Here is a 144,179-nt window from a genome sequence, read left to right as displayed (position 1 = left end):
ACTGTAAAAGTGGTGGAATAGCCTGCTTCCTGGCATCATGGATGCTCTACCAAAGGTTTCAGACAAAGTTGGACTGCCCTTTGTCTGGGGTGGTATGAGGATTCCTGCCCTGAACAGGGGGTTAGACTAGAAGATCTCCAAGATCCCTTCCAACTCTATTATTCTGGGGTTGTAGGACCCAATAATATAAAGTTCCAACTTCTGAATTTCCAGCAGGATGAAAAAGCCTAATAGATTTTTCATATCTTGAGGCTGCCCTTTGATGGCATTGGAAATGACTACTTTAACATGATTTAAGCCTGATTCTCTCATGGACTGAGGACCTGATGTCATAGAACATCACATTTGTTTTGTGACTTGGAGCATATGAGGAAGGGCTCTAACAATTGCACAGAATTTCCTCTGAAAGAATTCGTCCACAAAGCAAATCTCTCTGGAGCCATCAGGTGAAATACCTAAAGAAGTATGTCTCCGTCTTTTTTGTTGTTTATTCATTCAGTCGCTTCCAACTCTTCGTGACTTCATGGACCAGCCCATGCCAGAGCTTCCTGTCGGTCGTCAACATCCCCAGCTCCCCCAGGGACGAGTCCGTCACCTCTAGAATATCATCCATCCACCTTGCCCTTGGTCGGCCCCTCTTCCTTTTGCCCTCCACTCTCCCGAGCATCAGCATCTTCTCCAGGCTGTCCTGTCTTCTCATTATGTGGCCAAAGTATTTCAGTTTTGCCTTTAATATCATTCCCTCAAGTGAGCAGTCTGGCTTTATTTCCTGGAGGATGGACTGGTTTGATCTTCTTGCAGTCCAAGGCACTCTCAGAATTGTCCTCCAACACCACAGTTCAAAAGCAGTCTCCGTCTTAGAAGCATTAATATGTGAAGACTTCAACTCACAGAATTCCCCAGCCAGTATGGACCTGGAAACTGAACAAGCCACTGTGCTCTGAAGTATAGCTGTTAGATATCCCATGTTGAAACTTCAGGATTTTAACTCATTCCTGAGGAACAGCTACCTCTCTAGAATGCCAACACCAATTCTAATCTAAATGTTTGCCAACAAGTATTTCTGAGAAATAGGTATTCTTTGTACCCAACCAACTATTCCTGATGGGGATTTTTTTTTTAATTAGGGGGAAAATATGGCAATTGAACCTAAGCCTTGGAGTTGGAGTCTAAGACCTCACTGGTCTTGAAAGGGTCAGGGGAGGGTGGCTCTGCATCCTTCTTCATTTTGGAAAAACCTTAGGGTGGGGGGGAATAGTTATTCAGGTATGTACTTGAATAGGGATGTTCATATGAGTAGTAGTTAAAGTATTACATTATATATAATATTTTTCTATTATAGGCTACCATTTATTCCCACATAAATGCATTTAAGGGCAGAAACAAACTGTTGCAGAGTTTAAAATGCAAAACTATGTATGCTCAGACATGTCTTCTTTCCCTCTGAAATCCAGGAATGGCAAACTTGTTTTGTTTTGTTTTGTTTTATCAAGGATGCGGATGCCAGCATTTGGCTGGACTTGCCTGGCTTCAGAAACTAATTAGAATCAGGTTTGTTTGGTACCCAGATGGGAGGTCACTAGATAATCCCAAAACTAGAGGCTAGATTGGGAAATTGAGAAACATCCCGAAAGAAGATAATGGCAAACCATTTCCATATTGTTTCCAAGAAAAGGACAAGTAAGTGTCTTTAACTGTATTTCTCAACCTTGGCAAGGTCAAGCTTCAGTTTAAGGAAAGTTTAATTCTAAGCAGTTGTAAAACAGGTATAAAGTGGTGGGTGAGAAGAAGAGGAATGTAAGAGCATGCTTTAAAAGTGAAGTGACACAGACAGGCCAAAATCTCCACCGTTCCTATCAAACCAAGAAATCGAGGCTTCCTGATACTATGATTTTTATTATGACCATATTATTTGCCTTATGTTAAATGTTCAAATGAATATTGTGGCCATCATGAGAACAGGACTATTAATTTCATTCTTCCAAGCTGTAAGAATTAATTTATTTACACCATAATATACTGGATTGCCTGGAGAAAGCTCTCCAAAGAATCTGAAAACTTACTCTTCATGGGCATCTAAATCATGCGGTTGTAAATCTGGAGTTGCAAATCTGGAGCAGCGGCCATGTGAGGGATCTGTATTTTCTTCTGTGATGCAGTTGTATGCTGCATCTGGGTGCACTTTCTTGCTAGGTGTTTCCCAACTTCGGCAAATTGAAGAGGTGTGGACTCCCAGAATTCCCCAACAACTTTAAGATGAGTGGACTTCAACTCCCAGAATTCCCCAGCCAACTTTAAGATGTGTGGACTTCATCTCCCAGAATTCCCTAGCCAGCTTAATTTCTGGGAGATGAAGTCCACACATCTTAAAGTTGGCTGGGGAATTCTGGGAGTTGAAGTCCACTCATCTTAAAGTTGCTGAGGTTGAGAAACCCTGAAATAGAGTCTGAGTTTAACCTTCCTTCTTATTGTTAGATAAACTCAGCAGCTTCCAACTAGGTTGCAACCAAATTTGGGGACATCAGGCTGGGATAGCATTGTGGTTCTCCAAGAAAGGAATTTGGGATCCAGAGAGCTAGTTTGGTTTAGTGGTTAAGGTGCTGGGCTAGAAACCAGGAGACTGTGAGTTCTAGTCCTGCTTTAGGCATGAAAGCCGGCTGGGTGACCTTGGGCCAGTGACTTTTTCTCAGCCCAACCCACCTCGAGGGTTGTTGTTGTGGGGAAAAGAGGAGGAGGAAGGAGTATTAGGTTTGTTTGCCACCTTGAGTTATTTATAAAAATAATAAAGGCGGGATAAAAATTAAATAAATAAATATCACACACTGTTGCAACTCAAACTTGCTAACCCTTGCCTTGCAAGTACATGCAATACACAATTCTGTGTTTATTTACACATGTGGCCTAATCAATGAAACTTTTGTGAGTTTACAGCTTGCCATTTCTCCAGGAATTCAAGATGGCCTACATGGAGATCGTCTGTCATTTTATGCCTGTTATATGTGAAGCTGGATGGAGTGAATGTGAATGATGGACCCAAATTGCCCTGTGAGTCTACATGGCTGAGAGCGGGCCTGAACCCAGTTCCCAGTTCCCAGTTCTAGTTTAATACCTTAACTACATGGCTTGGATATAAAAAGAATAAATAAAATGTGGTGCATAAATGCAAGCCTAGCTGTTCTATTTCACCCAGGACAGTTGAATCAGAAATGGTCCCTTATAATGATGGGGAGAAAAATCATTTTTGTGGAAGATATAAATGATCCCCATTCATTTTCAGTATAATTTCTATTTCATTAAAGCAGCATTCCTTCTGTTAAAGAAATTCACTTTATAGGCTTGAAATATATATGTTGATCGTGTAACATACAAATAGTAATCAGGGGTACGAGAGATCAGTTGTATCAATGCTGCTCATTTTTAAAATGTAATCTTAAAAAGGGTTTTAAGTAGGTGACATTCTTTATGGATAATAAAGAAAAGCACATGAAAGGTGTTTCTGAAAGCTCATCTTCAGATAACAAATGTTGGGATATGAGTAAAAATGTTGGAATATGAGGAACAATCATGTATTTTCTTCAGTGAAAGTAAATGTTCTGGTTTGCTGTCTTCCTGCAGAGACTGACAAAGGTCCATGCCAGCAAATCTGGACTATGTTGGTTTTCCCTCAAAGCATCAGGTGACTTAATCAAGGTTATCACTTCCCAGAAAGTATATTTACTGGGACTATACATCACTCTTTATTGCAGTGCCTAGGGAAAATAGTATCCATTTATATTGTACTGCTGGTGAAGCCCAACACTTTTGTGTAGTTGAACTATATGATCTTATTCATGTTTATTTAAATTACACACTGTCTTTCACTCAGCTGAGAACTCTAAGAGGCTAACAAAATTAAAAAGAAAGCAGAATCCAGAGTTAAGATGCAAATTAAGGTGGAAGTTAAAAGTAATCAGAAATTAAACCCCTAGTTTAAGAAAGATGCATTTTTACAGGTTTTCCAGATGCCAAGAGCATGCAAAACAAATGCAACTCACAAGGGAGGGATCCTCCAGCAGGTCAAGAAGAAACGCAGAGAAGTCTCTGACAGCCTCTCTTTTTTCAAAAGAAGCTCTCCGTCAGATATAGTAAATCCACATTGGTTGTCTAGAAGTATTACCTAGGAACAAATAATTTAAACATGAGACTTAATCCCCACCACCACCCACACAAAAATGCAGCATGCAATTTGAGACGCCAGTGGAAATGTGTGGCTAATTAGTCTAAATGAAAGTTAACTAGAGTTGGCAATAAAATCAGAGTTGAAAAAAGGTGATTTCTACAGCAATTAGCCAAAAGCAACAGGAGAAGCTGGAAAATCTGTATGCCGTGCTGTCACAGGTTTTCTACCGTTTGCTAGTTCTGGAAGAGAATGTCACTTAAAAGGGGGCGGGGCTTTGTACAGTCATGGCTGCCATCTTAGCCTTTTTGATTCTGCCCCCCCCCCCTGTAGATATCCCTGGTCTGGTTATTTCTTAAAATAAAAATATTTTGAAGAAATAAAACTATTTGGCTTTCTGTTAGGAAGATAGATAATTGAAAAAGCACACCCACATATACTTGGTTTCATGATTCAGTTTCATAGTATTCCAGATAATTTTTTATTGTAGCCAATTAGTTTTCATAATAAAGGAGGGAATAAAGGACCTGCTTGGGGTGTCACATTTCAAAACACATTTCATTTGATTATATTTGTTCTCTACCCTTTCTGCAGGGTGACTCATCTTAGTCTTTTAGATCAGACAAGCTGACAGGTCAATTAAATCACAGGGAATAGCAAACCCCAAGCCCTAAACATCTTTCAGGCTTTGCTAAGCCTAACATAACACCTCTAGGGCTGACTTTGCTTTTGGTTTGTCTTAAGCATTGTTTATAGAAGCCTTACTGCTGAAATTAATTTGGTTAATTTTTTAGGTATTTTAGATATTCTCCTCAAGGAATATGCCATTGACTAGCACTGGGTAGAGCAGCCACGTAGACCTTGGAAAAAACATTCAAATGCCATGATGTGTTTATACCAACAATGATCAGACTCATGCAAGCCGTGGTATTCACTGTGACATTCTATGGAAGCAAAAGTTGGACTTTGAAGAAGCAGGATAGGAAGATTATTAACACTTTTTAACTTTGGTGTTGGAGAAGAGTCCTGAGAATACCATGGACAGCCAAGAAAACAACCAATGGATAACTGAACAAATCAACACAGAATTCTCACTTAGGGCACAAAGGACCAGGCTCAAATTATTGTACTTTGGACACATTATGCAAAGACCTAGCTCTCTGGAGAAGGCTCCAATGCTGGGAAAAATTGAAGGAAGGAGAAGAAGAGGATGACCAGCAGCAAGGTAGATGGGCAATTACAGTGGCAATGGGTGCACCATTGGAAGACCTGAAAGACCAGGTTAGGGACAGATTGTCATGGAGCAAATCTGTGTGATCACTAAGAATTAACAGTGATTTGACGGCACATAATCATCATAATCATCATAGATATCTTCATATACTTTCTGCATGGCCAGATGTTATCTGGATATACGCAGTTGTATAACTGGGCCTGGCCTCCTTTGGTATCTGAGAGCTGATATCTGCAGCAATTCAAAGTTGGCATTGAATACAGTATCAATAGCTGATATGTAGATGTGCACCTATAGTAGGTGGTTTGCAAGATTAATGCTGCCTACTGTATCTCTGGAAAACACCTTTGCATTGCTAAGAATGCTGAGACATTTGCTAAGGAATTTTAAGCAGAAAGGAGCACAGGACAGAGTTGCAAATTCATCACTAGCACTTCCCAAACAAATGAACTCCTGGAAAATCCTGGAAACGTCTGCTAACCAGAGGTCAAACTGCTCTGGTAAACAGCCTTTCTGAGTTTAATTCTGAAGTCAGTCAAAATCAAAGTAGAAAAGAATTGCAAATATTACTTTTGAAGTTTTAAAAGTCACTCATGAAATGCAAATTTTACTTCAAAAGTTCTCCTCCTGGTCAGTGAAACCAAGTGGTGTTTTCCCCCTAGATATAGAAATTAGGATTTCAAAAGGCTGAGGAAACTAGGCTTTAAAACTAAAACCCATCAGTTGTTTAGCAGATCCACTGTATTCATTACTTCTTTGTTTATTATTTTACAGTACATATAACCCAGCCAGATCCCTAAAGTCTCTGGGCAGCACAAAATGTGAAAACAAGGGGGTGGGGGAATAACACTGTTGGTGAAGTTTAGCAAATAATATTGCTCAAAGGAAAAAAAAGTAGCTTTATCTGGGATAAAACAAAGGGGTATCAGGATTTTGAAAAAATAAGTGAACTCATCTTCCCCAAGATAATTTCAGGTCAGGAATTATCAGCATCCAGGGATGCATCAGAGCAAAGGGCTCATGCCTAAGAGAAAAAACAAAAGTAGTAAAGTGACAGAAGGAAATTCTAAAGCATCCTTTGAATGAAGTAGAAATTCAAAAGTCTGTTTTGTACAGAAAGGAAACTTGATTTCAGCCCAGTGTTAAACATGTTGTTCGCTGGGGGGGAGTAAAGGAAAGTCAACATGGAGGCTGCGATTGCATTATTGAAGCCCCATCCACCCCTTTTACCTGCATCACAATTTATATGGAGCTTCCGTCACACCATCAAGGCCATCATCTTGACTTTTCTGACCCTCCCTGAGGACACCTTTAATTTAAAGTACATTTTGTTGACCTCTTTTCCAGCACCTTAAACCCCAATAAGGGAAAAACCATATTTCCTTCCCAAGCGACACTCAAAAAGTCACTCAACAGCAACCGATCTGAGAAAAGATTGGAGTCATACTTTAGCTTCTATAAATTTGAAATTCTTCCATAGTGCAGTTGTTCGTGTGGAGCATCTCCTCATACAGGTGATCAATTATCATCCCTGCATTGCCACGTTCAGTAAGGACCAGCAACAGCTTTGAGTTGACTTATTTTTTTAACAGGGAAAAGAGACAAATATTATATTTTCACATGCATGTACAGTATATAGCTTCTCTATTGAACCTTCTGGAAACTGTCATAATAAAATCATATTGGTTGGACCACTAACTATTTCAATATTACCCAAGTATACCTGGGGAAATAAAAACTGTGTAGTGTGATAGTCATCAGAATGTTACCCTACAAGACATCTTCCAGCCTTCTAATACTGTATATTTGACACATTTTTAAAATTATTTATTCATTCCATTTATTACAGTTTTCCTCCAAGGGGCTGAGGATATTTGATAGCTATATCACTCCTTATTTTATTCTAAGCTGGATTGAAAGATAGCCCTTGACCCTAAATAATTTTGCAAACTGGATTGATAAATAGGGATTTGAATTTATCCTCTATAATACTTCATTACATTGCCTCTACATTGCCATTCCACTGCCATTTTCTCACTCAGTATTTATTGTGCGTAAATGTCTTATTTTAAAAACCTAACTCAAAGTAAGTTCAGGCATGAAATAGTTGAGGAACGTCTGATTTGTTTGTGATTGTAAACAGCATCCTTGTGGAATTTTGCTATATGGGTGTACCTAAGCTTCTTAACTAGAGTAACTGTGAATATTAGTGAGTTTATTTTATTTTATTTATTTTTATCCCACCTTTATTATTTTTATAAATAACTCAAGGCTGTGAGCATACCAAATATTCCTTCCTCCTCCTCTTTTCCCCACAACAACAACCCCGTGAGGTGAGTTGGGCTGAGAGAGAGGGACTGGCCCAAGGGCACCCAGCCAGCTTTCAGGCCTAAGGCGGGACTAGAACTCTCCAACTACGTCTGATTGGCTCTTGGGCTGAGAGAGAGGGACTGGCCCAAGGGCACCCAGCCGGCTTTCAGGCCTAAGGCGGGACTAAAACTCTCCTACTACGTCTGATTGGCTCTTGGGCTGAGGGAGAGGGACTGGCCCAAGGGCACCCAGCCGGCTTTCAGGCCTAAGGCGGGACTAGAACTCACGGTCTCCTGGTTTCTAGCCCAGCACTTTAACCACTAGACCAAACACATTTCAAAAAGAAAATAGTTTTCTTTCCCAGTTTTTAAAATGCACCCACATAAAACAGTTGCAGGTTGAGATAGAGTTGTCCTATAACCCCATTTCATTTACAGAGGTGACAGTCTCAGCAAAAACAGCTCACAGGTGGATACTGAATTCTTCTCTTATATAGGCTGACCATATTTCCTTGAGACAAAAACAGGACATTGGGATGGCAAAACGGGGCAGGGCTGGGCGACAGGCTGGATCGGCAGGAGAAGGAACTTCTCCGGTTTTCTCAGGCTGGGAATCTTCGGATTCCTTTGTTTGTGAGAGGCAAGACTGGGCTGGAGACTCTGGCGAAAGGTTGTCCCCGACAAGCCGTTCCTCCTCTGGCTGTGCTTTTACGTTCTTTTCTTGTGTGGTTTTCTCCTTGGTAGTTCCTTGATTAGGGTCTTGTTTTCTACTTGATCAAGCAGAAAACAATACCAAGCACATCAAGCAATACCAAACGTATCAAGCAGAAAACAGCCAAGCTCAGAGAGCACCAAGGACTCCACAGTTCGACCCTGAGCTACAGAGCTTCCAGTCTTCTGTTGGAAGATTGACTCTTGAGGACAACCTAGAGCTTATGCTATAACAAAAGAGTCTCATTTTGCTGGAAGAAACATATCAACAAATACTTCCTTTCCTTTCCAGAGCAAGACCCATTGCATGAACGGAAGTCTGCTTGCATAATGCTGGATAGCATCATACTGTGCAGTATGTTTTAAAGTGCAGACTGGCTAATCCTGTACCTTACATCTTTCTCTCTTTCCCTCTCATAACGGCCTGATTTTTAAAAAATTGTTCATGCTTACTACCTCTCTGAGAGGCAAGGTGATCCCTTTCTTCTTGAATATCTCTGGAAAGGGGTAGGAATGAAGCCAGAGAGAGAGGGAGAGCTAACAGGTGAAGACAGTGCTGTTTATTACTGTACAGTACAAACATAGTTCAAAGTGTATTTACCAAACTTTATGCGTATAAGTGTTTACATAGATATATATCTGTCTATAATGACCAAGCACAAATATATACTCTAGCAACTTAATTAAACAATTTAAAGTTCTACTACTTTGCTTATAATGCAAAGCCCTTTGCTACTAGTTGCTCCCTCCTCCCACCTGACTTATCTATTGGCTTACAAACGTAACAGCTTCTCCCCTTAATGCTCTCTTGGCCAGTTCTCCAGCACATGAACCAACGTGGAGTTCATTCATTCTGCCACCTTCTGTGGTTTCTTTCTGCGGACCTTTCCTGCAGGACTTGCTTTGGCTTCAGCTGCCTCAGGGACCTTCCCGGATCTTCTCCCTGGCCATGGATCCTCTGGCTTCTGGCTCTTCCAGCCGTGTTCTCCTCTGCTCCATGCCTTGTCTGGTGACCTCTCACTCCAGCAGCATCTCTTCCAAGCCTAGGAGAACCCTTTCCACTCCTTCTGTCAATCTGCTTTGGCTTCTTTTATATGTCCTTCTTTCAAACTCTACGGGCCAGCCTGAAGGTGCTTCTAAGGAGTTTTAAACTCCCCCCCCCCTTTTCTGCAAGTGCCTGTGTGCCTAAACTATGCAGCTGACAGACCACTGCAGAGAAAAAAATGTGATCTTCATAGTCACATGGAACCTTTTAATGTTGCAGGGCAGTTCTTTCTTCTATAGTCTCTAAGCACCTGTCCTGAACTTTCTTAAAGTCCACGGTAATGTCTGATCATGCCAGTTTTCTCTGTTCCTTTCAAAATAAGGACTCCAAGGAGAACGTGGCTACCTCTGTCAATGCCACCATTAGGTCATCTTATCAATCTTTTCTTCTGTGTGTGTGAGGGTCTGGTCCACCACTATGAATCCCCTTACCTTTTCTTCCATGTTTGGAAAGGTGATTTGGCAATGAAGCAAGCCAAAAAACATGTAGACTGTTTGTTCTTAGTAAATTTAACTTCCAGCAAATACCAGAGTAACTGAAAGTTCCTCTCAACCTTTCTTCCTTCTTCGGAAGTCTGATAAATGGATCTAAAAAGTCACTATGCTTGTTTGTAAGCAACTCTGATCGTTTTTAAAACAGGGAAGAGGAAGAACATATTATTTGAAATAAAGGTTTCTCAAAACTTTTGCCTAGACACAGATGTCTGAGATAGCATTGAAGAATCAGCTTTTCCCATTGATCACAGAAGAAGAGATAGAAGCTAAAGCCTTGTTCTCAGTTAGCGCAACCACTCTTCACCTGATATATTAGCTAAATATAAAATGTATTACAACAGTTTGTATTGTAAGCCGCCCAGGGTCATCGTGTGTGAGATGTGTGGCAGAGAAATTTAATAAATAAATTTAATAAATAAATAAACAATTGGCCATGTGAGCAGGAAAACTGGATCTCTATTTTTTCCAACTATCTGGAAAAAAAAGTTTCAAAAGGGTTTTTGAGGAGAACAATCTTGTAACAATGAGAAAACCAAAAGGACATGGTAACAGTGAAGACTAGAGCAAGGTGTTTTCAGCCTACACTTACCTGACCAGGAAGAATGGCAAAAATTAGGAAGTCCCCACCAACAGAAATACTCTTTTGATTCAACTTTGCATCCCAGACACATCCAGGTAGTTTTCTTAGCAACAGTATAGGGTGGCTTTTTTACTTCACCATCTAGCCTGTTCTCTCCCATCCAAATATTAAATAATTCAGTTTTTTGAGATTCACCAAGATCAGCAGGTGCTGCCACCTACCTAAGCATAAATCTAGAATTCATGCACATACATATTACAGAGCAAAGTGTGGGCATCAATTTTTGATGTCACAAAAACACAGTTAATTAGTTGATTGGTAACATGTTTTTACTGCCAGGAAAGGGAAAGAGACAGCTGTTGGATTATCTACCCTACAAACAAACATTGCTGGATCCTAGGCTCCAATTCTGGGGACATAGGAGTCATTTGCAGCTCTACCTCAAATTGCAAAACACCTTGAGATGTCCAGGATGGAAAAGTATGGAATGAAATCTCACAATGCAACTTCCCCATTCCTTGAAGAATATGTGAGTTGTTTCTTCCTCCATTGAGCTGAAATGAGGATGTAGCTTAGCAGTTGTTGGCCACAGCTGTGGCCCCCATAACTCTCCTATTCACTTGGGTGAAGTAGTGTTATTCAACTTGGACATAGCATAAATCCATGCACCACACCTGTATGACCTAACAAAATTCTTGGTTGGGAAACATCCTGGAATAGAAGAGTGAAGCCACAGGTGTCAGAAAACATTTCACTGAATTGTTTAGTAAACCTTCCAAAGCAAAACACCATCTGCAAGGACTTGCTGAGTCCTAATTTCATCTCCAAGCTAACTTTTGTTTGCCTTTGAGGCAATACGTCAGCACAATGGCTGGATGGGGCTAGTTAGTGCAAGCAAAAAAAGACTTCTCCACAGCCCTGTTGGATTTCGAGGGAGGTAATTTTACATTCCAGATGCAATCAGAGTTCTTTTCTTAGCACATCCTCTCATTCATTTTTTTTCTCTTGCTGAAAGATATAAATGTGCTTTGAAAACACGTTTTGGAATACTCCTATCAAGAAGAAACAGAGTCCATCAAAATTCATGCAGAGCAGTTTGGAGACAAAAGCAATGCTCAGCAGATAGAATAATAATATGGAAGTTGGTGGAAAGAAGGTTGCTAAATTTTAAAGCCTATAAGTGAGAGGGGGGAAGGGGAAGGGTGGTCCTTGACTTCTCTGATATAAAAATGCTTTTTGGAACCTATAAAAATGAATCAACAGGAACTCTATCAACTGGCACAGAAAGGCTTTTGCAAAATCACTTCCTGTCTTCTGAATCCAGCTGGGAGTTTTGGGCAAGCATAATCTCTAGAGCCCAGTTAGTTACGGTGAGACAAACAGAGGAAACCCTGTTCTTTTTCAAATCTGTCAGTCAACAGTCCCAGTACCAATGAAAGCTCCCTAGAACAGACATTTTATCTGGGAAACGAAAACCCTGCCTGATAATGAAGCAAGCAAATATTTTAGCCAACCGACCAGGCTGGATCCTATAAGTGTTTTCTCAAAAGCTGACAAATAAGAGAGAACACCCTAGCTCAACTTCCACGTCAAGCTCAACTCTAGTGATTCTGTGGCTGCAGTTGGGTCTTTTCTATACATCAGGCAATCTAGAATCAAGAGTAATGACTCCAGGGAGTCTGCAAGAATTACAACATGTACAGACAGGTCAAGGTTATTGAGTAACAATGCAAGATTACAGGCAGGCTTCGTCAGTCAATGGCAATAATAACCCAACACTCTACAACATCCACCTAGTTGTCTTGGCAGCAATATGGAAGTGGTTTTCCATTGCCTCTTCCAGGCGTTTTGTTTCCCCTTTACATCCCAATCTAGCCCTCTGCCCTGGTTTTCCTGGTGATCTTTGATCCAAATACTAGCCAAGTCCAGCTCTCATTAGCTTTTCAAGATCAGCCAAGGTTTACTCAGTTATGCATTTGGCTAGCTTCTGATTCAGTGTGTGAGTGAACCCAGCCAGCCAACTATGGGTTTGCTCAGGGTTCAGTATCTCTGGGCTGTAAATAATTACCTGTGGTTCACAAAGCTGAAGATCTGGCACCAGATGCACAAGTGTCAACAATGGTCATAAGACAGGAGCTTATAATTCTAAACAGTAGGAAGTACTTTCATATCACACACCAGTTAAAACATAGCTGGCAAATATGGGGTTCAGTGTTACGTGAATGCAGCCAACATTCCTGCTATTTAGTTCAGTGAACCCAGGCAATCGATTTCATTGAGAAAACCATGTTTGAGTTAAACAAGAGTTAGCATGTTGCCTGAACATAGCTAATCTACCATGCAAGCAAGCTCCAGGTTGAAAGATGCCAACCAGAAGCCAGGGAATAAGTCTACATTTCAGATTAGGAGAAAGGGCACAAAAGCTGATGCAGGAATGGCTGGGTTCGTGCAACCCATTTACCCCTTGTGTAACATGTTATTCTTCAATATCTGGCAGTACATGACACATAAAGCCAGAAGTTAAACATACTTGCTAGATCCACATAGCACAGTAAGTTAAAATTTGGTTGGTCAGTTTGTGGTTCTCTCTCTCTCTCTCTCTCTCTCTCTGTGTGTGTGTGTGTGTGTGAATGCAGCCTGAGTTGCTTCCCTACTGATCCACAGCAGTGAATGTAGTTCTGTCCCTTCTAGGAAGCACTGAAGGGACTTGCACTTTGGATCTTAAGAGCTGGATGTTTGCAGTTAAGGTATGGAATGGTGAACTCCCCGCTTTGGAATCCAAATGCCCAAGAATTCTGGTGACACTTCCTGACCCCAGGTTCTTCTTCAGAGATAGATGTTAAGGGGTCAGGATCAGAGGTCATGGAAGATTTGCACAACCCCCTCTTGCTGCAGGTAAAACATTTCATGTGACTCACACCTACCCAGTGCATCTCAACCAAAGGAGGTCCCTGCTGTTTCTGCTGCTAGACTGACCTGCTGCAAAATGTAAATAGCTTGTCTAAGAGTCAGAGAAACACCCCAGATACAGCCACTGCCAACAGCAATTGCCAAGCCATTGTATGATGTGTGCTTCGATACACATCCCTGATCTCAGACCGATTGCCCTAGCTTCCTGTTTGTTTCCAATTCCAATTCAAGGTGCTGCTTTGAGCTATAAAGTCCTAAAAGGCTTGCAGTGATATAGGTGAAAGCCTTTTTCCTCTCCTGCAAGACTAGCTGTAATCAAAATCCTTCGGAGTCCTGCCCAGATGAAGTATGTGCCCATCAGCAAGAGTTGAAGTGGATACATCCGGTAGAACCTTTTTTTGAAAAAACATCCCCATGATGGAATCTCTTCCAAAGGTTTTCCCCCTTTCTACCAAACTGAACCATGCCAAAAAGTATATATAGTTTCATCCGGACTTTGATATCCTGTGATGGATTTTAATAATGATTCTACCTTTATTTTGATTCCATTTGTTTAGGGTATATTAATTTGTTGGCCCCAGCAGAAACACGTTTAGCAAAGGCGTTCAATTAATTTTTTTTTGGATACTTTAGAAAGCACCTTTCGACATCATATCTAAACTCATTTTGATTCAAGTGCCTTGTTCAAGAACAGTCTGCTGGTATTTGATGATTGTCAATAATTGTACATCATAAATCTATATAGTCCCTGATAACTCCAGTGCCACCAGTAATCCTCTCTCACCACCCATGAGCAAGCAGTTGTTTCTTTAAGCAAACAAATCTGTCTGGTTAACAATCCCACAGAGGTGTTTGCACACTCATTTCTGTTGGGAAGGAGAAGATACAGATGTCCTATTTTGGTACATGGATTTCCTCTCTAGTGACCCTCTTTCTTACTTATCAAAGTACAAGGTCTAATTACGGCCGCCACAATTGCAAACATGGAATGCCAGTTCCGTGTTGTGAGTAAAAGAGGCAGGGTGTCTGTATTATAAGAATTCTTCAAATTATTTTCTTCTTTTTTATTCTCCCAGTAATTTTGTGGATCAACTGCATGTACAACCTATTTGCCAGATACCACTTGTTCTACCAACACAAAGGCACTTGAACAATCTTTCCTTTTATACAACATGATCGGAAGCTTCTAACTGAACCATAAACTAACCAACCACTTTTTAACCTAGTATGTTACATGAGCAGGGTTAAGTAAGCTTAACTGATTCAGTTAAGTTAATCAGTGTTAGCTATGTTGTATGTATAGCCAGAAGTTTAATCTGAATCTTACTCACTGTGGTCGGGAGATCAATGAATTAATGGGGAATTGTTCTGGCTATGCTCTCTCTCTTACCAATTAATATGATGTCATTGTTAGAGGCAGATGGAACACTACTTTGAGGAGCATGAAATTCCCTTGTGGAAACCTGGTTTATGATGTATTCCGGATCTAATTCCAAGGTCTGGTTATATAAAGCTTTGTAATAGAAATGCTGGAAGTAATGCTTTCTTCGTACATTTTTGAAGGAAATAAAAGTTTTCCCAGTGGGTAGTTCCATCAGAAGGGTGGTTGGTTGGAACTAAGGAGGGTGTCTTCTCTGTGTTCAACCCAAGGTTTGCAATCTCAGTCCTTAGGAGGCCTAAACCAGACTATTTCCACCATAGTCCTTGTCTTCTGGAGCAGGCATTTCATGGAGAAGCTATGGTTGAGTCTGACCTGCTAGGGAAGAAAAGCATGAAGCTCTTCTGTATATAACTTTTCGGATTCTCCCTATCTTTTCAAAAAGGGTTTAAGCTGTTCTTTTAAAAATGTGATACAGTATTTCATTTCCATGTATTTTACTGTTCCACTTCTCTACATCTCAGCAGATGGCAGCCTGTGGCAGATTTTCTTGTGCACAGAAGCTAAGCAAAGTTCAGCCTTGTTAGCAGGTGGTTGGGAGACCTCTAGGCGATATCAGAGTTGTAGATTAGCCTGAGAAGTAAACAGACAAACAAAAACATCCTGAAAGAAGTCAGTGGCAAGCTATTTCTGTCTTGCTGCCAAACAGCAAACAAAAACCCTACGTGGATGTGTCCATGAAGCCACCAGGAGGTAAGTTCAACTTGTGGGAGACTTTCAAGCTACCCTAGCAGTTATACTGAAAGAGCAGAAGATACATGTCTTAAAGAAATCAGCTCCACTTGGTCCCTCACCTTCTTTATGATGATGCCATCCTACCTACAACTGTGTCTTGTAAATATAGACATTATCCACAGGAACGTCTTGATTCCATCAACACGACTTCCAGCTGCCTCCAAGAAATTTTAGGAGCCAAACTGTTACACAGCCCCAAACATGTTGTAATCTCATCTTGCAACATGTATCTGTTTCCTCCAAGGAATAAGTTGGCTTTGTACAACCTTGTAACAAGAGAAGCAGTAAGCAGACGTATCTTACAGTAACCCAGCAACGTGAACACAAAGGCATTTTTCTAGGGCACGCTGAAAGCCAAAGGAACAGGTGAGCGATCTCTCCCAAGTTTAGAATCTTATTTGTACATTGCCAAGTGAGAATCAACAACAGGGGAAGAAAAAGCAAGTGCAGCTCTACTACTTCTTTGATTGGAAATATTTGACACACTGCATACTTGGATCCAGTAGATCTGGATTAACACCCCAATTCATTGGGTTTCCTTGAGGTATTCAGTATCGTATTCACCCAGATAACGTTTCCTATCCCATCTGTGAAATAGGAGTTCATAGCTGCTCCATATCATTTGAATACAGCCACTAACCCATATACTTTCATGGAGTAAAGCAAATTTTACCATATTTTCATTACACTGTGTGCAATGCTAGTTATTATAGGGTGCACATTACTTTTCAGCTGTCCACACAGATTTCCCAAAACCTAGCTCCTAATCATAAATGGACAGAAATAAGGGGTCTGTGAAAATCTCAATCCCTCATATATGAATTACTACTTAGGATGGACCAGAAGTTTACTCTGATATTTGTGGTATCAGTAGGTTTGTTGGTTAGGATGTTTACTATTCATGGCTCTGATCAGAAATCTGGGGCACTGGCCGTGTTAAAATTCCTCCAAAATGACCATAGTTCAAGGATATCCACAGGATAGGACAAAGAATTCCAGAAGGTGGCCACAATGATGGGATCAAAACTCTGTTTTTTATGTGTGTTGCACATATAAAATAGGCAGAGCTTCAACCGAGCCATCATGGCCGCCAACTTGATTTTTTTCATCATACTCTGTGGACACCCCTGCCAGTTAGCTAGGTTAATAGTTGGGCTGTGCAGAACTGAGGATTCTCTTCTGTAATGGTGCTCTGAAGTGCATGGGAGTGTGAACAGGGTAGCTGTTTGCAACTCTTTAAAGCAGCTGCTTCTTTTCCCAGGCTCACATGCTGCCTTTCCCTTCCTGGCTGTAATCCCAGGAAAAGATATAACTGTTTTAAGGTGTGGCAGACATTTGCAATATGCTCTCTGATTCTTTTTGGGAATCAGAATCAAGTGACAGTGGTAAATCTATATGCCTCCTTAAGACACTGTTTCCCTTTTCTATTGCAATCATGCATAGCTTTTTTTAAAGTTGACACGACAGATCTTCATTTCCTGCCCTATGTCTCTCCCTGCCTCAATACTGATATGTGTTCGTTTCCCATATTCCAAAAATATGAAGCAGGGGCATCCACTGGAGGGGGGGGCAGGTTTAGAATCAAAAAAGTCAAGTTGGTGTCCATGATCATGAGATCAAAGCAGACCCGCAACTAGGGTCTGTGTCACCCAGGGCAAACATGGATTCCGTGCCCCTTTTGGCACCCCCCCAGTGCTCATGTTGGTGCCCCCCCAGTGCGGCACCCAGGGCACATGCTCCACTTGTCCCCCCAGTTGCAGCCCTGGGTCAAAGCCCTACCCCTTTTGAATGTCCATCTGTTAAAAGAGGTAGGACTCCATTCATGCATTTGTGCTGCCATCTTGCCTTTTTTTTAAGCCCCATCCCATGGATACCCCCTGATGTGAAGCAACATTGAAGCAGGAGGAAAAAAAACCCTATGGGATGCTCACAATGATGCTTCTTCTATGCTATTTATAGGATCAATTAGTTGTTGAGAGGGTTTTTTGTAAATCATACTGCTAACTTTAGGTCTCTAGCCTCATAGGACTGAATCATATACAAATGTCTCCAACTCCAAACTGGACTTGAAATTGCTCTCTATCAAGCTGACAATTGAATCCCTTCCATTCCCCCCACCCCCAAGGAGCCCTAGTATAGTATTTCATCTGATGGAAGTAGCCTTTATCAGAGAAAGAGAGATGGGTGCGGGTATGAGAGAGACTGTCAACCGCCAAAGGAAACAGGTTACTTTAGATATCACCTTATCTGAAGTGAACAGTGAGTGCCTGGTTTGTTTTTAAGATGACTACAGTCTTGCAAATTAGCCACTGCATGTTTAAAATGTTAAATGAATGGTTGTTGGTCCTTATGGTTTTTCTGCATAGTTAACACTGAATCTGCTTTATTTTTCTACAGTTCAGATCTGTGGTACTAGGAAAGCTTTTCTGCTACACAACTGAATGGATGCCTCAACCACCCACACGATTGTCTCCAACATCCACCCTGCCTTTCCTTTGCTGTTGGGGAAACAAGTTTTGACTGCCTTCTCCTTGCTCCTTCTCCTGACATTCCTCACCTTAACTGGCATTTCTCTTGTTGTCAAGGTACCACGTCATACATGTGAAGATACACAGATCCTTCAAGGAGTTCAAGGCACAAGAGCAGTCATTGGAAAAGCATTCTCTTATCCCATACCCCCATTTGCTTGTCGAGGGAAAATAACTTACTATGAGGTAATGCTCCTTGAAGACCAGTAAGAATCTAATTGATTGATTAGTGCTTGATGCTTGACTAGTGAAATTATGCTACTTGGTTTTGTAATAAGTGGCTAGAAAGCAAAAGGGGTGTGTGTGGGTGCAGGGAGAGATCATTCCTCCCAGTGTTTCAGGCCATGCAGAAACAAACCTGCATTTTTAGCCAACTTGCTGGCCATCTGTTAGCCCATTACACCATCCCACCGATACAATTCTAAGTTCTTAAGCAATTCAGTATCTACTGATATCATCAACATTTTTGCTGGAGTATAAACAAAAGGGCACAACAAATTATTTTTATATGCATTGTACAATTCAACAGCAAGTCTGATATCTTATTGCGTTGGAAATAAGCCTGACTGTGTTTAGTGAGGCATAGAGAAGATCTACTGCTTTAAAACATCTGAAGCATTTGCCACTCCTTCAATTCAACACTGTAGTTAATAGCAGTTGACCTTACTCGGACAGAAAATATACTAGTCAGGGTGGTATGCTGTTGAGTTAGAACTGGCACTTTAATCTTCAAATTTGCTAGCCTTGAAGCTCACTAGGTTTGAACTACTGGCTGGGTCTCTCCAGATGATACAACTGATTGAGTCATCCATTCTCTGGGACAGTCAATTCACCTTTGTATGCCAGGGACCCAATCAGTATATAAATGTCCCAGGAGGCTAAGGGGTGATCACTTTTTTTTTCCTGGAACAAAAAATAGCTGGCTTGCCACTATGATCCTAGTTAATCTCCTTAATCCTTGTTAAGAGTTGCAAAGATTATGGGCTCCCATAGAGAGGGATTTCCATAAAATAATTAGGCAACATTTTCCTCTTTCTCCTTCTTAACATACATATCATAGGCTTATAAGGAGTAAACAATATAGATTTTTTTTTTAATCCGTTAAATGGTGTCCAGTTCTTGGAGACTGCCTGGACAAGTCCCTGCAGTTTTCTTGGCAAGAAAAGGAAGTGGCTTGCCATTGCCTCCTTCCTAGGGCAGAGAGAGATTGACTGGCCCAAGGTCACCCAGCTGACTTCGTGCCTAAGGTAGGGCTAAAACTAGAAATAGATAAATTATCTATTTCTATATAATAAATTATTATCTAGAAATAGATAAATTACAAAAGTTTAAATACAAAATTTCAGATGGCATGATTCTTAACAATAGCCTTATTATACTTTATATGATGATGATGATGGTGATGATGATTATTATTATTATTATTTAGATTACTCTGACTAATGATTCAACTTTGTCAAAATGGTTAGAATATAACATTTCCACAAATACACTCCAAGGGATGCCATTGATGAAGGAGAGTGAAGAGTTCCATCTAACCGTTGTTGCATATGGCGAGGCATGTAAAACTCCAACCACTAATGCAGATTTTACACTTCATGTTCAAGATAGTACTTGCATCCATGAAAAGAACATGTAAGTTGCATTGACTTCCAGGAATAACTGAATTTGGTCAGTTTCATATGGGTTTATTTTCAAACTCATGCAACATTTACTTAAAACATTAGAAGACAATCAGGGCTTGGCCCACCCATTCCACAATTTATGGACTTGAGTTGTATTCAATCTCAGATGACTCTTACTGTTCACTAAAGGTCTTACATTGCCACCTTGTTTTTTTCCTGAGTAAGGACAGGGTGAAATAGAGATTAATAGGACCTTTCTACTCTTTTGTCCACAGTAACTTAAATAGATCCAGACCTGATCCATTAATGGCAAAAAAATACCCAATTTTTGGATGTACTTTCTGGATCTCAGCCTCTGAAAATTTCTTCTCCTCAAAAAGAGGAGACAAAACTAGAAATTTAAATCCATATGTTTTATGGGAACTTTGGATCCTGTGTAGTCAGCGTCCCACCAATTGTATGCAAATCTACGAAATATAGATTTCTATGTAGACTACAGCCAATATTAAAAAAGAAAAAAGAAAGCAGGCCAGCAAGCTTTGAATAATCAGAAGATAAAAGTGGTGAATAATAAATTATCAAATTAAGTGTAAATATTCTCCAATGTATTGACCAATTTAAAAGAAATGTTTTAGTACAATTTTCAACCAAGCCCAAACCCAACAGTTTTTCAAGTAATGAAGAGCCACTTTTAGAATATCTTAGAAGCTAATATTTTCACTGATACATTTGTGAGAAATATACCCTTAATTATTGCAATCATATACATACCTGGAATCAATATATACTGTTGTGTAACTCTGGATAATGTTAAACTATAATGTAATCTTTCAAAAGATATCAGTTTTTAACAGCTTATGTTTTGGGGCTTTCAGTATTTGTTCTGGAGGTTGGTATGCCAAACATGTTTCCATCACCTTCGCTGAGATCATACTTCATACAAATAGTACTCTAGAAATTAAAGAACAGCTAAATCTGATTTGCACCATGGCAGAATATCTTCATTTGGATCCTTCCTCACTCACGCTTATTCCAGTCAAAGACTCATTTAATAAATATTTTCAGAATCTAACCATATTGGCTGAAGATATTAGATACATCAACTCTACAAAAAGCCATTATGTAGGACTCTGTTGGCCAGTTGGATTTGGAGTGTTTGCTATGCTGTCTGAATTAGTGCAAGTTCTAAGGCACAATGTTGAGTCAAACAATCTCTCACAGCTACTGGGATATGAAATTGCTGGGTGGAGAGTTCTTAAACAAGGTTATGAAAAAAGATATTCAAAAAAGTGGCAAAAAAGGAAAATGGCCACCCCAAAACCTACTTGGAGACCAACCAAAACACAGACCTTCACAGTTTTGATGGCTACTATGCCACTGACACAATCTGTTATAAAGTCTGAAGCAAGTTCATCACTTTTCAATGAAGCTACTATCTCTGTTATCCCTCCTTACATGGATATCATTGCACAGCCTGTAATGATCAAAATGGATTTAGAGACTATTCAGGCTAAATCACCAGCACTTACCATTTTTCAATCTCTCTCTTCTGAACTTTCACCTTCCCTGATGTTAAGCTCAACAGAATTTGAGGATAAGGTGACTTTTGAAACTCCACCAATAGCAGAGCATATGCAGCATAAAGTATCACAAGATGATTTTCCCACACCTCAGAAATCTGAGCCAAAGGATAACTCAACCTTCTGTTATTTGGGTTTGTTTATGCCTATTACCAAAAATCTTTTCTCAAACCCTGTTCACCACACAATGGACATTTCACCAGAAGAAATTTCTTCTACACCATCATCTCCAGAACACTTCACAGGAGAAATAAGAAATCTAAATTATCCTAGCCCATTTATATACCTAACAGTATCTGGATTTATATCTAAAGATATCATTTCTATAATTAAGCTTTCTCCGCCATCCATGTCAACATTAGCACATTTAAAATCGTCATCATCTGAACTGCCATTTTCCAGTGCCGCAATATCTTTGTTCTTGTTACATGACAGCTATCAGAATCAAAAACTACTTAATGTCTACAATTATGCCTCAGAGACTTTTGTCCCATTACCACTGATAAAGCAGATGGAAGTTCCTAAATGGAACAAAAGCTCCATCTTGACCAATATTACATCAATATTTGATGTTATTGTTACAAATGGTGTTCTTTACCCCAAACCAGGTTTTTCATCCAGTTCATGCCAACCAACTCAATCGTATTGCAGTAATAATGCTCCATCAAAACATGGCACTCTGTTATCCAGCATATTTCTATTACCATTTGGATTGCTGTCTAAAACAATCAGCATCCCCAAACCATTTCCTTCTCTGTCATTATCAATTCCAGTGGAACCGACATTATTATCTGGACTTAGTAATATATTTTCAGTGGAAAAATTGCCTGACAGGAGACAGGTTAGCTCAGACAGAATGAAGGCCCGTCAATCTTTTACAACTATTCCATTAATGTTCAGACCTGTTACTACAGGACACAGTTTCTTAGTACTTACTAAAACTGAAATTGACACTTCCCTATGGAAAAAAGGATCAGATTTAATTTTTATTACAACATCCAGTGCTGTTATCTTAAGCAGCAGATTCCTTAGTCAAGAAGAGATGTCTCATAGAAAAAGTCAAATATCGGAGTTGCATTCTTATGCATCTTCACTGATTACTCAGCCACTAGAACTTCCTAATACATATAGTTTATGCTTTCCTGCAAAGCAGTGTGACTACATCAACAATTTAGTTAGAACGCCCATGACCGATCCTGTTGCTTTACAACTGAGTATAAACGATTTAAGTTTGGAAAGCTCGTTTGGAACTGAAATTAATTTCCAAATTACAAGGGATTTTGTCTCAAAATTGATGAAAGAATCAGCCATTGGTTCCAACAAAGGAATATCTACAGAGACTGGATTTCATGCCACTACTATGTACAACAAGGTACAAGGTAAGTAGTGTGTTAATTAGTACAATGCAAATGTTCAAACCAATCTTACCAGTTTTATTTTCTTGGGAACTTTATCCTCACCCACCTTTACTTTAGTAGCTACCAAATATACTAAGATAAAACTATTCACAAAGCACATTTGAATTCATATGGAAAAGTCCAGTAAACAGCTTGGAAATAAGGACTTTGCAATACATTATCAAACTATGGTCCATCTCTTTCCAGCAGAGCCAACCAGGTGCATAGAAAGAGCCCAAAGACACGAGTTACCTTTTCTTGCTGTCAGCCTCCCCAGTAGACCAGACAGGAAACACGATCAGATGAGCTAATTCTACTTTATTGTTAGGCTACATTAACAGAATCTCGCAAGTCTGAAAGTTCAGATCTCCCACTGTCCCTTTTTACCACCTGATCAGTTAGGGCAGATCCTTCTAAGTTTCTCTTCTTCTCATTGCTCAGTTGTGGGCTCCTCCCTCTTTTATCTGATTGTTCCCTAGACAGCATCTCTCTCCCCACACCACCCCCCATCTTCCAAGGTCATTCTCACATTCCATTACACTTCCTTCCCTCCATCAATGGTATTTGGACAGATTGCTTCTGTATTGTTCCCTCTAGTAGCCACTGATCTTTTCTGCATTTATGTCTATCATTGTCACTGTCATTGCTCTACTGTACTCACCAGGCACCCCTATTTATTAACTGTCAGCTGTATGTGGTAGACCAGATAAAGAAACTGACTCCACAGGAGGACTAGAGCTATACTGTATTGAGATAAGCTATAGGAAAAGAATCTTGCAAGTTTGCCTGTGTTTTCCCTTCCCTTCCTCTTATACCCCAAGGAGTCGAGGGGGAGCCGGTCCTTTTCTAATATTTCCCCACCTTCCTAAGCTTCATGCATGCTTCTTCTGCACCTGTTGTTGTCCTAACAGCTTCTAGATTCCTTCTCCAAGGTCATCTCTGTGGTGGAGAGCCAGTTTGGTGTAGTGGTTAAGGTGCTGGGCTAGAAACCAGGGGTCTGTGAGTTCTAGTCCCGCCTTAGGCATGAAAGCTGGCTGGGTGACCTTAGGCCAGTCCCTCTCTCTCAGGCCATCTCGGTGCGATGTAGACTAGCCTTCTTGTAGTGCACCCCGGGCAACGTGACTTGTCACAGCTAAATAGTCTACACATCTGGCTGCTGGACCTCACAAGGATTTCCCAGCAAGAAAAAGCAGCATGAACACAGAACTGCTATGCTATACGATAAAAAAAAAAATCTCTGTGGTTCCCTCCCTTAACACACCTAATTTAATGACCCTCACTACACATTGTAGCAGTCAATTCCATCATATACCATGGAAGCTGAAATCAGGAAAAGCAGCTGATGGGTGCACAAGTGTGTTGTGTGTTGACTTCATAAGGACAATATTGGGAACATTACTCTGGCCATTTTCACCTGTTAGACAGTATCATAGCTTTGGCACTGATTTTTTTTGCAGAACTTGTCTGAGGAGATGGATTTTGAAAATTCAGTAGCAGTACCTTTAAACCTCACAATAATTCCTAGCTCACTTTCGTATTTCATGGAAGGCTGCATTCTGTTTATTAAAAAGTGCTTGATCTGGTTTTTGGCTGATTTGAATGTCTGGGTTGCTAGAGAAGGTACAGCTTGAGGTAAAGAACTGAAAATTTATCCTGGGCGTGGAAATTATTAGTATAGCAATCCCACCAAGGCAGCATTATTGTAATAAACCAAAGCAGCCTCAGCTTAGCAAAGGTGACATTACTCTCTCAGTTCAGTTCAGCAGAAATGCTAAGTTACCCTAGTTTTATTATTTGGATTTTTTTTAAAAAGCAGTGCTGCTGCAATCATACCATTTCATTGTTTTTTTTCAAAGTACCAGCATAAAGCCATTTACCTCATATAGCTCATCACATGATATAGTAACAGTATTGCTCCCTTGATTTCCTGAATCTCAGAGTGGGCATATAGGTAAGTCAAAAATAAAACATATATATAGGCCCAGAAACATTCTATTCTCACAATCAGAATGTTGATTTTTCTCCATATTTATTTTTGCATTCATATCCCGCTTTCTTTCTCCAAGCTCAAAAAAACAGAGTTGTGAGTTACAACTTGCCAATTGGTCTACCCTTGTCTTAACAATCAGGAGCCCCATGTTTGTCAGAAGTTAAGAAAATTGGAGAAATAGTCCATTCCACATGCATTTTCTCTCCCAGAATTTGGACTTTTTGGTAGGAAGGAATAACATGGACAGCACCTTGGAAAGACCACCTCACCCACAATTGGATGTTCTGGGACAGTGATGAAGTCTTTGAGAGCCGAGAAGAAACCCTTTATTTGAAGACAGTTGTAACTGAGCAAATAACTATTGCAAATCACTCATTATTCATTCAGTGATGGGATTAAAGTAGTCATACGGTACGTCTTTGCTATTGATCTCTGGAATATCAGGAATGAGAGGTTGTAGCTAATCACAACCAGATTGATTAGGTCAGTGGGAGAGAAATGGAGGACAATTCACTTTTGAGACCTGAGCAAGTGTGTAGAGAGAAGACATTGGGACTTAGGTCAGAAAAACTGGGAAGTGTATTAGTATAACTGTGATGGTGACCAGTTCCTCTTGTCTTTCAGAGCCAGACTATTCAAACCTTGCTGCTTTACATTTCTCCCCTATTATATCACTTGTATTCAGGTCAGCCAAACTCTGCCCCAAGAGTTGTTAAAGCCATTAAGTGGATTGCAGCAACAATTGGACACAGTTTCTCATTTTCAGTACCACCAGAGACATTTTATGATCATGAAGATGGAGATTCAACTCAACTAACTCTTGGAGTAAACCCAGTTGATGGTTCACCAACAGATCTGGAAAGCTGGTTACAATTTAATGCCAGTGATCAAACGATGTATGGTTATCCACTTGATACTGATTTTCAATATTCCCCTCAGGATTTTTTACTCTTTGCCATTGATTCAGGAGGACTGAAGACTGAAGATAAATTCATCATAGAAACATTCAGGCCAACTATTATCCCATGCCACATTTATACAGTAATAACAAAAAATAGCTACCATTCATTCCTGAAAAATAGAAGAAGAATTAACTTCTTTTTAAAGAAAATGTCCAAATATTTGTTTGCAAACGGTCCTGGGGACATGGTACTACTTCATCTCAAAACTGGGTCCACTGTGTTCATGTGGTACAGCCAAGTGTTTTGCACAAGGACTGACAAATGTGCAAGAGATAAAATCCAGGGTGTGCTAACTAAACTAGGAAGTCCTGGGGAAAATGTTAATCCAGATTTTGCTGAGGCAATGTTGCCAGAATTCAAAATTGAAGAAATTGAGGAAGTTATATATGGTGGGATTTGCTCACCCATGAGAAAGCCAGCAAATGACTCTCTAGCATTCAACAGGACTGTAACTACAATTAAAGATGGCAACTGTTTGATAACAAGCATATTCTCTGCCTTGTTAATTGGTATATGTTCTACAACTCTAGCATTTCTGATAGTTGTCCATTATCAGAGGTATCACAAGAAAACTTCTGAACCACAATGTGCATCTGCTCATGGAAGACCTTCCCGTAGCTACATCAATTTGGAGATGGATATGCTGAGTTCTCGCAAATCTCCTGTACTTGAACAAGATGTTCCACCATCAACTCTGTTACCATTACCTGCGTCAATGGTTTCTCAACAGCATTTCTGTAAATCAAATAGGGGCCTTGTTATCTCGAGGCTTCCATCACCTCCAAAATATAGACTTCCACCATTGTATAGAAGAACCGATATGGATTCGGTATGACCCTAGTCACTTATTCCAGAGCTAGACTATCTCAAGTCCATAATTCAGTTCTTCTTTCTAGCACTGTCTAGGAATAAAATGTTGATTGATTTTTCTTCTAAAGTTGCCCACATTAATTATAAATTTGGATACATTATTACTCAAAATGTCATAGCAGAAAGTCAGGTAGCCAACCAAGAACCTACAGTAAGGTTTTCTATCTATTTTACATGAAGCTATGTATTTACCAACTACATTGTCTATGAAAACTCTTAAAACCACCAAGTTTTTTTAAAAAATGCATCACTATTTGCACCTGTTTTTCTGGAACAATAAAATATAATCACTAACTCTATGGTAAATATGTTGATCGATAATAAGTAACTGAGTCGTTTGCTCCAAAGGTTCTCTAGCTAATGGCAGAATATCCATTTTGACCTAGTAAAGAAAGAAAATGAATTATTTTAACCTCACAATTCATCACGTGCCAGTTCCTCATGGCTCCTTCTAGTGGTGTCTGTGGGGCGAGACAGGATCAGAGAAATCAAGATGGCAATCACAAACATGCAAAGGCCACCTCAGCTGCAGATGCCACTGGCCATCTATCCCATGCTAATCCAATAATCTAAGAATATAGAACTTGGATTACATGTGAAGAAATACGCTGACTTTGAGCAAACAGCTTTATAATTGCTTTATAATCTAGAGGTGATTTTTTACTCATCAAGTAATCGAAAAAATATATATATATTTATATGCAGTTTACAGTGGGGCATTGAAACTATTTTGTTTTTCTTTCTACATAAGAGGAGTTTTATATACTCCAGCTGCTATCGAACTTTGTGCTAAACCTCTAGCACAAGTCCTCTAGGGAGCAAAATTAGATTTAGGAAGTAAGACACCTCTATTTAATTCAGACCAAATTTCTAAGGAGATCGTTTCAAATGGCACGGGGTATTCTGAATGCGGTAGTTCACTTTGAGGTAGACTTCCTCTGTAAAAAAAATAGGAAGCCAATTTTCAAAAGAATAGAAGTTCTTCATTTTTCAGTTTTTCCATTTATGGGCTAACGAAATATTTTGAGATCTGAAATGATATTTAAAGTATAAGAACAGAATGTATTAAGAGCCCCTAACCAACTACACTATTTTTCCCTGGTTCTTTGGCTTACCAGTTCTTATCATCATTTCCCCCCCCCCCTCTGTTGCCATCATCTAGTCTCACTCCTTATCAAAGCAGTCCTAATATTGGGTCCAGAAATTACACAAGTATATTCCTAAATCCGTTTTGAGTGCAGATTGATTTCATTAATCTGGAAAATCAAATGAAGGACACTACTGTATTTTGCTCAGTGTGTTTTATATTAACGATGTTCCTGAAACTGTTGCATTAAAACATCCCACTGATTCCAACAAACATGGATAGAATTTTAGACAACCTTAAAATCTCATCTACAAATAATCTCTTCCAAATGTAGGACAGTATCTATCTGAGAATGATATGAATACACACATATGCACGTTTGTGTTTGTGTATTTATATGTGTGTGTATCTACAGTATGTGTGTGGGTGAGTGAATGAATGATATGGAACTTTATCTTTGGGCAGATTAGAATGAATTCTTCCATTTTGGCATTTGGAGTGAGTACCAGCCAACAGAATCAAACCAGCTGCCAAATTCAGAAAGAGGATTAGTCTGATCCCAAATTCAGGAACAAGTCAGAGTAATTTTTCACTGGATAAAATGTTTTAAACAATTAGCAAAGCATAATGAAAACAATATGGGGTTGGTTTTCTTAATAAATGAGTATGACTTATAAGAAAATACAGCCTTTTTGTGTTCAGATATCTCTTCATCTCTCAAAACTGAAGTTGTTCTGGCCAGTAAAAATTTAGAATGGAGTATATAATTTGATCTGTTTCCTAAAATCACAAAATAAGTGCATCTGAAGCTTTTCCAGCATTGTAACAAAATAGCACCAATATTTGGGGTGATGATTCCCGACTGTCTTCCTTTCTGCAGCTTCTGTGTTGGCATTCAGCAAAGATTATGTCTCACAAAGGAAAGAGTTAACTCCCCTTCTCCTAGCTAGAAAGCAGGGGTTAAGACTTCTTCCTGTTTTGTGGAGAAGAACCCCTCCTTTCAGTTGCACATGCTGACTTCAGCCAAAAGTAGTTCAACTTCTCCTTTATTGAATATTTCACTGGGAAAACAGGACTTGCCACCGGCAAGAAAAACACATCATAAATGGAAGAGCCACGTATACGAACACGCACAGTAAAACAGTGTTTTGGTCTTTGGTCAGATTCATCTCAACATTTCCCCCCTCAGTAAGGATGAGACAGTTGTTCCATCTTTTGGTCACTAACAAAGAACTTCACACTAAGTCCAGTTACTGATTTTGGTCACCAAAGATGGAGCTAACAGGAATATCCTCCCGCAGCATTCGCAACTTGTGTCTAGGTTGTGGTCATAGCATCCTTCGTAGGAAAGGCATCAAGGCGATGATTTCTATTTTATACTGTTTAATAAAAGGAGCTCATCACCCTACATGTTTATTAGTGTAGCCCCCATTGTTAGAGCTGGTGTTTGGCATTTCCTCTAAATAAATCATCAGTCCTTCTCTCTTCTCAAGTAGGACTTAGATTTAGGACTTAGTAGAAATTACAACTGAACTTGAGCACAAAGCATAGAGCTTGTCTTCTCATAATAGTATGTATGGATCTCCTCTGAGTGATGAGTCCCCAATTCCCAAATCCTCCTAGCTGAGATTAGAGCTACCCAAAGGACTGTTCGCCAAGTGAGGATGTTAATGGGGACTTGTCTAATGGATGGACCCTGAGAAACAGTGAGGTCCATGAAGAGAAATCGTGGATCACCAGAGATGTGAGCGGGCTCTCATTTGTGACACACAAGTATGTAGGTGGCTCATCTGCACAATGGAGCCTAAGGCAGCTGCCGATCTATGTAATGCATTAGCTGTTAGTCCCCTCTGCAGTCACACCTTTTGGAATCCCAGTAGCTGTGGGATTCCTGCTGTGGATGTCATGAGTTTCTGTTCTCCTTTTTTATACATGGAATGCATGTAACTCTACTTGGGGCCTGCCTTGTTTAACTAAGATTTGGGCTCCCACATTCTGCGTGGGTAAAGACTGGATAGAAATCTGTCACACCTCTAGGCCCTGAGCTACTAAATTAAGCCTAGCTGACTGGCTGAGGTTGCCTTGCCCTTCTGATGTAGTACCAAATCCAGCATCCCTCAGTTCTCCCACTGCCATTTGGCTGACAAGAGGAGAAGATCCAGCTCTTTAGTCCTAGTCAAAGTCCCCCACCTGGACTTTGTTTAGCCTGGTCACCAAAGGGCCACTACAGTTAGTCCATCCTAGAACTCTTTCCTGGCCACCAGGAGGTAACCCCTGGTAGTGCTGTCCAGGGCCTTCTTTACCAAGGGATGGTCAAGGCTTCTAGGCAGCCTCTTGAGCCGCCCAATTTATGGGATTTATATCCAGTGGTTTTTTGTACATGAGCTCAGTGCAGCATACAGTGTCCCCTCCTATTTTCCTCCACAACAACCCTGTGAAATAGGTTTTCTGAGAGACAGACTAACCCAAAGTCACCCAGTGAGCTCCTGTGACTGAGTGTCTACTAGACTCTGAGGGTCTCCCAGCTCCTAGCCCAACATCTTTTTATTTCTTTATTTATCAAATTTGTCACTGCCCATCTCCTCCCACCAGAGGGACTCTGGGCAGTTTACAACAATAATCAGTAAAAGAATAAATATACAATAAAATTACAATATATAAAAATAGAGTATCTAAAAATACAGTTACAAATACACAATAATTATAGATAAAAACAGAATCTAAATGGCAGGTGGTAACTCAGATCTTACCCGTTCTGGCAGGCTTAATGCTGGTGCAGCCACTCACTTCCTCCATGCCTGAGAGGCATCTCCTCTGTGATTTCTGGCTATCAGCTGGCTTCTACTCCGTTCCTTTCTCCATCTTCTTAGTGATCAGCCACTATCTGGCCTCTCACTACTGCCTGTTTTCAGGGCAACAATCAGCTAATGTGTGATCACCAGGGATGAGGTACTGCCTCTCCAATTGCATTGTTCTTTTTTTTCTTTTTCCTTTTGTTCTTGGCCCTCAAAGACATTGCCAAGAGCAAAGTCAGTGCTTCTTCCTATTAGGAAGAACTAAAAACCGAAGGGAGGGATTTCCTCTATGGGACAGGAAGAAATCTTAAGTCCTGCCTTCTAACTAGAAGAGGTAGAGTTAACCTTCTCCTATCAGCTCCATCTTCAGTGACCAAGAATGGCTTGCATGCCTTACTATAACACACAAGTCTGGCCAGTTCAGATACAGTGTGAATTTCTTGTAAGTGGTTTTCTATCAAATTATGGTCTACAGTGATACCAGTCAATCAAGAGGGATAATCCTAAGACAACTGGTATTGTTTAGTGTCAACAACTGGTACAAACAGTACAGAATCCATGCAGCTCTTTAACATCCATCTTCCAGGAAGAAAGCACTGAGCCAAGACACTCATGTTTTTATTTTCTAAGAATGCCTAATGGAGCCTGTGGAAGATCCAGAGGCATTGCTGGAAGTTCAGGTGATGCTTAAATTTCAGCGGCATACTATCTTCCCATTATTTTTTTCTTAAATCTGAAGGATCTACTCAATAAAATAAGAAAGAAAATGAGTTTGGTGGTTGCAGTCTCAGTGAGCATATTTTTTGCATATGGATAACCACCCTGTTCTGAATCCACTGAAACCATCCTCTTTGCATTCTCTAGCAATTAGTAATAAAAGGCAGTTAAGATCTTATCAAGATCACTTCCAGCAAGTTTTATCACAGAGCTTTGATTTAAATCCAGGGTCCCCAGACCCAACAGTAGATTGCGCTAAAGAGAATTTCACTAAAAGCATGGACTCTCAAGTATAGCAATGTAATTTAGTCCAAACAAAAAACTCAAGTTGGAGGCATTGTGCTTTTTCTTAAAAAACAGCAAAGTCATTTTTATTTAGTCATAAAGACCTGAGTATTAATTGAAATTTTATTTGATCTTAGAGTCAAATGGGACTGGAACAAATAGCATACTTATTTTGCATTTTCATACAAAAGCACTAAAATTACAAAAATGTAAAAACCAATCAAAGTAACAGAACTGTACAATTAGATAGAAATATCAAATCAGGCATAAAAAGTTTATACATCATGAGCAAATGTGGTTCTGTATCCCCGAATTCATTGCCGGCTGGGCTTTCCATTTTCTGTGGTTTCCATTCTAAAACAAATTGAAATTAAAAAGTTAATGAATACCTTTGCTATTTATCTAAAATTCATAAAATGAGGCTGACGGTCACGTTTATATATTCTCTTTTAAAAGTTAAGATATACAATCCAAAAAGTGTATGTGTAGAACGAAAACACAGCAAACACAGTAGTTCCAGCCTATTTGCAAGAACAATTATTTAACATTGTTTCCCTTATATTTTCAACTCTTGTTGAAGATAAGCTTGTTTCATCTTGCTTCATAATCACTGAATTTTAGGGATGATAGTTTATTTCATTAATCCACAGTACAGGATCAAAAGAAGTGTCCAGGAGTTGGAAGTATACGTTATAATAGCTAGCTGGCTTTGGCAGAGTAATGCAAGACAATCAGCCTCGCTCCCCATCATGTTAATCATGATTAACATGATGGGGAGTGAGGCTGATTGTCTTGCATTACTCTATGCCAAAGCCAGCTAGCTACTATAACCTATACTTCAACTCAGCAGGAATCCCCAAGCTGGTTTATGTGTTCAACTTTAATTACCATTTAAGTTGAACAACACATAATCCACTTTGGGGATTCCTGTTGAGTTGAGGAAAAATGTATCCTTAACATACTGGTTTTTATCAATACACCCAATGTCCATATAAAAGTTTCCTTTACAAGGCAAGATTTGCAAGAATTAAATCTCTGAAATGTTTCAAAGGCTAAATAAAAACTTAATCTTCCTGCTCCTTATTCATAATTCTTATTATAAGTGGAAAACTATACAGTATGTGATGTCACTAGCAGAACACTTTAATACCACCATTTTGAAGAAAGAGAAGGCAAGATCAATTACCCTGATATTATTTACTAAAATTATATTTTAATGTATTTTGGACACAATTTTCAGGTAAGTTGTTAACCAGAAATAACTTCACATCCTGTAGCATGCTATGATGAGATACAGACCCATTCTCCTCTTTAAGATGTTGATACAGTTCAGTTTTGTTGTTGACAGAGTTTAAGCGGCCAATAAATTCTTGATGTTTTCTAGAATTTGCAGCATTAATCCTGTTGCTCCACAGAGACAGAAGAGATATCGGCCCTAAGAAATAAAAATCAATGAAGAAACTTTAACTGCCCTCATTAATTTGCATTCTTAAATCCTAGTTTAGTACTAGCACACCAAAATAACTATGACTTTTCCTGTGTTCATATTTTACTTGCCTTACTTTCTGCAGTAAAATCTACAACAGCACCTCCAATTTATTAAAAAAAAAAATAGAATCCACATTATTTGACATTTTCACACCAAGGAAAATCCAAAGCAAAGCCTTATCAGTGCAATTTGGGACTAGGACACCAGTGCTTGAAGACTACAGGGATATTCCGGTTTGGGGCAGAACTGGAACACAACGACAACTGCAGAGCCTGAGAAAAATGTGGTAACAGAAAACAAGGCAGAGCTGATGATTTTACCTTAGCCATTCCTCGCTCGGCCTCTTCCCCGTATGGAAGAAAAGTGGCTAGGGTGGGGCACTGATAAAATAGTAAAATATATACTCCCAAGACTGTGCCTCTCATATGTCAAATAACGTATACATTGGAAGAATATACATGAGTACATATCTCCTCTCTCCTTTCTTACTTTTGTCAGCTGGGCAAATTAAAATAACTGGATAGCAGAAGGCATGGAGAAGGCCTCAGGTTAAATTGCAAAAGGGCTAACTAAAACCCACATGATTGTCCCCAATTTACCTAACTGCTCCTAGTTAGTGGGGTGATACTGGCTTAGATAGAACCACGATGTTCACTAGACAAGGAAAGTTACACAGGAGAAGAAAGAACCTTCTGAACTTTCGGCCAATTCTGGAACTGTCGGAAAGACAAGACTGTATGGAGAGCGTTTTTTATGCCCTCTCTTGCCAGGTGAAAAAAGGCTCATGAGAGCTCAAGGATTTAGCATTCACGTTACCCCCAACGTCTGTTGGTCTTCTTCCTTAGCACAAGTAAAAGATGAGAGAGAGAATGAATGAGATGCTAAGTGAAGATCAACCTCTTGGGGATTGGAGGTTGTCTCCAGCCCATGGATAGGAAAGCTGACTTTTTCAAGTTATATCAATGTTATTATTTAAAAAATGGTGTACATTTTTGGTATTGGTAGAAATATGGTATAGGAGCTTTATTTGTTAAGTAATTAGGAGGCAACCATAATCTTAGCATATTTGTGAGTTTTTCTCAACAAACGTAATCAGACTACACCAGTTCTTCAGAGTCAGAACCAGTTTTGATGAAGGGGGAGATCATTATACCATTCAATTTTATCTTGTGTGAAAACTGAACAACTACCTGCTAAGGGTTTCTAGCATCATAAAGAGAAAGGTCTTCTGTCTACCTGCTTGCTACGCAGCAGCAATCATTTGCAAAAACATTTACCAAGGTTCAAGAGTTATTTCTTCGCAAGGCAACCTGCCACATCCTGTATGAGTATTTTGCATTCTGTGCGTCCAGATGCAGGACTTTTTCAATCCGTTCTATGGAACCACTAGGCTACGATGTAACCATTGCACGGATTTAAGTCTTGTTGAAATTAATGTGATTAATGCATGGTGTAATGAATTGACACCAAACAAGGCCGTCCTTCAGGCTTTAATTCTACTTACTTCTCTGGAATAAATCCCATTACATACGTTCAGGCAGACATACCTCTGAATATAAACAGATAGGATTGGTCTGCAGTTTTCCACTTCACAAAAGTTTAACTGTAGTCCTTACCAGCATCCTCTTCATCCAGCATAATTTTCCTTTAAATGAGTATTTTGCTATACATAAAAATATGCCTCAAATCAGCTATCAGTTCACTCCTTGAAATTATTTGGACTATACCTTTATTTTTTTCAGTGCTGGGCATTTCATCCATTGCAACAAGAGGCTTTTTGTTGGGTGGTTCAGGGGAATCGGGAGAATCCTTAATGACTTCTGCCTCTGCAAGTTCCTCTTTTTCACGATCTAATAAACCTTTTAGCCTTCAGAGACAAAGAAAAAGTAATCCAATAATCATGACATCAACGATGCACACTTTTATTCTGTAGGACGCATTTATTTAGCCTTGTCTTATTAGAAGGCGGGACTCCTATCAGTCCTCTTGGTTCCAATGACTGCTACGGTGGCATAAAATCAAGGAGCCTTTCCTTGGATCCACACAGGGAGGACAGGTGGCCTGTGGGGGTCCTCTTGCAGCTGTCTTGCAATGGGAAGCCAACTGAAGAGGCCACCAATTTCACAAAGCAGGTCCGCAATGGTCCCTGTTGCAGCTTTTGGGCCAAGTCACAGCAGAGCTGAAACTGCCAGAAGGAAATGGAAACCCATGTCAAGAATCCAGCTAAGGAATACCTGGAGTAGGACCTGATGAACATAAAAAGCAAGAGCTCTACGAGCTTTCAGCGAATGCAGAGAACATCCTAATCACACTGCTTGAGAAACACGTGAAGAATATGCAGTTGAAGATGGAAACTCCCGGGCAAGGATGATTACGTCCAGCTGAACCACCACCTTATCTAAGAAGGGTTCATCAGCACGAAGCACACAAAGCTCATTTGTTGGTATGCATGCCAACATTTCTGCCACTAGAAATTTGTTCTCCAAGACAGCAAATGCTAAGCACAAGGGGGCCAATATCAGAACTGACACTATGGATAATTTTCAATGAGGAGCAGTGGTGGATATGCAGGAAACAAATTCATAAAACCTTTTCAAACGTTTTCTGCCAATGGGTGCAAAAATACTGCAGACCCTTCAAAACTACAGCTGGGATCAGTACTAGTAAATCTTGAATGAGGATTAAGCTACTCCATTAGCCTTTAAATGCTATAAAGAATTCAGTTTTGTAATTTCTACATTACGTATTTAGGGCTTTATAGTTCTAAAAATATTCTAAATCTATGGAAAGGTTACTATATATACTCGCATAGAAGCCCATCCAGGGATAAGCCAGCCCTTGAATATTTAATCAAAATACCATGAAAAATGTGCCACACCCAGAGATAAGCCGACCCTCAAAATTTTCACTATGTTTTAATTTTCACAGTTGGCTTATCTGCGGGTTGCACAATTTTCATGGTATTTTGGTTAAAAATTTGAGGGTCAGTTTATCTGCAGATGGACTTCAATGTGAGTATCCACGGGATATACAAGTACTTTTAAAAAGTACTACCACAGATACTCGTGGATAAGCCCATCTGCAGATAAGCCAAGCCCAATTTTTCGGTGTATTTTAGTACCTAAAATTCTCTTCTTATCCACAAATACGTATGGTAAAATTTTTAGAAAAACCCTTCTTGGATATTAATAGGCAGATTAAAATCCCATTAAGTTAGTGGAGTAAAATTAATGTTATTAAAATGGATATTGCTCTGTGATTGATTCGTGTTTTAAGAGGTATTCCAACGTTAATTCAAAATAGGTATTATCTTCAGATAAATTACTGATGCAATGCAAGCAAGGTTCTGCAACGTGCCCTTTGCCTATACAAAACCAGCGCTGGGAGAGGCTGCCAGCAGGAGCTTACTGCCTTTGAAGCTAGCAATGGGTGTGTTGTATGTACCTGTCCTGCTGACAACCAGCAGGTCCCTGAAAATTATTGAGGAGGTCAATGTATTCTGGAAATCTATCATTCCACTTTTGACCAAGGTAGGGAAAACTAGCCCTTCATGACTTTCATGCAACTCCACCAACACTGAAAGCTCACCTTTCTGATTCCTGCCAGGATTTTTCTGATTCATAATCTTTCCCTGCTTTCTCTGACTTGTCCTCTTTTTCTTCTCTCTTCCTGCCCCGTTTCTTGCGCTCCTCTTCTTCAGGAGGTTTACTTCGGCAAGTTAGAAGACACTCCAAGACACGCTGATGTTTATCTGAGTTGGCTATGTGAGCCCTAACAAGAGTCTCCAGTTCATTCCACATAATCCTGTACTGTTCATCTCTAGACAAGAACACAGGACAGATCCCAATTGACAATAACAAGAAAAACAACAAGCTCAAACATCTAATTTATTTCTACTTCTGTTTTGCTGGATATATTTCAACTGCCTCTTCCAAGAAAGATTCAACTCTGTAGAGCAAGGTTTCTCAACCATGGCAACTTTAAGATGTGTGGACTTCAGCTCCCAGAATTCCCCAACCTGCCATGGCTGGGGAATTCTGGGAGTTGAAGTCCACACATCTTAAAAGTTGCCAAGGTTGAGAAACCCTGCTGTAGAGAAATGGAATCATGAAAGCCATCCACCTTCCTAGAGTAAATTATATTATGACATCATCTTTTGACAAAAATAGTTTTTGGCATAGTAACATATACCCAAAGAAACAGAATTATATTGGTGGGAGTGGGTATGTTAATCTCTGCATCCAAAATTTAAATTTAATTATATACTTAAAAAAAAAACCATTACTTGCCTTTTAGGGCCCTTCCCTCTTGTTCCAACTGTTGATATTGGCAATGGATCATTTTTCCTTTCCATTTCTACTAAACTGTAAATTGTCTTCTGACAAGTTAGCACATCTTCATCTGTCAGTGCTTCTTTTACAATGACACTGGCTAATGGCACCACCTAGAAGATAAAAAATGAAAACAAAGATTCTTTGTGAACTTCCTTGACATGCATATTAACTGCGAGCTCAGGCTGGTTTTCAAAAAGTGGACTACTAGAATTGCTGAGTTTCATTACTCGCTGAATTTCCATGCTAAAATACAAATCACTCCCAGAGACAAACATAAGCACAGAATTCTTACAAATCTTATGAAAGATAGAGTTTTCTGTTAAAAGAAAGGCATAACTTGGTTTTATATGAATGTTTTCAGATTAGCCTTTATATAGGTGGTCCTCATTTGATGACCACTCATTCAGTGACCATTCAAACTTGCAACAGCACTGAACGAGTGCTAGTTACAACCAGTCCTTGTAGTTCCAGCCCGTGGTCATGTGATTGCAATCCAGGTGCTTGGCAACTGGCCCAGATTTCTGACCATTGCAGCATCCTGCTGTCATGTGATCACAATTTGCAACCTTCCCTACCGGCTTCCCACAAGCAAAGTCAATGGGGAAGCTAGCAGGAAGTCGGAAGTCACAATTATGTGAGGTCCTCACTTAACGACGGAAATCAGGGACTGCTGGAACTGCCATTGCTAAGCGGCACAGTCATGTGACATCGCACTTTACAACCACATCACTCAGCAATGGAAATTCTTGTCCCAGTTACAAACTTTAACCAAGAATTACCTGTAATGCAATCACAGGGAATTTTGACATCTTCAAACAGTAAATCTTTAGTGATTTTTTTCATTGTTTAGTACTACTTCTGACTGGAAAAAAAAATCCATTCAGGAGGGAAAAAACGGCATTTTGAAAGTGTGAACAGAAACATATACAATGGAGGCAAATAGGAGGAACTCTCTGGGAAAGATAAATTACATTCTGGATTGTTCTTCCTCTTTAAATATGCAATTTGCATTTCCATTTGCCAAATGATTTTTATACCCTGCAGAGCAAATTATCCAACAATCTCTGGCCACTTCTACAACTTTGAGCACTACGTATTAGGGAGAAAAAAAACAGCCAAACAGTATAATTCTGTTTTATGATGAAACAGTTTAATCAGCCATTAAGCAAAGAAAATATGCCTTTGTGCATTTCTTTATGGAACACTCAAGTCAACAGGTGGACATTACCTTTTGAGTAACAGGATGCCAAACAAGCAGGCCATATTTTCAAAACATTAGCAGGAAGGCAGAGAAAGGTGACAATAATGGAAGATTACTTGCTCAAATTCAATGCTGGGTGAAACATTTTCTATTTATTAAGAAATAAGGCTGCTTCAACATGGTGGATGAATGATATGCATGGAGACCAGGACAGATAAAGCTGGAGGGAGGCAATACTGCCACGTCATTGACGTTAGGCCCACTGTTTCATAACAAAATGCACAAGCCAAAAGAATTGTTAGATTCCCTGGACAATCAACTGCAATTTCTATCCCAGAATAGGCCAGCAATGGTTTGTAATATTTAGGAACATTGCATCTGGAAGCTCCCAATGACTGTTATCAAAATGCACTTCCTCTAACAGCCAACTCAGTGTCTTTAACGCTGACAGACAAGAAACAAAAATAGCCACTGAGAAAGAAGGAACAGCCCTTAGAAGGCTTGGAGGAACTCAAGATTTACAGAAGTAGAAATAGAGTATTTTGCTGTAAGACCCACTTGTACAATTTACCATCAAGCAATCATCCCATAGATGCCCAACTGCCCAGTTTACTTGAAAGGAATTCCATCTTAAATTAGACTTGGAGATTTGTAAGTAAAACATGACTGATGGCTGGGACCTAAAGACCACCATGATCAACCTACCGCCTGCATGTTGAATATGGTTGTCTGTGAAATAATCATGGGCCAGTAACGGGTATGTTTCTCTAGTTGATCTTTTGCTCGTTCCAAAGGAATCTCAAGACTTCCATCATTCTTGTATCTAGGTTCTAGGAAAGGAGTGAGTCTATTTTCTCTCATAAATTCACCAAAATCCTATACAGAAAAAATAAGATAAAATCAGCAGCCTTTCTAAAAGATGGCTAAAATATCTATTTCAGTCACACATCTTTTTCAATGTTAAATTAATATGGTTTGAAAGAGATTTTCATAGTGTTCAATGTCAAAGTCAAATGTACAGAACAATTACAATTTTTAAAAAAAATATATTTCAGACACTGTTTTCAAAAGCTGGAACGTTCACACATTTTCTAAAAAACTGGTTAGCTACATCTGAATGAAACCACTGTAAATCAAGGATTGTTCATATTTCATTAGAGTTTAAGCTTAGAATTTAACAATCAGCCTTGGGGTTTTTTTAGATTTAGAAAAAACTTACTGTAATCCTGTAGTCAGTGACTCTGCCACCACACCCTTCACTTATTGAAGGAGGATCCTCCAGAATGGATCGAGAACTGCTTAATACATGCAGAAAAATCTCTCCTCCATGGCTACTCAGCATATGGCTGATTACTTTCGAGCCAGACTTGCGTGGTTGTTCCAACAACACAGAACGACCTATTGAAAGAGAAAATGTTCAATTAATTACTTAGCATAATATTGTATGCCAATCATCCTTCTGGTTCCTAATCAAAAATTAATCCAATAATGGACTTCTAGATTCCAAGTAAGAGATTTTCCTACAGTGGAAGACAAACCTATCCCTCCCATTCATTGATGTACTCCTTGAGAGACAGAGCCTCTTCCCAATTCCGATCCTACCTATCTTTATGGCTTTACGAACGTTCATTCTTCATTCTGCTTGCTAGTTTGGTCTAATGAACAAGATGGATAAAACAACCAGCTCGGTGTTACCCTTGAACAAAGTTGAGGAGCTCTCTGATGGCTAAGATGGATGCAAATGGAGGGAATGAAGAAAATCCTCTCCTTGGAAAAATGACCACATTAATTCCTCTCTACGGGCAGGAAGAACTGCAAGACTCCCCGTAAGGAATTACAGAATCCTGCCTATGGAATGACTCTGATAAACAGATATTTCTTTTTTTTTCTTTGCACATTAATGAGCCTAGGAGTTAAAACAACTGGTGGCAATGGTGGGGACCTTTCCATTTCTTTTCCATTTACTCCATTATTGACATCAACTATTTTATTCTCAGTTCTGCAAACAGATGTGGGATCATTGTTTCAGAACATGAAACTGTCAAGACCCTGGGGCTGCTGATTCTCCCAAGCAAGAGGTAATCATATGCCTGTAGGACGTTTCCCCCCATGTCTTTACTAACCTCCGTTTAGGGAAGAGGGAAGGATAAAGATGTCACCTTGGGTGTAGGTTTTTATGTCTTCTATTCAGGAAGCCATTCAAATAGAAGAATCTCTATAATCACATATCCAAAAGGAACACTATAGCTCTTCAGGATTCCCTTATTCCTCCCCAGATGTTTTCTTTGGACAGTTTCCCTAACAAGATCAGAACTCTCTATGCTTTAGGGGTCTACCAGGGAGGTGGGAGGTATGCATTGTTTAAAGCCTGATTTAACAGACTTTGGATACAATGGACAAATGTTTGCTCAGATACTACCTGATTTTTGTCATTTGCATTACTTTATGTCATTTGTGTACTGATGTAATTGTGCAAATTTGTCATTTGCACCAATTTAGGTAATTGCACCAATTCACGTAAATTACATAAATTGACACAAATGACAAGTTCAGAATTAACAGACCTTCAGATTTAACATGCACTCCCTCCTTCCAAGCAATCCATAAAGCCATGGGTTTACTGTAGCAGAAGCTGGATGTCAAGGCAGATTAATTTATTTCATTTTTTTTATCAAAAGTCTATTCCACTTAACTACCTAAGATTAACTACTCTACAGCAGGGGTACAATTCAATTTAAAAAACAATTTAAAGTTATGTTTTAAAAATGAGTGATAAAACCTAGAAAACTTATTTAAAACCATAAACTGCCTAAAACCCTGGGCACCCAGGATAATATCATCCAAACAAAACCACACAGCAGTACCAGGTAACTGAAAGCTCCAGGTGAACAGCCACATCATAAACTGGGATGTTTGTTCACCCGCAGCATCATAAACTTGTTAGTACTATTACCCCAGATATCCAAGATTATATTCAAGAAATATGTAATGTATTCATTTTTGAAAAGACAATTTTACCACTAGTCAAAACAGGACACAGTATGTTTCCTTTTGGCATAAATTTAATATTATTTAACAAGCCTAGTTAAATGGTTATATGCAGTTTGATACATTGTTATTAAATGATTGGATGAAGTGTGATATATTGAGGTGGTTTGTGTCAACTTAGTATGTTAATCTGTTAAGAGTTTTTCTGCTGCTTGTTTATTTTATTCGATACTTCTTTGTTTTCTTTTTGTTCTGGCATTATAACTTAGTAACGAATTCATTTGTTGGACATGTGTGTATAACTTTTTAAAAAACCTGCTGCTGTATATTGCTTCTTTATATTTATTTTTTTTTAAAACTGCAATAAAAGTAACATTAAAAAGAGACATCACAAACTGGTGCCAGCAGCTTGTAACCCTTGGCTCCGCTGCACTGTCTTCACTGACAAAGCAAGCAATTGCAGGAAGTGGCCTCAAGATGGCGACGGGTGAGCAGTTCTGAATCTAAGCTCTCTGATCCTGTCTCCTGCTTTTTTACTTTTTATTTGCCTTTTAATTTTTTTTATATGTATATATACTTTTAATTTATTTGCATACCCTGTAACGCTTGGGAAGCCACCTGCCCACTTCAGCTACCACTGAATAAAATCTCTTCCATATATATATATTTATATTTATATTTATATTTATATTTATATTTTAATCTGTTCAATTGTGTCCATTTCTTGGAGACTGCCTGGACAAGTCCCTGCAGTTTCCTTGGCAAGGTTTTTCAGAAGTGGTTTGCCACTGCCTCCTTCCTAGGGCTGAGAGAAAGTGACTGGCCAAAGGTCCCCCAGATGGCTTTGTGCCTACAGTGGGACTAGAACTCACAGTCTCCCGGTTTCTAGCCTGGTGCCTTAACCACTACACCAAAGTAAAGGTAAAGGTTTCCCTTGACATGAAGTCCAGCCGTGTCCGACTCTAGGGGGCGGTGCTCATCTCCGTTTCAAAGCCGAAGAGCCGGCGTTTGTCCGTAGACACTTCCTCTGAGGTCACGTGGCCGGCACGACTGAATGGAACGCCGTTACCTGCACGCCGAAGCGGTACCTATTAATCTACTCACATTGGCGTGTTTTCAAACTGCTAGGTCGGCAGGAGCTGGGCCTAGCAACGGGAGCTCACCCCGCCGCGCAGTTTCGAACCGCCGACCTTCCGATCTACACCAAACCGGCTCTCAAATATCACATAAGCAATGTGTTAAGAGCTGTGTCCCACCTTCCTTTCAGAGGCTCAAGGGAGCACATGCAATGCTCCTTCCTCCCAGTCTCCCCTAGAACAGCAAGTCTGTGAACTCAACCCCGACCATGGTCGAGGGTTGACTAGAACCTGGGTCTCCTCAGTGGCAGCCCAGCACCCGAACCACTGGACTAAACTGGCTCCCATTAGGTGAATCTCGCCCAAATAGCAGAATACAGTATTTCCCATTCAAAGGCCATTCTGTGTGCCCAACCTAAAAAATCAAGGTCTGGCTGACAGCATCCTTAAGGAAAGGAAAACCAGGGTCAGCAAAGACAGGAGCTGAATCTCTATCCTTCACAGCAGGGTCGGGTGCTCCAGAGAATTCCTCCATTTTTGCCAGAAGTGCGGATTCCCTGTTAGGGCTAAAGCCGTTTCCTAAATCCGGACAAACCCTAAACGTGATCCCTGTCTCAGATGGTGTTTCTCCTAATTCGATCCCAAATTCACAGTAATTAAAATGCAGTTGTTGTATCATTTGAGGGCTGAGTGGAAATGTTTTACCATTGAGGAGGAAGTTGGTAAGGCAAGAAGAAGGTCGGCTGTTCACGTCGACAGGTGAAATCCTGTATGCTCCAGTGCAATAGTGCAGCTCTGAAAAAGAAGGCGTCCCTTTAAGGCCCTTACAGAATATCTGATCTCAATTAAGTCGTGTCATACAGGCAGGCATTTCGTTCAAAAACATGCCCATGGCCCATTATACTGTAACTTAGTGGCCAAAAAAGAAGAAGAAGAAGAAGACGACGACGAAGAAGTAGGACAATCTCCGGAATTAAGCAACACGTGAAAACCTTTAGGAGGAAAAATGAATACCTACCAACGCTATTTGTTCTTGGTGTGCACCATTTTAAAGTGACCGTTTCTCTGAATGTGCCCTCTTTGCTGCTGCCACCCATGTGATTATCACCTGCAACACAAAGTTTAAAGATTAATATGGCTTGACAATACCTTAATAGCGACGTGACTGAAAAGGGGACAAAAGAAATGTCTTGCCAAAACAAGCGTTAATATTGGGAACAAGAATGTATGCTGTTTGAGGTCTCAACCTATTTTGTAGACCATGTTTCTCGACCTTGGCAAGTTTAAGAAGGGAAGACTTCGACTCCCAGAATTCCCCAGCCAGCAAGGCTGGCTGGGGAGTTCTGGGAGTCGAAGCCCGACCTCTTAAACTTGCCAAGGTCGAGAAGCTCTGCTGCAGACTAATCCCATTAGCACAGCCGGAATCACTCCGAAGACACAGTAGCACTGGTTTAGATCCTGGAACTCTTTCAACAGAGATTTCTCACTTTGATTCCTACAAAACTCCCTTGGAAGTCAAAAGAGGAAGCTGGTGTTTCGCTGGTATAAGAAATTCTGCAGGTCCCAACCAGTAAGCTGGAACTGCTTTAAAATGATATATACAGGTAGCACTCACTTAACAACCATTCATTTAGTGACACGGTGAATCACTTAACAACCACCACAAAAAAGGTCGTAAAATTGGGTCAGATTTGCTTAATGACTGCTTTGCTTAGCAACCAAAATTCTGGTCTCGGTTGTGGTTGTTAAGCGAGGACTACCTGTATTCTTTTTGTTGCTGTTCTTGCTTCAAAAAAGTGTAAAATATCCTTATAATCCATTGCTGTGAATGAAGAATTATTTTCTTGTTCCTTTGCAGATACAATTCTTGATTGTTTGCCATACTCACCACTTTTTAAAAAGTCTACATGTGCTTCCTTGTGATGTAGCAGTTCCACATCATAATTGGCAGAGGTGTTGGCATGTTGCTCTTCCTTTAAAAAACAAACATTGTAACATTATACGAACAAACATTTTCCTTTAAGTTCAGAGTTTCTTTTTTTAATCCACAGAGGGACAATTCTACATTTTGCCTTTTAATACAAAATTGCCAAAAGGGGGAAAAAATGCTCACAATACGAATAGATTAGAATTCTGAGAAAATGTGCCTCTTCACTGATCCATGAAAAAGGATGTAGGCAGCTTGATCCAATGTATGTTTACTCAGAAAATCCTACATTGTTCAAAAGCACCTACTTCCATGTAAATACACATTTTTGTTTGCCAAGTCTCAAGGTTCCTTGAAATGACATTTCCCGGCATAATGACAAGCCGAGAGGGGAACTCATTTTAATTTGTATTTACCAAATTAAATTAAAAAATGCAATATAAAAACAGATCCGGCACCCACTTGGATCCAGTGATAAGTTGGCCGATAAAGAAGCATTTCCATTTCTTAAGGAACCAGTAGTAATGGTAAGCCTAGCCATTCTTCATTTTTATGGAAGTTTGTTTTTTCGGGTTAACAAGAGAAACCGCACACAGTCTTATCTGGCTCCCACAGCAGAAGCCTAGAAGCTGCCCTGGTTCAAACTGCATGCATAAGGATAAAAAGCAAAATAAGCAGCATCTTTAAACGGCTGGGGCAGACCAACAAACATCAAGTATGGCAGATCAGCAAAACCAACCAACCTAGGATTTAGTTTTTAAAGGAATAATACAGAGGAAACCCAACATAGATACTATCACTAAAAAGAACAAAAGGCAAGAAGAAAAAGCAGACCAGCAGCACACAGGTCGGTAAGTTGCAAACAAGGTATTTGCAAACATTACAAGGCATATTTGGAGTCTACTGAAGGGTAATTAAAATGGCTAAAGCCTAATGAACAGGAAAGAGCAACGCTAGCTATTATTGTAACTTTTCCTTCTGTGCATTTTTTTTAACAAATGCAAATAGAAATGCTGTTCTTTCTTACGTCTGCCCAATTATAATTTGAATGCCTGGCTTCCTCCAGCGGTCACCACAGGGACAAACAAGGCCAATAAAACAGGGGAAAATAACTATTGAGGCTGCAATCCTAAACATACTTAATAGGTGGCAGGCTGCAAGGAACACACTGGGTCATACTTCTGAATAAACATGCACAGGATTACACTGCATATACCAGTGAAATATATATTTATGTATACTGATAAAGGGCCACACTGCATTATCTCATCAAAAGTGCTTTCCTTTTTCTCCACTTCTTGTTAAAAGAACGCTGCCTTATTTGGAGAAGAAATTATTTTCTTGCTTTTCACTTGTTACAAACACCTTTATGTTGGGAGGATGTGGAAATGACACAGAGGAGAGAAAGGCTCACTATGCCACTAAAATGCACAAGGGGGAGCAGGGAGAAATTTCTAACACATGTATAAAAACAAAAGAATCACAGACAAAGTAATTTGAAGCAAACGAGGCTACCATTACATAAAACAAAAGAAAACAAACACTACATTAACAATTGAATCAATTGCTGAAAAGCCAAGAGGGTCATTTGTTCTGTGATCCTTTTTTTTTCTCCTCCATAAAAGTTACTAACCTGGTCACAGACATTGAATGTAGGCTAATAAAAAAAAGAAAGAAAGAAAAAAGAAAAAAAGTGATATGAAGAGAAAAAAAAAAGCAAATGTAATAATTCCAATAAAATAAATAGCAAAACCATTAAACATATTTAAAAGAAATGGTTCAGCGACATCAGCCCGAAGCCGTTCTCACACCCTTACCTTCATGGGGATATTAGTTATAGTAGTTGAAGCCAGATCAAAATGCTGCTGAACTAAAAGATTCAGTCTGGTGGCCAGATGCCGTCCAGCCCGAACACTATGTACTTCGCTGGTTAAAACAGGAGAGAGCTTTTTAAAAAAAAAGAAAAATTCACACACATACACAGACATAGAATAGTAGCAGTATATTAAAATGTAACAAATATATTTAAAAAATGAGGGATTGTTATTGGCTTTCTAAGTACTTTGCCAATGAATGATTTATCAGATGTACCTTTCTGAGAATGTGATCAGAATGTTAAATTCACTGTTCTCTCAATACAGGTAGTCCTCGACTTATGACCATCTGTTTAACGACCGTTCGAAGTTACGATGGCTGTGAAAAAGTCACTTGCAACCAGTCCTCACACTTACAACCATTGCAGCATCACCCCCCGCCCCCCGTCACAAAATCAAAATTCAGGTGCTTGGCAACTGGCATGTATTTACAATGGTTGCCGCATCCTGGGGCCATGTGATCGCCATTTGCAACCTTCCTGGCCAGTCCCAATTGTATCGTAAGCTGAGGGCTACCTGTACTCACGACACCTCCAAAAGCCAAACATACATATGGCTCTTATTATCATACATAACACTTCTTATCAGGAGTGTAGAGAACAGCTAGACTAGTCTAAGAGAGATATTTGACACCCAGCATAAAAGTACAGGATGGAATGAAATCTGGGAATTCAGGATTGTCCAAAACTCAGACTTACACTCTACTATAGCAAATCCTTAATTTAATGGACTGCTGGTGTAACAGCCTACGCATTAAAGCAGAATGTCCATGAAATCCGAATGGGATTCTACATGAGCACGTGTTACGCATTTTCTGCCTGTGCAAAATGGAAATTGGATTTTATGCATGTATTTTATAAATGTTACATATGTGATTTTACGTATTTTGCACATGCATTTCTTCTGTTGTAGCAGCTGCATTTGCCTAGGAGTATAAAGATTTCTCTGGTGTACAGAATACATTTGGAAAGGGGAACTTACTATCAAATAGATGTAATACTTTTTAAAAAATTTATTAGGATTGAAGATGGTCATATAATAATGGGTAAATCCAAACCTTTAGGCCTGCTTTAATTATTTTTGGCAGTCTGGAGAGAGGTTTACATAAAATAGGCTTTAGGTGTATTTCCTAAAACCTTAAGAAACCTGTATTTACATCTTAATAACAAAGATCAAAAAACAAAAACTGCTGTGGCCTGGGGGTGGGGGAGGGACTTGTAGGTTGGCTGCCTCTGATATTGTGTAAAAGCTTAACTGATGTTTTAAAGACACCATTCACCAATGTGAGTTTATACATTAATTTAACAGCCTTACCTCTTTTTTAAGATGATCTGATACAAGGCTTTCTTCCCCAACAGGATAAGTATGAATTAAAACCAGCTCACATTTCTGGATCTGCATAAGACTAAAGAAGCCAAAATATTTCATTTTAAAGCAAATAATGGAGCATCAACTGTTAATAAAAACTAAAGGCCAAAACTTTTAGAGGTAACTGTATTATGGATATGATATGATATGATATGATATGTGATATGATATTATTCAAATTTTGTTACCACCCATCTCCCCCAAAAGAGGGACTCTGGGCAGTTTACAATAAAATATTGTAACAATAAACATTAAAATCCCCCTAAAAAGTAAAAACAAGTTACAAATATAAAAAAACAATATAAATAAATATAGAATCCAAGTGGCAGGAAATATGCAGGAAATAATTATACGTAAAGAACATCTAATTCTATTCTACATGCTCTCCTACATTTTTCTATGTAAATTTTACGATTGGAGCATTTGGCCACCATTTCTCATCACATGGAGCATAGATGGGGATTCCCATTTAACTAGTTGAAGAAATTGATGAAATAGAAAAACCAGGGCTTCATTAAAAGCATACTGAAATTTTAGATCAGTGTTTCTCAACCTTGGCAACTTGAAGATGTATGGACTTCAATTCCTAGAATTCCCCAGCCAGCCATACTGGCTGGGGAATTCTGGGAGCTGAAGTCCACACATCTTCAGGCTGCCAAGATGAGAAACACTGCCTGAGTTCCCAGGAACTGCGGCTGGAATCTTGCTGGCTCTACGTGAAGATGTCAAAGATGGAACAGGATACTATTTTTAGGCAAAGCATGCGCTCTACCACTGAACTATTTCACTTTCTGTGCAATTCATACAGGTCGCACAACTGACAGATTCAATTTCCACAATGAAATTGCACAGTTCATTTTCTTAGATTACGCATTCAAAACATAAGACATAGTCAAAATGCTACTGATTTCTGCACTTACTGATCAGAATTAGCTGCTAATTTATTGTGCTCATGTATCGTTTCCTGGACAAATTCCTCAAGCATTCGTACATGGCTATCACTGGAAAGGAAGGAAACACCCCAATCTTAGAAAAAATATACAGAACAATCATCATAACCTATGGAAATGTGAATATATGTTTTTATTTAAGATTATTTTTAAAATATGCTATTGTATGCTCTAGTGAATTCAGGCAGCTTTTGTCTGATCTTGTCAGATGGGAGCAGAAAAGCTAAAAAATTTCAATTCATAAGAGTTTTGCCATTGTTTTCCCCTGTTCCCACATTAATCTGTGATTTCTTTTTAAAAATTCAGAATACATTCACCTGTCAATAAAATGGAAAGAAACAGGCTGCATGTACCTAGCCCTTCTACTTTCATAATGCTGTTCTTCATACTTTATCCCTCTCTCTGACATAGCAGGAGGCAACAACTAGCCAATTTTAACTGATCTTGAAAAATTTGGCTCTGAAATCCCAAGGCTATAGCTTGATCTGGGAAACTGAGAAAAACACTCTACAGGTAGTCCTTATTTAATGACCATTTGTTTAGTGATGGTTCAGACTTACAACGGTGCTGAAAAAAAGCAACTTACGACCAGTCCTCACACTTATGACCATCCCCACAGTCACGTGATCACAATTTGTGTGCTTGGCAACCAGTTCACATTTATGACCATTGCAGCTTCCCGTGGTCATATGATCGCCATTTTTGATCTTCCTGGCTGGCTTCTGGCAAGCAAAATCAAGGGGGAACAGCATGATTCGCTTAACACCTGTGGTGATTTGCTTAACAACCACTGCAAAAAAGGTCCTAAAATTGGGTTGGATTCGCTTAATGACCACTTCGCTTAGCAACCAATATGCCAGTCCCCCTTGTGGTTATTAAGCAAGGATTACCTGTATGGTAAAATGCTTATTTCCTACTCCCAAGGAAGCAACAGGACATGTCAGTCTAATCCCCAGCAGCTGAGCTCAACTCAAGGGAGATTTCACCTTAATAATGGTTTTACTACTAATTAATATCTTGATTCAAAAGTTGATGAAAAAATGTTTATGTGATTTCAGGATAAAATTAAAAACCCGGTGGTCCTATCTTCAGTATTAACAAATGCTCTACTTAGTAGTAGATTTGGAACACGAATGTGCAATGGCCAACCACTTCTATATGGCATGGATGTAGCCATATGTTCCCCAGGAGTCGAGCTTGACTCCAAGGAAATGCCATCGCTGTACCTGCTCCGTAACAATGCAAATGGCCACACTGAACTGGTTAACTTTTTAGTTGTCTACAAATCTTACAGGCAAATCAGAACAAGGGGCGGGGGGGAGGGTGTTGCTTAGTTCTAAGACTGGTACATTAACATTATAGGTATCACAAACCTCTTTGCATTAGTAATACAGATGATCCGTCCTCTGTTTCCAACACGATCGGCATTCTCCATTAATAAGGTCCGGGCCTCATGCTGGTATTCTGTAATTTTGCAGAGAGCTTCTACCGCTGCTACCAAGCCATGAAGGATACTGCAGCATTCTGGGTCTGCGCGAGGGTTGGGAGGCCCAACGGCTGCTAACGCTGCCATTAACTGATCAAGAAAGAAACAGGCTTTGTTCATCAGTAACATTCTCAGTTTCTAAAGCTAGAGAGATCCTAGTAAGAAAAGTTTCTTCTATATAATTTAATGGACATGAAACAGCACCCTTGGATTTAAAACCCTTTATGTTTTCATTTCAATTGAACAGGAATACTTTTTTCTATTCCTTCTTCTCTAAACCTAAAACCATCTTCCTAAGCCCTACTCTGTAAATGTCCCACCACGCTGCAGAATAGCAACTGGCTGCCCGGGATTGGGCTTTCTCCATGATGGGAGAATATTTGTTTTGATTCAGAACATAAATACTTTAAAAATAAAATAACAAATGAATGTACAGTTAACCGACTCAAATATTTTCATGTGAACTGCCAAATAGATTATGTTGATATTTGAACTTGGTCAACTACAGACAAAACTCTATGAAGCCAAAGATGTTGCTCTAACTGTAAGTTGACATTGTATGATAGGGAAAGGCAAATGTCTGACAGTGTTTTCCCAATCTGTTGATAAACGCTTAGCCAACTAGTCAACGCATCGCTCTGTGAAGCAGAGCAGTGGAATAAACCCTTGCTGATTTGGGCAATCTTCAAAGAACAACCAGATTGTTCCATAGAACTAAATAGGAAACAAAAGAAAATGAACTTTGTGGGACAACAGTATCACCAGAAAAAAGCCAAACCCTCTCATTACTGTCCCTAAAAAACCAACTGGATTATAACATTGTAATTTGCGTATTTTAGCAGACCAGCACTGGAGAGAATGAGTTGAAAGCATCATTTGGCCCTAAAATTCAGCAGATAAGCTTAATTATTTCAACAGAGTTGTTGTGAGAATAAAATGGGATATGGGGGAAATCATAAACTCCCTGGGTTTCATAAATGTAACAGAAATGTAATAAATAAAGTACCGTAACATAATCAACGCATCTCAGGTTTGCTCCGGAGGGGACTCACAACTCTCCAGAACAGACGGAACGGGAAAGACTATATTCCACTGATAGATGCCATTTCAGTACGGTCCCACCAAGTAGTTCCAGATTTAGTTGAATTTAAGCCATGACTGACTTATCCTTTGATTTTAGTAGGATCTAACTTTGTCTGAATCCAAGCAAACATTTGTCTGCTTTATTATGAAGTAAATACAGTTGTGCAAGTCCTCAAGAATTTAATTTTACCTCCTGCAAGTTTTGATCTTCCTGGTTCCACGAGTTTAAGACATTTGCTCCAGAGTCGCTGACAATGAAGTTCACCTGAAAGTGTATATAACAGTTTAATGATACAACCAGCACTGCCCAGATATTTTCATGAAGTTAGTGTCATGCTTCATTTCATAAAGCGTAACACTAAATGAGTTCCTTCTAAGAAAGATAACCCCATTGTAGGTTACAGCAGGGTTCCTCAACCGTGGCAACTCTAAGCTGTGCGGACTTCAACTCCCAGAATTCCCCAGCCAGGGAGTTGAAGTCCGCACAGCTTAGAGTTGCCAAGGTTGAGGAACCCTGGGTTACAGGATAAAGGGATAATCTGTAGAATATCACCTTATGGGAAAGCTAAGGATTTACTTGTGTCAATACATTTCATAAAATTTGAGTCCAGGGAGGCACCCTCAATTCCTTCAAACAATTTGCCAATAAGCATTCATTGAATAAATATGACAGTTGATTTTTATGGCTTATGCATATACCAAATATAATAGCATACAGTATGAATAAAAATTATCAGAACTCATTTTATTCACACATGAATGCTCTAAGATGTTTCATAAAAGAACATACTGTACAATTATAAATCATAAAGTAAGAATGTGACCTGATCCCTTGTCAGGCCTGTGGTCAACCATGACCTGCAGGATTTGGTCCTTCTAGCTCCTTCTTAGGCCTTGCCCCAACTACCCCGTACAAGTATGAGGGGCATAAAATGATAACAGGGGTTGTTATCCCTTTCCTATGGCTTAGCACATCATATGAACATACAGCCAATGTGTCTATGCAAAAATGGGCAGGGAAGCATGCCAGAAGTGGCCATCCACTTCGCTGGCATTTAGCGCCTGACATCCTAGCTCCAATTTGACTGTAAGATTAAAGAAAAAACAATCCTACCTCTGTACTAGAAGTCTGCTTTACTGAAAATATGCATGGGATTGTGTTATGAACTAAGCTTTCTTCAAGCTTCTAGTTAATTCATTTTCCTCTATGTATATTTAAAAATATAATAATTTAGTGCTGACCTTGAAGAATTTTGTATTTTAAAAAGCCAATGGGGCAACTTATCCAAATACGGAAGATGCAGTATGTTAGTCTATAATCCTCAATTGAATTAATAAAAAGTACATTACAGTAAACTCAAATTTTATTTTATTTATTTATTCAATCTGTCCTCGCCCATCTCCTCCCATTGGGGGACTCTGGGCGGTTTACAATAATCAGTTAAAACAACAATACAATGAATAAAATATACAATATAAAATTACAGCAATAAATAATATAAATAAGGGTAAAAAAAAAGTCCAAGTGGCAAAAGAATCTTAAAAATTAACATACTTTGCCTTGTGTTGCTAGACAGAGTCAAGGTTTCACTCTAAGCCCTTATTTAACTCTTGGGGATCTGACTTACCCTGATTGTGGATGATGCAGTCAACAATCATGGTAACCAAGAATCATGGCTTAGCATGAAGTATGAGCATAGTAGCACAGAGCCTCTTATTTACAAAACCTTTTATTTATAAAAGGTAATTGTTACTTACTAGTTTTTTAAAAGGAAATATATCATACATTATCCTACAGTATTCCATGGATGATTCCACTGAACAGGTCCACAGTGATCGTGATATAGGTGCAAGAGGTATGATTCCTTGGGTCCGATTCTTTATTAACATATCAAACTCAACATGTTGTCTACAGGATTCCGCCATATACGGGCAGTGATCTACCACAAAAACTGTTTTGTGTGATTCCGAGAAAAGCTTCATTTTCTTTCTACAACAAATAAAATGAAAGATTTAGACAAGCACTATATAAATTAAAAACTAGGGTATTAAATGTAGAAGATGGTACTGCAATTTATAAATAATGACATTTAAAATCCTTTGCATAAGAGAGCTTCTTACGCACACAAAGAATGTTTTAAACAAAATTAAGCTTCTATGACTGCGTTGAAGAGAGAGAGACAGACCACAAAAGTGAAGATATGGAACTACTTGGTAAGTTTTCAGATATTTATCACATAATACTTTACGTGCTTAGGCTACACTGCTATACCTACTGGATTTCAGCTGGACAATTTTTCATTTGACCATTAGGATTTGTTCAGTTCTGTTGTTTTGTGTCTATTAATATTGTATGTTCCAAATTTACTATGACGTGAAACTCTTATCACATCCCAGTATTGACAACAAACATAGGATTTCTCTTATTCATGTCCTAACCAGGTCTAATCCCACTTGGCTTTTCTGAGATCAGCCAAGGTCAGCCAGGTGCCACAACCTCCTGCAACTAGACTGTGAAACTGGGAGAAACACACACACACACAAAGACACACATCCTGGAATGCAGCAGTGGCAAACTGCTTCCTAACTGCTGCCAAGAAAACCACATAGACAGCTTAAACTAGATTCATTGAAGACTTTATTATGATTTGAGGATTAATCAAAACAATTAAAACTTATTAAAAATTAATCAGATTAGCCTGAAAACCAACAATAGGTGCTAAGCCCCAACTCAACTGGCAAGTTGTAAACTGTAATCAGTTTTATTATTCACTGGAAACACAAACACTACAGATTTGTATGATCTCCTTTCAAAACAGTTTGCAGATATAAACAAACAATCCTGTGTTTGTGTGTGTGTGTGCTCAATCTACTCAGCCACATTTCACTGAGCTTTACACTTGTTATAATTTAATAATAATAATTTATTAAATTTATATGTTCACCAACTTGTAATGACTCTGGGCAGTTTACAAATTGTTGAAAACATTTAAAAACAAGAAACAATACAAGAAACACAAAACAAAGCTGGCAGAGAAAATAAACCCAGAAGGGAATAAGGAAGAAAAGGGGCATAAATTGTCCTCACCAAAGGCCTGGGTGAAGAGCCACATCTTCAGGGGCCTTCAAAACACTAGTAGGGTGGGGGCGTCATTCAAATCTTGGGGAGAACCTCATTCCAGAGGGCAGGTGCTGCTACAGAGAAGGCGTACTTCTGGGGTTCCCAAAGATGGCATTGTTTAATTGATGGAACCCAGAGCACACCAACCCTGCCAGACCAAACTGCCCCTGCCAGGTGATCCCTCAAGTAACCAGGCCCTATGCAATGTAGGGTGTAACACTGTTGGGTAACAACCAGCACCCTGAAGCTCATCTGGAAGCAAACTGGCAACCAGTGCAGCTCATGAAGCAGAGGTGTTACGGGGCATATTGAGGCATGCCCATTACTGCCTGCACTGCTGCATTCTAGACCAGCTGAAGCTTCTAGGTGGTCTTCAAGAGCAACCCCATGTAGAGTGCATTGCAGTGGTCACACCATGAGGTGACTAGGGCATGAGTGACTGTCTGAAGCCCGCCCCTCCCTCCCTCCCTCCCTGATTAGGAAAGGGTTGTTTTGCATTACATGCTAAACCACAAGGCCTAGTTAGAGAGTGGCGAATTATCACAGTTTCCAATTTCTATACAACAGAAAATGACATATACTTGGGGTTCAGTCAACTTCCTAAGACTGTTTAGAGCTGTGTGCAACAAACGTTAAAATGGTGAAGGGCACAAATCTGTTTAACCACTAGCCCGGCTTTTTAGTTCAGCATGTTGTGGGAACACTCCTTATAGGACTTAGACCTCTATAAGCAGGCATAGGATTGCAGCCTAAAACTTTGTCCCTGATAATTTACAAGCTGTAGGATGTGAAACAGCTCTAAGCCACTTATATTTTTACGTGCTACATAGCGACTATGAGTCATCAGGTCATTTTTGACCCCTAACAACCACATAGATATTATCCTTTACATATAGCAGATTAACACAATTTTGCAACTGGAAATCATTTTTAGCATCAAGTCTTCTGGAATACAAATAAATACCAATTTTATCCAATGCTGTAAGGCAATCATAATATTCAAAATCAGTATTTAAACAAAGTATTAGAAATGCATCAAATGAACACTAATGAATGTGAGATATGACTTTTTTTTTAACCTTCACCAAAATTGTGTCACAAAGACATCCTGGTGTTCCATCTTCACACTCCTTAAAACTTACTGGTTATATGTTATTCCACAGAACATGCTAAACAAAATACGATGTGTTACTATTGTATGTCCTGCAAACCATTGTTTATGGGAATATATGCTGAATGAATTCAAGCATGATGTATTTTATATCCAGGGCTGAGTAAATAACAACTTAGCACATCGCCTGGACTCAGCCAATAGCTCAGAAGGCAAAAACTCAAAGTTAGGTCAGACCATCAGCATCTGCAGAAGGCAGCGGAGAGAAGGTGAGACAGGCATCGTGACCCTATCACTCAAACAACACGACTTAGGCAAGTCATTTGTATGACAACACGATGCATGTATGATTATTTTGGTTTCATGGCCTGTTACCAACACTGCTAAGCCTGAGTTTGAAGGACAATCTGCAACTGCAGGGGGCTCCTTGGAACAGACCCCTTTCACCCTTTCTGGAGTTGCAGAGCAAGATGCTCAGTCAAAAGGCCGAGCGGGGAGTTGCACTGCCTTTTGCAGATCCCCTGTATTCTTCTTTTCCTTTTGGAAAAAGCTGTTCCTCCTCTCCCTGCGGAATCTGAACCTGCTGCACACAGAGACACGCGAAAGGTGTTTCGGGGTTCAAGGCGGGCCCCACTTGAAGCTTTCAAGGACACCGCGAAATCGCACGCAGAAAGCTTGGGAAGGATGAAATGCGCAATACGACAAACACGCTAATGAAGGCGCACAGTAAAACACACGGAAGGATGAGAAGCGCTACCCTCCAGGGAAATCGGGGGGAGCGACTGCTGCCTTCCCCCCAAGACTTGGTCCCCTGCGCAGCCCAGATGGCACGTGGAAAGCCCGCCCGGGGTCTTTAGCGAGTTAAGGAGCCCCCGCCGGTATTTTTCAACCCAAAACGACATACACACACACACACCGTATGCCGCTTCAGAGGAGCCCCTCTGAATCTCAGAAAGCCTCTCTTCTACTCCGACGGAGAAGGACGCCCCGCTCAACCCGCAGGCTGGGCTCTACGCATCTTCCGCTCTCGGGCAAATCGCGCGGGGAGAGGAGTAATTGACGCCTCGCGATACCTCGGGTGGAAAACCGCATTGGCTGGGGAATTCCCCACCTCCCTTCGAGACGCTAGGCTAGGAAACCTCGCGATATTTAAATGCAAGGCTTCGGGCTTGCCTCCCGGAGGGAGCGGCGCTCGAAAAACTCGCCCCGCGATACTTCACAGAGTGGGGGAGAAAGATGCCAAATCTCGCGATAACCCGCTTCTCCTGCCTCGGCTCTCCAGCGGCGGCGAGCGGCTTCTTACCGCCGCTCTTGCGCGTACCTACCTCACCGCTGCCCCATGGGGTCGCCCGGCCACGCGGTGCCGCTTCCTCCTGTCTTTCGAGCTGCCGCTGTGTAAGGGGGCGACGCGGTAGACGGACGGCGAAGCGGGGTCGCCGGCGTCCCTCCACATCCCGCCTGCGCTGCGCCCTAACGGGGGAGGAATGAATCGGAACCATCGGTGAGTGCGCGCGCGCGCGCCTCTGAGGTGGATGCGGGCTGTGGGGAGGGGGAGGCCTTGCTGCGCTCTGATTGGCTGGCGGGGAGGGGGCGCTGGGGCGCGCGAGGACGACGGTTCGGAGGGCCGTTAAACGGCTCCCGAGCCGCGGGCCGGCCCGGGCCGCGCCTCCTCGTTGCGCGGGAAGGCGAGCGATGTCCGCCGGCGCCTCGCTCCCCGGGGTTATGGAGTGGGACGGGCCTGCCTGGGGGAGCCCCTCCGTCTTGGCCAAGCTCCTGCGCGGGCCTGAGAGAACAAACCCGGGCGCCGCAGGAGGTGGGCCGCCTTTGCCCGGGAGTCACGAAGGGGTGATGCTGGAGGCTCGACCCCCTGCGAACCACCAGCTTCGAGGGAGGTTGGGTTTGCCTGAATCCACCCATCCCGTTTAAGCCTAGTTTAGTGTCAGTGTCACTGAACATGTATGACCGACAGACAGACTTTATTGATTAGTTAGTTAACCCTATCAAGGCTTGGTGTCAGCCACAGTAATGAAACAAAGTGAAGCACAATGAGATAAAATAGACTACGGTGAGATAAAAGAGATAAAATATAGTAAGATGAGATAAAGTAAGGACAAAAGAGTAGGATAAAATAGTGTAAAATAAAACAGAGTGCAGAGGTATATAATAAAATGATGTTAAAATTCAAAAACTGTATATGTAGGCAAATTCATCACCTTTGTGTGAAACCACACTGTGTTCTATAAAACATGTTCTCTGTTGGACAGCCCTGACGATAACATAACAGTTTTAGTGACTACATATGTTTGCCCTGAAGGAAATAAGATAATCTTTTGTCAGAGTCCCAATATAAGGTTCTGTAAGTAATGAGCTCTTGCTGAGGCATATAATTGACAGTTGAATAGAACACATGCGAGGTCTTCCACTTCTGAAGCTCCACAAACACATGTTCTCTCAAAATATGGCACTTGGTGGAATTGTCCGTATTTGACCATAGACTCTAACTGTTCGAATCTTGCTCTGGTAAGGGCTATCCTATGGTATTGTGTCAAACCCATTGTCAGGTATTTTTCTGTTTGGAAGGACATTTTATTTTTGGCCAGCCATTACAACAACCTGGAGTTTTCAAGTGACTCGGTACTGGTTTGGGCATTAACATCCAGAACTCTTGGTTTGAGTATTCCCTTGGCCTGCTGTCCAGCTGAGAATAGATACTGTGTTGAGAAGTCAAGATGTGAGATAATTTGGAGAAGTTGATTGATCCGTGTGGTGGGTTGAGTTGTGCCCATCTGTTCCTCAAGGCACATTTTTGGTAGTCTGTCAGGTTCCATTAAGAGGATCCTCTACCAGTAATTAAGGCTTTGATTATTGTTAGACTATAAATCTCGATAAAATAGTTAAGGGCAGAGACATCACACTGACAACAAAGGCCCGCATAGTTAAAGCAATGGTGTTCCCTGTAGTAACATATGGCTGCGAGAGCTGGACTATAAGGAAGGCTGAGCGAAGGAAGATCGATGCTTTTGAACTGTGGTGTTGGAGGAAAATTCTGAGAGTGCCTTGGACTGCAAGAAGATCAAACCAGTCCATCCTCCAGGAAATAAAGCCAGACTGCTCACTTGAGGGAATGATATTAAAGACAAAACTTTGGCCACATAATGATAAGACAGGACAGCCTGGAGAAGGTGCTGATGCTAGGGAGAGTGGAAGGCAAAAGGAAGAGGGGCCGACCAAGGGCAAGATGGATGGATGATATTCTAGAGGTGACGGACTCGTCCCTGGGGGAGCTGGGGGTGTTGACGACCGACAGGAAGGTCTGGCGTGGGCTGGTCCATGAAGTCACGAAGAGTCGGAAGCGACTAAACGAATAAACAACAACAACATAAATTGAGTGGGTGCCTGTTTTGGCTCTTACTGCTACTGCAGGTGTATTCCTGTCAGTCCCTAGAAAAGTTCTTAAAAAGCATGCTTGATTTTGTTCGAGTAAGGCCTTTGATAGGCCCCATAGATTTGCGCCATATGTTAGCATTGGTACAATTTTTGCCTTGTGGACATTTAAAATGTAGAGCAGAGTGCTTGGGTGGTTATAACTTATTAATTTAGTTAGCATTTTAGAACTTGCTGTTGCCTTTATAGAATTTAGTTTGAAGTGGTTGGCCCAAGACCCTGTATCCATAAAAACCATCCCTAAATATGAGAAGGAGCCTATTTGTTTTATAGGCTCTCCGTCCAAGTGCCAGTTGTATATGGGCTGTCTTTTTCCAAAAACCACCACTTTGGATTTAGTCTTATTAATATTCCAAAAGTTTGAAGCGCAATAGGCACCAAATTTCCCCATCAGTCTTCTCAGGCCTACTTGGGGGTATGCCATCAGAACCATGTCATCTGCATACAAAAGGATCTTTGGCATGTGAACATTCGTGGAGTGGAGAAATCCTGGAAACATAAAGATTAAACAACATGGGGGCCAAGGTGCATCTTTGTCTAACACCTTTATAAGAGGGTATGCTCTGTGTAAGGGACCCCTTTTATGGACTTTCAGGCATGTATTTGTATAGAAGGTCTTTACAGGTATAGAAGTCTAGGTTCCATATTTAGCTTAGCAAGCTTCCGTAAAATGTCTCTATTTATGGAGTCAAATGCTACACTAAGATCTATAAAAGATGTAAACAGATGTTTACCATCTGTTGTAGATTTGGTAACAAGATTGTGTAGGACAAAGCAATTATCTATTGTGGAATAGCCAGGTCTGAACCTAGCTGTTTCAACTAATATATTCTTCTCAATTGCCCAATCCTCTATTTTTCTCAAGAGATGTTTTGCATACATCTTAGCTGTTGTATCAGTAAGGCTTATGGGTCTGTAATTTTGTGAGTCTTCCTTGTCTCTTTTTTTGTGTATGGGAATTATGGAGAGTTCCCAACCTGCTGGGATATGGCCAGTGTTGTCTATATATGTAAACAACCCTGCCAGCAGTGAAGCCCACCAGTCATTGTGTGACCTGAAAAGTACTGGGGGTAGGAAGTCTTCACCAGGTGCCTTAGTAGGTCTCACTGACTGAATAATGTGTTTAATTTCTGTCATTAATTGATCAGAGAGGTTGTCTCAGCCCTGGGCAATGTTGTTCTTCTTGCCTCATGGACTACCTTGGTCATAATTACCTGTGGTTCCTGAAGCAGAGGTTTGCCTGGAGAGCTGGAGGGTATGTTAGTTAAACATTGTTTATGTTAGGCTAAAAATATCCATCTCATGTTCCTGGTGTGGCCCACCATCTAGATCTGGTTGTGGTTCCCAGGGTTTTAGGCAGTCAAGACTTTCCTCTTGTCTATCAACAGCATCCAGCTTTTTGTTCTTTGAAGTTTCTGAATGATGTGTTGTTTTAATAGGGACAAGGTGGAGGAGTGTGGATCTTCTCCAGGGGACTCTGTGTTGATGATCTGCATATCTGGATTCCACAAGTCTGAGGAGGGGCCTGAGATGCCAACAAGTCCTCTCTCAAAGTAATTGCAGTTGCCTTGAGTGGTTGGTAAAATCAAATCAATTAGAGGTTTGGCTGCATAAATGTTGCCACTAAAGTTTCTCTCAGATCATCCAGTCTTTTAATAATGTCAGCTTGTTCCAAGTCTGGCAAGGCACTGAAAGAGTTAATCAGGTTTTCTTCCAGAGGGTCATTTGTGCACTGCCTTGCTGTAGATAATGCAGATTGTTTGCCTGGGCAATCATCTAATGGGGTGGGGGTGGGGGTGGCAGAGCTGGTAGAATGTCCTTGAGGTTACTTAGAATCAAGTGGTCACATTTGTTCTTTAGAGTGACAGGACTCTCTGGGCCAGGTTGGCTTAGGAGTGGGCTGAGTTCCTCTGAATGAAACAGGAACACAAGTATTGGAAAAATTGCAGAAAGGGCCTCATTTTAATTTCATGCAGGAGATTGTGGATTGTCTGAATGTAAGTAAAATTCATTCATAGCCTCTGCTGGATGGGAGCCATTCGACCTCCTGTAAATCAATCAGCTGCTTTTCACAGCATACCAGTTGGCTTAAACGTAATTGCTCTTTTTGATCCCCATCATCCTTTATTTACTCTTATTCGATATTTGTAGGGTGATTTGATTAGGCTGTAGGTAGTATTTGTGATTTAAATGCCTCTCTCCCTTAGTTAGTAACCACTAGGCACTTGTTTCTCACCCTTCTCCACATGAGTGGTCAGCTGTCTCTGGTCCTTACTATCCCTCTTCCTTGGTGTAGGGGTGAGGTGGCCCATGACTTCCCTGCTGACTGCTTTTATGGCACACTTTGTAAAGGAGATCTGTGCTTTAGCAGTGTTACCTTTTTGTTTTGTTTCGTTTTTCAATCAACTTTACAAAGACTTCTTTTAAAGAGTCCACTTTGATTTTGACTGTGGAAGTGCAAAGATAGAACAGTTTGCGCTGTCAGCAGGCATTGTCTGGTTAGAAAGTCGGTTATATTTTCAATCTTTACATTTACCAGGTTTGTATTCACACCCTCATCCTGCAAAAGCTGTGCAGCTGCTGAGCAGTTGCAGCAGTGTGTTCAGAGGGGAGGGTATCCTCTTCCATAGAAGAGGAAAGATCTATAAGATGTTGACTTTCAATCTCTGCTTGTAAATCCCAGTCTAACGCATCATATCCATCAGAGGGATTTGGGGGATTGGATTGGAGGTGGCTGCCTGCTTTTTTAGGTAACTGTCGACTTTCAGCTGTTTTGTGGGCTTGGGTGTGCCTTGTATTGCAGAGTGTGTATGGTGTCTCTTCCTTTCCCCCCCCCCCCCCGCCCATGATGACTGGTGATGTCCCAGAATTTTCTCTACCCTTTCTATGTGTTGAGGGTTCCGATAGGGCAGCACAAGGCTGTCACACTGAAGGCTTGAGTGGCAGGGTAAATGTAAAATAAAATGGGCTAGTATTTAAAACAATACATTAAGAAAAGGAATGATAAAAATAATCTTTTGGAGGAGGTCTTTTCAGCAGTTGCAGGGTTTCTGAACCTTGGAAGCTTGAAGATGTATGAAGTTGGCTGGGGAGTTCTGGGAGTTGAACTCCACACATCTTCAAGCTTCCAAGGTTCAGAAACGCTGGGTTACAACAACCCAATGAAGCAGGCTGGTCTGAGAGTTAGTGAGTAAGGCCACTCCAGATCAACATCAGTTCAATTTCTTGCTTGTCTGGCAGCTCGGAATCTAAAGATTTCAGAGAATGCTGAAATTGTAAGTGTGTGACAGATATGGTTTTCTGATGCTCTGGTGTTCCGGATTTGTTACTGCTCCAGAGTTGGTGACTGGAGGGCCTTAAAGCACAACCACAAGCTTTAAAATACTTGGTCTGAGAATCGGAAGAATGATTTATTTCAATATTCAGCCTTCCACATATAGAAAATGGGTGATGATTAGATCTTTGTGGGTGTAATTTGCTTAGAGTGTTGTCCCTGATTCTTAGTCAAAACCATTTGAAATCTGTGATTGATAATACAAGAAAGCCTACATTTTGCTTATGTTATTGTAGATTAGTGCCTTAGTGTCAGCTTCTCAGCTTCCCATTTTAATTTGAATGTAACCAGTAATGGTTTTGATTTCTCTGTGGGGGCCAGGACAGCTTGGTTGATTCTCTATCTCACCTGATTCACAAATTTTGTAAAATATGCTGAGTGATACTGATAGGTAAAGGCCACCCAATAGGTTTGATTTCAGGTTTCCCAGTTTAATGGGAAAGTGATCAATGACCAGTGAAAAGTGTTAATATTAGTTATAAACAATTTCTAGGCAAGGTAACCCAAAAAATCAAAACATACCTAGAAACAATAAGAAAACTTTACAGAAAGAGTTATGTTTAAATTTAAGAGCTTTATTTAAAGACTCATTTGTGATGTCCTTTATGTTATGAAAACTGCATAACAAATGAGTCACGGAGTATTAAATAAGGTCATTTGTAAAGTATGTCCTTGTTCCTACAGTTGCTTTGTGACAAATAGTACCTTTCAACAGGAAGTGGTGACCTGAATTTCTTGCATATTTTTCCAGTGTCAGCATCTAGCAAAGGTAGAATGAGTACAAGATATATATGCCTTTTGTGAAATCAGAATTTATTGAAATGAAGTTTCCCTCAGTTCTTGTGCTGGCTGGAGATTATGAGCATTATACTTCAAAATATCTTGAGTGCAAAAGGTTCTTTACATTGTTATTGCTGTGTACTTTGTCAGTGTAGGTGCCTCATTCAATGTATCAGGATTAGCAGGGTACCTTACATACACATACAGTACTGTTTCAAAATTAAGAGGTCTTCAGATATAAGTTTCAGAATATGCAGGATGACAGTTCATAATGTAATCAAAACACAAGACATCCCATATTTGAAACATGGTTGTAGCACTACTAAGCTGTGATTTACAAGTGATATAAATTAAAGCAATCCTATGCATACTTAACTTTAAGTCACTTAATCTTGTGGAGTCCTTGGTGCTCTCTGAGCTTGGTGGCTTGCATGCAAACATTTCATTACCTGAGTAGGTAACATCATCAGTGCCCTGCTGATGTTACCTCGTCGGGTAATGGAACATCTGCAAGCAAATCACCAAGCTCAGAGAGTGCCAAGGACTCCACAATTCAACCCTGAGCTACATATATTCTCTTCTATTGGGATCACTTAATCATGCTTCTGTATTGCATTTGTGACACTTGATGTAAAATAGTAAAGGATAGAATTAACCTTCAGTGACATTTTCAAAAGGAAGAGGACTTACATATTTTCAGTCTGCATGTTCAGGATGTCAACCAATTCATGCTGCTTCTGACAAACTGTGACAGAGTGGAACTGTAGCTGGTATTATCTTATCTTAATTTTCAGAAATGAGTTGCACAATTGAGAAGGCCCTAGCTGATGCAAAAGCATTAGTGGAGCGACTAAGAGAGCATGACAGTGCAGCAGAAGCTCTCATTGAACAAACTACAGATCTCAACAAACGAGTGGAAGCTATGAAACAGGTTTCTGTTCCTCCTTAATAAATGCCATTTCATTTTTTAAGGGGAGTGCAAAGCTTGAAATTTTAAAACTGTAGACTGTTTCTTTTGCATTTTATTTTCATGCAATATTACAGTATTTACCTATGTGGTGGTAAAGATGCTGCAACATTTTTAATATTTATAGCAAATATAACAATTTGGGAGGGTATAATCATTTGCACTAATAAGGTACTTAATTCAGTTCATTTATCTACTATCATAAATCTGATACAATTAATGTTTGATACATAGACTAATGATGCAATTAACATTCACAATTTGTTTTATTTATTATTATTATTATTATTATTATTTTGCCACCGCCCATCTCCCCACAAAGGGGAATATACAAGCAGTATTACCTGTTTGTATAATCTTGAGAGATTGGGTTGCTGCATTCCTGAATAGCTAATGCAACTGCATCATGCAGATAATGACCAGGTTTACATATTTTGCTAAACCATGCTTCGCCTAATCATGGTTTATTAATTACAATGTAATGTGATAAGCCAAAACCAAGTAAATGACAATATGGCTTATTGCAGTGTGTTAATGTTGCACTTTTGCAGTTTTCACAGGCAACCTCATACAGCAGACATTTTAATAAGTTCCATTTTAATGAAATAGAATTTTATTTAAATGAAAAAGTTTAAATATTCTGTGTCTTTCATGGTTACATTGTTCAAAGTGTTCAGTTTTTAAATTTACATTTGAGAACTATAAAGGCAAAGTTTTTATGAGTTCATAGTACTAATTATACCGTATCAAAATGTCTTTTTTTGATATCAAAGTTCAGCTTTGCTTTTAATACCAGATATCTAATAATGTTTTGCCATTCTCTCTGTTTTATAAAATGTCTATTTAATTTCAGTACCAGGAAGAAATTCAAGAACTTAATGAAGTAGCAAGACATAGGCCTCGCTCTTCCCTGGTCTTAGGTATCCAGCAGGAAAATAGACAGATCAGAGAACTGCAACAAGAAAATAAAGGTGAATAAGCATTCAGTTTAAGAAGAGTCCTTTTTACCATTAAAATAGTCCAAGGTTTTCATTAAAATCCAGCGTGCTTTATTAGCATAGCCAAACACTTATTAGCTTACAATAATGCATTAGTCGTCTTCCCTTCTCTAATGTGTACATAAGCCAGTAAAATATCTGAAGCATCTGTTGCCACAGTTTCCAACTTCTGGTGCTTTAGGGGCCGATGGTATATGTGTATGTTGGGAGGGGAGAGATAGTATAATAATGTAATTTTGTATACATTTCAATGTATCATGCTTGATGTGGCATTGGAAGCATGCAGCATTTGGAGCCAAAGCAGGCAAAATGTTATTGTTGCTGTTGACCCTCCATAAAGCAGCTAGGTGTTTCCCTGAGCCCACCCAGTAGATGCATAAAAGGTAAAGGTAAAGGTTTCCCTTGACGTAAAGTCCAGTCGAGTCCGACTCTAGGGGGCGGTGCTCATCTCCGTTTCTAAGCCTTGGAGCCGGCGTTGTCATAGACACTTCCGGGTCATGTGGCCAGCATGACGACTCGGAACGCCGTTACCTTCCCGCCGAAGCGGTACCTATTGATCTACTCACATTTGCATGTTTTCGAACTGCTAGGTGGGCAGGAGCTGGGATTAACAACGGGAGCTCACCCCGCTGCGCGGTTTCGAACCGCCGACCTTCCGATCAACAGCTCAGCGGTTTAACCCGCAGCGCCATAGGATCAGGAAAATTCTCATTTTGTGTTCAAGAAGCATTACAGAAGTGGCAAGCGTCTTTGCCCGAGTACTTAGGACTTGATCTGAATACTGAACGGCTCTACGTTGCGTTAGCATTTTCAGTGTAACTTGCTTTACAAATATTTTTGTAACGTAACATTGTATAAATTTAAATAGTGGCATTTTTGCCAGATGTTATTGTGAACAAACACTGTTCTAATTATTAGAAATAAGCTATGTTGCAAAATACTTAAAACTGCTTCCTTACATGGTGACATGTAAGAGCTTTTGATGATGAAGTAGTAGTAGTAGTAGTCCATATAAAGGAAAAGATTGGAGATTGCTGATACATTTCACAGCATTTGAATTATCTGCACAGATAGAAATTTTTCCATTATGAGAAAGTTAAAAACAAACAAGATTCTACTTAACAAGTAGAAGTTTTTGTATTTACATAGTATTACTTGTGTATGTTAAATTTGTTGTGTATTTTGACAGAACTCCGTACGTCTCTTGAAGAACATCAGTGTGCCTTGGAGCTAATAATGAGCAAATATAGAGAGCAGATGTTTAGATTGCTCATGGCCAGCAAAAAAGATGATCCAGGTATAATAATGAAGTTAAAGGAGCAGCACTCCAAGGTAGCGTGCCTTTAATATTTTTGTAAATTTCTTCTGGTACTATGCTTTATTTTGGATACTACAGATTTTATTTGCTATCTTAAGTTGGTACTAAATAACACACAGTTTAAATCAAATTTTAAAATCTTGACCTGCAAAATGGCAATGAGAGAAGGAAGATTTGCATAGAAGAATGTAGTATAGGAGAAAAGATACTTAAGTGTTAATTTATATAATATTTTTTGTTCGCTATCTCTTATTCCCACCCCTACCCCAGGTTCTAGAATTGTGTTTATGTCATTTGACGACATTACAATGACCTAAAGACATCGAATGAAGGAACCCAAGTGAGTTCCTATTTATTGCTTCAATTAACTGCCCAAACTCTCCAGTTCTTTTAGTGAAATAAATAATCTCTTGCATAGTTTAGTACTAAATGTTTGGTGAAAACAGTTCAGTCTCTTGATTGCTGTTCAGAGTCCTGCTGAATTGAAGCAGCATGTAAGTCCCAATAAATAAATAATGTTGTACTTATTAAAAATCAAAAGGAAAAGGCACTGAATGTTATGATACTCTGCAAAAACATTTTCATAAGGAGCTAAATTTATTAAAGCTCATTGCAATTTGGAAAGCAGTTTGCTTCCTAAAGACATTCATGTTCTTCTATTATTATTTATCATAATCTTCCTTTCTTTTCTTCTGGAAATACAAAGCAGTGCACATAGGGATTTCTCCCCTGCAAAAAAAAAAAAAAAGTCTGAAAGGTAGAAGAATTTTTAGGAGTCAGTTTAGAACTAGAGACCAGCACACAATTCCAGTGAAGCACAAATTTATTTATTTATCAAATTCATCGCTGCCCATCTCCCTGGAGAGGGGACTCTGGGCGGTTGACAATAAAACATAGATAAAAAGCCATATAAAACTATAGAATAAATATAATAGATAATAAAATATAAATATGGAAGGAACCCGATGGCTAAAAATTCTCTATAACCCGCAAGCCAAACAGGGCCACTCTAAGGAACTAGCCATCCCCAGAGTTGACTGTTCTCCCTCCCGCCCCAGGCATGGTGACAAAACCAGGTCTTTAATTGTTTTCTGAAGTCCAGGAGGGAGGGGGCCAACCTTACTTCTGGGGGAAGGATATTCCAAAGGGTTGAAAGGTTCCTAATTGGTTCATTACAGTACCAGAGGCAAAGGAACAAGCCTAAAATGAAGAAATGCAACTCCTCTATATTGAGTTATGTAAACTACTATGTGTATTTTATCAATTGGCATTTAATTGATTGGATTATAATATGTGTGCATTACTGTGGTCAGGATGGTAAGGTAATAGGGCAAATACAATGGCTTTCTTGAGTTGAACAAAGGGGTCTAAAAATATATATTTATTTACCAAATTTATACCCTGCCCATCTCACTCAGCGGAACTCTGAATATGTCTGTTAACTGTTCCCTGTGTGTTATCTGGTCTCTCTTGTTTCCCACCAGATTGTATTATCCACTTGGGTCTGAATAATATTCCTTTGCAGCTAAATGTTTTATGGCAGAACTAATAGTTTACTTCCCTGGGAAAATCTATTTGGGAAGGGGATAATTTACTTGTCTAACCTAACGCCATTTTCTATTTCACCAAAATCACCCATTGAGCTCTATGGTGAGGTCAGAACTTCATCCTGAGTTTCTGAATTTATTTATTTCTTTATCACCGCCCATCTCCCCCACAAGGAGGAACTCTGGGCGGTTAATCCAACTTCTTAATCTCTGCAGTGCCCTAGCTTTTCCATCTAAAAGTAAATTCTTTAGCTGTTACTAAAATATTAAAATAACCTTTGTACTCAGAGAATGCTGATATTCCAAGATGTTACTATAAGTCTGAAGTTACTTACTCAAGTTATCCAAAATTTCCAAATGCTTTTTGAATGTTTGCTTTGAAAGTTTTTTCCAATCTTTTTTGTGGATTGAATTAATTACCCCAAACCAGAAAACAGTTCCTTCCGCTAGGTGAATATGCATATTATGGATGACATCAAAGCATTGTATATAAGCATGTTATGAAACTCGTCCATTATGGAGGTCAGAAAGATACATTTACATATTTTGGGGGGTAGATAATGCATATAAATATTGTTAGTTAATAGTTTATATTGAAATAGTTAATACTGAAATTTTAAAAAATGTAACCGCAAGAAATAATTGCCTTCCAAAATCAGATCTGGCCCTTTGCTGAGGATGTAGTTGAATCAATATCATATGCTTTGTGGAGCTGTCCATTGTACCATACATGGCACTCTGATATAATATCATCCCTCCTGGTAGATTACTCTATTATTTTATTTATTTATTTTCCATCCTGCCTTTGTTATTTTTTTTAAATAACTCAAGGCAGCGCACATACCAAATACACCTCCTCCTCTTTTCCCCACAACCACCACCCTGTGAGGCAAGTTGGGCTGAGAGATATAGAAGTGGATGTGGTTTTTCTATTAGCCAATACACACTTAGAAATCTCAAAAAAGGTAACAAAATGGTTGGTTGATTTGTATAGCCATCCATCTCACCTCTGGGTGGCTCACAACAACAAAACAGCATGGCCATTGCTAAGAATTCTGGGAATTGAAATCCACATATCTCAAAATTGGCCAGATTGGGAAACACTGCTATAAGAAAGCAATTAGCTATACATTTTCTTTCTTAATATTTTAGCTTTATTATGTTTTGTAGCTGGATATTTTATAGAGAATTTTGGTCTGTGACAAAAACTAATATTAGAATTGCAAGAAATAATGTAGTGACTTGAAAACTATTAAGAAGCTCTTCTTATTGTGGAGAAAATCTGAGACTTAAATCACCAAAAATGAAACTACGTAGTTTTTGCTTATTGGTTGATTATACATTTGACACTCAGGAAATATTTAAAACTAAAGTATTATTGCTTGTTAATGTTACTTTACTCTTAATTTAGGAACTACAAGTGCATGTGGACCAAATCACAGAAATGGCAGCAGTAATGCGAAAAGCCATTGAAATTGATGAGCAGCAAGGTTGCAAAGAACAAGAACGTATTTTTCAGCTTGAGGTAGGTTTTAAACTCTATAGGAAAATGAATACATTATTTTTAAAGTGGTAAATTCAAAGAATTAAAAAATAAGATAAGAATGTTAAAGTACTAATTGTTAATATGTAAGGCTAAAAGCTGAACCTATTTTAAATGCCATTACCTAGCTGAAGATAAATCGTGCTGGATAATACAGAAGTGTTGTTTTACAAATCAATCATAAATACAGCTGACCTTTCATTGTGTATTGGACAGTAGCTTTCTACTATAATTAAACATTTGTTTTAAAAAATAGATGTACGCATACTGTTTTGAATTGAGACTCTCAAAATTTTTTGCTCAGTGGGCAGAATAAACACTCTTCTTCATAACTTCTGTTCAGTTTCTGAACTAAAAGTATCGTTTACACAGTCGCACACCTATGCATCCCGCTCAAAGTGCAGCTGTCCAGACTAGGTCTGAATTCCAGAGGAACTGAAGGAGGACAACTATTGTGCTTGTGTATCTCCTAACACTTTTCCACCAGAGTGTTGCTGCCTCATCTAGTTCACAAAGCTCTTGTTTTCACCATCCCTTATGGTGAGAACAAGAGAGGGCAGACTTTCATATCAAGTAAAAGTATGTCTTCTTCAGAGCCTTAATGCTAGTATTTTTCCATATGCTTCAAAAACTGAAATCTTCCTGAGAAAATCTTTGTACCCCCATGGCTTCTAATGAGTAACTCCTCTAATGAAAGACACTCAATTTGGTTGCATCAGTACGCTGGCATTTGGGTGCTCTTCAAGGTGTGGGATGTCAACACCATCCCAAGGCATGGGATTGTGGAAGAATGTGGAGATAACCTTGATGAAAGAATGCAGGTACCATTAAGGAAAGAGAAACAAGAGCTTAGTCCTGGGATGGGGAAAAGCATTGAGGAAAAAACTCAGAACGATGTCACCTTGAAACTGTTAGGCGTTCAAGATTGTGTTGTTACACCCTTCAATGATAAAGTATGCCTATATAATCCTTGCATTGTCTGTTTCCTGACCTGGCCTACCTATAGACAGTATAAGCATTTTTGCTATATTTCTCTATTGCAAATGCACAACTCTTCTTTCATAGTTAATAGTTGATTGGCAACTGATTATCTGATAATATATTCAGTTCTATTTACCACATGGTGTTTTGCCAATATAACTGGTAATTAGTCCATAATTTTTTTATATATATTTCCAGTGTCCCCAACTAGGTTTAAGAATTTGATGGAGCAATTTAGGAAACCATAAGACCCAGTCAGCTGAAAGATTAAGTACCTTGGCCGTGAGGTTGCCCAGCATATTCACATTGTCATGAAGGCTTCTGTATCAAAGGCAGCCAAGGCCACAACAGCCACACAGAAGTCTCCCAAGAATGTTTCCAGAGATCCACATTTCAGACACTAAAAAGTCCAGAGCACCAGATCTGTGAACCCAACCTGGAAACGAACAACTGGAAACGATGTTGTCCAGTTCATTATAATTTAATTATGCTTGATTTTTAACCATAACTGATTGAAATGTATGCATCTCTCGTACTAGCCATGCTTTACCTGGCCAAGAAGGTTTATGCTGAATTGTGCACATTTGGCATTTAGGGTATTTATATTTGATTTCAGGTGTGATATTATACACACACACACTTTGATTAACAAAACATTTTTACTCATAATTGATCCTGCCGTTGGCTTGTTGATGGAAATCGGAAATTAGAATGGAAACAGATGACAAGTATCTGTTGTGGAATACTACTGAGATTAAACATGTGGCATCAAAAATGCAACTTACTTAAACCTTTAAAAGTGATAGCAATGTGTCAAAAAGTCCTACCCATCTTTATATGCCTTTCTATGCCTTTGATAGCTGTATTAGCCAATACATAAGGTGGTTGAGTCCTGCTAATATTAACATTCTGGGAAATAGATTGAGCATGTCTTCACCCAGTTACAAGGAGAACTGAAGCTTTCGTTTGAAAATCAGCCCTAGTTCCCTATTACATCCTAAACATACCTTGGCAGCCTCTTTTAAAAAAAACAACTATCAATTTGTTAGAATGTGTTGGAATCAAATTCCATCTTCAAATCCAATGAACTCAGTTACCTGAGCTCAGATGTAAAGGGACTTTTAGTTTTAAATGTAGAAGTAACTGTTGCATGGTTCCTTGTAACAGCTGTTCCTGAAATTGAGTTGGGAGTAGATCACCCAAACACAGCAACAAAGGGTGGTTTCCCATTATTTTTGAAACGTCTCAGTGACCGGAAAAACACCAAACAATGTATTTAACTCATTTTTGTGCAATGATCTGTGCCACTGTCTTTCAGCAATGGTGGAACAGCAGTAGCATCTCTTGTATTTCTTGGAAGTGTTGCAGTGTTAACTGCTTATACTAAAATGCCATTCAAATGTAAGCCAGGGCAGGGGGTGACTAAAATTCTGTACGTGCTCAAATGTTTTATTTTTTACAACTTTTAGATCTGAGAAGTAATCTTGAACTGACAACTGGTTATTTACAGGACTGGTTTAAGTTGTCACCATCAATTTGCCTGAGTGGCTGAAACATTTTTAGCTGTGTTGTGTATTGGACTCCTTTCTGTTGAACGATGCCTTTGGCTATAGTATATTGAAAGACCGGCATCTCCATCTCTGTAGTGATGGGTAAGGGTAGGAAGTCTCTGGAGAGAGTAGTAAAACAAGATGTCATCTTCTCTGATTTATAGGTTTCTTTTTAGATGTTTGAAACAACTTTCCTTTAAAACATTTTGTTTTATTCTTTGCCATGCCACTTTAAAAGCACTGTTTTGTTGCTTACAGCAGGAAAACAAAGGACTGAGAGAAATATTGCAGATAACCAGAGAATCGTTCCTGAATCTCAAAGAAGATGCATCAGAAAGTACATCTCTGTCAGCACTAGTAACAAACAGTGATTTGAGTCTGAGAAAAAATTGAAGATCTTACAAAGATGGTCTGTCATCAGAGCAAAAAGTATCAGACTTCCCTTATCAAAGCAGCAGTTTCCTAATGGGCATTGAGAAATTAATATATCCTAAATCCAGTTGAGTTTGATACTTTTACACCACATATAATAATGCTCAGCGATTGGTGGAGGAAAATAAGTCATTCAAAGTACAGTCATGTACAGTAACTGATCAGCCCCAATGCACATTCACTGTATCGCTGATCTTAATCCATTGCTATCCTGAATTAGAGAGAGGTGGTTTTGCAAGAGTTAAGTTGTAGAGCATTGCTAGGGTAACACTTGAAACACTCTTTCATATGGGCAGGAACTTCATTTTTAAATAGAATTAATTCCACAAGAACATTAAATAGCACCTTTTAAAAAAGGTTACTTCATATGGGAAGATGTCGGGGCTGGTGAGAAATTTGCTGGCATTTGTTGTCAGTATTATGTATTTTTAGCTCTTCTCAAAACTTACAGAACTAATAAAAGATGAGTTAAGATAAGTCAATAAGCAATAACAGTTGGGAGAATTTTTGTACACTTGAGTATGCTTCTGAAATTTATTCTTTTACAACTAGTAATTGATGGGAGCTACTATAGTAAAATTACAAAAAAATTGTTTAGATCCCTATGAAATTAACAGATTCTGCATCATGTTTTCAGTTAGCATAAACTTTCAGTAAATCAAGATACTCATGAACTTGTATATAAATAACTTAAGGTTCATACATGCTTTCTTGTGAGATACCCTGAATTAAAAAACACTTATAAAATGCTTGAGAGTCTTTTAGAATATTTTTGGAGATAAAAGTTATCTGCTTAAATAACGTAAAATGCGTCATGTTGATAGCTAAAGCATTGAGGTTTGGCAGTATTCCATGTGCCCAATGGGTTTGATGCCCTTCTCCCTTTTTTATCCTAGCCAATGAAACATCATAGCCCTTTTGAAAAGCCATCTCTGAGAATTTCCAGAACGGTGTACAAGGGAGTTGAATATCTACCCGTTGAAAGAAACGATAAATTATCTTTCCTAATTTGCCTTCCATATGTGTAGGATTCTTGGGAATTAAGGCTGAATATAAAAATGTCTCATAAGAATAAATCTTAACCTCAGATTTTAATAGGTAACTTTTCAAAAACATACCAGGAGCCTCTGTTTTTGTATATCAGGGCCAGCTGTCTGGCAAATGAGTGGTTCTGATATAACCACATGGAAGAACTGGTAAATTTGTCCTGATAAGCTGAACTCTTGAAAATGGGCAGATGCATTTTTGTAAGAAGAGATTCTAGCCTTCAGGGAGCCCAGCTGAACAGGTATGCTTCCATTAGTCATTTATAGGCCACTTAATTAAGCCTAATTAGTTGCGCTTAAATTATTTCTATTGGCCTACTTATTCCAGGAATGTACATAAAATTAAAAATGGGGCGGGGGTTAAATTCTAGAATATGCTTGGAATAACACTTGTTAGTAGTACAGTTTAGGATTAAATTTGCATGTATTTAGAATGTTTTTCCCAAGTTGTTAGAAGTTTTGTTACAGCTATATTCCATCATTATTTAATTCTAATTTTGAAATGTGGCCTACTATTATGCTTTTATTGGAAAATATTTTTAGCATAGTAGTTCATTCAAACAGTATAGTGCATATTTAGCCAACAAATATCCTTATCTGAACTTTCGGCATACATTCTTGACAATTTGACTATCTGGCATTCCAATCTTAAAACACTTTCCACAGCTTATTTATACTAATGTCAATATTTTTCAAAACATGAGCTGCTCAAAATAAGTTGCTAATTTCAATATTCTGATGTTTAGATCTATATCGATTCATTATATACCTCAGTGAAAAGGAATTTATTCATAACTTTTTCCTTTGAAAGATGAAAGCAAACTGTAGAAAAAAGATGTATTAGGCTGAGCACAAGAATTTGTATAACATGTTTACCTTCTTTGGACAAGAATTTCTCAGATGTGTATCCCCCTTTGTAAATTCTAAAATATTTTTGTAAATAGGAGTTAACAAAAAAATATTTTCTTGATATTTGGAGTGTAAAAACTATCTGTTGTGCACTTGATACAGCACTGTCAAAATGCAGTCTTCCTCAAAACCTTGCCATGTAAACGTGGACATCTTCAAGTTTGTGAAATAGATGTCATTAACTCACCAATAATTATTTATGGAAGCATGCTTGAAAAAAACTTGTATGTGTAACTTATTGTGATTGTCTAGTTCAAACCTTATTTGTCTGCCAAGGGGCATACATAGCAGTGACTTTCCTTATGTGTGGCATGACAATTTTCTATCTCATTTTTGTAATGCAAATGCTTGAAATGACCTTATTGGTGAGAATGCATTCTGTACAGTAAACTTATTTTTACCAGTAAACTGGGTTGGGTAGATGTTTCAACAGTTCCAGTTGGAGAAATGAAATCCCTTCTCCGATAGCTGTTACTGAAGAGAAACCACAAAACATGTAATAATAGCTTATCAAATCCAGTCATTTTCTTGTCAAGCACAATATTTATCTTAACTGATTTAAGAATTAGCTTTTTCTGTTGGGTTGCACCACAAGAAATAAATATGAGCTGTTGGGAACAGTTGAAAGATGAAACAAAAGGACAAATCAAAGAAAGCCAATTACGGTTGGACTTTTCAATCTAAGTATAGGTAGAAAAAGAAGAGTTACATAACAGAAAAGTCCATAAAGCAACTACCTGAAGATTTCTTCACACACAGTTTTTTGAACAAAGTAAATTACAATGAATTGTAATATACCAGTAATGTCTCACACCATTCATAGATACCTTTTTGTGTGCAAATACTTAATGTTTCTAGTGACACACAAACTAGAGAACAGTTCAGCGGCAGCACAGGAAATTATTCTCATGAAAATGTATGCTTGCCCTTTTCCAAAGACAAGTTATGCAATTATGGTGGATTTTCAGCTTTTGCCTCCATTCAAGCAGTACCTCCCCTCTCTTGAGCTAAGCATTAGTCTAAGGAGTGGACAGCTCAAACGTTACAGAAAACCCTTAATCAGTTTTGCTGCCCCAAAGAGCCTTCCCCCTACCTCAATTTGAGCAGCAAACATTCACTTGACGACAGAAGGCCTTGCAATCCATGGTTGAGCAACTTGGCGAGCCTTGTCTTGGCATCGCCCTTTCCTTAGCATACAGTACAATATTTAACCCCGAATCTCCTGTGGTGTCTTGTTTGGCAATCAGGAAGTGCACTAGTACACTTGCTGGTTTGGTCTAACATTCAAGTGCCACCATTAGTTGTAGAAAGGAGTTGGTTCCTGGAAGTTCTGCAGGGGGAGATGGCAAGGCTCTGCTGAAGTCTTGCTCTTTGGAAGCTAGGCCAGATGAGGAGCACCTCTCTCCTGTACCTTCGAAGTTGTTTAGCACAGCAGTGCTTCGTGAACTGTTTAGTGAATGAAGTGGAAAGAGCAGCACACACTCTGATTACCACTGTAGGCAAATTAAAGACCTGATGCCCATTTATATATTTGACTCTACTATGCTGAAGGTTGTCCCCAGATAAAACCCAAATGAGTCAAATTATCTCTCTGTGGTTCCTTTGGAATGTAAGGGTGGTTTTGAACACTTTGCCCTTCCTGTGGACTGAAAAACATTAAGCCTCTTTAGATAAAGGGGAAACACTTGTCAACATAGCTATAGCACAAGAAAATTCATTCAACTGTCACTTCCATTTCAAGCTTATCTTTATTATAAAAAGGGATAGGGTGTTTTGTTTTTTGCATTGTCAATGATAGCACTTACTAAAAAAAAATCATAGCTAATTGTTTGATACCTGAGTATTGGCTGGGCCCATCAGACATGGCAATTCATCTCAGCACTAAAAAGTAGCCAGCAATATGAAACTGCTAGAAGCATGTTAATTTCTTCACTTTTCAACATTAAAATGATGCTGACCTCTGAACAGCTGCTAAGAACTATGGACACACCCATTTTCTTTATCAAATCTACTGCTTTGTGACCCAACTGTCAGCTTTTCTGCATTTAAAATTATTTCAGGTTTACAGTTTTGCAGATCCCACACAAGAATGGCTTCTAGATCTTCAAGAAGTTGCAACAAGCACTGCCATTCACTTATCTGCTTCAGTCCATAAAGCAGTGGAAGACACAACCTGGACATCCAGTCTGTATCTTTACATTTTTCAGGACTACCTGACACGTGCCATGCAGCTACGGCATGATCTTTTGTTCAGGCCTCCTTTCTGCAGTTTACGTGGAAACAAAGGGCAAGTTAGCAAAGCAATAGATTGCTTCTCTTCTGCACCAAGAACATAAAAGGTGTAGCACGTGTCTCTTGTTCAAGGTACAACTTAACTTTAATTGTTATGGTCTGGCTGGTTTAGGTTAGAACTATTCTCTTACTTGGGAAACAAATCTCTTGGCTGGATGGAAAAATCACTGCAATTTGTGCTATTCAACCAATTTAAGCCAATGTATCTTCCAATCCCAGTTTCTAATTATATGAAGTTTCACCATGAGTCAACAGCCCAACAACGGATCAACGTAACTCTTTTTAAACCGTAAAGGGAGATGAGAAAATAGTTTCATCATCTCATAAATGCTGCCTCTGTGCACTAGGGGAAAAAACCTACAAAGGCTATTCTAAGGCTGGGGCTCCTACACTGAACCAGTGTATAGGAATAGCTTTTACAGCTGGGATAAAAAAGGAAAAATTTTTATCTGGGGAAGTTTGTTTAGCTACATACCTACAGAAGATTCCGGACCTTAGTTCCACAGTTTAGAAACATCACAAAATCCTAATGAAACCAGGGACATCTCAACACACTTCCATGACTAAGTAGGCTCTGAGAATATAACATCATCATCTACATGTTTTTTTTCCACAACAGTTTAAAACTGAGCAGGTGCCTTGCCCTGCATCACTTCTTGGCTCTCTGAAATTGCAGAAATGACCTCTGAATAGGAATAGCTGTTCAAAATAATAGGGTTACAATTAGAAACTCCGGTTTTGGAGTTGCACAGCTTACGTACGTGGGTATGCTCAATTTAGAAAGGACCTCATTCTCTAAGGCTGAATATAAAACAAGATGAGAGAATGAGCGACAGACAAGAAAATCATGGTTTAAGATACTCTGGCCCCTTGAACAGATTAGTCAAATGTTGCCTGATGTCTTCTTCCTGTTAGGCTAAAAAATACATTTGACTTCATAGGCTTCTGTTAACATTTTCTCAGAGTACCAAAAATGCTTCAAAATACTTAATTTTTTTATCCCATAAGAATAATAATATTTTAGTGACAATTCTGCAGAGGCAGCAGCCCAATCTGAAAAATAGGCTACTGTTAAAACTCATTAGATATATTACATGGTTATTCTTTCTTAAGAAAAAAAAACATTCAATTTCAGAGATTGTTCACTTTTCTGGCCTATTTTTTAAAAGTGGGGAGTTATGCTACAGGATTTGAGAAAACCCACCCCCTGCCTCCGTATCAGAGTCAAAATGTTTTGCTTGTCACACAGCTAGTGAACACAATCCAAGAAAATTCCATTTTTACTGCAGCTTGACAATTTGAACTTACTAGCACTGATCATCCAAGTTGTTACAATGCCTAAAAGTACAAAGTCCACAATGAGTTTTTTTCCCAACACTTTGCACATCCCGTTCAGAAGCTAAACCTATGCTAAAAGGGGTTGCCTTTTTGGACTGTGAAGATAAGAATGACGCATGAATCTGAAATTACCATTTTCTCTCTCAGGGATTTGAAGTTTTAAAGTTGCACACTTTACTTATTAAGCCACCTTTCTATTCTGCTCTTCCTGCCCCAGTAACTTTACACATTATTCTGTCAAAGATTAAAATTATAGACAAAAATTTCCTGGGTGCCACAGCACTTGAAAGCAAATAATTGAGCATATTTGTCTTGGACAACTGTGGATCGGTCTCCAGTTCTGTTGAGGTGCAAAAGACAATGGAGAAAGTCCTTGGCTTTACACACACACACCCCTGAGGTGTGCATCCACAAATTGTCACGTCTTTCCATCTGTGAATCAGTTTATAATAGTAGCGGTGTTCTTTCACCTGCAGTCTGTTCTTTTTGAAAGAAGTCCTTGATCTGGGACAGCTTACTATGGATCCTCTCTCTCAGGGGAGGGACATGATGACTAGGATCCAGGATGTTGGTTACTCTGCGCTCTCTCTCACGCTTCCATATCCGATACGGGTGTGGTGGGAAAGGTGCCTCATGCCTTTCTCGGCGCAACTGAATGGTGATTCCTCCAATTGCTAGCATAGTCCAAACAGCCAAGAGGATAATATCTGTAAGAAAAAGCCATACAGCTTAGAATTACAGTGCTTTCACCTCCCCCGTTTTAGTGAGTCCAAAGCTCTGTTTAAGCCACCCCATTTTTCATTTATGTTTTCTTATTTTTTTGTTTTGAAATCCAAGACACTCAGATTCTTCCAAAACACTCAACCTTGTTACCCTTGTTTCCTATCACATTAACACCAACTAGGAAGTAACCAAGAGATACCCATACATGCTTCTATATTTTGTCTGAAGAGGAAGGATGGTATTCTAGTCTGCCTTTCTTGCCTTCCCTTGGAAGCAGCCAATTCATTCAGCCTTCCTTGGAACATTCAACACAAGTTTGAGCTAAGTGAATTTGCATTGCATCCATTATTTTCCCACACTTCCATTGGTTTGCCATGGTCTTGAAAATGTCATTGGAGAAAGAGATGACATGGACCTGCTCCAGATGCTCTCGCAGGTAAGTCTACTCCATCAAAAACCTAACTTTCCCTTCACCCATCTCAAAACTTACCATTAGGTTGAAAGGGCACACGGGTGTAAGGTCTTCTGAAGTTGTCATTTAGAATCCTCGGGAGCAGATATATGCCAATGAGAGAGAGACTGGTGTAGATGTAACATGATATAGCCAACACTATGGTGTAGGAACCGACTATGCCACATGTCAAGATGTTGAGCTGAGAGAATGATCAGAACATGAATGGCTTTAAGATTGGTGACCATTTTATTTGACAGTAGTCTATGGAAGGAAGGCCATTCAAAATACATAGTGATGACAGATTTCACATGGAGATTTGTTCTGAATGGTTTTACTATCTCCAGTTTAAGTGCTTAAAGTCTTCATAAAGGAAAATAGCTTATTTACTGACTGACGGGGTTTTTAGGTTGCTCCAATCATAATTCCTGGACTGGGAGGCTCTCCTCTCAGTCACTCATGCCTTAGTCACCTCCCAAACGGATTACTGTAATGCACTCTACATGGGGCTGCCCTTGAAGAACACCCAGAAGCTTCAACTGGTGCAAAATGCAGCAGCTTGGGCAGTTACATGTGCTCTAAGAACAGCATATGTTACACCTCTGCTCCACGAGCTGGATTGGTTGCCAGTTTGCTTCCAGGTCCAATTGAAGGTGCTGGTTATGACCTTTAAAGCCATACATGGCATGGGACCAGGCTATTTGAGGGACTGCCTCTCCCCAGTTACATCTACCTGTTCCACCAGGTCTGGCAGAAGAGGCATGTTATGGGTCCCGTCAGCTAGGGAGTTTTGTCAGGCAGGACCTAGGAGGAAAGCTTTTTTTGCCATGGCCCCCGCCCTGTAGAACATCCTTCCCACCAAGATGAGGCTGGCTCCAACCTTGGCCTACCAGAAGGCCCTCAAAACATGGTTTTGTCAACTGGCCTGGGGACCCCATGATAGAACGGAGCCTGCAAGATGGTTGACTGCAATGCACTATTTTTTCTCACCATTTTAAAAAATCTTTTAAATTTATTTTGCTATATTTTCATTGGTTTTTAAATTCGGATTGTTTTATTGTGAATGCAATAAATGAATGAATGAAAATAGCTTATTTATTTACTGACTGGGTTTTTAGGCTTCTCCAATCATAATAAACTCTGAATAGCATACATACCCAATGCAATTGGAAAAAAACAAATACCTAAAAATTTATCATTCCAAATACCTAGACACTAATAGCACAGCTCATACCTAAGCATTTCCAAGCAAGGAAGAACAAGATAATACAGCAAATCCTAAAGGCATGCTGAAAAGGCCATTTTTTTGTGGCTTTTTGAAAACCCGGAGTGTCAGGACATCTAATCTTTGGGGAGTACTTTTCAGAAGCAAATTGGTAACCAATGCAGCTCTTAAAGCAGTGGTGTTACTTAGGCAAACCAATTAGTACCCATTACTGCTAGAGCCACTGCATTCTGGATCTGCTGAAACTTCTGAATGGTCTTCAAGGACGGCCCCGCATAAAGCATACAGTAACTTTTGCAGAGTTCAAAAAATATACAGTAACAAGCTGCTACGAAATTCAATTAAGCAGAGGCAAAATTAGCCCACTTTCCAACTAATCTGGTTTCCAAAGTATTTTTTAATGGCCCTTCAACTTAGATACTCAGTTAAACACCAAGCAGTTGAAGGGTTAGAAAGGGATTAGAGGGAAATGAAATACAGTCAAACTGGATTTTGCACACTGGAAGTTTATTTCAGCAAAACACATTTGTTTGCCTGTACAACTAGAAAAAGTAGATAGTTTGGTGGGTCTCTCAGGATTTACTCATATATCTCAGATAAATAATCTGTATTTTTTTTCACTAGTTCACTTTTTGACATAATTATAGCCCAACCTCAGCCATTCTCAAATCTTGAATAAAGCCTTCCTTGATGATGGCCTTTTTATGAGTAGCTAACGGGCAAGGCGATAAAAGACAAGGCCAAATTTTGCTAAAGGTAATTCAGTTGTAGCATCTCATTCACCTCCACAAATTAAAATTTTTCACTTGCAAGAAGTACTTACAACTCTGGGGCACCAAACAAAAATTACTGGAACTATCAAGGCAACACAACAGAAGGTGACCCAGAAAACAGTGTCATCTTGAAAAACCTTGTAGTTTCCTGGAAGGATAAACACAGATTTGTAATGCGGCTTCTAGTCCCTGTTCAAAACCGCCACTCTATCAAACTCTAAAATCAAGACCAACCGAGGAAATTTTTCCTCTAAAAAGAGGAGCCCCTTTTTGTGAGAATCTGCATAATTTAGCTTCAAGGACCTGCATTTAAAAAGTAACTCAGCTGTGGAGACTGGCTATCCTTTCCCCATCAATTGAAAATCTGACAGCACTTTTGCTGAAGAGTATCTGAATTCAGCAAGATATGTAAAATATGCTAAATGTGCTAGTTTACAAAATTATATATGCTATCATGTGGGAAAGGATAAGTTATTTCATCTTATTTTGAATATACTATATATTTACAAATATCAAATCCAATAGAAAAAGACATCTGGCCAGTGTGATTTTTTTTCAAACTACTCTAGGTTATAACTAGTTCATTAAAAAAAACACCACACAAGTTTCTATAATTGTATACATTTTATAGAATTGTATAATTACTACAATTAAAAATATAACTTTTTAATTGCAAAGTTATTTTAAACTAGCAGTTCCACTTATAGACCATTATCATTGTATGGATGCCTCAGCAACTTGCTACTTATTAGTGTCCTCATTAGATGGACCTGAGGAACAGTCTTGTCCCAATCACATCGACCTGTCCCACCAGGTCTGGCAGGAAGGGCACATTACGGACCCCGTCGGCTAAAGAATTCCGACTGGCGGGGTCGAGGAGGAGAGCCTTTTCTGCTATTGTCCCTGCCCAGTGGAATATCTTGCCCCCTGAGGTGAGGTAGGCCCCCACTCTTCTGGCCTTCAGGAAGAGCGCCAAGACCTGGCTCTGCCAACTAACTTGGGGATCTAAGAGTGGTAGGCAGCCCTGGGGATGGTTGATGGCTTAAGGATGCTTTCTCTGCTGCCTTTTAGTTCCCTTCTTTTATCTTCTTCCTGTTTTTTTTGTATTTTTTCTACTTTTATAATGGTTCTTACAACTTTTATATGTAAGCTGCCCAGAGTCACTTCTATAGTGGGATGGGCGGTGTCTAAATGTAAATAAATGTTCAAATTTCAGTAGGGACCAGAGAAGTGTTTCTATCACTTACCTAACGGAGTGAAGAAAAGTACAGATGCCACTAGAGACCCCAGCACCAGTCCTACAAGTAACATACAGGGGAGCACAAATCCAAATAGCCACCAACCTCCGACCAAGAGGAGGCCTCCAATAATACCAGCTGTTGCAGTAAGTCCAAGATTGACTGGAAAAAGCAGGGGGTGGATGGACAAGGAGAACAAGAGGAAAAGTAAAAATGAGAGCAGTAACCATTAGCGTTTCATTACATCTCGTCTTTGCAAGATTACTCAAAATTTACTACGCCTACAGACGTCGACTTGGCATGGGCAAGTACAATGAATATGGAACTCATTTATACAAAATACAAGTAGGTTAAAAAAAAAATGACAGGGTTATATAAATGTATTAGAAATTAATACATACATACTTGAATATTATTTACATTAGGTAAGTATATATAGAATTGCAACGGTTAATTCTTACAACGATATATCATATACAGTTTTTTCTTTGATTTTTTTACCTTTCAAAGCCCTTTTATGTGTATTTTTTTCTTTGAAAATGTATGTATTCACATTATAATTATCTTGGTGTTTTGTGTTTTCTTTTTCTGTTATTATTTTAAAAGTAATAAAAATAAATAAAGATTACTATTTACTTTAAAATATTTGCTCATTTTCACTACGAGGGAAGCAGACATATCCTGGTCCTTTAAAAACTGAACTGACTGCTTCCTAAAGCTTCACTCGATCCAAGTTCCTTAGGTAACTTTTCACAACCACACAACCAAAACCACTAGGAGAAACTACACAGCGGTCCTCATGGATGCAACACTTCACTAAAGTTATCCATTCCAAGGCTATCTGTAACATTTTTTCATTAATACAGGAAAAGATGCTCCCTTTCCCAAACAACAGTGGAACGGAGACATACTTTAAGTGTTGAAAAGAAGAGCATGTAAATTTATCATTTATTATATATCCATCCAGCTTTTCTCCCCAAAGGTCCACATTTCCATGTGTCATAGCAAGTGTATCATCCACTGATGAGGACAGCAAATTGAGCTTTGACACTGTCTGTGAGTGATTGCAAGGAAGCTGGGACTTCATAAGGTATCTTTAGGGCTAGTCTGAGTAAACACAGAATCTTGGAAACTGAAAAAGGAATTTCCCACTCTCATCTAGAAGCAAGTTCACTAAGGCAGAGTCTCTTTGAATGATCTGAACCGTTTCTTCCCAGCTTTCTTGCCACCTAGGCTGAGCTGCAGTTTATAAGCTAAACTACCAACATACTACCTCTTGATTGTTTATATATATTCTTCCTTCTGTGTTTCCCAGCCTCTCCACATTGTCTCACAACAGTTGGGAGCACTTTGCTTGAGCAGTCGAATGGGAAATGTCACACCAGAATTGGGTTGAATTGGGTTCAAGTCCACCCTCACTCATGGAAGGTCAATGGATGAGTTGGGGCTGGTGACTCATGTATCTCACCTAGATTTTTTTGTGGGGATAAAATGAAGGACGGTCTCCATGAAAGCAGCTTTTAAGCTTCTGGAGGAAAGGAGAAATATAAATCTAACAATTAAATAAGCCAAATTAGAGAATGGACATAAATCTTCCATGCAGCTGAGTGGTGACATCTCTGACATTCAGCACAGACAATACAGATTCCTGTCCCCCTTTTTTAGCTTTAGGTGGGAGATAATGATAAGGTATTATCTGCACACAGTTCATGGAAGGAACTGATCCAGTGTTAGAGAATATGTGACTTACATCAGATCAATCTACATCCTCAAGCTGGCCACCTGTTACTCTCAAGGGCATCTCTGTTCCAGCATTGAGCTTCCAGTAGCTTTTGCAGGGCTCAAAATATATCCATGCAAAATTTCAACTCACCATCGTAACTGACAGCAGATGTTTTAGTAATGACTATGAAGAAAAAGAACCCCGTGAAGATAAAGCCAGTAAAGAATAAACCTAGGGGGAAGGGGGGGAATCAGAAAAAAAAATTAAAATAGACTTTTTCTTCAGGAATGTTAAGATGTAATTGTGAATATTTCAAAAAAGGGCCCACTTGACTTTCAGAAACTCAGCCAACCAGCAACATAACATAAAGATAAGGACTGCACAGAAGCTCTAAGATCCAAAACTGGACAGGCTGGATCCTGAACCTCATTACAGAAAAAGTACATACTCACAGCTGCATGTTGAACTCCCTAACCAGGGAGGTTCGGCTACAACATTTTAAAAGCTTTTTGCTTTCAAGTTTCAAAAGCGCTTTTAAAAAAAATAACTTGTTCTCCCATTACAAGAGTTGCATCACTCAGCTTTGCTACCACTTTTTCTCCAAAACTGTAATCATATTTTACTTTGCTCTTCTGGACTTTTACAACATTTTAATGTTTTTACACACACACACACACACACACACTGTATTAGTTCCTAGTTGTAAGCCATCCAGAGTTGTATGGGATATGGGCAGCCCATTAAATAAACAAACACAAACAATTGACTGGGGGCAAAATACAGTTCCTGAGCAAATGCACACTACAGCCTAAGAGTAAGGCAGGAGAAGACATTCTTCTAAAGTGCGAAAAATGGACACTTGGAAGAGGTATCTTCAGAAGGGCCCATCCCACAGATTTTAAGGCCCACAAAGGTTCACAGTGCACAAAGAGTGGCGCTGGTACCCTGTGTCTCTTTATGTCTATCTAACTGGATAGACTATTCTGGTCAAGCTAGATGGAAATTGGGGTTTCCAACATTTGGTGGACCATAGATTTCTTAAACCTGTTCCATTAGAAAGGGATTTTCTCTCCACAACAGTAATGAAATGTTTTTCTGGATTAAAATGAGAAGCACAGGTCACATTTTTTTTAAAACGTTGGGCTAGACTCCAGATTCTATACTTATCGATTAAATGACCCCACAGGATTGACATTGGGCAAGATCAACCCTGATGGGAACAGTCTGCCTCTGAATCAAACACACATCCTCACAGTACCTGTTTTCCAGAATCTGTGTCCAAGGAAACAGATAAACAGACCAAGAACAGCCAACGTGGTGAAAAATATTTTAGTGGACAACCTTCCTATAAAAAGGAAAGAGAATCAGAATTAGAATACTGTTTATAATCACATTATCTCGTCAACAAATGTGGCTTCACCTCATCAGCTTGAGAGGGGGACCCTCCAGAGTAGATAAGGGTGGGGTGTAGAAGAAATAGATTAAGCTCTTTATTCTACAGTTATCAGACCATTTGGAGAAACAAATTACACTCTGTTGTTAAAAACCATAGATATATGCAGGGTATCTGCAGGGTATGGTCAAAAAGTTGGAATGGTGGCCACAATTATATGATCTAAGCTCTGGTTGTTTTTTTTAATGTGCGGAGCTTTTATTACACCATTCTGGCTGCCATCATGACTTTTCTGACCACCTGTGGATGCCCCTAGACAACCCTGAATACCCTGTTGACTTACTAAAGGTGTAGCAGTTATTCACCAAGGCAGAGAAACTACACGCATATGTGTGAACAGGCACATATGCAGCTGAAGTGTTCCACCTAGGATCCCTCACAATGACATTGTAGATTATGCCTTGTCCGAGAAGTGAAGAGAAGTAGATGTCAGTTTTGTCTTGGCTGGTTAAGGTCATAACCTGTGAGAACATAAAAGGTATATGCCATGTGAAGAGAAAATGAGTCACGGATCTTCCTTTATTCTACATTCCAGGTTTAGAGAGGAATGTAAGATTTCCTTTTAACCACTGGATCATGTATAACAATAATGGTAGCTCACCAAGGCCATCAAGACAATTAGGAGCAATACGAAGAAATAATCGTACATCACATAAAAACACATGGAATTTAAAACAACACAGAGGCAATGCAGAGCACGTCTCCTGGAATTCTTTCCAACCCATTTATCACCAATAGCTGTAGGAGGACCCTATAATGCTGATGGTACTGCACTACAGATGTTCAAAAGCAGGGGAGACAGGACCAACCAGATCAGGAGGGGGGAGGATTAAAATGGAGGAGTCAGCAGCACTTTGAGTTCTATCCAACTGGGAGAAGCACTGGAGCAATTTTTTCTAGAATGCTTGTCTCCACAGCCCTGGATGAATTCAATCCATTTTCAAATTTAATGTTTCTTTGCTGGTGTCTCCCCCCCACAACTAATTCGGTCCTGGTCCGTTTTCACAGAGTGAACTTCCTGATGGATAGACTGAGTCCTGAGCACCTTCATATAATTTCTTTCCAACACTGCATTGGGTTGGGAAAAAAAGATTAGATTTTTCAGGATGGATGGATGGATAACAAGTGGAAATGATTTTGAGTACAACAGGTCATCAATTCAACCTCTAGCTTGTCCAATGAAATGAAATTCTGAAAGCTAGAGACTCTCGTGAATCAGTCTCAGAATTAAGCTAGATTGATTTTCAGTTAAACTCAAAACAGGTTTTTTATGTTCACATACATCTAAAGACATAAAGAGCTAAAGATTCCCACAGAAAAAACCTCAAACCATCAATGTTTCCAAGAGGTCTTTATTGGATTTAAGTAGTCATATGACTGGGTACCAAAAACATCACTCATTCGCAATGAAAAACTATGTGACTTACTTTAGAGCCATGATCTTGGATACTTTGAACCTCAGACATTTTTCTCATATGACTCACAAATGTGCCTTCAGATAAATCGTTCTCTGGCAGAAAATACTGATAAACATCATAGTACAGTCGCCACCTGGAGTTCTGACTTGTCCCAGAATCACATGAAGGTGGGTCTGCACCTCTGGATCATAGTAGGAAATTAGAGTTGGGTTAGATTGAGAGCCATACGTCAATTCCATACTCTAAGATGTTTAGAATCCTTTGTTCTTCCCTGTGAAAGGTGAAAGGTCCCCTGTGCAAGCACCAAGTCATGTCTGACCCTTTGGAGGGACGCCGCTTTCATGACGCTTTCTTGGCAGGCTACAGCGGGGTGGTTTGCCATTGCCTTCCCCAGTCATTGCCTTCTCCAGCAAGCTGGGTCCTCATTTTACCGACCTCGGAAGGATGGAAGGCTGAGTCAACCTGAGCCAGCTACCCAAAGAAAATCCAGCTTCCGCTGGGATTGAACTCGGGTTGTGGGGAGAGTTTAGGTTGCAATACTGCCGCCTACTACTCTGCACCACACGAGGCTCTGTTCTTCCCTACCCAGCCATTTAAAAGAGAAATTTCAAAGAGAAGGAAACCTATGGACCTCAAGACGCTGTTGAGCATTTCAGCAGGTGATGGCAACTGGCTGACCTTCCCTGACCTCATAATGCTCAGCAGAATCAAACTGGTTAGTACTTGGATGAGACCATGAAAGGATACCAGTGGCCTGGGCTAGATAGTAAAAAACATCACAGAAATAGACAATGGCATACCACTTCTGAGCCACTGCCAAGACAACTACATGAGTATGTCCATGAGGTTATAATGAGCTGATCTCAGCTTGAGGGAGATTTTAACTTTGTTGTAATACAACTGCAGGAACTCCAGCTAGCAGACCTAAACACAAAAAATGCTGAGAAGTGTAATTTGGCCACATTTGCAGGTCCACAGGTTTATACCTTGGGTAATTAACTTGTAAGTTGCTGCTACACCTTGTGTAATTAAACTGTATGTTGCTGCTACAAATCATAGTGAACTTAACTGGAAAACAATGACTCTTTCTGGTTTGATGGCGGCAAATCCTTTAATACGGAGGATTTCATTTGAGGAATAGCCACCCAATCTCAGACACATTGCAGACCTAGTCTTGACTTTTTCCTTTTTAAACATATTTTAACTTTGGACTGTGTGAAAAGCTACAGTACTGTGCAAAAGTTTTAGGCAGGTGTGAAAAAACACTGTAAAGTAAGAATGCTTTCAAAAATACAGTCTATATTGTAATTGTTTATCGATTTACAAAATGCAAAGTGAGCGAACAGAAGAGAAATAAACGATTTCTGGACCATCTGGAAATATCTGAGCGGGGAACAATCGTGGCACCAGAAACATCCTCACAGAAGAAACAGACCAGAAAGACATGGGCCAGTGTTTCTATGGTGTCTACCCCACAAAGAGAGGCTTCCATTAACTTTCCTTTTTCCAGCTAGAAAAATCTAGTATGCCTTAAGATGGACAGGCACCCTCATCAACAATCTTGCTCTGAAGTCTATATATCTGACATAAGAACAACAGCCAACTGTACATACCTCGTATATCCGAGGTTTGCTGGAGCAAATGTGATACGTGTCTCAGCCAAGTTATATTCTAGGTAAAGATTGGGATCAGTTTCCAAATTAAATTCTAAGTTGCATCCTCCAGGAACTGGATCTAGGCAGAAAAAAATCAAGCAACGGGAATAAGGAGGGGTATGATAGATCTTCAACCAATTGTGAAAATGTAGCAGCTTCTAAGTTGCAACTTCTCCAACAATGCCCCTTCAATGTTCTAGGTTTAACAACACAAATCCTGGTCCCTTCAGAAACTGAAGCTTGAACTTTAAGCTTTAAGTATGTTTGTGCCAACATGCATAAAGGCCTGGCTTCCACATAATGTTTAGCTAAGACTGGCTTATTGATGAAATCATCATGGTATGCCAGGTATACATGCTAAACCAGAAATCAATCTCATTATGGCCAAAGATTCTGTGTAAACCCAATCAATGGCCATGTTCCTGTGATACACTGAAAAAGAAACTCTAGGTAAAGGGCATGGTGCCACTTTTAACGATACGTCACATTTCACCATGTTTCAGATCAGGGCTACCAATATCCAGGTGACCATTAGGTGGCAGCAAGACAAACAGAAAATTATCTGCTGCCATCTAGTGGCTGTCTATATTTTTGCAGCCAAATGTGGTAGCTCCAATAAACAGGTGCCATCTTGGACTACTTTAACTTAGATGCTTTTTCTTAAGGTATTTTTAAAAACAGTGCCTGGGTTAAAGAAGTATCACAGGGAGTTGAAAATTACCCTGCATGTACACTTGCTACATAAGATTTCCTCTTCGGCATGTTGAGAGAACACAACTAGCAAGTTCAAATCAGAAAGGGATTTTGGAACTAGCTTCATGATGGAAGTAATATTTGTAAGGCTGGCTAATGCTAGGTAAAAATCAATCCTGTTTTGCAGTAAAGCCCTTGCTGAGCTGAAACAGACTGTGTGTCACACTACAGATTGTGTGAACTGGACAGCATGAGACAAGGATGAGGGTTCAATGCAATAGTCAATTATTACAGACTATGAAAAAGAAGGGGCGGAACAATAACACAATCAAGAATCTGAAAGAGAAGGACAAAGACTGAAGCCAGGTTGACATGACACAGTAGCTACAATACACTGGACTCCTGCTAACTCAATGTGTTGTGGGAAGCCAACCAATGTGGTTAGTGTATGATACAACAGGCTGAATGAAGCCAGCAGCTGGTTAGTTTGGTAAAATGTAAGTCAGTTAATCATGGGTTAGCACAATGTGCAAAAATATAACCTAAGATGTTTTGCATCTTAGCATGGGCATCTAGTAGAAGCCATGGTGACATTACATAATGTTATAAATTACATAATTTGTGTCATTTGTGCAATGATATCATGATGAGTGGGATGTCCCTCCTATTCCTCCTTCAGACACCAGTGCTTCCTAGCATGGATTACCAGGGAAAACTTTATGGCAATAAATCTCAATCTCAGGGTAGGAACCACTCACGGTTACTAAGGGTGTTACTGATGGTCTACGATGTGGAGACCTAGATGTATGGCTTGAATTTCATAATATCATTAAATCTTGCAAGATTTGCTACTCTTCCTTGAAATCTTGCACAAATTTTATCCAAAGCTTTGCAAAGTTGCAGAAATTTTGCAAATTTCGGTAGGTAGGTAGGTAGATAACCACTGCACTATGACGCCCACAAGGATTTCGATGTTGAATTTTTGCCTACATGGTGGTCCTCCAAACATTTGACAATGATGGGGGAAGCAATATTCCATTTCGTTTGAACCTTAGCTGCAGGCAAAGACAAAAATTACCTTTTTCAGTGTACGGCAAAGAAACAGATGTGCTAGGCACCTGATTTGTATCCACAGCTTGCAAATACCACGTACACACAGTTTGTTCAGGCTGAAGCACAGAAACCAATCCTTTGTCTACTCCAGTTCCTGACTTGCTAGGAGAAGGTTCCTAAGACATAAAAGAAATTATTGTGTACCTCTAGAAACTAAGATTTTCATTCAATTTTCCTCAGTTTTTATCCTATTAATAGCCCACTTTTCAGGGTAACCATGCTCCCTAGGCAGCTTATAAGCTTGATAAACAATTCTAAATAAAAATAGTACTAAAGAATAGCCAAGCAAGTCATGGGAATATACTTTAATGTCCAGAATAACTTCCTATCTAAAAAGTAAATTTGATGTAGAATTCAGTCTAACTGGAAACCATTCCTGGACTATAATTTAATACATGGATTTGTATCGCACCCCAAATTTGAGCTTTTTTCCCCCCCCCCATTCAATTATATCTGATCCTCAGCAACTGCCTGGATAAGTCCCTGCAGTCTTCTTGGCAAGGTTTTTCAGAAGTGGTTTGCCATTGCCTCCTTCCTAGGGCTGAGAGAGGCTGACTGGTCACCCAGCTGGCTTTGTACCTAAGGCAGGACTAGAACTCACGGTCTCCCCGTTTCTAGCCTGGTGCCTACACCAAACTGGCTTTAAGTTTTTCCTTTAAAAAGTAGCATAATATATTCCACAGTTTCATAAATAATCAATAATCAATAATAATTATCGAAAATGGTAATCATGTCATTTAATATCCCACGTTTCCTTCTTTGAATCTTACTGTTCGTATGGTTCCCTTTTATTCATTTGACTTGTCTATGTTCTTCCTTTAAAATGTTTAAAGAAAAAGAAAAAGAAATAAAAATACTGTAAACATTATTTGGAAAATAAATTTTTAGGATCCCTCCAGCCAATCACCAAAACTGGTGATAATAATGCTTTCCTCTTCCAAGGATCTTTTTATAGTGAAATGCCATCCATGTCTACTCTAAAGTAATCCTGCAGACATCAGATATTCTCCAGCATGAGTTCCAGATATCGGCTTAAGTATATTGTGTAGTTTCTCTTCGCATAAGCTTTCAAGTTGTAGCAGGCCAATACAAAATCCACTTTTAAAAAAAAACAGCCTGCTTGACTTACAGCCCAAGAAGTGTTCATTAGATACCTGGTGTCAATAAAATCCATGCATTCAAGAACCATCAGATTAACTCTCTACTTAGATGCCTTTCAACTAAACACTCAGTTCAACAGCATGCCAATTTTACAGCAACTGGGAGGGAGGGAGGGAGGGAGGGAGGGAGGATCAGCTCTATTTCCAATTTGATTGCCAACCAGATCCGATTTGGCCTAAGCCACAGGTATGTCACTTACTTGGTGATCCACCCAAACAGTTGAGGAGTTAAGAGATACTTCAGATAGCCTGGGAACAACCGCTTTTGTTGGCATTCCAGTTCCTTTTGCAATATCTAGCAGCCTGACGTTAGCGCCTAGCCTCCCTTCGTTGAGGGTCCATCCATCTTTCCCACAGCCAACGTAGCCCCATTCCACAGCTGCTGTAAACCCTCTCCTAGTCAGGTAATGAAACGTCTGCAAGCCAACAGCCAAGCTCAGAGAGCACCAAGGACTCCACAGTTCAACCCTGAGCTACAGACATTTGCTTCGATTGGATTCACTCCTCTCATTCTTCTAGATTAGGGAGAAATCAATACACAACCCAGCACAGTACTAGGGCTCACTTGCATGGAATCTCTCCAAACTTCCTACCCAACCCTGACAGCCATTCTAATGGGATATTCCAAATACCAATAGACCGGATATTAGTGTGATGTGCCGAGCAGAGAAAAAGTATGCTCCCATGCAAAGAATGAACTATTGAGATAAAGAATTTGCATCACTGGAAACCAACTACAAAGAAAAAAACCCACAGTGCTTTTTGTTGAGTATATAAACATTTCTGGGCCTAAGTAACTGTTAGAAAATGGGATTTCCAATACCTTATCAAAGGAAATGGTCACATTCCTGTGGTGGGCATGGATTTGAAAGATGATGATAGTCACATTGCTGGCAACATTCCTCAACACAGCTTCCACGGGGACAGTTTCATTCAACAACAAATTCTTGAACTTCCCTAAGGAAATTTCAAGGAGAAGGCCTGCTGTAAAAGAGAAAAAAGTGCTATTGAATACCAAGCACTACTTTTTAAAATTTATATGTTAGATTCTATCCCACCTTCAGCCAAGCATTCTAGACTCCCCAAAGACACCACCTTTTGAGTTGAAACTGGCCACTCCAATCCAAGTCCAACATTTAAGCCCTGAGTGAAGAAAACATCCCATATGTTAATCAAGGGCTGGAATGGCTGTTATATTGTCAAGCATTCCTTGAAGTCAATAACACCTTTGAGCAAGAGGCTGAGTACCTTTATAATGGTATCAAGGGGATGACCCTTACCAGGAACATGACTACTTATTCCTCCACCTTGAGGCATCACAAGACACCACCCACTCTCCTACTCTAGCTGACCAGGTTTTGGGGTGCTGGCAAAATCTCAGTTTTGGTAAGATAAAAAAAATTACACTGTTGGATCTCTAGCTGACAGCATCATGCAACTACTGCACAATCTCATTTTTCAGGATTTATTCTAAACCCAAACTGAGCTGCAAAATATCATTTAATTTCTCGCACAGCCACCCTCACTTTATTCATATCATTGTGCTGAAACTGCAGGCCTCTGTATAAGGAGTGGCCTGCAGTTTCAGCACAATCTGCTTAGAAAAGCTTAAGAAAAGTAATTAAGCCAAGATATTTAACCGGTATGTTTGGATTACCCAAATCCCAAGTCATCTTCTCCCCAGGCAACTGACTCAGCCTAGCAACACACATCCACTGATTACTTGGTGAGGAAGGAAGTGATCATCTGTTAGTCCAAATCAAAATTAAAAACTCTGCCATAGTCCAAGTAAAATCAACACTACTTTCTCTACCCCTTTCTACACAACCCCCAATTTTATTGGATCTCTCTAGGATTGTATCTTTGACTCAGAAGGGAGAGGGAAGCTGCTTGGATAACATGGTTCACAGGGCGGAAAAGAATTCCATCAGGTCTAAATAGCCACAGAACTGTTTTAGAGTATGAGGAACCCTCAAGGTTAGTTGGCTTGGTTAGAGTATTTGCACAACACATTAACTCCCCCTCCCATGTCCTAATTAAGAGATTCTTATAGATCCCACCCTTCCAGATGATGACCAATTGTAGTACTAGTAGTTTTACCAGAAGGTTGGTGAAGAAGAATTGGATAGCGGTATGTATCTCGTTCCCTTAGATGCATGGTACGCAGAACTTTTATTTTCCCAAATAATTACTGAGTTTGTAATCCAGAGTTAAGCGAGGATCTATTTTAGTCACTACAGGATTACATTTGGGTCACACTTTGGTTTGCCCTGTCCTTGGTGAGACACCCGTGTAGAGTAGGATAATCTTTCTCATCTTCAGTTCCCTTGGGGAACAGATACTCCTTAACTCGGAGATGGTCTCATTGCCATCTGATATAAACAAACACTCCTTAACCTTGATGGTCTCATCCTTGGTGGTAATCCATAATCTTGAACCTCACTGGTTTCATTCCTGGCAGGAGTAGGCAATGCATCCCAAGATAAGATAAACCCATCCTCCTTGTCCTTGGTAAAATCCAGTGAGATTGAAAACAGGTGTAATGGTGTTCAGAAACCCCCAGGAGATGGAACTTGGATGCAGGCCTAACCGGGAGGGTGCTGCATATTTGCCAGCTTTGAAGCAGCCCACCCACTGTCATCTTTTTGGAGTTCCCTAACTTGTAGAAAGGCCTTCCTCTGTCTGTCTGTCTTCCTCTGTCTTATCGTATTCTTGAATGTCCTTTGACTGCTGTCTCATGTTACATTATTATGTTTTTTTCTTACACTCCCTTGGAATAAAGCCTTACATACTCATGCTGTGGTCATTACTTCCAAATCTGAAAGAAGTTGTGACCCAACCCTGCTGGCCTAGGAACTGAGCAACACAGCAAGCTCACCCCCATCTTTCGAATCCTCATTCTGGGGCCAACAGGATATCTCTAGGGCATTCACACATACAGCACAAACATCTATGTCTTTAACACGTGGTAGCCAAAAGTTCGATCATCATAACAGAAATTTTTATCTCTGTTCTTAATTTATAAGCTTTAACACATCCTCCAAAATCAGACTACCAGCACCAAACATTTTAGCCTTACTGCATAAGGGAAGGGCCTTAAATACCTATTTCAAGGTCTCAAGGACTTGGAGCATCCATTACCTGTTCCTCCACTAGAAATTCAGAACTGGTGGGACCAACTTCTCTAACCTTTCAACTCTTCTTCTGAAAGGGCAAGCTCTGTAGCGTTGCAACACCTTGCCCTAGTCAACCAATTAAGAAACTTCCTAAATGTTATACACCAGAGCTTTAAGAGAGAGAGAAGCTTCTAGGGATATTATCATCCACAATTTATTCAATAAAATAACTGAGATTGCAGCATTCTTGTAATTAGGACTTAAAGAAAATGTTTGCCTTAATTAATAATACAATTAGGTTCTCTTGGACAGTGCAAGCATGTACGTGTAACTGATGGTGCAACAGATCAGATTAGGTGGACAACTGACCTGATTCACATCCTGTGTACACAGTCCTACAAAGTACACAGACCATGTATGTGAACAGGAGTGAGCCACAGAGGTCCTTGAGCTCCTGAACTAACTCTCCCATTCTCCTCCTGCCCAATTTGGAGAAGGAATGAGAAAGTTTCTGCCTCTAATTAAGTGCGGCTTGCCCAACTGTCCAGCTAAATTTAATTACACTTATGACATACAAGGCATTTTTCGTAATTATGGCTGAAAGTGGCCTAGTGTAAACCATAGCTAGCATTAATCAGACTGGACAATGTGAGAAACCAAAGCAGAAGAAAAGAAGAAAAGAGATCATGAGAAATCCATGTTTCTCATGATCACCTGAAGAAAAGGGAGAACAATAGAGGACAAGGACAAGTGTGTGTACAGAAGATAAACTTTTTATACACTGAAAGCAATCCAGGTCAGTAGGCCAAAACACCACTGCAATCAACAGTATTCAGTACCTTGATTCACACAACTTGCTTAGTCAAAACGTGATTCATCTGATTTGGGCTTAGTGTGTTATGTGAACCTAACCAGGATTTATGGCTTCTGTACAAATTCAACCAACTATGACTTATCCAATATGGCATGGTTAAACAAACCATGTAATGTAGCATAATATGTGAATCTTGCCAATGTGCCAGCAATGCAAAAGGCACAATTCCTATTAAACTCCATTTATTTCAGTTAATGAAACGCAAAGCTAACTAAGCAGGGATTACTCTTACTATGCTTTGCTAGCCGAGAGGCAGTGGTGTCCCTTCTTCTTGAAGGACTGTTGAATTGGAAATTATGCCATTCACAACAATGTATGTCATTTGCATAATGACATCCTTATACAAATGATATACATTATGGCTTATTTTATTGGCAGCAAGATGTCAGTGCTCAAACTGCTGCAAATCTTGTAAAATTAATGTAATTTTAACTGCTTTCTTGCAATGGATTTGTCTGTAATTTTTCAGGATGTCCAGACCAAACTCTGGTCTAAAACGGGCAAAATCTGCAGACCAGAGGTCCGTGAAATCAAGGTTTCACTTTGATTTCATTCTGCCTTCCGTTTTTACTTCTGGAAAAATTTACAGAAATTCATCAGTACGTGGCTTGCAATTCAACTCATCCATTTTTCTTGTTACTTTTCTGTCTGGTAGAAGGCACGCCCACATACCTCCATCCCTCCCTGTACCTCCACCCACAGGTGAAGCAGCCTGAGGGCAGCTTTAGATGATCTGCTCTGGAAGGTTTGTGTTTTCATAGCCTAAGAATTAGAGTGGGGACCATTACAGGTAGTCCTCGCTTAACAACCATTTGTTTAGTGATGGTTCGGACTTACAATGGTGCTGGGAAGACCAACTTGTGACCAGTCCTCACGCTTACAACCATCACAGTGTCCCTGTGGTCACATGATCACAATTTGGATGCTTGGCGGCCAGTTTGCATTTATGACTATTGCAGCCTCCTGTGGTCACTTGATCACCATTTTCAACCTTCCCGGCCAGCTTCTGGCAAGCAAAATCAATGGGGAACCATGTGATTCACTTAATGACCACATGGTTTGTTTACCGCCCAGTGATTCGCTTAACAACCATCACAACAGGTCATAAAATTGGGTCAGATTCACTTAATGACCACTTCACTTAGCAACCAAAATTCCAGTCCCAATTGTGGTCATTAAGTGAGGACTACCTGTATTCTTCTAAAGTCTGGTTAACCAAAAACAAGTTTCCATCTTAAGCCTGATTTTGAACTGCAGATGACACGGATCCAAATTAAATTGTGTATCTCCTTGCTTCTTCCCCATCCTACGTTTAATAACAACATCTTACTTGATAAAAAAAAAACTGGGAGAAGAGCTCTAAAGTTTATGCACCTTTTTAAGCTACTCTGGTTGGCAGTAATAGAGATACTGTCCAACTGTGGATTGTTTCATTAAGCCAAGACAATTTTGATTACTTCTGATGCCTTGGAATGATTCTTCATGTATTCTGCCTGTCCTCTGCTTTTCTTGGTGCATAATTCCTGTGCTAATTACTGCGACATATGCAGTATAACAAGGAAAACCAGGAAGATTTGCAGAACCAATTTGAACAGATAATTAAATTATGGCCTGAGGAACATCTGGTACTTATCAGAGACCATCAGCTCCCTCAGCAGAAGAGCGTACTTGTTCATTTGCTGAGAAAGCTAATAACACTTCACTGTTACCAAAACATATGACTAAAATTACAAGGGCACATGATAAATTGTTTTAAGGGCCACAATTCCCATGACTTCCTCTGGAAGTCACCTCATTTGGGAAGAGGCAGACAACTCATGCCTGTATCTTGGTCCAGAGTATTTTCCAGCAAATAAGGGCCTCATTATCGTTTTAAACAATTATTCACCCAACATTCAACACAGGCTTTTCTGCTACATCCTACACCAAAATGTAGTGGGTTTTTTTTCACTCTCATCTACCAGGAATGATGAAGTTCTTAAGGACTCTCACAGTATGTCTTCACACTCTGCCTCGTTTTGCAAGACGCCCTGAACCACGAACTAGCCAAGCATGTTTTAGCCTACATTATTGGCTAGCCCAGCCTATGCCACAAACCCAGAAAATCTAATTAACTGAACTGGGTCCACACTTAATCATGCTGTCCTCGCAACAGATCCACTGAAGCCCACGAGGCATGACAAACCTGTCCCATGTTTTCAAGGGGTTGATTCCAAGCATGACTAAGCCAGGAGTCAACCCATGTGCTCTTTGATGCTACTCCTGCATTTGTCTAACAAAACTGAAGGTATCAAGGGGAAAAGCAGAAAAAAAAAGCAGACACACGTACTGATTATCCAAGCAGTGATATCGGTCTCTCCCACCCGGCTGTTCGCATTCCTTTGAGACCTGTTGCATAATTTACAAAACGGGCCAACACCATTCTTGGCACGCAAGAACCGCTGCCTCCTGGCTGCAATTATTCACCTCTTTGCATCCACAACCCACCGTTTTTCGGAGAGTACCAGGGGGCTTGCATCGGGGTTTCCCGGATTCTATCCCACCCCCACCCCAAACTTCTGATTCAGGGGGCGATGAATCAGAAACCCGCTCAGGTCCGAGGTTTGCTTTCAATGACATTCGGGACAAAGTCCCTTCACGCGACCTACTCACTTCCCCCTTTCCGCCCCTTCGGAAAAAGCGAACCCGCCGCGCGCCAAAGGGCGCCGGCTTCTCCGCGGCGCGCAACAGGCGAGGCAGGGCCGTCGCGGAGAGCAGGCGCCCGCGCTTTTACGCTGGGCCATCCCCCGGCTCTCCCCCGACCACGCTGCCGCCCCCCTCCGCCTCCCGTCGCGCCCGGCCGGTCTCACCTGGGGGGGGCCCTTCCGCCGCGTCGCCCCAGCGCAGCAGCCCGCAGAGCAGCAGCCAGCTGGGCAGCCACATGATGCCCGCGACGCCGCCGGCTCGCCAACGTAACGGGGACGGGAAGGCGGCCCGGAGCCAGTCAGGGGCCCCCCACGCGCGCGCCCCCACACGCGGAGGGACCCCGCACCGGCGGGCCGAGACGCCGAAACGCCCTCTCTACGCGCGCCGCGGAGCCCGGGGACGCCAAGGTGAGCGCGTTGCCGCCGCCGCCGCCGCCGCTTTTCCGGGACTGGGCGAGGGCGGGCGCGGGGGACGGGGTGCAGCCTCGTCCCTCCCCTCGGCACGCCGAGCGCCCTGCTCGCCTGGGCTCATGCAGCGCCCCGGGCGGTCTTAAAGGAGGAAGGGCAGTTTGGGGTTCGTGGGAGGAGGAGGACTTGGAAGGCCCCCATCAGTTGAGCCCGAACGGGTTTCTCTCTCCGAGCCTCGCCGGCGCGGTGGGAAGAGGAGGAGGAGGAGAGCTTTGGGGGGAAAAAATTGCAAAATTGCAAAAGGCAGCTTTACTTGGGACTGCTTGCACCCTGCGACGATACCTTTAATATTATTAAAGGCCAGCATCTGCCTATCCCAGGTCCTTGGGAAGGATTCGATAGGTGGATAAAAATGCCAAATCCAGTCTAAACATCTGGCTGACTGTGCGACCAGCCTTAATAGATTTTGAATTTATCGGACCTGAACACCCTGATTTTACAAAAAAAAAAAAAAAACACCCTGCTTGGAACTGCTTATCTCCTCAGACACTATCTTAATGATTTTTAGGTCCTTGGTTAGCATTTGAATTGTTCAGTTTTCACCAGTCTTTGTGAATCTATTCTACTTGTAAATCCAATTATTATCTAACTGTAGATTATCCATATAATAATCATAATTTATTTACTTATATTTCAGATTTAGTCACCGTCCATGTCACTCAGAAAGCAACTCTTTATTGTAAGCCACCCAGAGTCACTCGCTGAGATGGGTGGCTATAGAAATCAAATAAACAAACTCTGGGTGGTTTACAATAAAACAATGCTGATTAAAATACAGTAAAATAATGTTTAATAATAATAATAATAATAATAATAATAATAATAATGTAGTGAGGGAGGAGGAGAAGAGGAAGAAGTTTAAAACTAGTCAAGCAGAACCAGTTTTGTAAATGCAGCCCTTGGATTCCTTAGTGAAATAAGATAGATAGGATTTCCAGTTTTCTCACACCTAGAAACTCAGCATCCCTATTTGAAAAACGTGATCTGACTCTTTGAGTTGGCCCAAGGATTTGCAAAAGGCCTCTCCTTCCATTCTAATTTCAACTGTCCTTTATTTCCACTTGCAACTGTGAGCTGAAGATCCTGGGGTTTTAGAGGTTAGAATAGACCAGATTGGGGGTGATTTAGGCCAGTGTTTCTCAGCTTTTGCAACTTTAAGATGTGTGGACATAATGGTTTGCGGTTACAACACCTTTCCCAGGCCAGTCTGTTGACTCAGTCAGAAATATCTTCCACTGAGATTTACCTCCCAATCTTGAGTCTATGTGTTTTCCCAAAATAAATCATACACCACTGGAGGTTGATTGCTAGCAAATAATTATGCAAAGCTTGCAACTGATTATTATTGCCTGAGAGGTATCTTTGCAGGACTTCCAGTTTTCTGTGTTGAAAGTTAAGCAGGTGAAACATTTTTCTCACCCGATCAGGATTAAAAGTCAGATTATATATGCCCCGAAGTTGTCAGTATCATGCATATTAGAAGGGATAGAAATAAAGTATGCTTGGTAATAAATTCTCTTCAAATATAATACCTTCTTACTGCCCAGAGCATGGTGATTGGGGCATCCTTTATAAATCTAAATTATAAATAATAATTGAAATGGTCTGGAGATTTATTCAGTAAGCTATTTACTTAGTTACTTAAAATTATAAATAAACAAATACAGTATTTCTTCAGTCAGATCATCCAGGCATATTTGCTCAGAAGTAATTCTCAGGACATATATAATGGGTTTTTACTCTGAAATAGATTTGCATAGGATTACAGTATATACTACAGTAACTCTTGGCTAGCGCTTATACAAGGGAGAACTGCAATACCTCCTCCCTTCCGCCAGGGGAGCACCACCGGTACGATAGAGAGCGGAAAAGAACGGCATGGATTACGGCGACTTCTTCCCGGAAGCTAGCCGCCCAGAGGGGCAACGATGAAGCTCTGCCTTCCCTCCCCTCTTCCGCATCTAATAACAAAGGCTTCCATTGGGTGGTCGCTCTTCCTTGGCGCCTGTCGGAAGAATGGCGGACCGTCTAACTCAGCTTCAGGACGCCGTGAATTCGGTGAGTGGGAGCGCGGCGGCCGGCGTGGGGTCTTGGCCTAAGGCGAGACCCGATCCTGCTGTGTGCCCGGCCTTTGGACGTGTGGGATATTCCACCGGGGAAAAGCACGAGAGGGGGTGCCGAGAGAACGGCTGCGCTGAAGTCTTCCCCCTCTTGCGTTCTCCAGAGGGGTAGACTACAACTCCCAGAATCCTCTGGCGTGGCTGGGGAATTCTGGGAATTGCTCACCTACCGACCTGGAGGTCCCTGTTCATTGAGATGGTCATTTGAACGTAGGAGCAGAATATGCCACTAACAGCCCATTTATTTAACCTTGGCATTTGCTTTTTTACTAGTCTCCTGCTTCTGAATGTGGAGATAATATTATTGTCACTGTTACTAATTATATTTTTATCCTGCCACATATTTATATTGGTCAACTCAAGACAGCGAACCTACCTAATACTCCTTCCTCCTCCTCTCTTCCCCACAACAACCCTGTGAGGTGGGTTGGGCTGAGAGAGAGCGACTCATCCAAAGTCAGCCTTTTTGTTTAATTTATTTGCTCTATTTTTATACCACTCCACTCCCCAAGGACACCTGGCAGTGCACAACTAAAATCAAAACATAGTAAATCAATAAGGCGCGATAATGAATGGATAATTTATTAATAGTGCACTTTTGGAATATTTGTGACGTTCAAGTCTGGATGGGATTGCTGTCCATGTCAGCTGGTGTTTTAGGTGCCTTTTCTTGGAGAAGCAGAGCAGCACAAAAGCTTTGGGGAACGTTGAGAAAAATGGAGTGTTTCCTTTCCTGTGTTTAGAAGAACATGATTTGGGGGAGGGTTAGTAAAATGTAGATTTATTTGTTACTTGCTTTGAAGAAGTAATTCTTCAGTTGTAGCCTCTCATAAGCTGTGTTTGCAATGATGTGCTTATCCATCCGCCACCATGTATTCAGCCTAGGTTTTGCTTCACATAACACTCTGAACTGTAAACTGTCCAAATAGACCGTCTTCACACACATTCACTAAGGCTGGTGAGCTTATGAATCAGTGTGATGGAATAACAGCAGTAGTAAGGTTAGATAAAGAAATAAGTCTCCTTTTCCCCATGAAGTGCAATTTGCATAGGGAACCTGTGTATTTCTTAACGTAAGAACTAAGTAGTGATAACAAACATAATAAGAATAATTGGACTCTTCTTGGATGAATAATGAAAAGAGGACAAGAATTCTGGATGCCTGTGTTAAAAAAGTAACTGCAGATTTGTGGACTTGAGATGGCTCACTTACTCCAGGATGTCGAAGATTGTTCTGAGATTTAATAAGTAGATTTGTTTATCAGGGGTTTTGCACAATGAAGCACAAGAAGCACTATATGTATATGCAGAGTATCTACCCACTAATGCTACTAATAAAGTATATGCATGCACATGCTAAAACTAGAGAATTGATGTTGTTTCATACTCCAATCCCACTAACAACCCTGCCAAAGAAGGGAGGAAGAAAGGGGGGACCGTACCTGTAATTCTAAGTTCTAAGAAAGCACATTAGCCAGAAGCAGCTCCAATAAATGAAATATTTTGTGTTGGATTAGGCAACCTTATTTGGCTGAAGAATTTTGAGAGCATATTGTGGGATTTTAGGAAAAAAAACTAGGAACGTAGGATAAGGGCCAGCTGATAGAAGGATTATATGAGGCACGATAGTATCCTGCTGCAAACACATTCAAGTTAGTTCCTAGGAAGGAGCAGTCCTAAAATATTTATAGTACCTTGAGGGATCTTTTCCCTACCAATTGATAAAACAGTAGATGACTCATTCTACTAAAGGAAGTAAAGGTTAACTGGACACTTGTAAGGCGGGCAGAACAGAGAGAGAGAAGGGGTGGGGTAAGAGAATGAAAAGGCAGTTAGCTGGATAGCATAAAAAAGAGAAGAGGAAAGGGTTAATATGAGAGAAAGACAGAAAAATATTTGTACCCCTTCTGACAATCATTCTGTAATTGAACACTTAGGAAGATGGACTGATGGATCTCTAAACAGACACAACTTATATCCTGTAGTTTTTTTCATGCATTATTATTATTCTGTAAAGTTTTAATGGTTTATAAACTATTATACATTCTACAACAGAATGTCTGGGAGGGATCCAGTCCTAGGACTTCTCTCATCCTCTCTTCATATCCCTAGTGCAACCAGGCACATAAAATAGTTGCAAGATACAGGCTTTTATTCATTTCTTAAAATGTCTTTAACTTTAGTTGACAACTGTGGCTTTACTCTGGTCGAGCCTCAATATATTTTGATGCTCTAGTTTTGTAAGCTAACTATGTTGTATTTGTTTATAGCTTGCAGATCAGTTTTGTAATGCTATTGGAGTATTGCAGCAATGCGCCCCCCCTGCATCCTTCAGCAATATACAGACTGCAATAAATAAAGATCAACCTGCTAATCCTACAGAAGGCAAGTCAAACGTATTGTCTTCTTTATCTCTTCTATTATACCCAAGTATTATCTGTGAATGGGGTGCTGCCCTTACATGCATCTGAGAGAAGGTGCAGATGTCATGAATGAGGGCCCTTGAAGGTTTACATAATGATTAGCTGCTGCTTGAGAGAGACACTTTGCCTGGGCTTCTTGTTCTTCCTTTCCTATCAAATTACTTCTCCAATTTTATTCTTCCCTTTTTCTTCCCTTCCATTCCTGTTACCTTATTGTCACTTCCTTCTTTTTTGTGGTTTCTCCTGGAAGAAGGCAGAGGAATGTATACATGTAATTGTGTGTGGGAGAGAGATGGGATGATATACCTGCACATGGGAATCAATGTTTTTGTCTTGGCCGTGCTGGGTTTTTTTTTTTTTTTGGAGTGCGATATATACACGTATAATGTAGGCAAGTGTGTCACATGCAGCACTTTAATTTTCTGGAGGAAATCCCCAAACTTGTTTCCAGGTGGCTTCAGCTTCTGTGGGTTGACAAGAAACGCTTAATTTTACTTGGTGCAGATGCTAGAAGCTGCAGAGATTGCTTCTGTACACAACGATTGTTTTCTGATATAATCATTAAACTGGGGAAAATTCTAGGTAGTAAAACTACTGGTTGAATAACTACTGAATTTAGAAGTTCCCATTGAAAGGGTTGGCTGGGGCTGCTTGATAAGATGCATGACAGTATTTCAAATGTTTCTCTTTGAGCATGTTAATTGTTATCAGAGTTTATTTGTAGAATAGCTGGTCTAAAAAACAGATAACACGTTGTTCCTCGTGTATGAAGGTGTGGCCTGATAGTAACTGGACGAATCTTAAATATATCTGTAGACTAAGAGGATTAGGTACTTGCAAAAAGTTCTGTACACAGACCATTCCGTACATGGGACAGCTGGTTTGAGGGTGGAAGTGCCAAAAGGAAAACACAGATGTGAGGCATTTTCATGGATGCACAGAATGAAACAGGGCTGTTCTATTCTGGACAAAAGTGAGGTGAAAAAGACAAGGCTGGGTAGGCCAGGGTGTCCTGGGGGGTGGGAGGGTCAATCCATCACAGGATGGTTGACCTTGGCCAGTCACTCTCCCTCAGCCCTAGGCAGGAGGCAATGTCAAACCACTTCTGAAAAAAACCTGCCAAGAAAACTGCAGGGACTTGTCCAGGCAGTCTCCTAGAATCGGTCACGATTGAATGGATTAAAAAGAAAGGCATGGTGTTTCTTCAGTGCTTGTACCTTTATGATTTTTTTTCTCTTTAGTTAAATTGCTCAGAGATGTGAAACTCCTTTTATAAGCCAAACCTCAAAATATTTCATCCCAGGAAAAAAATACCAGAGAATACCTCCTGTATTGAACATTCCTGTGCATGTTGGGAGCACATTTCTTCTAAAATATTACTGAAGCAAGCAAGATAGTTTTCATTCCTTGATAATGGTACATGTGGTACAGATTAATTTTTTACTGCTTTTACAGAATATGCCCAGCTATTTGCTGCATTAATTGCAAGAACAGCTAAGGATATTGATGTTTTAATAGATTCTTTGCCCAGTGAAGAGTCCACAGCTACGTTACAGGTGAGAATTCACCATTCATATGCTTTGGGTACTACGATATTCATTCCTGAAGCAGGAAGCAGAATCAGAGTTTCAGAAAATCTTTGGGTGGTATGTGTAATTTTGTTTGGCTTCAGCATAAATTCATGCTTTAAAACAGAGTACTGGCATTCAGTAAGAAGCCTGATTAGTTTTAGTGCAGCCCAGATAAACATTACTTAGCCAGTTGGAGTAGGCAGTTGAAACCCAAAAGTGAATGAATACTGAACATATGACATAAGTGGTGTAAAATAGTTTATATATTCAGACTTTGACTTTCGGCAGGGAATCACTGTGCACATGATTGTACAATAGCGTTGTACAGACAATCGTATATATCACTAAATGTCACTGGATTAGATGAGGGTTCCAAGTGCACATTTATGCTGCAAGCTTATATTAAACAACTGCTTGCATCCAAAATTAAACAGCGGAAATATTTATCTGGTTCCTGTTAAGGAAATGCCAAACAGGAAGTAAAGATTTTGCCAGTATCTGAACACTTTGCAGAACAGTTATGGTTTTGGAAGGGGTTATCTTGCAAAATTGCTTTAATCCTGTTATTTAGCTAATCCTCTCCTTGTGGTTATTGTTGTTTTAAACCTAGATTACCTCAATAAGCTCTTGAGTTTATTGCAACATTTATTTAACTGAAAATACTTTTATTCCACCTTTCTATTTACATTAACAAAAACCAATAAAACACAAATTCTTGTAGCATTAGCAGAAAGAACAAGTGAACTCCCAAGCGTGGGTACAAACCCATGATTAAAAAAAAGTAAATAAATTAGATGAGTTGAGTTGAAAAACACGAACAGCAGCTTTAAAAGCCTAAAGGGCATACTTAAAGACATTTTTCTCTGTCTGGATTATATAAACATGCAGTATCGCAAAGTGTTCCATCATCAAAAAGCCACACGTGAAAAGTAGAAGGAATAATCTTTCCCCTTTAAAGGAGATACCCCGTGCATGCTTAAAGTATCCACCAAAATGTTTTGCTTAACCTACGTTTTAATCTGCAGGCTGCAAATCTGTACCACTTGGAGGAAGAGAACCATGAGGCAGCTGCCCGTCTTGAAGAGGTGGTTTATCGCGGAGATCTGCTCTTGGAAAAGATACAGAGCGCCTTAGCTGACATTGCTCAGTCCCAGCTGAAGACACGGAGCGGCACCCGCGGCCAACCTTTCCCAGAGTGACTGTGGCATTCGGCAAGGCCTGACGGTGACGCCCAGGAGACAGGAGAACGACCACCTGACCCAGCTCGCTCTCAAGCCTTAATCCTGTGAACTATTTATGAGACTCTGCTTATGGGATGCAATTCAAGTCGTATCTTTTCTGTGATACTCTGCTAGTATGAGAGACCGTCACGAGCAGAAGATTTCTGGAATTTTCAGTTCCACGTATGTGTTACATCCCAGCCTTATACTTTGATTGGTTTGTCCGTGGGCTGGAACGTATGGTCTCATGCAGAGATATCCTTGCATCCTCACCTCAACTACGATGCAACAATTTTATTGTAAATTTGCATGGGGTAGAGAGATTTGGATATGTGTTTCTCAAGGAAAATGCCTGAATATTATCTGGAGGTCCTGTAGAAGGGGGGAAAAGGCATTCCAGAAGTTGTTGAACCAGTGGCAGTTTGTATACAACTTCACCTAGAAATGTAATTGTTATGCGCAGTGATAATAGTACGGTCTGCTTTGGGCCAAGAATGTGAAAAAGTGTTCTGGAGAACCAGGAGCTTTCCTGCCTTTTCCACATAGCATGTAACTGTGGCTAAATTCAATGAATCAAGACAGTATAAGCTGAAGTATTGGTAAAAGAACTACCGTTAGAAGCACTGCATTTGTTGTATCAGGTCTAAGTGAATAAAGGTTCGGTGTCGCATTGAGCAAACACGATTTTTAAATCTAATTTAGTACCTTAAATGTGCATGCAGATGAATGTCAGACGTGCGTGAGAGCACCTCAGTTAGAATTTGAGGTTGCTATATAGAAATCACATCTGGTGTCAAACGTGTCTTATTTCTATTTCTCAGAATTATATAACAAAACAAATGAAAGGCTATTGAAAATCAGGTGGGTGGATTTGTTTTAAGTATTTGCTTACTGACCAGCTGGTTTACCAGCTGCTCAAAGAAACCACTATGAAAATAATACAAGGTCAGACAAAAAAAAAACCAACCTCAGCAGTTTAAAGCGGTCAGGTTAATCTCTAAAAGCCTGAATGGCTATTCGTACAAAATGCTGAGGAACAAGCTAGCCAACTACATTTTAGCTAGTATGTTCTGTTAACAACCCATGTTGCTAAGCTTATGATTCAATGTGTTGTGTGAACTCAGAAAATTAGGCTGAGTAAACTATACCTGAATTAACCACAGGTACATAGGAAAGCTTTTCTATTGCTGAAAATAAAGGAAAGTGACATCCCTGAGGAAGGGAGTTTTAAAAGAAGCACCACAAAATATCCTCTCTTCAGGTGCCCAATCCATTGTAGAGGGCAGGAGAAGTCATGCTTGCTGATCTAAGGGACAGGTTGATGTGGGAATTGCTTCTCCAGATACTCAGACTTGAGGGTCTATGCAGCATATATTAAAAGATTTACAAAAATGCTTTACATGAATACCAGTTCAAGTTTTCTTATGCCATCTGATACAAGGTTTAGATTTCTGATTCCCCGGGGAAAGAGCACTGGGAATTTTCAAGCATATAAAAATCCTGATGAAGAAAATGTGTGTGATATTTGAAGGTATAATTTTGTAGCTCTGGTACAATTCTTCCTGCTTGTTGAAAAATAAGTGAAATTAAGGTTTTGCCTATGTGCTAGAATCTCCTTGTCTATCACATTTAATAAGCCCTTCAGCTATTGGGCTATTAAGTTCCATAATACCTCACCACTATGCATGTTTGCTAGAGCTTAAGGAATCGCCATCCAATCATCTGAAAGGTTTTTGGGTTGCTTGCTCCTGGTTTAGGCTGCGCTCCAGGCTGGCTGCCTACACATGACACTCTGAACTAAAAAAACATGATTTTGCTTCTATATGCTAAAGCCTCTGCACAGAAAACCAGTTGTAGTTGAGGATTCAAGGTTCTAACCCAACCTGCTAATTTTCTGTGTGCCAAAAAAAGTTTTAATGTTGCAACACATAGGCTCCAATTTACAGCCTGCATTGTAATAAAGCACCCTAAGCCATCATTTACAAACCACATATAATATACTGTGCTAAACCATATGTAACCCTGTGACCTAGCATGATGCAGGAAGCAGGTCTTAATTAGTTCACACCTTTAACTCAAGGCCCTGCAGGAAATACTCATAGAAGATGCTCAATAATGCTTAGCCCTACACAGGGGTAATTTACCTGAGCTGTGTTCACATGACACTGAATCATGAAGAGAAAATAAAATCTCTGAATCAAATGCAACTCCTGGTGACTTCGTGAATATATGCAGGTTGTTTTCTTGGCAACAACATGGAGGTGGCTTACAATTGCTTCTTCCAAGAATTCCTGGTGGGCTTCTATTCAGATCGTAAGCAGATCTCCCTTTAGCTTTTTATGATTAGCCAACTATATTTTAGCTAGCATGTTGTTCTAAGCTGTGTAGTTCAGTGTATTGCGCAAACAATAGAATTGGATTGAGTGTCCATGCTATAGGTATATCAATGTTACCTAATCCCCAGCATTGATCTAAACACAACCCAAGGAACAAGGAATTTGGACAGATCATGAGTGCTTGACACTGCATCAGAATTGGTCATCAGCCAGAACTAGCTCATGAATCAAAGCTGGAATTTTATTCATACTGATTTTGTTCATGTCAAACTAATCGGAAAAGATTATTTGACAAGTAGGAGCATTTTGCCATTTTATACTGTTGCTTGAAGCTTACCAGGTCCCGTAGGCCTAACAGATCAGCAGACATAACTCAGAACTTGAAAATGGACTGCATTTCTGCAACACGGGAACATGGGCTACCGTTAGGATGCTATAACGATGTTGAATGGGATTCTTCACTGCAGTCTTCCCTTTGCCATCTATCTGTTCCTTAATCCTCCTCCAAAATGGAGTTTTAGCCAACAAACAGATCCATCGTCTAAACCAGTGTTTCTCAAACTTCGCAACCTTAAGACATGTGGACTTCAACTCCCAGAATTCTCCAGCCAGTTTTATTCAGGTTTTTGTATGGTTAAAAGTACAATATGTAATTTTGAGTTAGGTAGATTTTGTGAACTCTGTTCATATTTTATTATACGAGTAGGAAGTATTTGATCCACAGTTGTGAGGCTAAAGGAGTCTGCTTCTGGAAGATTTAAAGACATTCACCACTTCAACTATCCATCTGAGATAGGTATCTTTTAACCTCACTCACGAAATCTGGATCTGCAGTAAAGTTAAATCTTTCTGCCTTAAAAAAGAGAGAGAGAGAGAGAAATCTGTCAGACATTGGCCATATTCACTCAACATGTTTGGTTCTAAACATTCAGTGAGGACTCATTTTTAACCCCCAATCCTAGTTAACAACCATTTTGGTTGTAATGGCTCGCTGCCCATACTATTTTTTTATACTTTTGTTTTAAAGGGGCCTCATAAGGGTCTACGTTTCCTCTTACACCCTCTTGAATGCTGAAAAGTAGGCAGAAAAATGGAAACAAATGTCCACTTGGGTTTCAGCTTGGCATGCCATCAGAATGCAGGCAACCGTGATGTAGTTTAGCTTAAGTAAACTTTGCCTTTGGGTCATGTGTGAACCACATGGCTGTGGCTGGAGCAGCCTCCCTTTTGCCACTGCTGGTAGGAAATTTCCATGTTTGTATCTGGAGTTTGGAAATGAGAGGTAATGGAAGACAAGTTTACGTTAAGCCAATTTTTTCCAAACTTTGATTACAAACTGCAGTTGAGGATTCAGTTGACACTGTAGGGTCCCCCACAAGTTGGCTTAGCATGGCATACAAACCAGGCCACCATTGCATTACTGTGCAGTTTTCTGCTGCCAGACTTTCAAATTAATTGGCAACCAGTAAGAGCATCAGCACATGTGGAAGATAACATTGGTAGAAGCCACTCAGAACAGCTGGATGGAAAAGAAGAACTTACAGGACATGGCTGTAAATCCAGGTATGGGTCACACTAAAAAAGTCTTCAAGTTCAGCTCAGCTCCTGATGACTTCACGGACATGGACCTTGGTCTGTTCTTGGTGTTTTTCTGGGATGTTTTTCAACATCCCAGTTTAGCTTACGGACTCAGTTTTCCTCCTGATCTCCTATCCAAGCACTAACTAGATTGTCTCCTTAGGGTTTTTAAAATTATTATTCATTTAATCAGCCAAAGTCTGATGCCACCTAGCTGGGTTCCTGAATTCCGTAGGAAGCTATCAATAATCTAAAACAGAAGCAAAAGCTCCAAATGAGGCCTGCAACTCTGCTGGCTTATTCTTGTATTCTCTGAAAAAAGGCCAAAATGAAAAAGCGAGCTGAGGACTTGGGGTCATACCTGTCCAGATAGAGCAGCATCGTATCTCATCAATGTGGCAAAGTGCTCACAGTTAGCAGACCCGGGATCGTATTTTAAGATTTTGCCCACCATGTGCAGAGCTCTTTCCACCACGTGGTCAGGATCCAAGGGAGGATAATTTTTATCAAATTTGTTCCACACAGCAGATTTCAGAGCACCTTGGACATCCTCATTTTTTTCTTTTCGGACCTTAAACTTTGGTGGAAATACCCAAACGACTGAAAAGAGAGGAAATGAGATGTTTGGCTCCAGAAATCATTTTGTCCCCATCACTATCAGAGCCACGGATGTAATTCCAGACTACCTTTCGGAGCAGATCTCCTCACATAGATTTACTGCAACTGTAATTCATCTTTTTCTAAACAAGAGTAGATAATTCTGCTGCCTTGTAGCTTATGTAAACTTTGTCAAATTCCATAAGCAGCAAGTACCAACAAGTGTGCTCTTTGGGTTATTGCACTGAAAATACAGCTTGGCCATGTGACATCCTCAGACACCCATCCCATTTTTTTTTTTAGTAAAAAAATTTAAATGGCCCAAATGCACAAGACCATCAAATGTCACAACATTACCCTGTTCTTCGATGAGATCTCATGAAATCCAGGGTGAGAATGCTGGTCTCCCACAGGATTGCCCCAATCTTAGGAGATTTCACAATCTCTGAACATTTCAGGAGAGTTCATATTTTTTCCAATATTTGGGGGGCCTCCAGCATTTGAAAACATTGCTCCTGGTTTTTGAATATACACAATGGAGATACTGCAGTGTTTAAGGACCTGACGTCCGGTGGGAATATGGCGGACTGAGCAGCTGTGCCCAGGAGCTCCACAGGCAGAACTGGCATCGAGGCAGTTTTTTCAGGCTCATGCTGGTTTCTTCTGTAGCCCAGATTAAGGAAAACGCTTGGAATCAACCCATTCGTCCTTCGGATGGTGAGTTGCAGCCAGGAGATTGTGGACAGCATGCACGATCGACGGGTAAGACTTCGCTGGGAGGCTGGGATTTCACCGTTGCCGAGCCGTGCTGCAGCCCTTAAAGGGAGTCCAGCCACCCCATTTCTAAATTTACTCCCAATTTACTCTTCTTTTTAAGTTTTTGTATCCTAAGAGAGGCTTTCTACAGTAAGAAGAAGCAGACTCTCTTGGTGCTTATCATTATTTCTGGATTAAGTTTTTAAAATCTTTTAAGGTTTTGCCTTGTTTTCCCATTTAAAGATTAAGGAGAACTGAGTATAAATAATTGCCTCCCTGTTATTATTTTTGTACTGAATTTGAAGGATTTAATATTTTCCTACACGTTGAATTTGCTGTTTTGAATTGTTTTATGGGGAGAGAAGTTGATTTAGAAATTTAAATTTCTAAATCAACTTCTCTTCCCATAAAACAACATTTATTTAATGATTTCCTTCCTACTTCTATTCTGTACATATAATTAAAATCAAATTATAAAAACATATAAATTGTCTACTTTTATAATTAATCATACTACAGCAATCTTAACCCTGTTAAACCTAAAAACCAAGCAATTATTAATATACTATAGATAGATAGAAAGATATAGATAGATAGATAGATAGATAGATAGATAGATAGATAGATAGATAGATAGATAGATAGTTCTTGCTTTAAAACTAGCCTAAAGCAAGATAGATAGATAGATAGATAGATAGATAGATAGATAGATAGATAGATAGATAGATAGATAGATAGATAGATAGATAGATACAGGTATAGATATCCTTTTTGTATATAAGGGGAAGGAGCAATTGCATTAGTGGTTTGTATATGTGCTAATGGAAGGATTTATAGAAATAATGTGATCTTGATTTGATAGCGAGTAAGGGATTATTTATGGAAATTGCTGTATATTATTGCTGATGAAAGTCGGAAGTCACTTCCTTATGTAATCTTTAAAATTATTTTTCCTTGTGTTTCACACTTTTTTAGTGTTTCTTTTTTTTTCTTTTTGTAGTTTTTTTCTTTTTTACAGTTTTTATCTTTGTTTCAAACTCAATAAAATTCTTTTAAAAAAACAAAGTGGTTAAGGACCTCAAAACTCAATGGACATATTCGAGCCAGTCACTTTTTCTCAGGTGAACCTACCTTACAGGTGGTTTCTCAGGTAAAGCTACCTTACAGGTTTGTTGTGTTAGGCAGAAGAGGATGGGATAAAAGTTTCCCATGTACCCCACCTTGAGTTCCCAGGGAAGAAGTAGGACATCTCTGTAGGAAATAGATAATAAATCCTTCTCTATTACCTGGCCATGCAAAATGCACTACTTCCTGATCTCCTACGTAGATACCCCAATGCTGGAATCCAAGCATCTGGAAATGAATCATATCCCCAGGCTTTGGAGGGTCTTTATTCTGGAAGACATGCTCTACATCTTTCTGGACCTCAGTCTGTGTTGAAATGCAAGTAAATAAATAAAGAAAGAAAGAACCTGATCATAAAAAAAGGAAAGAGACTGAAATGAATTCTAATAAAGTATCTCATCATCAGTAAAAGTTTCAGTGGCAGGTAGGGTACCCTGACTCTAATTAAGCATGTAAGAAGTTCACTTGTACAGTAGTTCAAATCCTACATTATGCTAAGATATAATTTTGGTCTTGATTTAAGACTGTGTGGACAGAAGTATTGTAGCTTGTTCCCTAACCCAATGTTTCTCAACTTCAGCACCTTTAAGATAGGTGGACTTCAACTCCCAGAATCCCACATCCAGCATGCTGGCTGGGGCATTGTGGGAGTTGAAGTCCACACATCTTAAAGTTGCCAAAGTCGAGAAACACTGCTGTAAACCATGATTCCCAAGACTAAATTGATATGTGAACTCAATCTGTGACATGATTTGTATATCATACTGACTGGGGTTTAGGTATTGCACTAAGCCCTGACTCATTTTAACCTTGAATAAACCACAAGTAGCTGGGTTCACAGGTCCCCAAGCCATAAATTACAGTTTATTAGGCAGAGTGGGTCAGCCATAACATCATGCTGTACCAAAATAATTCTAAGCCTTAATTCTAGGCTTAGAATTAAGTGTAGCCTAAGTTTTTAAGCCATAATAAGTTTGAGCTTAGCATGAATCCAAATAAAGTGGTACATAAACCATGATTTATGGCTTAGAGTGTTAGGCAAATCATAGATTCCATATTGTGTAAAGGCAGAAAAGTTATTTCTACTAGAGCTAAGAATTCATTAATCTTTGAAGAAAAATAATTGTTGCTGCTTCCTTCATCCTCAAATTTAACAGTTACATTGTGGTTCACCCCATAGATTAATCCAGTGCTGAACAACCCCCAAATCTTGCAACTCCTGGGGGAAATTATTAAATGCATGGGAAGCAATCCTATTAACTGCATGTAATTAGTTTAATATTGAAGTGAAAGGTCCCCTGTGCAAGCACCGAGTCATGTCTGACCCTTTGGAGGGATGCCGCTTTCATGCCGCTTTCTTGGAAGACTATAGTGGGGTGGTTTGCCGTTGTCTTCCCCAGTCGTCACCTTCCCCAGCAAGCCGGGTGCTCATTTTACCGACCTCGGAGGGATGGAAGGCTGAGTTGACCTGAGCCAGCTACCCGGAGAGAATCCAGCTTCCGCTGGGATTGAACTCAGGTCGTGGGGAGAATTTGGGTTGCAATACTGCCGCCTACCACTCTGCGTCACACAAGGTTCACACAAGTTTAATATTCATTACTTTTAAATAGGTTCAGCAGATAGCAGCACCAGACTAACATTTGCTTGGTTAGTATTTGGATGGGAGACCACCAGGAAAAGCCCAAAGCTGTAAATTAGAATAAAAAAAACACCACACCCTGGAAAAAGGCAATACCAAACCCCTTCCATGGTGCTACCAAAAAACTACATAGATATGTCCCTCCAAATTCACCAGGAGCTGAGTTTGTCCTGTACAAGAATTCACCTTTCCTTCTTTTGGAATGTGAGTTAAATCAAATCAGTTTTTACCTCTGGGGCACAGTAACGAGATCCCCAAATGCATCAAGCAGATGCTGATCCTCATTTAATTTGGCTGTACCTGGTTTCGGATTCCTGCAAAGTTACCAGTAACAGAACTTCCCTTGCTGCGTAATCAGAAAAATTAATACCTCTCTCACATGAAGATTTTACCCACCAGCCACTTCCAAATGAATGCCATCTCTGGATTTTCTTTTCTTCGCAACTTTCCAGGCTTCTAAGCTTCTGCCAAGAATTTCTGTTATTCTCTCTTGTTACAAACCAAGAAAAACACAGACAGACTCTTTAGTTACTTTTACAGCAGCAATAGCTTAGAGCAGTGTTTCTCAACCTTGGCAACTTTAAGCTGGGTGGACCCATTGCTGGCTGGGGAATTCTGGGAGCTGAAGTCCACACAGCTTAAATGTCAGGGTCGTCAATCAGATGAACACAGTGCTTCTGCTTGCATTCCCCTGCCATAGGTGTAAACACCTGCCCAGACCTGCGTGTCAAGCTTGGCTGTGAACTGGATGGGAGGGGCGAAATTAACAGAGAAGCAGTTAGAGATGAGGTGAAAGGAAAAAGCCAAGGTCAAACTGTTTGGAGACATCTGAGCCAGGCAGGAGTGGGATGGTCGGAAGAAGGGCGAGAAACCGCGAGGGTGGGGGGGGTGAGACTACATGGTCAGTGGAATATTTTAATTTGGGAAAAGAGCAGGAATTTGCATTCGCAGCTTTGCACTAGACCTGTATACTTCTTTCCAATAAAAGAATTTTCTGCATCTATTTAAAAATGCCGGAAAGTTACTAAGATTGGGAACTGAGTACTGCAGTCATTGAGGGTGCCACCGTGGCAAGTGGTGCACAGGCTTAAGCAAGCTGTGATGGAAAACAGGGTGCAAGCGCTTTTAATTGTGAGGGAGGTCCAATTTAACAGTAATTGGATTGACAACATCAATAATAGGAAAAGGAGCAATGAATCTGGGAGCAGGTTTTTTAGAGGGTTGAGGTGATTTGATAAATTTAGTAGATAGATACACCTGATCCCCAACTTTGAAGTTGTGTTGTAAAGAACAATGCTTATCAGCTTGAGACTTGTAAGCAGCCTGGGCGTCAGCCAAAGCTTGTTGAATTACTGGCCAGGAATCAGACAGTTTAACAGCCCAGTCAGATGTAGAACATGTTTGGGAAGGGGGCTGTGGCAGTTCAGGGATGGGAACAAAGTCGTGACCAGAAACCACACAAAAAGGGGTTTGTCCGGTACTTTGATGCACAGCATTGTTGTAAGCAACTTCAGCAAAAGGTAACAATTCAACCCAATCGTCCTGATGGTAGTTAATGTATGCTCTAAGGAACTGTTCAAGAGTGGCATTTAAAATCTCAGTAGAACCATCAGTCTGTGGATTGGACGAAGTGGACAGTGCCTGTTTAGTGCCAATCAATTTTAAAAATGATTTCCAAAATTGGGAAGTAAACTGTGTGCCACAATCCAAAATTAAACGGGAGGGGCTCCGTGGAGGCAGTAGATGTGGTGGAGAAATAGCCGCGCTAATTGTGGGGCTGACAGGATGGATGCATATGGAATGAAATGAGCTTGCTTAGAGAAAAAATCCTTTACCACCCAAATGACAGTTTTCTTCTGACTGGGTGGCAGGTCCACAATGAAATCCATGGAAATCTGGTCCCAGGGACGGGACGGGCTGGCCACTGGCTGTAAAAGCCCCTGGGGTTTACCTCTTTTGCGTTTAGACATGGCACAAACAGGACAGGGAGCAACATAGTCTTTAACATCACGTCTTAAGGTTGGCCACCAAAATTGGTGGCGAACCAAATGCAAGGTTTTAACAAAACCAAAGTGTCCAGCAAGCTTATCATCATGGGAATGCCGCAAAACATCAGCTCTTAAAGTTTCAGGCACATAAAGGCGGTGTTGCACCCACGCCAGACCGTTTTCAAAAGAAACATTGTCTCTATTAGCTAGCAACCAAGTGTCAGATTTCAGTGCCTGGAGAAAGTCCTTCTGTAACTGACAAGGAACTTGCACTTTCTGCTTCCCAGACTGTGCTGGGGGTGGGGGTGCTTGCGCATGGCTTTGGCTCCGAGTGATGGCAGCCAAGCCCAATTGTGGTTTAGTGAGAACAGTTCCAACCACATCAGCCACCTGGTCATGATCTTGAGGTAAACGTGACAATGCATCGGCCAGAAAGTTTTTCTTTCCAGGAATGTATTTTAACTGGAAGTTAAAGCGACTGAAAAATTGAGCCCAGCGAATTTGTTTAGGGCTGAGACATCGTGGTGTGCAGAGGGCTTCCAAATTCCTGTGATTGGTCCAAACTTCGAAAGGGCATTTAGCGCCTTCCAGGAGGTGACGCCAGGCTTCCAAAGCAGCTTTTACAGCAAAAGCCTCCTTTTCCCAAACATGCCACTGGCATTCAGTTTCAGAAAATTTTCTTGAGAAATAAGCGCAGGATTTTAAGTGATTTTCAGAATCTCTCTGTAACAATATAGCCCCAACTGAGGAGTCAGAAGCATCAACTTGGACCACAAAGGGGTGTTCAGGATCAGGGTGCTGTAAAATAGGCTCAGCAGTGAAGAGGGTTTTTAACTTCTCAAATGCTGCCTGGCATTCAGGCGTCCAATTCAGCACTGCCCCAGGGATTTTTACTTTGCGTGTCTCCCCCAAGCCCTTGGTACGGAGTAAATCAGTGAGGGGCAGAGCAATCTCAGCAAACCCCTGGATAAATTGCCTATAGAAATTACTGAAACCTAGAAAACTTTGTAATTGCCTCCGGGTGCGGGGACACTCCCAACTCAGAATCGCCTGAATTTTAGCAGGGTCCATTTCTATATCCTGGTCAGACACTTGATAGCCCAGATAGTCAAGTTGTTTTTTGTGAAACTCACATTTGGAAAGTTTGGCATAGAGTTTGACATCTCTAAGTTTGTGTAACACCTGTCTGAGGAGATGTTCGTGTTCCTCCTCGGTTTCAGTGTAAATGAGAACATCATCTAAATAAACCAGGACCCCTTTAAATAAATGATCATGTAATACTTCATTAATCAATTGTATGAATACTCCGGGTGCCCCTGCCAACCCAAAAGGGAGAACTTTGTATTGAAATGATCCTAGTGGGCAATTAAAAGCAGTTTTCCACTCATCCCCAGCTTTTATGCGAATGCAAAAGTAGGCTTCGCGAAGATCAAGCTTGGAGAAAATCTTGCCCTTAGACAAATGAGCTAACATGTCCTTCATGAGGGGAAGAGGGTACTTGTTGACAATTGGGACCGAATTTAACCCTCGATAGTCTGTACAGAGCCGAAGCGTGCCATCCTTCTTTTCCCGGAATAACACAGGAGCCCCAGCTGGGGAATTGGCAGGTTCAATAAATCTCCTTGACAGATTTTTGTCAACGAAGTCCCGTAGTGCCTTGAGCTCCTTCTTAGTCATCGGATAAATTTTTGGCTTGGGCAATTGAGCATTGGGGACCAACTCTATTGCACAGTCAGTTTTCCGGTGAGGGGGTAACTGATCTGCTTCCATCTCCCCAAATACGTTGGCAAATTCTTGGTATTGAGTGGGCAAGCCTTCTAAATGCGGCAAGTCAGGGCGCGGAGTGGCGATCGCTGCCCTTCCAACCCCCGCATGGGCAACTATCTCCGCGGTAGGAGCTTGGTAAAATCCATCTTTAAATGTCACAGTCCTTTGCTCCCAATTTATATAGGGACTTCGATAGGTCAGCCATGGGATCCCCAGGATGACCAAGGAATTGCCAAGAGGGGCTATAACAAATTTCAAAGTTTCATGGTGGCTGCCTATTTGCATTGTCACAGTTCCAGTGAAATGGGTTGCCACCCCTCACCCCCCCGCTGCTGAACCATCCAGCTGTGTAAAGATCAAAGGACACTGGAGGGGAAAACTCGGCAGTTCCAAAGTGGCAACCAAATCGGGGTGAATTAAACACCTGGAATACCCAGAGTCAACTAAAGCCCACACCTCGGTAGATCTTGTGCGGGAACTCAACTTCACTTTTACTGCTAAAGTGGGACAGTCAGCACTCACCATAGCATCTTCATGCCCATCATCTCCCACCTGCCAGCTGGTGCCCTTCATGGCAGTGGCTGGCGTTTCCCACTGGCTCCTTAATTTCGTCCTCAGCCTCTCCTGAAAAGTAGATTAATTCTTCAGCATCGGCTGTCCCTTTGGCTGCTGTCATTCGCCGTGAAGCAGGGGGCGATTTGGCTGGCGGCTTCCCCACTCGATCTCCGGCTTTGGCTTTTGGGCAATCAGCCGCTCAGTGGCCCTCCTTTCCACATCGGAGACACTGACCTCTCACATAGCGCCAATCTCTCTCCTCATCCCAGGCTCTGTGGCTTGGCCAGACAGCAGTTGCAGCACTTCAGGGTCTTCTCGTGGTGGCGTGCGGTTTTTCAGATTTTCTGGTTTGCAGGAAGGTATGCTTGGTGTTCTCAGCCTTCCCTGCCATACAGATCCAGTCATACAATGACTTGGGGTTGTCTCTACCTAATGCCCAGCGCAGGATGTCTTGGTTGAGCCCCTCTTTAAAAAGCTCTATTAGAGTTGACTCAGACCAGTCAGTGATTTTACCAGCTAGAGCTTTAAACTCTAGAGCATAATCAGATACTGACATTTGGCCCTGGGTAAGATCCTTCAACGCCTTCTTGGCTCTTGCCTTGGCCAGAGGATCTTCAAAATGCAGTTTTAATGCCCAGATGAAATCATCAAAATAATCTAGTGCAGGGGAGTCAGCATCATGTAATTGAACATACCAGTCAGCTGCTCGACCCTTCAGCTTGGTGGCAGTGGCATTTATCTTAGACTGTTCGGAAGGGAAGCATGCCCCAAACTCTCTCATATAACTCTTAGCATTAGTCAAAAAGAAGGATAACTTTGTTGGATCCCCATCAAATTTGACAGAAAAGTCTCTCACTCCGCCCCTTGCTGGAGTAGACCTAGTAGGCGCTTGAGTGCTTTGTCCCCAGGTTATGGTAGCTTTACCTTTACGGAGTGCGGATACTGATGGCCGGGCTCTGCGGGGTGGAGATTCATCCCGGAACCGTCTCCGGCCCCGTTCTGCCAGTGGTCTAGATGGGAGGATGGGGGATGGTTGCGGAAGGTTGGGATCTCCTCTGGGTCTCCCCTGTCCCTCCATTGACAGAGACAAGTTTTTTAACATGTACTCTATCAATTCCATTTTGGCTTCCACCACTCGTAGTCTCTCAGGGGTTTGAGAGTCCCTTCTCCTTCGAGTGCTTGGTTTCTTCTCAGTTGACACCATAGTAGATTCTTTGTCGGGGGTTAGTGGGAACCGATACTTCCAGGACATCCCCAACATCCCTGGTTAGGGGTCCCTCACTTCATCCAAGATGATCAACTCAGTGAGTGATTCGCTTGGTGCCGGTTGCTTTGGTTCTTCCCCATTATCAGATTCTTCCGAATCAGAATCAAAATTTGATTCATCCTTTGACAGGTCTCAGGATTCTGAAGGTTCTGTAGTGACGTTTAGTTCTCCACTTTTGACCGTTGACTCAGGCATCAAGCTAGCCATTTCCTCGAGTCCCCCAGTCGATTTCGACTCAGCCATTGTTAACTATTTTCCCTCACAAGAAACTAATCTTGGTAGGAGCTAATGGTATAATTTTGGGGATTCTCAGCTTTATGTAAGAATTGCCTATTCTAATGGATATCAGACTCATAAGCAGGGTTTCAAAGATATCTGATTTATTGAAGAATAGTATGCAGGATTGCAAAGAAAGCTGAGAATGATGAAAGCATGGCAAATTCAAACTAAAAACCCTCGGTGCAAACGAAATCCCTCCCCCCTTAGAATCTTCTCAAGTCCACAATCCCAGGTGCTCCTAACGGTTTCTGATGGTCTGCGGGAAAAGTCCCTGAACAGAAAGAATAACCCAAACAGATTCCATTGTCCTGATTTCACATACAGAGCTTGGTAGAAGGTCTCACAGCAGCTCCCTCCCAAACAGAAACGCACATCAGCCCCATGGCATGTGAAACGTTACGATGTATGAACTACATTGAAACAGTGAACATGACACCATGTATGTGAGCATCTGCAAGCATTTTGGTGGCTCTATATTCTTTGTATATAGTTTACACATGTAAAATTGCAGAGAATGCCTAAAATCAAGAGCCACAGAAGTAGTTACCAAGCAAGATTGTGCTAATTTGACCTTCATATGTAAGACAATCCTCAGATGGTGTCAGAGCTTGGCTGACTGTGTCTGGGCTCAGAAGCTAAGCAGGTTTGTCTCTGGTTAGTACTTGGATGGGTGACCTCCACAAAAATACCAGTCTTGGAGGCTTTAAAGTCGAAAAACATCTCAGAAGAAAACATTGGCAAACTACTTCTCTACTGGAGCCAAGGAAACAGCATGTTTGATGCCTCCAAGGAGTCACCAGGATTTTAATTCCCCTTGAAGGAGTCTCTGGCACCTTAAGCCAAATGAGAAGATAGATTACTCTGTGTGTATTTGACCTCAGGGGTACTGTGAGCCAATTAGAAGGGAATTGTAGATTTCTGTGGGTCAGAAGGTTTCAAGGGCAAATAAGCAGGAAGCTCAGTGTCTGGAGAGCTCTACCTCCCAGGCGGGACAGGAAAAAAGATACTTGGACTCCAGGTGGCACGTGGGTTAGGGGAAGCAGAGGCACTAGCCCAGGAAGGCCATGGCACCAAGGTCACCATTTTGGGTAGCTGCTGGTTTGAACTAATATCTTACTGCTGCCCTGCACATTTGTAACCTGGAGTAGCTGCCAACTCTAACTAACAATGGTTTTGAGTGAACGGAGATAGTTAAACCTAGGGAGTCCTGCAGGGGTAGCCACGGGGCATGGTCAAAAACTTCAAGAGCACAGTCCTGATGGTATGATTGAAACTCTGCTTATCTTTTATGTATGTCACAAATAAAGATAGGCAAAGTTTCCATCACACCATGGTGGCCACCACATTGACCTTTTTGACGTGGATCCCCTGGTCCCTTCATTAAAAGCAAAGCAAAGCCTGCCCATCTAATCATGGAGCTTATTCCCAAACTGAAGCACAAATCTTTATGACTTTTCTAGCTTGGGGATACAAACCCCAAGTTCCTCTACAAGGGTCTTGGTTATCCATGTTTGATTCCAGTAGGAATCTGTACATTTTAGAGATGCCAAAAGTTTTGTGAGGTCAACCTCTTTTTTTAATGGATCCAGTTTTGCTAATTGCCTCATTCCCTGCCCCAACATTTCCGTTGTTGCAAGACAAGCTTTTCATCAAAATCATTGAAGTCTTGGGATTCTCTTTTGATTGTCAAGGTCTTTTCCTGAAGTTTACGGTTTGTTTTGATTAAAGTGTATATATAAATTTTGTATTTTCCAATAGGTCTATTTTATTTGGCCTTTTTCCTCCAAATATAATAGGTGATGACAAGGAGGAAACAGGAATAACAGTTTTTTCCTGCTACTCTAAGCTGTATGATGGGAATTGTAAATGCTAAACTCTTTCTGGATCTTCCTCAGCTCTATGGAAATTTATAGCCTACTCAAAGAGAGCTGGACATTTCTACATGATTTAGCTGTATTGTTTAATAATCCTGTTATTAATTAGCAAGATTAAAGGTCCCAGCATAGGAGCTTTGTAATTCAGTGTCAACCCTTTGAGGTAGTCTAGACAAGAAGCACAAACTATGAGTCTTTACTGTAAGGTTACAGTAACAGAATTTTGCCAGTCTGAGAGCATTTCTCCCCTCCTTATTTTACTTTCTGGAAAACTAGGAAGGGTCCCTTCTGAGATGCTTCCCACACCCCCTCTCCTTCTATGGGCTGAAATACCTTTTGCATGACAGTTGTCTAGGCTGCAACTTTTCCTCCTGTCTCCCAGGGTCCTTCCCACCTACCATTACATCCAGAGCTAAACTGAGGATAGCCCATCCTCTTTGAGAGTAATGAGGGCATACAAAAATACTTAATTTTAGTTCATTTTAAAATTAAAAATAAATTATGTTAGGTCTTTCTGCCAGGAAAGCATTAGGAATGCAGATGCACACAAAATAAACAACTGACTTTTAGTAAACTATTCCACACTTGCAATGAGTGACAACTAAGTTTCCAACTTTTTAGATATTGTGACTTTAATATGCCAAGTGGCTTATGACTCTTGATACCATTTTTAAAATACTTTAGGAATATGACTACCATAATATCTTACTTGTTAATGATTTACATGTATTTCTGATATATTTTAAATACTATCCTGATATTTTGGGGAAACGTCAACAGGAATAATTTCAGCATCTGAAAAGTTAATCCTCCTTCTCCAATCTTTCTGAAACTTTTTAATTTTCCCTGCGGACCTAAGAGTGTTTCTTGTCATAAGATTCATGTCATCTGAATAGCTATCTAACAAGTGGTCTTTAATCTTTGTCTCTGGCACTTTAAAAAATTGCATTTAGCCTCTGAGAATCAGGCAATTGTTCAGGATGAGTCTATTTAAGAAACATTAACATTACACAAATTACGTGCAGTTAATAAGATTGCTTTCTATTTATTTCATAATTTCCCCCTATTCCACATGCAATGTAATAGTTGTAGGGCTACTTTTTAAGAAGTTTCAGGAATTGCCCAATGTGACTATCAAATCAGAAGATCAAGAACACAGCAACATTTCTTCTTTAAAAATTAATGAAATATTAGCACTAGTAGGAAGAATTGGGCTTCCTTCACACAGTATGGGATCCATGATTTGCTCTAAGCCATAAACATGGTTTAGAAACCATCCTGCCTTTCCTTTGGGAACTTAGTTCATATTGCAATTTATTTGGTTGTGGCACAGCGTAACAAGTCTGCCCACTGTAGCTGGCAAAGTGTGATTTATTGCTTGTTTATTATGGGAACCCAGCTAGTTCTAGGTTCAAAGGGATAAGGCCAACATCTTGACTTTTTTTATCTCATCTCCCTGAGGGTGCCCTGGCACTCCAATAGAGCTGTTTGCTTAACGTGACAGTGCTTTCAAGATAATTGGCTTAACTAAAAAAGCTGGATAAATAACCGTTACTACGGAAAACATAATATGTCAACAGTCCCAAAGTTCTCCTATTACTAGAAAATTGTCTTCTAGATAGCTGTCCTTAGTATATTTTATCATATGTACTTGTGCATGAGTAAAACTGTAGAAGAATAACTTCCTTTACAAAAGTTTCAGGTTCCAAACATAATTTATGCAGTAAAGAGTTGAGGTAGGAGGGAGAAACAAGATCAGGTTTTTCTCTACACTTAACCCATTTTGACTCCAATGTGAAATGTGGGATTGATCAAGTAGATGATGGTTTTTGACTCCCAATATGGTCAATGGTGTATTGCTGTTCATCAAAAAAAAATTTTTTCTTGACTTTTTTAAGGTCACGTTTTCTGACTTGCTATTGATGTTTTAAAAAGAAAGGAAAAACCTTATAAAGATCATAGATCTACCAGGGGTTAAGTGCTAGAAGAAACAGACTCTTGGTGACCTACTCTGATCCATCATAAAGTAATGATTTTTGGCATGATATAGAAGTAGTTTGTCATGATGCTTTTTTGATTGCCCAATTTAGTCTACAGCCCTGGTTTATGACCCTAAGAACTATTCTTTTTAATAAGAAAGTCCCATCAGACCTAAAATTCAGACAGTTTTATAGCAGAAGCAGAGTTTGCTATTGTGCAAGCATTTCAAAAGATTGAAATGTCCAACATCATAACCATGTAATGGCCAGCTGGTTCTTCCAGGGATTTCCTAGAAAGAGATTCTTATTCTTGAATGGGTCTCTAGAGGGCAGATGAGTTACATTTTATGCTTCAGCATGCAGCAAGATACACAATTACACAACCTGCTTTGCTTCTTTCAGGAAAGTGTAGCTACATTAGAGGGAGAGAAAACTATTCTCCAAGAAAGCATGTTAGATGGAAGAAAGTAATTCTTATTATACTTTTCAACCAAGAACTACTGATAACTAGAAGTCAGCTGGTGGTTGCCAAGAACTGTACTTCCTTTTCTACTAGATTTAATTCACGCTGTTGGATAGTAATGTACTGCTACTAAAATTTGTAGTTGATAGGAGTTATAATGACCTTGGGTCATGCTTGCAACCAATTACTATGAAGATTCTAACTAATGTTCTAGTTAATAACATCTATAATAACAGTCCTCTTACTGCTGTCCTCTAGGATGATGATGATGATCAATCACAATTTATTTATGGTCCAAGACCAAACATGAGGGGGAGGAGGATGAGATACACTTAAGACAGGGTTGGGAAGGAAGGAAGGAAGGCCCAAAGGACATCAGAGTGTAAGGGAAAAGCACAGGTAAGGATATCAGTCTACTATATTGGTAGAAATTAACCATGAAGATGAATGGTTGACAGTGCTATTGTCAACTTTAATGGAGTTCATGAATTTAACTCCAAATATGCCCATGTAGGAGTGTATTATTGAGTTGTGTGAATGTAGATGATTCTGAAAAATACTTAACATCTTCATCACAGGAGTCTTTTCTCAAATGCTTATATGTAGTAGAAACCTGCTATTTAAACCCACTTTATCTTGAACTCTGACAAAAGCTATCTGAGATGGGGAAACTGTTATTTTTCAAATAGTGCGTCCCATTTCTGGAGTCTCAGGACATAATGATCACAAGACATCACTCCTCATTGAAAACTAATATTTTACCAGGATGCCATGGAAGGTTATTCTACATGTTTCTCATTTTTTCCTTGGTTTGCTGTATTCAGATATTAGAAATCTGCTATCATATATCCCTTCCATTGTCTTTTCTACAAGCTAAACATACTTAGATCCTTTAATTGTTCTCCTAGGCTTGGTTTCCAGACCCTTCACAATCTTGGTAGCCCTCTTCTGAACTTGCTCCAATTGCCCCCCCCCTTTTTTTTTAACTGTAGTGCCCAGAACTGGATACAGGACTTCAAACAAGATCTGACCAGAGAAGAATAAAGAGGAACAATTAATTCTGATGATCTCAGGAAGCAGTAAATCATTTCAAACTTTGGGCTAATGCTTTAAAGCATCAACAGTCCCCTCCCAGTAATTATTTTGTTCAGTCACAACATAATCATACCGAAACAGATTATACTCTTAAATAAATCTGTTCTAATTTTTTAAACGTCTATTTCTAAAAATTCTGATTTATTTACATCAGAAATTCCCAATGCTATTTTAAATTAGTTACCTTTCTCATAAGCATATAAACACAAACAGATGCAGACTTTACTCCAGCGTTTGTTAAACTAACCTGTTTCTGAACAAGTAACAGGGAAAAAGCTAGGGCTAACCGGATTTAGTAGTGAATTTCAGAAAGCTTGCCAATTGTTTGCCTCCAATCAGTCACATGCAGGGAGGATCACAAATCCACAATAACTGTTTGCATTAGTGCACTTCTTGAGCTGAACAAAGGTATCCTAAAAAGGAAACTTGCTTTCAGAATGGAAACTTACAGAACAATCACACCAATAATGCTAAACATACAACAGCCATTGTTACAAAACTGACTTATTGTGCTGTGCATCTCAACAGACCAAGCTGTCTTTACGCTAGGAAGGCACATGGCAAATTCCATTAGAGGGGTCTATAATTTATAACTTCAAAGCCATGCTCACCATCTTTTCTTGGCTTAGGTGCGCTGAAAGCTTTTTGATGGAGCAGAAGATCAGAACAGACGTATCATTTTTGCGTCTTCACCATCTAAGCTCTGGCAATTGTATTCTTGGCAATGATGAACTGAAACGACATAGATTCAGCTATGATGCCTAAGAGGGACAAAGCAGGGTCATCTTCCTCTCTGCTTCCTGTATTTTCTTATGAGCTCAGAGGTGGAAGCATATTCAATTTAAGAACACCCATTAATTAAAGAATAATCATCAAATCCTTGTCCAATCTGGGGATGACACTGGTTTTACTGCTAAATCTAGGAAACGTACTTCTTGGATCAACAGGAATGCTTGACAAATTGCAGGAGGAATAAGCAAAATACAATCCCCTATTCATTCATTCATTCATTCATTCATTCATTCATTCATTCATTCATTCTATATGGCTGCACATCTCACACAGGTGACTCTGGGTGGTGAAGAGAGATAAGCATCAGTATGATCATAAAATAAGAATACACAGCAAAAAAAAAAAGAGGCTACCAACTGTAATCAAAATAACTGTAATGGGCAGTAGGAATAACCCTGAGGAACACGAGGAAGAGCTGCAAGCAGGACAACAGTCAGATAAAAGAAATTTGAGTCTGGGGCAGAAATGTAATTTGAGAAAGCTTCTCAGATTTGACACACACACACTCATCTCCAGAAGTTACAGGGATGAAGGGAGAGGGGAAGCGCATTCAGACTTGCAAGATCTGTTACTGTAACCTTGCAATAAAGTAGTATTAGCATTCATAACTTTGATTTCCTAGTCTGGTCTACCTTGAAGGGCTGAAGAGGTTTATATCTGTAAGCTGAAGTTCCCTCAATTTAAATATTTGGAAATACATATCCTAAAATACTTCACCCATTGGATGTCTGCTATAATTCAGTATGTCTGTGACTGAAATCTAGGTTGATCTAAGTTCCTAACAGAGGAATAAACTGAATCACTCCATGTTTGGTGAATATGAAACTTGAAAGCAATAGATACATTCCAAGTGATCCCAGTCTAATTAAATATGCTCTAATCATTCTTCAGGGCTTGGTTTCCAGACACCTGATAGCCCTCTTCTGAAGCCACTCCTATTTTCCATTTCTCTTTTAAAGTGCAGTCTTGAAGATTTATTTTTATAAGCCAGCATTCTTTCCTAAAGCTTATTCATACTTGTACTCCATACTGTTTTTAAATTGCAAAACAACTGGTTTTATTGTTGTTTATTAACAAGATTATGCGTTTCCACGTGGTTTTATTATTGTCCAAGGTCGTAAGCTGCTGCTGGCTGGCTTTGCTGGGAGCACGTGGGTACAAATTGGAGAAATTAAATGCTCCAAAAGCAATCTAGCCAGCATAATTAACCATGCAAATTTTACCTCCCATAATCTGGATGCATTGCTTCTGTTAGGCAAGACAAGATTGCATTGGCCTCTTCAGCTGCTGCATCACATTGCTTATTCATGTTTACCTGGTTGTCCAGTAGTATTCCCAGATCCTTCTCACATACATTGCCAAAAACAATTTCCCATCACTGCCGTCAAAACAATTGCCATCAGAACAATTTCCCCAGTCTTCTATACACTGGATTTTTCCTAGCCACACTGAACAATGGGACTCAGTTGAATATCATCCCATTGGAATTAGCCCAAGGATCAACCCTATTGTGTTCATTTACTGTATTGATGTCATCCTATACTGTAGTATGATTACTATCTTTTCATTCCATACTGGCTTTTACACTCATTCACTGAACTCGAACTGAACTGCTAGCTTCTACAGTACATGCCCAAAATAGGAACCAAGTCATCTTTTTTCCCCATAAGATAATGCTATTACATAAAGCAAAGTATATAAATAATTCTGAAAGCATGTATTTAGCGTGGTTTTCCTTGGAACTGAGCGATAAAAGGACAGTGCAAAACGAAGTTGTGCCCCCAATCATAAATTCTCTTGTTTCAGTTACTCTGCTTTGAAAAGTATATGTACTGTAAGCTTGAGCCGAATTTTAACTAAGCCCTCCACCATAACATTTAAGTTTACAGTACAGCCAGATGACCACAATATTAAAGGTTTATTTTCTTGCAGCACCTATTTTTAGCTGCCACCCTTCCAGAATAAATTCAGATACACAATCATCTTAATTGGTACTGGTTTTAATTACACAACAACAACAACTTGGGAATCCTCCACTTTGCAGATGGAAAGCGTGACGTCCTACTTCGACCATACAGTTTTTACAACTTGATCGCTGAGCCAAATTAAGCTGCAGTTTTTATTTCTCTTTTTAGAAGGAAGGAAAAATGGCAGTGAGATAAAAAGGTAGTTGCCTTGCAGGGGGAACTCCTGATCAGATAACATCTGGCACATAGGTACAGTAATTGTATTTTAGCAAACCACTATGTATTTGCCAAGCTTATCTTTGGCAAGCAGCTTTTACAGAATCGTGATTTATGTTGTTTGAGTATTTCTTTTCCAAATAGACCTGAGCAAAGTTATAGAGGCCATGCAGCTAGGACATTTGATAACAGGCTTCGGTAGCTCAGCTGCTCTTTCTTAAGATGGATCCCTTTTCTGCTGTAGTTTCTGTGTCAGTGGAGAGAAGCGGTTGGATAAATCACTTCTTATTTTATGCTCTACTGCCAAAACTGATGTATCGCAAATTTATCAGTGGTGGGCTTCAGGTGAAATGTGGTTCTTTTGCCAAACTAAAGTGGTGTGAGAATGATTTTGTGCCAGCTATGTTTTGTAGAAAAACAGCACTGGATGGCATGATTATTAGACAGAGTAGTTGTGGTTGATCCCTTCAGTTTTTAAAGTTGCCATAAACCAAAATAACAGCAACCGAAGGGGAACATCCTCAGCTTGTTTGTCTACAGGTAGTCCTCACTTAACAACCATTTGATCGGTAATGGTTCGGACTTACAACAGTGTTGAAAGAAACGACTTATGACCAGTTCTCATACTTATGACTGTCACAGCATCCCTGCGGTCACGTGATCACGATTTGGGCGCTTGGAAACCAGTTCACATTTATGACTGTCGCAGCCTCCCATGGTCATGTGATCATCATTTTCGACCTTCCTGGCTGGCTTCTGGCAAGCAAAATCAATGGGGAACTGCATGATTCACTTAACGACCATGTGGTTCACTTAACACCTGCAGTGATTTGTTTAACTGCCTCAAAAAAAGTCATAAAATCGGGTCAGATTTGCTTAGTGATCACTTCACTTAGCAACCGAAATACCGGTCCCAATTGTGGACGTTAAGTGAGGACTACCCGTATATCAGTGTTTCTCAACCTTGGCAACTTGAAGAGGTGTGGACTTCAACTCTCAAAATTCCCCAGCCAGTCTGCTGGCATGACAAATATGTAAAACGGATCTAAAAAAGAAACCAAGTCTGGCTTGTTAAAAGATAGTTGGAAAAGAACTCAAAATCCAAGGGTAATAAATTAGTAAGTTTTATGTGACATGGTCAGCAGAGATGTTCATTAACTTCAATTAGTTATTTGAAGAAGTACAAATTTCAAGCAAGAGGTAATGTAATGTTCGCTGATTTTTTTAAAAAAAATGTAATGTGATAACACAGGCTGATTTTTTTTTAAAAAAGTTTTCAATGTTTTTCTATTGCATAACCATCTCCATGGAAGCAAAAGACTCCCCAAAACTCTCTTCAGTTTTAATTCAGATTAAAATGTCAACATGTCTGTGTAGTCACCAGAAATTGTGCTGAAGGAGACTTCAGTTAATTCTTTTCCCAGTGGCCTCTACAAGTTCTTGTTCCTGGACCTTTAAAAAGCAGACATTAGCAGGGATAATTTTTATCCCCTGTCCCCCAAAATATCATATGCAGTTTCAAAGCACCACATAAAATAAACAATAAAGGCAAGGGTATCTTCAGGAAAATGTAAAAAAATGCACATGAAAAGGGGGTGGGGCTTGAATCACATGGTTGTGGCTGCCATCTTGACTTTTTTGACACCCTTCCACCCTCCTGTCTCAACAAAATTGTGAGTGGAAGTAAGTACAGTTTCCAGCCAAAGAGAATTACCTGAACTTGCTGTTAGGTGTTAATTTCTTACGATATTTTCTCCAGCCCAAACTGACACTGTAATGTACACGAATGAGATAATTCAATTCAGAATCTAATACAAAGAACTCAAATCCTCATCTCACCGACTTTGCCTCGTGGGAACTCTATCCCTTTTTTTTCTTCCTTGTCATTGTGCATTATCATTTGTAGTTTCTTGTTTTCTTAAAATGTGGGACACAAACATATCAAAATGTTTATCCTGAACAAATGACTCCACCAAGTTCAATGTACACTATCAAGCGTTAAGATCAGAGATACACCCTACTGACATACATCTCATGATGACATAGAACCCACAAGGAGGACAAAGTTGCATTATTTGTCCAACTTGAAGACAGAGGAGGGAAACTGTACATTTGAACCATAGCAAAGAAGGAGGTCCACTAAGTCTTTTCATCACATGATCTCATTTTCCCAACTTTCTTCTATTTCATATCAGCAATGACACCACAGAGGAAAAGTCTCCTATATACTCCCTTAAGAGCCTCACAGTGGTTCCCAACTTTACACTCAAGTCACCTTATACTTTATATTGCAGTATTTGATTGGGGAGGAAGACTTCTCAACCAGTTCATGAATCTTATGTAGCAAAGAGCATCTAATGTACATGATGCAGCCAATGAAAGGTACCTATCTCAAAACCGTAGACCTACTTGCCCAACACCTTTTCCATTGGGTTGAGAACGTGGCACTAGTCCTGATGGATCAGGCTTATATCCAACTGACCAGCATTCCATTTCATATGGTGGTCTACCAGTCTAGGAAACCCACGAACAGAAGATCAAGGCATACCTCCTTACCCATCCTTGCTCTGTGCGTCTAGTATGCAGCTATACTAGGCCAGAAATAAATGACTAGCAGCCATTGATAGATTTTCCTCTGGGACTTTGTCCACTGCCCTTCTAAGGCCATCTAAATTAGCAGCCAACATCACATCTTGCAACAACATGTTCTTCTACTCAAATTCAGCAATGACCTCTGAATCACACCTCCCCCCTTTTAGAGGCAGTACTACATCACACACCATTAACCAATTCAACTTTTGCAACACCTTCTCATTTGTGTTAGTGGTGGTGGGGAGTGGGGAGAATTTGCACTGTGAGATTTTAAACTAGGAGTCCTAACTCAAAGGTCACAGTTGCCTTAAGTTTAGACCACCCAGGCTCAGCACCATCTTTGCTAGATGCAATATAGAAAGGATAACACCGTTTTTCGTTGTAAAATGCTCGCAGCTGAGATTATGCATCTGAACTGATTTTTGTCACTCCAAAAAAAAAAAATCTCTAAAACTGAATGCTTCCTTGAGATCCAAGCTCTGTTTGCATTCAGGAAGGCAAAAGCCTGAACTAAAATGATCCATGTTGAATTGCAAGTGATTTAATTTTTCAGTGTAATGGGTTATGCAAAGCCTTTTATTTGCTTTTGAGCAATATTGGGTGTGAGAAAAATTATAATAGTTTTGATAATGTGATAACCTCTGGGGGAAAAAAAAGGCTAGGCAAGATAGAGCAGCTGGTGTTGGTACATGTGAGATTGCCATTGCGTATTTTGGTCTAAAACTTCTTGATCTTAAATTGATCTAATCTTGTGTAATTCACTATCTTCATTCATCTACACTCTTCTAATTTAGCAGCAGATTGAAAACACTGATTGAATAGGGCTACCATATCTGGGCTGCAATAATCCACATGACCATGAGATGGCAGCAAAAGGATTTGAGGTATATAACTACTGGCTACCATCTGACGGTTATTCAAATGTTTGCAGCCTAGATATGGAAGCTCTACTGAAATGCCCTTGAAGTCAAAACATGACTTTGGCCACTATCTGCATCTCTAATCAATTTCTCCTGAATGCCTCCAAAAAAGTTAGAGTTGACATGCTTCAGGTCTTAGGGGTGACTGTTTCTACAGCTCTTGCTACAGGAAAGCCTTTGCTTTTTTCCAAGAAACCAGTAAATTACTTAAGGGCCCTGAATAGATAGCTATCAAAGCTTTCTTTCTTTCTTTCTTTCTTTCTTTCTTTCTTTCTTTCTTTCTTTCTTTCTTTCTTTCTTTGAATAAACAGTGGTTATCTTCTTCATCAAATAATAATAAACTGTATTTATATTGTTTTTGTAAACTCATTCACATTTTCGTCAGTGAGAAGGGAACAATAATGTTTTGTTACATTTTTATGTTATGTTTTATGTTGTTCTTAGCATTCTTAGAAAGATAAAGGAATACAAATTTAGAAAAAGAAAAAAAACCTTAAATGATTTAATTCTGGCTTAAGGAATCCACTGAGTTTCCTGGAATGTTTCCAGGCCCTCATCAATACTCCCTCAAGGGGCGTATGTCAGACAGGTATACAGGCAAGATAGCATTACATTATTCTTGAACATGTCAAGTTGATTTCTAATTTGAATGTGATGTGTAGCTATGGTTAGTTATTTATAGTTGGTGTTCTAGGCCTAGAAAGTATAAAGCATCTGTCAGCAGCCAAATATAAAACATTGCCTTTCATTTTTGTGAAGGTATTGATTATTTCACAATGCCAAGAAACTCTTGATGCACCAAGAAAGTTGAGTACTTCCCTTTCAAAAACTGGGCTTAGCTTGTGCTATGAAATTGTGTAATTGTCCACTAAGAGATTCTTCTTCTGTCCCTCAAAAAGTTGTTTTGCAATGTCTTTGTAAAAATTGCAACGTTTCATTATGGTTCAAAAATATATCCTATGCACAGTTGCATTTCAAAATAAATATATTAGTAGAATGGAGTAAAAGGAGTTTAAATGTAATATAAAATATGATTTTATTATGATTTTATTAATTTTAAACTGTTTGGTTGTGAACCGCCCAGAGTCCCCCATACAAGGGAGATGGGTGGTGATGAAAAATATGATAGATAAATAAATAAATAAAAGCATATTTCTACCTTGCCGGGCCTCAATCCATCAAAATTTAGAAATACTTCATGAGTGGCAGAAGGGTGGCAGTTTCAAAAGGTTGACAACAAGGACCAAGGGACACCATTTCACTGATGTTCTACCCTGAGCCACTGCACACTCTGGAGTACTCTCTCAAATCTCCCTGTAGGCATAAAGTAATAAATTATTGCCTCCTCTCTTCCCACTGATGCAAAGACCTAGTACTGAACATCCAAACTAAGGAGGTTAGCAAACTTTAGATGCTGGGAATACAGGAAGCAAGGGGTGTTAGCGGCAACAGCCTCAGCCTTTCTCTTGATCTTCTTGTTACTTCTTTGCTAGAACACAACCCCAGCTTGTTCTGCCCTCGCATGCAGTGAAGGGTACTCATTGTCTGAAATAAAAACCCGCTTTGCTTCTGTATTTGGAAATCTGAGAGGAGAGAAGACACTTCATCTTGTCCTTCATCTTGGGCACAGCACAATGTTTTAAATTCATTCTTCTGACCCTTCAGATGGAACCATTTCCATCATGTCAATAGAATTAGGCAGTCATTCTGAACTTATTATTTATATATGTGCAAATAACAGATGACTGGAACATTTATGTGGAGGTCAAAACCCTGATCCCTTTTTACGTGCATCACATGCATGACACACATTAAAAAGGGGCAAGGTTTTGATCATGCAGTGGCGGCCACTGTGTTGACTTTTTTGGCCCTGCTGCAAATGGCCCTGATAACAACTTTTACAGAATCGTGGTCTTACATTGAAAATCAGGAGGAGTCTGGTAACACCTTTTCAGACTAACAAATTTTGTTAAAAGTTATCAACATTTGCCAGCTACAGCGTACTTCCAAACTCTCAGAATGGAAGGCAATCATTAGTCTGATGAAATCTGTTGGATATATGTTATCTAGTGCTTTTTCTTGACTATTATATTTGTTCCCAGAACCTTGAGTACAATGCAAAGATTTTCCACAAAAAGTTGATGAGATTTCCCAGGATCTTTACCATGTTCAGATAGTTCTGAAATCTTGGGATGCGGGATATCCAAGAAGATATTGAAATAAAAGTCATGAAAAACTTCTCAACTAAGTATCTGTTATTACAATATCTTTTGATAACCCCAACCTTCTTCACAACAATACTTAAGGGGGGCAAAACACAATGCATCATTTTAATCTGATGGGTCAGAAATAACCCCATTTCTAGAGACCCCCATCTTATTTAGCTTACAAGGTTTTCTATCCTAACTCTTTCTTTGTTGACATTAAACGTGGTTAATGAAACTGTGTGAATCGTGCTTCCTTGGGTCATGTTCTACTGTAATGAACTTGGCTTTGGCCCAAGTGTGTAGGAAGTTGCATCTAGAAATGGTTGCAGCAACTTGCATTTCATCTCAAGAAGATTTTACAAAGATTCCAAACCATGTGATCCTCTAAATATAACCCTTCTATCTTTTCCACTGCTTCACTGGTTGTCCTTCCACTCCCCCCCCCCCCCACCAAAAATGAACAAAAGAATAATATAATTGCACAATGCCTTCTTGATTGCTAGCATTAGGCCTTCTTTGCTGGAAGCATCCCAGTTCTTCCTTGCCTTAGAAACACTTTCTTACACTGACATTTGTCTCTGGAGAGAAGCTATTTTTCTATTTTTAAAGATAGGGCATTATTTAATGAAGACATCAAAGCCGAGAGAGAATATGAATTGCAGACTTATTTGATCACTTATTCCTAATGTTGATTATGTTTTCTATGTCACAGATTATTTAGTGGGTGATTGAACAGTGAAAATCAGAAAAATATCTATTTTTCAAGGACTATGATGAGTCATACTGCACTCCAGAAGGATTATTTCCCTGTATCTGCTGCAAGACATGTCTTGCCCATTACAAGCTACAAAGCAGTACTGGCATCAGGGAGTCCTCAGAGAAAGAGGGTCAAAAAAGTCAAGGTGGCAGCCATGACTGCGTGATTGAAGCATGTGATACACACACACAAAAAGGGGGGGGGAGTTTCAACTGTGTGGTTGTGGCTGCTGTTTTGACTTTATGACCTCCCCCATGGATGCACCTGACTGACATATTGTAATGTACAAGAACAATATACAGTCCATGGCCAATCTTGAAAAAACTGTTTTTTCACCTCAAGGAAAATGGAATGTGCTTCCAGTGTGTTCTCATGCAAGCATTTTGCTATGGTGAGGATAAAAATGGGAAAAATGTGCAGTCACACTGAAGTCTCCTGGAGCGATTTATGAACCAAACAGTGGTGTGGCAGGGCTCAAAGTCAATTATAAGAGAAAGATGGGAAGGTAACAGATGATTCAAGTATAAGATCATAGATAAATTAAGAATTATGCTGGATGTAAACCCACTTCCTTGAAATACCGCCGATTAACAGCTCCTTTGGTTTCTAAGCCTTTAATGAAAATCCCCAGTAACTTTTAAATATTCTTTATTTAAACAATCAAGGAAGCTCTGTGCTTGCTCAGTTTACACAAAGTCTCAGATTTTTCCTATCACCACAACTATATGCCTGACCTAGAATACAGGTGTTTGAGGACACCAGAAGCTTTTTTTCACAAACAACTGCTCTCTTTTCAAAGCTGTCTTTCATTAAAAAAAAAAAATCCTTCCCCAAGATGTACATAAAAAACTGGTGGGGCTTCAAACACATTGTGTCTGCCATCTTGATTTTTTGATACCCCTGGAACCAACCTAACCAATAAAGAAACTAAAAATATTTGCTGTTCAAGAGATTTATCAAAGCCCACCATCCTTCCTCCGGGTTCTGTTTTTATGTCAGTTAAAACAAAATGCTGACTGACATCTAACCATTCATTGTTGCTAGCTCTCATTTAATCAGCTCATTGCCTTCCCTTCTGCTTTAGAAAATAACTGCTTAGCTGAGAAGCCAAAACAAACTAGCTCCAAAGTTTTATATAGAATAAAGCATATATTCCATGGATTGTGGGTTGTGTGGGAACCTCAAAAGCAGTTTCCTTCTGAATAAAAGTCCCTCTCTAGTATTGTCTAAAATACTCTTTCTTATTATGGACAGATGAGATGTTTTCTTTGGGTTTTCATTTGCCAACAATGTCTACATTGCTACAGGATACAGCCATTCAAGGAAGAATCTAACCAAAATAAAATCTTTGGGGTTTATTTAAACCAGGCAGGAGTTTTATTTGTTTGTATAAACAGAGGTAGGAGAATGTTTTGTGAATTTAGGACACAGAGAATGTAAACTTTCTGGCTGTGTTTGCATGACAAAGTAAGCCAAAAAATTTGCTAATGATGCACTCCACCATGTTACACAAAACCACAGGTCATGCATGGCTTGTGGTTGGTTACAAATTCCAATCTCTGTAAGTCTAAATGTGGTCCTCCTGGATTTAGAAAACACCATCCCATAGTTATGATACAAAACTATGGATGAATGCTAGCTATCAGCCAAGAATTAGGGTATATCTAACTACAAACAATGTGATTTGCCTAGAATTTTGGTTGAAGAACTTGGATAGGTGGTTGCCTGAACCTTGATAAATGTGTTATCCCAAATCTGAGCTCCAATATCTGCAAATAAAGAAGTAATGAACCTTGGACCTTGATGCCCATTATAACTAAGTTGCTACCCTATATTTAATTTATGGTCCTGGAAATATATGTAGGCTAGTTTTACACATCATACTAAACCACAAGTTTTATTAGAACCATAGAATTCTATTGTGATTTTTTTTGTTCTTTTTATCATAGTTTCTCAAACACGCCAAAGTCACTTTGCTCATCCTTAGAGAAAATCAAAACCAACCACACTGTGTCTTAGAACGTGTGAACCGTTCCTTGCTTTGCTTCACTCTAACAAAATTATCTACCAGGTCTACCTGATCCTATTTCCAATTAAAATTATGTTGAATCTGTCTGTACTGTGACCCTTTATAACTAGAAAACAAAGAAACTATACAATTTAGATATATGTCATGATGAATATAACAGAGTTTACTTCCCTAGGCTGACCCAAGAAATGTAGCTGCCTAAGCCAGAACTACAAATGATGTCCTTCTTAATCAAGAGATATAATACCAAAATTCAAACAAATTATTTTGGCATGTGACACTAAATTACTTCAAATTACTTTAGTGACAGTAAATATGTATGTAAATAGCCATTTATTAGCCCAAATCTCATCCTGAATCCTACACTGCCAAATGCTGAGGCCAACCCTATTCAAGATGAAGCAAAATTATGTGTTTATCATTTATAAATCATAAGCTTATAATTATATAAGGGACGCGGTGGCGCTGCGGGTTAAACCGCTGAGCTGTCGATCGGAAGGTCGGCAGTTCGAAACCGCGCGGCGGGGTGAGCTCCCGTTGCTCGTCCCAGCTCCTGCTCACCTAGCAGTTCGAAAACATGCCAATGTGAGTAGATCAATAGGTACCGCTTCGGCGGGAAGGTAACGGCGTTCCGAGTCGTCATGCTGGCCACATGACCCGGAAGTGTCTATGACAACGCCGGCTCCAAGGCTTAGAAACGGAGATGAGCACCGCCCCCTAGAGTCGGATTCGACTGGACTTTACGTCAAGGGAAACCTTTACCTTTACCTATAATTATATATAATTATATGCTTATATTATATGCTTATATATACTGTATGTATGTATGTATATATATATATATATATATATATATACACACACACACACATACATACATACAGTATATACACACATATGCGTGTGCACATATGTATTATAATATATAATATAAATTATATGTTTATATTCATATACAATCTGTAATATCATTTGCAGCCAGGAAACACCCATCAAGGGACCAAGATCTCTTCAGCTGAGGTCTTCCTTTTACCTGAAAAAAGAAGAGATAAAAGCAAGTCTCCCAAGATGTCTAATTCCTCCTTTTGCCAAAGCACTTAAATGCCAACAGGAAACCATTCCAACAGGTGACTAATATTACACACAAATGTCATTAGTCAAAATGACTAAAGACTTGTAAAGGAGCCATATGTACTTCAGACCTTCCTTCAGCAACAACAACAAATGAAGCAGCTATGACTATTAACCCATTTTAAAAAACTAATTATGAGAGATTGGGAAGAGGTTGGGAAAGGAATGGAAAAGAGGAATGGAAATATAAACAGTCAACATACAGAAGGTGAGTCTATTGGCAGCTTCTCATAAATGACTTCCCAGCCCAGGTGGCAAGAAAGCTGAGAAGAAGCATTTTAAATCATCCAGAGAGTCTCCACCTTAATTAACTCCCACAAATGAGGCGGAAAATTCTTCTTATCATTTCCAAGATTCTGTAATTACCCCAGATTTGCATCAAATCTGTCTGGTTCTGGCTGCTTTCATGCCCAGCTGCCTGGGGCTTGACACTAATGATCACTTAATTTTAAAAAATCGAATACAACGAACACAATCCACTGTCCCAACACATAGTTTTGTAACTGAGCTAGTAACTTGACAAAAGTCCCCTAAGAAGTAACCTACGAAGCCACAGGGTATACAGTACTTGATCAGTTTAAACCACAACAGATTGAGACTGTATAATATTCCCAACCACTGTATCAGTGGGATCTTATAACTGTGTAGTACTTAATTCTCTGACTTTAACATGATGCTTTGCTGGTACAATATTCTGCAAACAAAGATGACATCCATTTTGCAAACAAAGATAGTATTGATTGCAATGGTATGTCCTTCTTTCTGATGTCAGTACCTGATTAAGAAGGTGGTTGATCACATTTTTGCTTCTCCACAGTTGGTATCTATCCTCTACTAGTCAGTGTTTCTATCTCCACACCTTCTTGAGGCTCCTCAGTGGCTTTACTTTTCAGTCATAAACTGGTTATGTCTATCTCAAACATGTTGGAGTTGATTTCACTCATAGCTAGGCATATTTAGTTGAAATGCATTCATAGTAACCAGGAGATTACCTTCCTCTTTCTCTGTCAACATTTGTGAGGCAGTAACAGGTGTACTTCAATATTCAAAATGTCAAATATAGGTCTCCACTAAATTCTTCTGCCATTCTAAGAGGTTGTTTCACAAGCTGAACTGCTCATTTTATCATACCATTAGAGTGCAATATCTTGGCCAATTAAAACATGATATACAAATTGTTCAAACTTACAACTTCTAGAGAGCATTTGCTCATTCACCATAATCCTTAGGATGAGAGCCAGTTTGGTCTAATGGTTATGGTGCTGGGCTAGAAACTAGAAACCAGGAGTCTGTGAGTTCTAGTCCCACTTTAGGCATGACAGCCGGCCGGGTGACCTCGGGCCAGTCCCTCTCTCTCAGCCCAACTTGGTGCAATGTAGACTAGCCTCCTTGTGGTGCACCCCGGGCACTACGGCTAAATAGTCTACACATCTGGCTGCTGGACCTCACAAGGATTTCCCAGCAAGAAAAAAAGCAATATGAACACTGAAGTGCTATGCTATATGATTAAAAAAAAACTTTAGGATTCAGGGGCAAGTAAAAAGAACTTTTAGCATCTCAATTACTGCTCTGGTTCTTTTATGTGTAAGATCTAAGCACCTCCAGATACTTAGACAAGAGGTCCATCATGGTTTCAACAATTCAATAAACTATCGATGCCCATTTTCATCCCTGGTAATTCAGGAACGAAGTAAACTCTTTGATTACTAGGGGTATATTGAGGACATCAAAAATATCTTTCCAGTACAAACGTGTGTATGCACCCAGTAAACTTTGTTTCTTGCCCAGCCTTCAGATCTGTGAATTTATTGATAAGCAGCATGAAACAGAGAAAGTATAACTTGCCTCTGCAAAGCCAGGATAACTACTCCTGTATCTACATGAATAGCATCCTGACAGTGTAATAAAGTCTTTACAATTCCCAGAAGTTTTGCAGCTTCTGGAATAACATTAAACCATGAGTCCAGCCCTTCTTTATGCCAGTTTGAAACTGGGCATCCCCATTGGTTGCCTCCTGCGACTTAACCATGCCTTGTATACCAAGTACCATTCCTGACATTTTATTACTGACTACCCTCATCTGACAAAAGCTTAGCTATGGTTTTGGCGATGTATCTGCTAGATACATAATTTGCTTGTAGTGTGTGCTATTTCCAGTTGATAGCACTGATGTTGTACAAACGCCTTCTGAGCTGTGTTGAAGCCCTGCCAACTAATTTAGAAAAAATTACCTCTAACGGTTTATGGTCAATCTGTCCTAAAACAGACTTCCCAAATTTGTCTTAGCAGGTACAACAGCAAGCAGATCTGTGCATAATTTTTGTAATATTCTGCTCAGTCAGACTAACCAACTTTTATTTAGTTATTTAGATACTTTATATGGCTGCCCATCTCACAGTTGTTGAAGAGAAGTTACACAGAAGTTACATAATGCATTGATCTTGGGGTATATGAGCCTCCAACTATCATTAGTTTGTGGTTTAAGATAGCACTCAGATTCCTCCCCTTGGAACAACTGAAATTGAATGTTCCACACATAGAAAATAAGTTCATTGGTTTTCTGTATAATAGACACATCAGTTGCATTAACGTGTGTGCGTCCAAAACAGATAATGTTTCAACACAACATTTTTGCATGGAATACAATACATTCTAAATTCTGTTACGAACTTCGATATCTTTAGGACCTTGAACATCTGAAAATAGAAATATATAATAAACAGCAAGTGCATCCTCACCATATAGGGTACTTAAATAGCTATTTGTCTTTTTGGAGATGAACCTTGTGTGCCAGTTCTTCTCCAACACAATCTAAAACTTGACTCCCAATACTTCCAATTGTCTGCAACACTGCTATGAAGCCCCAGTGAAGAAGAACTAAATAAGTTCATTGTAAACAGTAACTTACCCCAAACTTGGTTTTTCTCAAATATATCCACAAAGAAGAAATTTCCATGTAGTCCTTTTACAGCCAGAAAACATCCCTCGGAGACACAGAGATCTTTCTTAGTTTGGTGTTCTCTTTTTATCCCAAGAGAAGAAAGGAAAAAAAGGACATGCAATTCGGCAAAGAATCCTGCATACCTCTTTTGCCAATAGATTTAAATACCAACAGGAAACAATTACTATAGGTGAGTAATATTACTGACCAACACTGTCCTTATAGTTAGCAGGGAATGCTACATGTGGCACGGGTGCATCGAAGTCTGGTTGCCCAATCTAGACCTTCTCTATTTTAATAAAGTGCATTATGTCAAAACTTTGGTTGACAAAAGACTTGATGGGCAGTGAAGATCAATATCAGAGAACCCATCTAGTGACGATCATGGCATAGAGAAGATTCCAACCTGGAATGCAAGAGGAATACCTGGTAAAGACCTCTAATTAAAAAATGCAATGAAGTAATGAAAAATGGTATGTTTTCTGTTGGTCAAGGGAAAGGGTAGTAGATGCCTATGAAGGTGGCTTGCAAAAAAAAAAAAGAGAGAATGAGGGAAAGGTGCTTAGAGAGAAAAGGATTATTTATTTAATTTTTATCCTGCCTTTTCTCCAGGGGCAAAGAATGTAGTCAAAGATAGCAAGCTTACAATTAAAAGAGATAGAGAAAATGCAGAGATTTTCTACAAAATTAAAAAATGGTTTTGGATATAAGCGAAGAGGGCCCCAGAAAGAAACTGCCAATAGAATAAATGGAATTAAAGATAAAAGTGATGAAATTATTTTGGGTGAAACTGAAGTGAAGAGAGCCTAGAAAATGGATTTTAGAGATCTACATGGGAATGAGACTAATGTGCCAGAGGGTGGAGTAGAAGTGAATTGTGTAACTGGCAGTGACCAAGAAAAAACTGATGAAAAGGAACATGTTGAAAAATGGGGCTGTAGATGCACTGTAGATAGTGAAACTGGGGACAAGTTCAAATAGGGATGTAATTTGCTGATGGTGGCTTTAAACCTGTGTGTGAAGATTGCATCTGTCCCTGCTTATTGTAAAAATGCCATTATGGTTCCCCTTTACGAAAGGAAAGATAGCCAAGAGTGAATGCAAAAACACTAGGGGGACTTATGTTGGGAACATATCTGGCTGAATTCTGATTGAACGGATACAGGAGGTGATAATGAGAAAAAACTGGGAAGTGCAAGGCAATTATATGCTCGACAGGGTCATCTAGATCAGAAGTATCCTCTTCATATAGTGTGGTAGAATTAAGCTCTGATTCCCAGGAAGGAGGGAGTGCATTCCAGGCAGATAAAAGGATTTGCAGTCTGGAGTCTGTTGCTGGGAAAGTTAAGAGGTTCAAGGTAGCTCTGCCCTTGAGTCTCCTAGGTTATTTCCCTTTAGGTCAGTTAGAGTAGCCTTAGTCTGGCAAGATTCTGCCTGTATGGTGAAAGCAATAAAGAACTGGAGTTTGGAATATACTGACTCAAGACTGTCCTTGGGCCGACCCTGACATCTAGCAACTGAAAAATGTCTATGTCCAAGAAAGAGACTTTAATATATGTTTGTTGATTAAAAGCAGCCTTTCTCAACTTTTTGACCCTGGAGGAACCATTGAAATATTTTTCAGGCCTCAGGGAACCCCTGCACATTCAGGCTCAAAGATAGGCCAGAAGTTAGAAAATTATTATATTTGTTTTATGTGTAGGCCTGTATGTATGCATTAACAGTGTTCTTAAACTAAAAATAAAGAATGAAACTTACCTCCTTAATGTGAAGTTGCCCAAATTTGAAATAATTTTTTAAATAAAGGGTGATCTCCCAGGGAACCCCTAGTGACCTTTCACTGAACCCTGGGGTTCCAAAGAACCCTGGTTGAGAAACCCTGATTTAGAGAAAGAGTATAATAAAGTGAATTAGACTTGATTTATGGAATGTTTTGTACAAATATGCTGTTGAAACATGGTTGCTGAATGTGATAAGAGCAGTATGTGATGGAAATAAAACATAAGTAAGAATAAATGAAATGCTTAGGCAATGGTTTACCGCTAAGCAGGGAGTAAGACAAAGAAATGTTATGTCCCCTTAGCTGTGTAATGTATTTATGGATAAATATCTAAGGAATGCTTTTTTGGAGGTTTCAGGTATGATACATTTTGTAAAAAGTTGATGCCATGTTGTTGGCTGAGAATGAAAGGATTGAGAATGTTACATAGATTCTATGATGCAATGAGGACTATGAATCTCAAAATTAATGTATCAAAGACCAAAATAGTTGTGTTTGACAGGGTGAATAGAGTAAGAATCTGCAATTTATACGTAAGTGGCAAAAAACAAGAGTAGATGAATTGATATATGTACCTTGGTGGAAAGTTGACTAAAAATGAGGAAATGGATAGAGAAATTTTAAGACATGCAAATGCTGATAGAAATGGTAATGGGTAGCACATGGTCTGTTATAAGGAATGAATGTAAATATGGCTGTGTATGAAAATGTTTTTCTGACTATGAAGGTGAGAGGTATGTTAGGAAGTTGAGTGAGCGCAGTGGGAACAGGATATTTACGAAGTGGTATGTACCATTGAAAGACCCAAAGGACCAGGTTAGGGATAGATCATCATGGAGAAAATCTATCAGTGTGGTTGCTAAGAGTCAACACTGACTTGATGGCACTTCACCTGTGCTAAAAGAAGAGGAGACACAGTCAAGAATGAACAGGTGGTGAATGAATGCTGATCAAACACAAAAATGGGTGACTGGTATGAAACAACTACTCTGAGATAGTTTGGTGATATACTGTAGAGAAGGTGAATGAGAATCAACTTGCAAAACAAATGTATGAAGGAAGAGTGATTGGGCTGAGAGGAAGGGGAAGAGAAACCGAGTTGTGGTTGAACACAGTTGATGAAAAGGCAAGAGGTGAATAGTTTAAAGGACGAAAAGCAATGGATGAAATGGCTTATGAGCATGGTGGAAGTAAAGGTAGAAAGGTCTGGGGAGCTTTACCAGTGGTGTTGGTGTAAACCCGTTTTAGCTATATTTCACATTCGTTGTTTTTTTCATATTTCTTATCTTTTAATTTGTTTGGCTTATCATTTCTTATTCTTTTCTATATTCTGCCTAACTCTGCTTATCCTGAAAGGGAATAGCATGTTGTGTGTACGTGGTTGTAGGTATGCAAATGCCTTAGTGAAAATGACTGATTTCTTAAAGGCACCAAACATCACACCATCCTCTGAAGATCTTCTCTGGTGCTGTTTGAGGAAGTTAAGTAACTTCTGCGTTGTAAAACAGAGGCT

The 144,179-nt window shown here is 39.9% G+C and overlaps 5 protein-coding genes across 7 annotated transcripts; 2 read left to right on the top strand and 3 right to left on the bottom strand.

Annotated features, from left to right (window-relative positions):
• Nucleotides 1-30,950: 30,950 nt before the first annotated feature.
• INTS13 (integrator complex subunit 13) lies at nt 30,951-56,909 on the bottom strand. 2 transcript variants are annotated; one of them, XM_063308125.1, is made up of 18 exons: nt 56,782-56,909; nt 52,983-53,214; nt 51,415-51,489; nt 50,029-50,231; nt 48,626-48,706; nt 47,652-47,742; nt 46,281-46,409; nt 46,097-46,120; nt 44,425-44,509; nt 43,555-43,644; nt 43,242-43,331; nt 39,692-39,870; nt 39,178-39,348; nt 37,227-37,381; nt 36,526-36,756; nt 34,665-34,804; nt 32,748-32,883; nt 30,951-31,802 (listed from the first exon to the last, which is right to left on the bottom strand). In XM_063308125.1, the coding sequence occupies exons 1-18, from the start codon at nt 56,907-56,909 to the stop codon at nt 31,763-31,765; spliced, it is 2,280 nt and encodes a 759-aa protein (XP_063164195.1). In that variant the 3' UTR covers nt 30,951-31,762. The 2 variants fall into 2 exon arrangements, with proteins under 2 accessions (XP_063164195.1, XP_063164196.1); XM_063308126.1 differs by lacking the exon at nt 46,097-46,120.
• On the top strand, nt 56,818-74,713 carry FGFR1OP2 (FGFR1 oncogene partner 2). Of its 2 annotated transcripts, none has more exons than XM_063308130.1 (6): nt 56,818-56,957; nt 63,809-63,945; nt 64,835-64,952; nt 66,169-66,311; nt 69,256-69,369; nt 72,180-74,713. In XM_063308130.1, exons 2-6 carry the CDS (start codon nt 63,811-63,813, stop codon nt 72,309-72,311), a joined length of 642 nt encoding a protein of 213 aa, XP_063164200.1. In that variant the 5' UTR covers nt 56,818-56,957; nt 63,809-63,810; the 3' UTR covers nt 72,312-74,713. The 2 variants fall into 2 exon arrangements, with proteins under 2 accessions (XP_063164200.1, XP_063164198.1); XM_063308128.1 differs by having other exon boundaries at nt 72,177-74,713.
• A 1,321-nt stretch (nt 74,714-76,034) lies between these two features.
• On the bottom strand, nt 76,035-98,711 carry TM7SF3 (transmembrane 7 superfamily member 3). Its single transcript, XM_063308127.1, has 12 exons — nt 98,400-98,711; nt 92,384-92,544; nt 90,366-90,516; nt 88,553-88,673; nt 86,949-87,120; nt 85,805-85,982; nt 85,327-85,413; nt 84,219-84,299; nt 82,355-82,507; nt 81,158-81,255; nt 79,149-79,311; nt 76,035-78,642 (listed from the first exon to the last, which is right to left on the bottom strand). The coding sequence occupies exons 1-12, from the start codon at nt 98,470-98,472 to the stop codon at nt 78,380-78,382; spliced, it is 1,701 nt and encodes a 566-aa protein (XP_063164197.1). The 5' UTR covers nt 98,473-98,711; the 3' UTR covers nt 76,035-78,379.
• Nucleotides 98,712-100,632: 1,921 nt separating this feature from the next.
• On the top strand, nt 100,633-106,715 carry MED21 (mediator complex subunit 21). Its single transcript, XM_063308122.1, has 4 exons — nt 100,633-100,760; nt 103,093-103,207; nt 104,701-104,801; nt 105,842-106,715. Exons 1-4 carry the CDS (start codon nt 100,719-100,721, stop codon nt 106,013-106,015), a joined length of 432 nt encoding a protein of 143 aa, XP_063164192.1. The 5' UTR covers nt 100,633-100,718; the 3' UTR covers nt 106,016-106,715.
• Nucleotides 106,716-109,101: 2,386 nt separating this feature from the next.
• On the bottom strand, nt 109,102-119,497 carry LOC134501521 (phospholipase A and acyltransferase 4-like). The gene is made up of 5 exons (XM_063309363.1): nt 119,302-119,497; nt 114,368-114,381; nt 112,590-112,734; nt 110,312-110,550; nt 109,102-109,225 (listed from the first exon to the last, which is right to left on the bottom strand). Exons 1-5 carry the CDS (start codon nt 119,495-119,497, stop codon nt 109,148-109,150), a joined length of 672 nt encoding a protein of 223 aa, XP_063165433.1. The 3' UTR covers nt 109,102-109,147.
• Between the last annotated feature and the right edge of the window lie 24,682 nt (nt 119,498-144,179).

Source organism: Candoia aspera, chromosome 7 (genome assembly GCF_035149785.1).
Source record: "Candoia aspera isolate rCanAsp1 chromosome 7, rCanAsp1.hap2, whole genome shotgun sequence".
NCBI classification, from domain to species: domain Eukaryota; kingdom Metazoa; phylum Chordata; class Lepidosauria; order Squamata; family Boidae; genus Candoia; species Candoia aspera.
This window is presented reverse-complemented; position numbering and strand designations above follow the sequence as displayed.

Coding starts and splice junctions, on each gene's coding strand:
- INTS13 (XM_063308125.1), bottom strand. CDS start 56,909: ATGTGGAGGGACGCCGGCGACCCCGCTTCGCCGTCCGTCTACCGCGTC. Junction 51,490..52,982: donor TATTTCCTTTTAAAAAACTA/GTAAGTAACAAT, acceptor ATACACTTTCAG/GTGAACTTCATTGTCAGCGA. Junction 48,707..50,028: donor TGTATTACTAATGCAAAGAG/GTTTGTGATACC, acceptor CTTCCTTTCCAG/TGATAGCCATGTACGAATGC.
- FGFR1OP2 (XM_063308128.1), top strand. CDS start 63,811: ATGAGTTGCACAATTGAGAAGGCCCTAGCTGATGCAAAAGCATTAGTG. Junction 63,946..64,834: donor GAGTGGAAGCTATGAAACAG/GTTTCTGTTCCT, acceptor ATTTAATTTCAG/TACCAGGAAGAAATTCAAGA. Junction 64,953..66,168: donor ACTGCAACAAGAAAATAAAG/GTGAATAAGCAT, acceptor GTATTTTGACAG/AACTCCGTACGTCTCTTGAA.
- TM7SF3 (XM_063308127.1), bottom strand. CDS start 98,472: ATGTGGCTGCCCAGCTGGCTGCTGCTCTGCGGGCTGCTGCGCTGGGGC. Junction 85,414..85,804: donor GAATAACTGCTACACCTTTA/GTAAGTCAACAG, acceptor TCCTTTTTATAG/GAAGGTTGTCCACTAAAATA. Junction 78,643..79,148: donor TGTGCCCTTTCAACCTAATG/GTAAGTTTTGAG, acceptor TTTTTCTTACAG/ATATTATCCTCTTGGCTGTT.
- MED21 (XM_063308122.1), top strand. CDS start 100,719: ATGGCGGACCGTCTAACTCAGCTTCAGGACGCCGTGAATTCG. Junction 100,761..103,092: donor TTCAGGACGCCGTGAATTCG/GTGAGTGGGAGC, acceptor ATTTGTTTATAG/CTTGCAGATCAGTTTTGTAA. Junction 104,802..105,841: donor AGTCCACAGCTACGTTACAG/GTGAGAATTCAC, acceptor TTTAATCTGCAG/GCTGCAAATCTGTACCACTT.
- LOC134501521 (XM_063309363.1), bottom strand. CDS start 119,497: ATGGAATTGATAGAGTACATGTTAAAAAACTTGTCTCTGTCAATGGAG. Junction 110,551..112,589: donor AGTGCATTTTGCATGGCCAG/GTAATAGAGAAG, acceptor CTCTCTTTTCAG/TCGTTTGGGTATTTCCACCA. Junction 109,226..110,311: donor ATGCTGCTCTATCTGGACAG/GTATGACCCCAA, acceptor CTCTTTTTTAAG/GCAGAAAGATTTAACTTTAC.